Source organism: Papio anubis, chromosome 6 (genome assembly GCF_008728515.1).
Source record: "Papio anubis isolate 15944 chromosome 6, Panubis1.0, whole genome shotgun sequence".
Classification (NCBI taxonomy): Eukaryota; Metazoa; Chordata; class Mammalia; order Primates; family Cercopithecidae; genus Papio; species Papio anubis.
In genome coordinates, this window is record NC_044981.1 from 28,634,852 (window position 1) to 28,777,671 (window position 142,820).

Here is a 142,820-nt window from a genome sequence, read left to right on the forward strand (position 1 = left end):
TATGCGTTGCAGCATCAATTCAGAACTGAAAATCTCCCTATCCCACATCTCGAAGTCATTAAAGATTTCAACAGGGTTCACATTGATGACCCATCTAACTGCTCGTCCTCTCTCAGTTTCTGACAACTGTGTATTCGTTTTTGCAAGTTTTAGAGGGTGTTGTAAATAGTTTTTAGCTGTTAGTGAATTTTAATTTCAAACGAGGAACTTTTTATTAAGCTGGATCTTTGAAGTCAGCGCTTGAAAAGCCCCCTTCCCCACCATGTTACATTCTCTTTGTGTCTTATGTAAGTAAGTGTCTTCGGCGGTTGGCCGCGTGGCCTAATGGATAAGGCGTCTGATTCCGGATCAGAAGATTGAGGGTTCGAGTCCCTTCGTGGTCGTCGTTTTTCGTTCGCTGGTCTGAAAGATGTTTATTGATTCAGAGCGTTTTCCCTCTTCTTGCTCCGGTCTGGCTGCCAATTAACAACTAAAGGTAGAAGTCTTATTTAAAGAGTATATACGGCGTGCCTGCCCTGCAACAAGTGCTTTAATAAAAGAACAAAGCAGAAATAGCACTTGGCCTCAAAGAGCTTACTTTCTACTGGACCTAACAGTTGAAATCAAGCAAACGCTGGGAAGAAAACAAAAACAAAAACAAAAAACTGTTTCCACTCCTGTGAAAGAAGTAAGTAGGAAGATAAAATAAAAAATAAGGGATGGGGGCTTCTTTAGGAAGCATCCATCCTCCTGGAGGTACTGAAGAAATGCTATTTAGCTGGAAAATGAGTATTTTTCAGGCAGAAGGAATAGCATTTGTTAATTCGCTGAGAATCTGAAATCACTAAGTATTTGCCAAATTCAGGTTGCTGAACGCTTGTGTGTTTGTGTTTGGAGCTGGGGGTGGGTGGCGGGCGGGGGAAGGAGTGTAAATCACTACAGAGAAAATCAACAAAAAGATAAAGTGAGTTACATTTCTGGGAACAAGCTCTCTCATAGAAATTCTGAGACTCTGAACATGATTTAAAATTAGTGTTCTCCAGATTTTCACTAGCTACCAAAAAAGGTAACTGTCATCACCAGGCAAATCGTCATCACTTAAGCCTAAAGGCAGAAACCACCAAAAGCTTTAATCCAAACTGAGCCGTCCTCTAGTGCAACCTGTATTAGGGTAGTCATGATAGGTTCAATTTTTGCAAGCGGGCCAGTGCCATAAATTGACCTGAACATTACTACAAAGAAAGCACAGTGAGCGCAGGATCAAGCAAGTTTTCATCATTTTTAACTGAGCTCCAGTCGCTTCTTGAGGAAAAGGAAGCTAAAATTGATTCTCAAGAACATTTGTTTCTGTGAGAATACGTGGTAACTGAAAAAGAATTCTTTAAAAAGAAACAATGCAATTCCCAGATTTAACACCAACGCCAGTTAACATTTACCGAATGCATACACTGTGGCTGCACTATTCCAACTATGAGAAATGTATTAATAGTCTTATTTTACAGATGTAGAAACTGACACCTAGAAGGGTATAATACATTGCCCAACACAACTAATAAAGAGTAAAGCTGGAAACTTAACCAAAATATGTTATTTCTGGAGCACAAGTCTTAATGTTTAAAACAACTTTTTTGTTGTTTAATGGCATGATGCAGTGTGGTAAAATATATATAACATAAAATGTCACTTTAACTTTTTTTTTTTTTTTTTTTTGAGACAGAGTCTTGCTCTGTGGCCAGGCTGGAGTGCAGTGGCGCGATCTCGGCTATCTCGGCTCATTGCAACCTCTGCCTCCTGGGTTCAAGCGATTCTCCTGCCTCAGTCTCCCGAGTAGCTGGGAGTACAGGCGCGTGCCACCACGCCCAGCTAATTTTTTGTATTTTTAGTAGAGACGGGGTTGCACTGTGTTAGCCAGGAAGGTCCCCATCTCCTGACCTCGTGATCCACCCGCCTCGGGCCCCCCAAAGTGCTGGGATTACAGGCGTGAGCCACTGAGCCCGGCGCTTGTTTTGGTATTTTAAAGAAACAGGGTCTCATTCTCATCGCAGTCTCAAACCCCTGGGCTCAAAGGATCCTCCTGCCTCAGCCTCCCGTGTAACTAAGACTAGTCATGTGTCACAACACATGGCTAATTTTTAATTTTTTGTAGAGATGTAGGGGGCAGCGTGGTCTCACCATGTTACCCAAGCTGGTTTTGAACTCCTGGTCTCAAGCAATCCTCCCGCCTTGACCTCCCAAAGTGCTTGGATTACAGGCATGAGCCACAGCCCCTCACTTTTTCTTTTTGAAATCGCCTATTCTAGATATTTCATATAAGTGGAGTTATACAGTACTTGTCTTTTTGTATCTGGCCCATTTCATCACTAAACAAAATGTTTTCAAGATTCATCCATCTCACAGCATGTACCAGCATATCTCTCATATATATATATATATATATATTTTTTTTTTTTTTTTTTTTGACGGAGTTTCACTCTGTCGTCAGGCTGGAGTGCAGGGACACCATCTGGGCTCGCTGCAACCTCTGCCTCCTGAGTTCAAGTGATCCTCCTGCCTCAGCCTCCTGAGTAGCTGGGACTGCAGGCACTTGCCAACACACCCAGCTAATTTTTGTATTTTTAGTAGAGGCGGGGATTCACCATTTTGGCCAGGATGGTCTCGATCTCTTGACCTCGTGATCCGCCCACCTCAGCCTCCCAAAGTGCTAGGATTATAGGTGTGAGCCACTGCGCCCGGCTTTATTTTTTATTTTTTATATTCTGATGCCTATTCTGCTTACGCATTTTTGTTTATTTTTATTTATTTTGCTTCTCTGCTCATCTGTCGATGGCTGGATTCCCCTTTTAGCTATTCTGAATAATGCTGCAATGAAACTGGATTACAAGTATCTGTTTGAGTCTCTACACCTAGGACTAGAATTGCTGAGGCATAGGCTAAATCCATGTTTAGCTTGTTAGGAACCACCAAACTGGTTTCCACGGTGGCTTTATCGTTTTACATTCTCACCAACAATGCATGAAAGTTCCATTTTATCCACATCTTCACCAACACTTTTCATTTGCCATTTTCCTGATTCTAGCCATCCAAGAAAGTTTGAAATGGTACCCCATTTTGGTTTGGATTTGCATTTCCCTAGTGAATAAAGACACTGAGTACTTTCCATGTGCTTATTGGCTATTTATATATTTTCTTTGGAGAGGTGTCTATTTGATTTCTTTGTGCATATTTTTAATTGGGTTGTCTTTTTGTTTTTGAGTTGTATTAAGGTTTGGTTTGTGGTTTTTGTTTTGTTTTGTTTTGTTTTGTTTTTTTGGGGGGGGGTGTATCTGGATGTTAGACCCTTATCAAATATGTGATTTGTAAATATTTTCACCAATTCTATATGCTCTTTTTTCACTGTCTAAATAATGTCCTTATTTAGATAGCACAAAAGTTTTTAATGTTGATGACATACCATTTATCATCTATTTGTTTGTTTGTCTTTGAGATGGAGCTCACTCTGTTGCCCAGGCTGGAATGCAGTGGCACGATCTAGGCTCACTGCAACCTCTGCCTCCAGGTTCAAGCAATTCTCCTGCCTCATCCTGGGACTACCAGTGTGTGCTACCACACTGCCTAAAGTGCTGAGATGATGAGTGTGAGCCACCGTGCCTGGCCTATTTCTTTGTTTGGTTGCCTGGGCTTTTGGTGTCATATAAAATAACCCATTGTCAAATCCAAAGATATGAAGTTTTTTTGTTTCTTTTTTTTTGAGGCGGAATCTTGCTCTGTTGCCCAGGCTGGAGTGCAGTGGCACAGTCTCAGCTCACTGCAACCTCCACCTCCCGGGTTCAAGCATTTCTCCTGCCTCAGCCTCCTGAGTCGCTGGGACTACAGGCACGCGTCATCATGCCCGGCTAATTTTTTGTTTTTTAAGTAGAGACGGGGTTTCACCGTGTTAGCCAGGATGGTCTCAATCTCCTGATCTTGTGATCTGCCTGCCTCGGCCTCCCAAAGTGTTGGGATCGCAGGTGTGAGCCACCGTTCCCGGCTGCACGAAGATTTATCTCTGTTTCTTCTAAGAGTTTTCTTCTAATGGTTGTAGCTCTTATATTTATACTATATACTACAATATATACTATAATGTTTATAATGTCTGAACCCCTCCCATAAAAATGAAAGTGCCATACCCCAGTCATTGTGAGAACCGTAAATGTCCCCAAATATATACTAGTAGGTAGCAATGCCTTGGCTAAAGACTACTGCATATTAGTACAGATAAAGAATTAGCACAGATACATTTTATTCAGTGCCCAAATAAAGTATTTTGGGGCTCAAGTTGGGCCAGGCATGGTGGCTCACGCCTGTAATCCCAGCACCCTGGGAGGCCGAGGTGGATGGATCACGAGGTCAGGAGATCATGACCATCCTGGCTAACACGGTGAAACCCTCGTCTCCACTAAAAATACAAAAATTAGCCAGGCGTAGTGGCGGGCGCCTGTAGTCCCAGCTACTTGGGAGACTGAGGCAGGGAGGGGGAGGTTGCAGTGAGCTGAGATCTTGCCATTGCACTCCAGCCTGGGCGACAGAATGAGACTCCATCTCAGGAAAAAAAAAAAAAGGCTCAAGCGTTTTACTCCACAGTTTTCCTTTAATGAAAAGCTGATTCCTTTTTTGAAGAGAACATATTTTTTATCTCAGAGTTTCCTTTTAAAAGAAGCAGCATATGTTAGTTTGTTTTCACAGTAAGTGAAGATAGGCCATGTCACAAATAAACAGGGAACAACACTCGACTGTATCTCATAGACAAAGGAAACCTTGAGAAGTTTAACACTGTATCATAGTTTTAGACAGAACACAATAATTACATTGTTAGAACAAAGTACTAAAAGAACTGATGTTACTTTTTTTTCTTTATTTAAGAGCATAACTTAACAATAGTCCCACTTGGTCAGGCCTATGTTCCCCCCCAGTCTATTACTGTATGATTCTAAAGCAGTGGGAGGAAGCAATGCCCTCCTACATATCAACTCACGAATTACACATACATCTTCAAAAGTTCAGAGATTTCCATTTTAACCATCTCATCAATGTTTCTACGTAAGTTTAAAATATTTTTATTTTCACTTTATGCCACTTCTTTTTTTTTTTTTTTTGAGACGGAGTCTTGCTCTGTCGCCCAGGCTGGAGTGCAGTGCCGGGATCTCAGCCTCACTGCAAGTTCGGCCCCAGGTTTTCATTTAATTCTGCCTCCTCAGCCTCCCAAGTAGCTGGGACTACAGGCGCCTCGCCACCTCGCTTCTTCTGGCTAGTTTCAGCCTCGCCTTTTTTTTTTTTTGAGACGGAGTCGCTGGCCTGTCGCCCAGGCTGGAGTGCAGTGGCGCCGATCTTGCTCACTGCAAGCCCGCCTCCGGTTCCCGCCATTCTCCCGCTTCCCCAGCCCTCCCCGGTAGCTGGGACTACAGGCTCACCACCTCGGGCCCGCTAGTTTTTTTCTATTTTTAATAGAGACGGGTTTCACTGCAGTTAGCCAGGATGGTCTCGATCTGCTGACCTCGCGGATCCCCGCCTCGGGCCTCCCAAAGTGCTGGGATTACAGGCTTGAGCCACCGCTACCGCCCTGTAATTTTTTTCAGTAGAGACGGGCGGTAATCGGGGTGGTTAGCTGTGAATGGTCTCTGATCTGTTGACCTCGCGGATCCGCCTGCCTCGCCTCCCAAAGTGCTGGGATTACAGGCTTGAGCCACGCTACCGCCTATGCCATTTCTTAAAACTGAATTTCAGCAAGTACACTATGTAAGTCCAGGATTTCTAATTCTATTTATTTTAATTTAATTCATTTCAATAAACATTTATGGAATGCAAATGCCAATCATTATGCCAGCTACATGCATGCAAATATGAGGAAGAACTGTCCGGTTCCCTTTCTCTCAATTTGTACCAGCAGCACTAGATCTTTGTGACAGTCTGGGAATAGGACTACACATAGTGGTCCAGGTTTTGAACAAAGACAAGAAACCAATTTATTTCTTTTTTCATTTTTATTTTATTTTTAGTTTTAGTTTTTTGAGGAGGGGTCTCACTCTGTTGCCCAGGCTAGAGTGCAGTGGCATGAACATAGCTCACTGCAACCTGTTCCTCCTGGGCTCAAGTGATTCTCCCACCTCAGCCTCCCAAGTAGCAAGGATTACAGGCCTGCGCCACCACGCCTAGCTAATTTATTTTTCGTAGAGACAAGGGTTGTTGCCCAGACTGGTCTCGAACTCTTGGACTCAAGTGATCCTCCTGCCTCAGCCTCCCAAAATGCTGGGATTACAAGTGTGAACCACTGCACCCAGCCAACAATTGATTTCTTAATACCTTTCAAGTAATACCCAGTATTTTATAAGCCTTTGTGGATATAGTGAGCATCTTTTCCTGAAAGAGAGAGCAGGGAATCACAAATATTACAAAGCTCTGTTTACAAAGGAAGTCTCAGAAGTAAGTGACCATTTTGCCTACCCTCTGAATATCAAAGTTTACAAATATCTGCAGGCTTAGACAAAATACTCTTCGTTTCCCACCTAAGAGTCAGGAATTTAGAACTGGTCACTGGGTGAGACTGACCCTTTCCTTAAGGAGGATAATGACTGAAAACATTTATTTCTGCTAAAACAAGTTCTAGCCAACTCATTTCCTGGGCATGCTCTTGACAAATTTGCTAATATTAAGTGAGGCAAAAAGCTGCCATTCAAACATTTCAAAATCGTTATATTCAAGATATTTCCCTTCCATATCTACTCTCTAAAGGTCAATTACTAGAGAAACCCAAAGTTTTACACACATTCATCAGAGCTATAAATCTTTTTTCTCTGATATGGGTTTTCTTTTTAATGTCTAAAAAGGTTCTAATGGGAAATAAGACCTTCATTTTGAGTAAAGCATTTTCCATGTTCAGGGCAATGATGAAGTCTTTCCCCTGTATGAATTTTGGGATAGTTAATGAAGTGCGAGCTCTCAATGCAGGCTTTCCCAAATACTTAACTTTTTTTTTTTTTTTTTTTTTTTTTGAGACAGAGTCTCACTCTGTCGCCCAGGCTAGAGTGCAGTGGCCCGATCTCTCTCGCCTCACTGCAAGCTCCGCTTCCTGGGTTTACGCCGTTCTCCTGCCTCAGCCTCCCGAGTAGCTGGGACTACAGGCGCCCGCCACCTCGCCCAGCTAATTTTTTGTACTTTTTTTTAGCAGAGACAGGGTTTCACCGTGTTAGCCAGGATAGTCTCGATCTCCTGACCTCGTGATCTGCCCGCCTTGGCCTCCCGAAGTGCTGGGATTACAAGCATGAGCCACCGCACCCAGCCCAAATACTTTACTTTTATAAGGTTTCTCTCTTGTGCGCAGTCTCTCATATGATGTCAGACCTGCATTGTGACTAAAACTTTCTCCACATTCCTTAAAGTGATAAGGTTTCTCTCTGTGTGTACTCTATGATGCTTGAGTGGGCTCTGATTAAAAGCTTTCCTACGAATAAGATATTTGTAGGGTTTTTCTCCAGTATGTATTCTCTGATGTTTGAGATGGTCAGAATTCTGAAGGTCTTATTCCACTCATTATGCTTGTGGATTTTCCCTCCAGTATGAAGCCTCTGATGTTCACTAAGATCTGAGCTTCAAATGAAAGTCTTGCCACACTGATCACATTCGTAGGGTCTGTGAAAAGTACAGCTTTTATAATGCAGGCTTTCACAGTGAAGTCCCTTCTATGCTCATCACACTTACAAGGGTTCTCCCCAGTGTGGATCTTCTGGAGATAGAGGCTGGTGTTCCCACTGAAGGCTTGCCACAAACTTTGTATTTACAGGGTCTTTCTCCAGTGTGGATCCTTTGCTGTTGAATAAGATTTGATTTCTTAGTGAAGAACTTTTTACATTCATCACATTTATAACCCCTCTTTCCCATAAGTATTTTGTTCAGTACAGTTTTCATGACTTCTCTATGATCTCTTTTTCCTGGAGTGAAAATGTTCTCTGTCTCACCAACAAAGAATTTTCTTAGTGCCTCTCATACCTGCCCTCAGGGTCACAAATGTTTTCAATTGTAGAATTTAAGGGATCATCACTTTTCCATCTTCCCAGGAACAGTGAGTGAGATGTTACTTCTTCAGTACTTTTTGGAACTCTGAAGTCATGCTTACATTTCCAAACCTATACTCAGGCCAGGCATGGTGGCTCATACCTGCAATCCCAGCATTTTGGGAGACTGAGATGAGAGTATCACTTGAGCCCAGGAGGATCACTTGAGACCAAGCTAGGCAACATCTTGAGACCCCATCTCTATAAAGTAAAAATAAAAAAATTAGCTGGGCATGGTGGTGTGTGTCTGTAGTCCCAGCTACTCAGGAGGCTGAGATGGGAGGATTGCTTGAACCCAAGAGGTCAAGGCTGCAGTGATTGTGCTATTGCACTCCGGCCTGTGCAACAGAGCAAGACTGTCTCAAAAATAATAAATAAACCTACACTCACCTAACATGGTGAAACCTCATCTCTACTAAGAATACAAAAAATAAGCCGGGTGTGGTGGCACACGCCTGTAGTCCCAGCTACTCGGAAGTCTGAGGCAGGAGAATTGCTTGAACCTGGGAGGTGGAGGTTGCAGTGAGCCAAGATCACCCCACTGCACTCCAACCTGGTGACAGGAAGAAAGAAGGAGGAGAAGGAGTAATATTAGCTTTGAGTTTTATGCAAGTCACTATAGTGACAGTGTGGAAGATGGTCTTCAGGGAGAAATGGACAAGACTGGCCGTGCCCAGTGGCTCACGCCTGTAATCCCAGCCCTTTGGAGGCCGAGGCAGGTAAATCTCTTGCTGTCAGGAGCTCAAGACATGCCTGGCCAACACTGTGAAAACCCGTCTCTACTAAAAATACAATTATCCGGGCATGGTGGCACGGGCCTTCCAGGTACTTGGAAGACTGAGGCGGGAGAATCATTTGAACCGGGGAGGCAGAGGTTGCAGAGAGCTGAGATCGTGCCACTGCACTCCTGGGATGGATGGATGGATTGATTGATTTAGAGAAAAGGTCTCTGTTGTCCAGGCTGGAGTGCAGTGGTGTGATCTTGGCTCACAGCAACTTCTACCTCCTGGGTTTAAGTGATTCTCCCACCTCCACCCCCCGAGTAGCTGGTACTGCAGGCACACACCATCACACCTGGCTAATTTTTGTATTTTTTGGTAGAGACGGGGTTTCACCATGTTGACCAGGCTGGTCTCAAACTCCTGACCTCGAGTGATTTACCCACCTCAGCCTCCCAAAGTGGTGATCCTGGGTTTTAAGCAGAATAGGGGACATACCACTACCCACTTATTGAATGTATTCTAAATAAGTTTTCTTATCCTAAATTATTTTATATTCCAATATTGGAATCGTCTGAGTCCAGGGTGGTCAAGGCTGCAGTGAGCTATGATTGTGCCACTGCATTCCAGCCTGAGTGACAGAGTGAGACCCTGTATTAAAAAAAAGAAAGGAAGGAAGAAAGAGAGAGAGAGAGAAAGAAAGAAGAAAGAGGGAAAGAAAGAAAAAAGAAAGAAAGGAAAGAGAGAGAAAGAGAAAGAAAGAAAGAAAAGAAAGAAAGAAAGAGAAAGAAGGAAAGGAAGGAAGGAAGGAAGGAAGGAAGGAAGGAAGGAAGGAAGGAAGAAAGAAAAGAAAGAAAGAAAGAGAAAGAAAGAAACGATAGAAAATGGTTGCCTGCAGGTTGGGGGAGGTTGGGAGATAGGGAGTGACTGCTAAGGAGTTTTTTTTTTTTTTACTTTGAGGTGATAAAAATGTTCTAACTCTGATGGTGATAATGTTTGTACAACTCTGAATATTGTAAAAGTGATTGAATTGAATGGTGTGTAAATTATATCTCAATAAAGCTGGTAAAAATTTAGTGATTCAATAAAATCCCTTATTTGTTCAATGTACAGTATTCTGTCAGTTGAGACAAAAGTTACATTCGAATTTAGATTTAGATTTTATATCTTCAGCTTCTATCTAGAAAGAAAAGGCATTCACTAGTAATTATTAGGATGATTGTTCATTGTTATGTACATATAACTTCAGTGACTCATCTGATAGTCCTTTAACAGACAGGAGTACTAGTGTAGTTACTTTGTTTTTATGTAACCAGGTAGGTCTTATGTTATATCTTATTTGTCTGAATGAAAGAGTATTGAGTCTTTAGCAGGGGAAAAGAGATAATCTCTGCACTGAAGATTATTTTAATGAGTGGTATCAAGTAATGATATACACAAAATGGGAAATAATCTTGGCCTTAATGAACCATGTATTCTATATGTAGAATATAGAATACATGGCTTCTGTAAACAAAAGTTTCCAATATTGGAATATAAAAAAATTTAGGAAAAGAAAACTTATTTAGAATACATTCGATGAGAGAGTAGTGGTATGTCCCCTATTCTGCTTAAAACCCAGGATCACCACTTTGGGAGGCTGAGTGGGCGAATCACTCCAGGTTAGGAGTTCGAGACCAGCCTGGTCAACATGATGAAACCCCATCTCTACCAAAAAATACAAAAATTAGCCAGGTGTGGTGGTGCGCACCTGTAGTCCCAGCTATTCGGGAGTCTGAGGCAGGAGAATCCCTTGAACCTGCAAGGCAGTGGTTGCAGTGAGCCAAGACCACGCCATTGCACTTTAGCCTGGGTGACAGAGCAAGACTGTCTCAAGAAAGAAAGAGAGAAAGAGAGAGAGAGAAAGAAAGAGAGAGAGAAGGAAGGAAGGAGGGAAGAAAGGGAGGGAAAGAGAGGGAAGGAAGGAAGGAAGGAAGGAAGGAAGGAAGGAAGGAAGGAAGGAAGGAAGGAAGGAAGGAAGGAAGGAAACGCAATTTAATTCAGTTCAACTGTAGTTGAGCATTTGGGGTGGGGTGCGGGGTTGGGGTGAGGGGTTGGAGACAAGCCCAGGCTGGTCTTGAACTCTCGGCCTCATGTGATCCTCTCTCCTCAGCCTCACCCAAGTGCTAGGATGATAGGTGTAAACCACCGTGCCCAGCAGGACGGTCAAGAAAATTGAAACTGGAAAGTACCTTGGCCTTTTACCCCAAATCTACACAATTTTACACAGTGGCAGTGCTTTTTCCTCTAACCCTGTAATAGAATTCTGCAGGAGAATTATTTCAGGGAGTTCACCTTTTGTTTTATTACAGAGTTAAGTAACATTGGGAGGTTGGGGTGATTTTGGAAGCTTCTGGAAATAAAGGGGGGTTTAACAGACATTAACTTCATCCCGCCTTGCAGATAAATGCCATTTTACTTTGAAAAGCAGTAGGTGGGGGTGGGGGGCGAGAAATAGGAAATTCCATCAGTTTTGTAAAAACTTTTAGAGGATAATGTACTCTGTTCCATGAAAGAATCAGAAATGTGAGCAATGCAGGGAGAAGCAGGGTAAATCCAGACACACATGATGGGTTCCAGATGAGAAACCATTATCTTCCATAGCAAATTCTGAAATGAATTTAAAATCTCCTATTACATAGTCTGCAGTTTACCTTGTTTTCTTGTTGGAGAAAGTGGTTTTGTGGAGTCCAAGTGTGCAGAGGGCACCTAGGATTCCAGAGTTAATGGGACTGGAGGGAAAAAAGCATAACCTGACCCAGATTCTGCTGCTCACCGCTCCAAAGCCAAATATTAGAGGGGAGGTTTGGTGGGAGGAAAAGCAGCTTTTAATCTGAAATCCAGCAAATTGAGAAGATGGAACACTAGTGTTCTACAGTACCACCTTAAATTTTAAAATTTACCATAGGGTGTTGTAGCAGGACGAGCTGCAGACGAAACTCCTCAGATACCGGATTAAAGAAGGAAGAGGTTTTTTATTTGGCTGGGAGCGTCGGCAGACTCGCGTCTTAAGAGCCGAGCTCCCCAATAAAGAAATACTTGGCCTTTTTAAAGGCTTACAACTTTAAGGAGTCCATGTGAAAGGGTCATGATAAATCGAGCAAGCATGGGAAACGTGACTGGGGGCTACATGCATCAGCTAACAGAACAGAAAGTTTTACAATGCTTTTTTCATACAGTGTTTGGAATTTACAGATAACACAAGTAGTTTAGGCCAGGGGTTGATGTTATTACTTTGTTTAACTCCTAGGGCCGGGTGGTGGTGCCAAGGTTGTCTGGCTATTTATCTTACTTTTGTTTCTCTCTCTCTTTTCTCCTGTCTTTGAACTAGGCAAGGTGAGGGGAGGAGGGCAGCAGGAGTAATAGTGGTCTCCTCCCTTAGTGTTTGTTTGTTTGTTTGTGACAGTCTCACTCTGTTGCCCAGGCTGGAGGCCAGTGGCGCAATCTTGGCTCACTGCAACGTCTGCCTCCTGGGTTCAAGTGATTCTCCTGCCTCAGCCTCCTGAGTAGCTGGGATTACAGGCATCTGCTACCACACCCAGCTAATTTTTGTATTTTTAGTAGAGACAGGGTTTCACCATGTTGGCCAGGCTGGTCTTGAACTCCTGACCTCAAGTGATTCACCCACCTCAGCCTCCCAAAATGCTGGGATTACAGGCGAGAGCCCCAACTCCCAGCCTACCATAGGGTTTTTAAATTGACGTTTAATATGCGAGGTATGCGGAAGTGGCACAGGGTGCAGGGTCTGTTTCTTGTTCACATGGCTGTCTTGGATAGTTGCCTGTCCAGAGGCCTGGTTGGCTTTATCTTGACTTTGGCCAGATGGTGAGGATAATTGTTTGAGACTCCCGCCAAGTGGGAGGATTCTGCAAGGCGGGCTAAAGTGCCCGTTTGTTTCAAGATTAGCTGTTGTGGATTCTTAAACTGGATCATAATTAGATAAGCATGCATTGCCGAAGGGTAGGGTCTACAGAGGGAAAGAATGGAGAGGTGAGAGGGGAGAAAAGGAAGAAAAAGAAAGTGGGTGATTTTTAAAACTGAGGTGTCCGGTTATAAGAGAGAGAATGAGGAAGCAAAGCGAGAAACAAAAGGGAAGTTTTCACAGAAAACATTACCACAGTCATTAATTTTGAGGCTAATACTTCAAACCTCCCTATTAATCTACCCTCTTTTCTCTCCTTTTATTTCTTGTCATCGTTACCTTGAAGTTAATGCAAATAAGAATAAGGGAGGAGACCACCACTCATATTGTCTTATACCCATTCTGCCTCCAAAGAAAGAAGAAGTGAAAACTAAACAGCAGAAATGGAATCCACAGGCAGACAGCCCAGCACAACGCCCTGAGCCTGGTAGTTAAAAAGCAACCCCTGACCTAACTGCTTGTGTTATCTACAGATTTCAGACATTGTATGGAAAAGCATCGTGAAAATCCCTGTCCTGTTCTGTTCCGTTCTGATTACCGGTGCATGCAGCCCCCAGTCACGTACCCCTGCTTGCTCAATCAATCACAACCCTCTCATGCGGACCCCCTTAGAGTTATAAGCCCTTAAAAGGGACAGGAATTGCTCACTTGGGGAGCTTGGTTTTTGGAGACACGAGTCTGCAGATGCTCCCTGCTGAATAAAGCCCTTTCCTTCTACAACTCGGTGTCTGAGGGGTTCTTGTCGGTGACTCGTCCTGCTACAAGAATAATTGGAAAACTTACATATAAGCACTTGTATATAACAATGTAAATGTCATAGAATTTCTCAATAAATGACCATTACTATTTCAAACAAAAAAAGAACACTGATCAGCCAAAAAATTAGTTCATGTTGGAGGGTGCTTGCTGAGATGTAGTGAGATTGATATCTGTAGTCTCTACTTTTTAACAGATTTGTTAAAAGATATAATGACAACAAATGCAGTTAAAAATCTAATTGACTTTTATTTGAGATTCATGAATGAGGCATGAATCCATTATACAAAAGAGAATGAAGGTTCCCACTGGGCAGTAGTAGAACAGTATGTTTTGTAAAGGGGGAAAGGAAGCAGAACAATAGTGGGGGATAGCTGATTCATGAACGTCAGGTTGCTTTTCTTGTGAGACTTCTGTTAAAGAAAAAATTATTCAATGATACTTGTTGCTCAAGCACAGTAGGGAAGACTGTGTTCAGGACCATTGCAATCGGTATAGAGACCACTGTAATGGGGTCTTGCAGTGTGGAGAGAGATTGGGCTTGTTAAATGAAAATTATAAGAGGCCATTGTTTTGGACTGAACTCCTGTGCTAGGCCCCAGTACACAAGGCCAAACCAAAATAGAATCACTCATGCTAAATGCCACATAATCAAACTTTAAGGAAGCAGATAGATCCCCTAACAGTCGAACGTTTCCTGAACACAGGAGATAGATGCCAGTCAACCTGAATTAGGTTAACAAGAAAATCCCCTCTCCTTTCACCCTTACAAAAAAAGGAACTTGAAGTAACCTGATGTTAACCAACCAGCATTTTCCCCCTGTATTGTTCTGTTTTCTTGTTCTCACCTTACAAAATCCATTGTTCTGCTATTGCCAAGTAGGAGCTTTCATTCTATTTTGTAGAATGGAGGCTGACCTAATTCATTAATCACAAATAAAAGACAATTAGATCTGTAACTCAAGTTGTTTTAATTTTGTCTGTTGACAGGCTCTACTCCATAGCATGGGCAAGTGAAAATGTATAGCCAAGGATCAGGGTGGGAGTCAATGGATGGTAAATTACTAAGAGGAAACAACAGGGATAAGCAGAATTCTGGCTAACCCAATCTAACAGGTTTCTTGCTGAAGACCTGCCAGGGTGATCAGACATCACCTGGCCAATGGTGGAGGATGAGGAACCTCATCAGATATGAGGATGATCAGATATCAAGGATGATGGGTTCTTGCTAAACTGATTTAGCAGGGTTCTTTACTAAATGGATTTTACAAGGCAGTGCACAGATGGGTCTAGGAGAAGGTTCAGAAGTCTGACTAAAGTTTGGCCAAGCAAAGAATTTTTATGAGTTAAAACAGAGGGGACTTCTTTGTTAATCTGACTCAGGTTGACTGGAATCTCCTCTTTTTAGGAAAACCTGGTCTGTTTGGGGGACCTGTTTCCCTAAAGCGACAATTTGATTTTATGGCATTTAGCATAAGTGACTCTATTTTGGTTTGGTCTGTTGTGTTGGGGTTTAGTGTTTTGTCAATCCAAAACAAGAGCTTTTCAAAATTTTTGTTTAAAAAATTCAACTCTAAAACCCAATTCTGGCCGGGCCCGGTGGCTCATGCCTGTAATCCCAGCACTTTGGGAGGCCCAGGCGGGCAGATCACCTGAGGTCAGGAGTTTGAGACCAGCCTGACCAACATGGAGAAACCCCTATCTCTACTAAAAATACAAAGTTAGCTGGGCATGCCTATAAGCCCAGCTACTCCGGAGGCTGAGCCAGGAGAATCACTTGAACCCGGGAGGCAGAGGTTTCGGTGACCCGAGATCATGCCATTGCACTCTAGCCTGGGCAACAAGAGCAAAACTCTGTCTCAAAACAACAACAACAACAGCAAAAAACAATTCTATGAAATCGTATTAGCTGAATAGCGGACGGATGTGTTCAGTTTTGAAGGTAATAATCGCATCAATGTCTTATGTGAATGCTGTCAGAAAAAAGTGTAAACAAGTTTCAAATGGGGAGAAAAGATTCCTGAGTACCTTGTCAGGGGCATTTTTCATCGATTTTGTGTTATCTTACAACTCTTCAAATTACAGAAAATTGAGAATAGTCCAAATGATTTTCATCCATAGAAATACAAATGAACGGCCAGGCGCGGTGGCTCAAGCCTGTAATCCCAGCACTTTGGGAGGCCGAGACGGGCGGATCACAAGGTCAGGAGATCGAGACCATCCTGGCTAACACGGTGAAACCCCGTCTCTACTAAGAAATACAAAAAACTAGCCGGGCGAGGTGGCGGGCGCCTGTAGTCCCAGCTACACGGGAGGCTGAGGCAGGAGAATGGCGTAAACCCAGGAGGCGGAGCTTGCAGTGAGCTGAGATCCGGCCACTGCACTCCAGCCTGGGCCACAGAGCGAGACTCCATCTCAAAAAAAAAACAAAAAACAAACAAAAAAAGAAATACAAATGAACTATGTTCAGTGGAATGCAATTGATCATTGCTCTGAATATGGACACATTTTTAAAAAGTTTATTGGGTTGGGCATGGTGGCTCACGTAATCCTAGCACTTTGGGAGGTGGAGGCTGGTGGATCACTTGAGGCCAGGAGTGAGATCCCATCTCTATAAAAAAATTTAAACATTAGCCAGAAGTGGTGGTGCATGTCCCAGCTACTTGGGAAGCTGAGGTGGGAGAATCGCTTGAGCGCTGGAGGTGGAGGCTGCAGTGAGCCTGCAGTAAGCCGTGATCACATCACTGCATTCCAGCCTAGACAACAGAGAACCTGTATAAAAAAAAAAAAAAAAGTTAATTTTTGTTAAAAAATAGTTACAGAATTTTAGAAATCTACTCTTTTTTTTTTTTGAGACAGAGGCTCGCTCTGTCGCCCAGGCTGGAGTGCCGCGGATCTCAGCTCACTGCAAGCTCCGCCTCCCGGGTTCACGCCATTCTCCTGGCTCAGCCTCCCGAGTAGCTGGGACTACAGGCGCCCGCCACCTCGCTCGGCTAGTTTTTTATGTATTTTTAGTAGAGACGGAGTAGCTGGGACTACAGGCGCCCGCCACCTCGCTCGGCTAGTTTTTTATGTATTTTTAGTAGAGACGGAGTTTCACCGTGTTCGCCAGGATGGTCTCGATCTCCTGACCTTGTGATCCGCCCGTTTCGGCCTCCCAAAGTGCTGGGATTACAGGCTTGAGCCACCGCGCCCGGCCTAGAAAACTACCCTTTAAGAGGAAATTTATCTTTCCCTTGTCACTCACAGATGACTCTTGGAATTATCGAGAAGCTACTTCAGCCCTTTTTCCCGCCTATCCTTTGCTTTTCCGTATAGGAAGAGGAATGATTAATCTGAGTAAGTGTTTATAAGCGTTTTTACCTTCTTTGGCTCACATTTCTGTTTTGGGTGGCATTAATGTTGTCCATAGAAAGAGTCAAAGTCTGTAAAATATTTGAAGTCATTTATTCTGTGAATGAACAATGGCCTGTGACACAGCCCTCAGGAAATCCTGAGAACATGTGCCCAAAATGTTTTGGCTACAACTTGGCTTTATACATTTTAAGGAGACATTAGACATCAATCAATACATAAAAGATATACATTGAGTGGGTCTGGAAATGCAGAACTGAAAGTGGGGGTGCTTCCAAGTCATAGGCAGATTAAAAGATTTTCTAATTGGCAATTGGTTGAGTTATTATCAACAGAAAGTAATGGGATAAAGGGTTGTGAAGACCAAGCTTTTATCATGCAGATGAAACCTCCAGGTAGCAAGCTTCAGAGAGAATAGATTGTAAATTTTTCTCATTAGACTTAAAGAGTTTGTTTTTTGTTTTTTTTTTTTTTTTTTTTTTTTTGAGACAGAGTCATACTCTGTCACCCAGGCTGGAATGCAGGATGATCTCGGCTCACTGCAACCTCTGCCTCCCGGGTTCAAGCAATTCTCATGACTCAGCCTCCCGAGTAGATGGGATTACAGGCATGTGCAACTATGCCCAAATGATTTTTATTTATTTATTTTTGTATTTTTAGTAGAGACAGGGTTTCACCATGTTGCCCAGGCTGGTCTCAAACTCCTGGATGCCAACAATCCTCCCACATCGGCCTACCAAAGTGGTGGGATTATAGGCATAAACCACTATGCCTAGCCTAAAATCAACTTTTTAAAATCGAATATAACAGTCTCAGAAAAGTAATTTATGGCAGCATCCTTGCTTTTTTTCCTCTGGAAATTAACAGGAGAAACAGCTGCTATCTCCTCCTCCTTATATGATCTTCTTTTTTCCAACTCACCTGGTTCTGCAAAAGGAACTGTAATTTTTTTTTAGACTCATCAAAGCTACTTATCTGCTCATCTGAAAAAATCATCATTAGGGTAGCAGCTGTACATGAACAGGTTATATTATACCATATATACACATTTATTTACTTATTTATTTATTTATTTATTTAGAGACAGAGTCTCACTCTTGTCGCCCAGGCTAGAGTGCAATGACGCGATCTCGGCTCACTGCAACCTCTGCCTCCCTGGTTCAAGCGATTCTCCTGCCTCAACCTCCCGGGCAGCTGGGATTACAGGCGCCCACGAACATGCCCGGCTAATTTTTGTATTTTTAGTAGACACAGGGTTTCACCATGTTGGCCAGGCTGGTCTCGAACTCCTGACCTCAGGTGATCCACCCACCTCAGCTTCCCAAAGTGCTGGGATTACAGGCATGAGCCACTGCGCCCGGCCAACTTTTATATATTTAATAGTAACAATAGAAATCTTATGACAATTAGTTTCATTTCCCTGACATAAGCTTTTAAATTCCATTTCATATCTCACTCTCCCACAGTTAATTTAAGTATGGCAGGAATCTGGTACAGTTTGGAAGCACTGTAGTTAAAACTGTTTGGTTCAGGGGCGGGGCGTGGTGGCTCACGCCTGTAATCCCAGCACTTTGGAAGGCCAAGGCCGGCACGTCACCTAAGGTGAAGTAGTGAAACCCCATCTCTACTAAAAATACACAAAAATTAGCCGAGCATGCTTGTAGTCCCAGCTACTCGGGAGGCTGAGGCAGGAGAATCGCTTGAACTCAGGAGGCGGAGGTTGCAGTGAGCTGAGATCATGCCATTGCACTCCAGCCTGGGTGACAAGAGTGAAACTCAACCTGAAAAACAAAAAACTATTTGGTTCAAGCTATCTGAATTCAGAATGTTGCTTCTCAAATGGAACAACTTGATTATGTCTATGATGAATGTCTCCTGAGAATTTTATTGTTGGATAAAGCAGCTTTCTTTCCTTCTGTCCAGTCTCATATTCTATGAGGCTAAAATCAATAATCAATGTGTTAATCTGTCTAGGAGCTGAAAAAAATAAAAATAATTTTAAAATTGAAATTAAAATCACTTAAACAGTTATGAGTGATCGTAATGACAGAGAAATATATGGTTATGCAGATAGGAGTCTTCAGTAGCTTGTATTAGACATTTAGATCTAAGCTTAGATCTAGAATTTACATTATTCTCCTGAAAAATAAGGAAATCTTGTAATGTGGAAATAAGTTGAAAAGAAAAAGAAAGAAAAAAAGTTTTAAAGGAAATCTTGGAATTTGGTGTTCCTGAGGCAGAGCCAAAGTCGTTTAACTAGAATATACACTCCGCATGGGCAGAAAAAAATTTTTTTTCTTCGTCTTTAATTTTATATTTTTACTCCTATATCCTCTGGGCTGCATCTCCTGACATATAGTAATCATTCATTAAATTACGAAAATTGAAAGTATTCTAAATGTTGAGTTAAAAAAAAGAAGTGGTTATATCCATGCTATAGAATGATTTGCAATATTTTTCTTTTTTGTTTTTGGAGACCGAGTCTCGCTCTGTTGCCCAAGTTGGAGTGCAGTGGTGCGATCTCGGCTCACTGCAACGTTCGCCTCCGGGGTTCAAGCGATCTCCCTGCCTCAGCCTCCCGAGTAGCTGGGATTATAGGCGTGCGCCACCACATCCGACTAATTTTTAGTAGAGGACAGGGTTTAACCATGTTGGCCAGGCTGGTCTCGAACTCCTGATCTCAGGTGATCCGCCCGCCTCAGCCTCCCAAAGTGCTGGGATTACAGGTGTGAGCCACTGTACCCGGCCAGCAATATTTCTTTTGTAAGAGAAAAGAATGAGTGTTCCACATGGAAAGAACCCAAGATACATTAAGTGAAAAATGTCATAGAACCCTATGTATAGTAGTATGACTACATTTCTGTAAAAAAACCCCAAAATGTTATACATATATGCGAATGCAGAGAAAAAAGAACTGTAAGAAATGCAATAAATTTTTCACGGTGATTACATTTGGGAGAGGAAGGTACAGCTTTCATATTTCATTCAGTGGTTAAAATGGTACTCAATTTTGACTGAACGGTAATGATCAGATGCCGAAACGAGTGTGAATGTGCATAGTTTACGAAAGACATTTTTGAGAACGGGCTACATGAGTTTTGAAAATAGGAGAGCAGAGGACCTGTGTAAGATTTTTAAAGAGACTGCACTGTCACGAGCCACAGGGCTGTGAGATTGGTAAGAAAGTGCTACAGCAAGTATCCAGGGGAGGGCTTGGATCTGAGACACAGCGTGTGCCCCTGGTCGAGAAGCGGGAAAAGAATCCGCCCAGAGCCCCTTCTCTCCATTCCCTCGGCGAGGCAGGAAGCTACCTGGGTTCCGAATTCCACGACTTCCGGATTATCTCGCATTGCAGCACAGACACCAACCTCTAGTAATCTTTGCCATTTATTAGGCGTTTTTTACCCCAAATCTCGCGGCTTCGTAAAAATATCGCGATGCTTCCACTTTTAATGTTTCTAGTTTGGACAATCCCTTTGAGAAAAATTTAAAAGCCGATTCTTAAAAATATACGTTGGTAATTGTTTATGCCTACTGCTGAGATCAAGATACCTCAAAAGTAATGAGAGGAAAAAAAAACCATGTGTCAGAAGTGGGATTCGAACCCACGCCTCCATTGGAGACCAGAATCCCCAGCGCGGGGAAGCGTAGCTTGAGTCTGGCGCCTTAGACCACTCGGCCATCCTGACACCCTGCGTGAGGGAGACGATTTTTCCACTAAAATAGAGATCAACAAGCAATGATTTTGTGACGTGCATGCACGCAGAAACGCGATGACGTCAGGGTTGCTTGGTAACAGAAGGGAAGGAAGCCACTTGTGGATTAAAAAAGGAAAAGACTTCGCAGGACTAGAAAATGTTTATGCATAAAACTGGATCAAGTCTCTTACGGGCCTTACAACTGTCATCCCCATCTCGAAAAACGCGTGCAATTTTTTTTTTTGCCCCCAGCCTGCCCAGGTTTCAGGAAGGAAAGAACATCTTTTGCTTCGGTCGCTGGATCGGCTCTCCAGCGTCTGATGTTTACTGAAATCTTGATTATGGTTAGCCTTCCCCTAGGACTTCATTGTTTGGAAGACGGTGAGGAACAAAACAAAACCCTAACAAAAGACCCCGGTTCTATGGCAAAGTCCCCTTTTAGCCCTTCTATTTTGGTTCCATTTGTCACCGCCTTGCCACTCGTCGACGTTTGTCTTGGACTCTGAAAGTCGCAGCCGGGAACTGCTGGGAAGGTCCGTACGGGGACCACATGGGCGAGGCTGGTGTCCGCGCCGAGGGATCGGCCATCCCAGGTCGGGGAAACTCCGGGAGCGACGCGCTCGCCCGCGGCCTTCCTTATCGCTCTCAGATATTACCGATTAATGGGCTCCGAGCGTCCACTGCCAGGTCGGGGAACACGGCGGCAGTTTTTAAGGGGAGTGCACCACATCGCCTAACCCACTTTTCTTTTTTTTTTTTTTTTTTTGAGACAGAGTCTCGCTCTGTCACCCAGGCTGGAGTGTGGTGGCCGGATCTCAGCTCACTGCAAGCTCCGCCTCCCGGGTTCACGCCATTCTCCTGCCTCAGCGATCTGAGCATCAGGCCGGGAAACCCCGAGGTCTAAAATTTTAATGGAGCCCTGAAACTAAACAGAAATCATGCCTCCCACTAGAACAAGAGCCCCTAGAGGCCGGGGGCACTGCTAAAATAACATGTGTAGACCAATGCAGTCCAGGTAACAGTGCCTGGCAAACACGGTAGAGGTTCAATAGATATATTTTAACTCAACCGTCTTAACTCTTGTATTTGGGGCTGTGAAGTTCAGATAGAGGAAATATAAAGTTGGATATTTTAATTAGATTTTGTCCCAATACGTTACTTTTTGTATTTATTAACATAAAAAATTTTTATTTTCCGTTTTGTAAGGCAAAGTTAGGTCTCTTTTCTGCATGGAAAAATAACTGAGTTTCAGTAGGCTCTATCTTAATTTCCATTGACTTCCTTGGTTTCATATCCTATTTTTGATAGAGAGAAAATTAGTTCGAGAAGTACAGTGAACACTGGTTCCCCAGTCTCCCTCCAATACATGAGATTTGTGTATTTTCTTTCGATTGGAAGGAAATTGTCCAGGAAGTGATTCCCAACATGGCAACTGTAATCTTACCCTACTTATAATTATTTTTTTCTAATTGCAAAGTACACACAAATTGTAGAACATACAAACATGTCAAAAATTAAAATTACCCATAATCTCACTAGTCAGAAGTAACTATTAACATTTTTATATATTTAGTCTTTCATATGGCATACATTTTTTCCAAAAAATGGTCATGTGTGGTAAATAATTTGCTAACTTACTTTCTAAATGAGTATATTACGAACATATATACCTGCTAAGTACTATAGATATTTTGTATAAATTTTTTTTTTTTTTTTTTTGAGACAGAGTCTTGCTCTGTCGCCCAAGCTGGAGTACAGTGGCGCGATCTCGGCTCACTGCAAGTTCCGCCTCCCGGGTTCACGCCATTCTCCTGCCTCAGCCTCCTGAGTAGCTGGGACTACAGGCGCCCACCACCACGCCCGGCTAATTTTTTTTTTTTTTTTTAAATTCACGTGTTAGCCAGGATGGTCTCGATCTCCTGACCTCGTGATCCGCCCGCCTTGGCCTCCCAAAGTGCTGGGATTACAGGAGTGAGCCACCGCGCCCGGCCTGTATAAATCTTAATTACTGCAGATATTCCATATCAAACTGGTATTCTTGAACACTGAATTATTTCTAATTTTTTATTTTCATGAGCAATGCTGTAAAAACTATCCTTACATAAATATTTTCAAACATCCATAATTATTTCCTTAAATTTCTAAAAGTGAAACCATTACATCAATGTTTATCCAGCTTTTTTTTTTTTTTTTTTTTTTTTTGACTGAGTTTTGCTCTGTTGCCCAGGCTGGAGTGCAGTGGCATGATCTCAGCTCACTGCAACCTCTGTCTCCTGGGTTGAAGTAATTTTCTTGCCTCAGCCTCCCGAGTAGCTGGAACTACATGCATGCGCCACCACGCCCGGCTAATTTTTTTGTATTTTTAGAGACAGGGTTTCACCAAGTTGGTCAGGCTGGTCTCAAACTAGTGACCTCAAATGATGCGCCCGCCTCAGCCTCCCAGTGCTGGGATTACAGGCGTGACCCACCGTGACCAGTACGTTTTAATAGGTAAAAAATGATATGGCTTTTTTTTTTTTTTTTTTACAGATTTGTTATTAGTGAGGTTCAATATTCATGTTTAAAGGATTTTTATACTTCTTCCTCAGTAAACTGCTTACCAAATTTTTATGAGGTGTCCATCTTTCCTTATTGATTTGTAAGACTTATTTTATGAAAAGTAAACTCTTGGGATACAGTTTCTATTTACCGAGAACCCAAGCAGAAATTCCTCTCTCTTACTAACAAGAATCCCATTATGTCCCTTAAATATTTAATTATTTCCATCTTATGGAAACTAGGAGTCATACAATTAACAAGGTTCCCATGTCAATTTTTAAAACCCAACTGTGGCCCACATTTAGTGTCCTCGTAATGTTTTCATACTATAGATTTACCTCTAATCATGGTCATTTTTTGTGCCATCTTTTTTCTTTTTGTTTTTCTTTCTTTTTTTTTTGAGACAGAGTCTCACACTGTCAGCCGGGTAGGTGTGCAGCAGCGCAATCTTGGCTTGCTGCAACCTCTGCCTCCCTGGTCCAAGCAATTCTCCTACCTCAGCCTCCCAAGTAGCTGGGACTACAGGCGCCTGCCAACATGCCAGCTAATTTTTGTATTTTTAGTAGAGACAGGGTTTTTCACTATGTTGGCCAGGCTGGTCTCGAACTCCTGACCTCGTGATCTGCAAGCCTCGGCCTCCCAAAGTGCGGGGATTACAGGTGTAAGCCACCACGCCCGGCTGAACCATATTTTTTTTCTTTCTTCCTTTATGGCATGTTAAACTCCTGATATCTCAATTTTATGGTTTTTTGTTGTTGCTGTTGTTGTTTTTGAGATGGAGTCTTGCTCTGTCGCCCAGGCTGGAGTGCAGTGGTGCAATCTTGGCTCACTGCAACTTCCGCCTCCTGGGTTCAAGCGATTCTCCCGTCTCAGCCTCCGGAGTAGCTAGGATTACAGACATGCTGACCACCATACCTGGCTAATTTTTGTATTTTTAGTAGAGATGGGGTTTCACCATGTTGGCCAGGCTGGTCTTGAACTCCTGACCTCAGACGATCCATCCGCCTCGGCCTCCCAAAGTGCTGGTGTGAGCCACCGAGCCCAGACATGATTTTATGTTTTAAATGGCTTTAAGTCCTTTTTGGAATAAGGTAAAATATAATTAAATATGTAAATATTTTAACTATTTACTAATAATATTTATTGCACAATAAGACTCCCCACAGGCCATTCTACATTTTTATGAAAACATCTGTAAGAATTTTAAAAGGCCTGACAAATTATTTAAAGTGGGAAGCAGGGCGACTAAAAGAGAAAGAAGCTGACAATGGTGGTCTATGAAAATGGAAAAGAAAACAAAACAGGATTTCATTTCCAACCTTGAAATGAGTCCCTTGACCGTTTTGTGTGAGGTTATATAATTTGATTTTCCGATATGTCCAGGATTACGTGAGATTAACAGGGATTGGGGTGGAAATTGAGATGAGGCTGTATTCAAATGAGATTGACCATAAATTGGTAGTTGTTGAAGTTGGGAGATGATATAGGAGGGTTCGCTGTGTATTTTCTTCATTTTTATGTATGGTTAAAGGTTTCCATAGTGAAGAGTTCATTCAATACAGAAAAAATAAAAAATCACCAAGTCTCATCAAAAGCATCTATGCTAATATTTTGGCATATTTCTTCCCAGTTTTTAAAGAAATATGTAGGTTGAAATCTTTCTAATCTAAATTAGTATTTCTCACTTTTTTCTATTATATTCTTTTTGAGCATCAAAACCCTAAACTGGGTTTGGCAATCACATCCCATACAAATCCAAGTTCTTCACATCCTCTGAACGAAGAATCTGGTAGAGACGTGTGTATCTGTAAAGGTTACCTTCAAATGTCCTGCTTACATTTCAAACTTCAAATGCAAAATTAATTCAACAGATAAGCCAGATCTAAGAAATCTATCTTCCACAGGGAAAAAGGAAATGTAATGGGGCAATACTGTCAAATGGAAGTACTGTTTGGCTTGGCATGGTGGCCCATGCCTGTAATCCCAACACTTTGGGAGGTTGAGGAGGGAGAATCCCTTGAGCCCAGGAGTTCAAGGCTGCAGTGAGTGATGATCTTGCCACTGCACTCCAGCCTTGGTGACAAAGACAGACCCTTTCTCTAACGCTCGTTTGGTTGGACTTATTATTATTCTCAGAGACTTCATATAGGAGGAATTTCTGGGTTCAACAAAGTACAGGATTTAGTAAGGTGCTTACATCATTAAGTCAAAATTTATTGCAGGACGGAGCTAGTGGGCAAGTCTTTTAGTCTCAAGAAAAAGGGCACTAAGAAACACAGCCCAGGCATTTAGGCTTCCTCTTACATTACTGTGGTCTGCAATGAGGTCTCCTGGAGCACAGGTTTCACTTCTCCCCAGATTGTCTTTAGTTGTACTCTACTTTTTTTCACGTTATTTTCCCCCCTCCTAATTAACTAACTTTTCAAAGGATAGAAGCCATGTTCTCCTGTATTCTCTTCAGGAGCAAGTTCAGCTGGGGCACCCAACACTGGCTGAATTGTCTGTTTGAATAAAATAATGTCTTTCATTTGTGAAGAAACAACTCAACCACCACTGGTATGCTAAGAACCTTTTTTGATTTTGCTGGAAGGAGATACGTGATTTCCATCTATACTCTTTGGTCTGGATCTCCGATAACTAAAGGCATTAACAAATGGCTCTCATTTACCATCTGATAGCTATTTGCTTTTAATTTCATAGTGCCTTTAAGTGTTAGGCAGTTACATGCATTCTCTCATCTTCTCACTTAATTGTACATGGTGGAGGGTGGGGGCCATGCTCAGTTTCCCTTTATTCTTTGAACCTATGCTCTTGAGGAAGATGGTCTTCTTTGCATGTTGGCCTTTATCAGAAAAAACAACAGCACCTGAAGACACACAGGCATGTGCACGTGCGTGCAGGCACAAACATACTTCCTGGAACAGCAAAAGAATTAAGGAAGAAGTTATTGAAACCCTAATGTATAATTAAGATTTGCAGATGTTCTGAGGAAAGAGGGGAGACAAAAGAATCACAGTGGGGCCCCATATCTGCCTTTAGTGACTCAGTTTGGTGACTCAGTTCTTGAACTCAAAAGCTGCTTACCTTTCTGCAGATGAGTAAACTTAGAATCACAAGTTCATTTAATTCCATTCAAAATGGCAGGCTTTTAAAACTAAAAATTTAAATAAGAAACTATAAACACACCACCCACAAGAACTAGAAGATAACCAATAACACATGTCAACCTATGCCCTATCCTCTATCCCATCCTCTCTCACATTCCATAGGTGACCATTCTATTTTTGTTCATATTATAAAGGGTATATAAGGTATACAGTCTTCTGAGACTTTTTTCACTAGGCATTGTTGGTAAAATTCTTCACCCTCCTAGATACATCCCCATTCAAATCGCAAGAAATTTTCTTGAATCCAACAAGATTGTTTATCTCTGGTCCAGCTGATGCTGTCAATAAAAGTGCAGTAAGATGCCACTCCTAAAGCACTAGGTCTACTGGGAATAAAGTAGACCCAGCGTGGGATTCTCTAAATAGCTTGGAGACAGCTCTATCACTTGGGGCAGCAAGAACCAAAAGTCCATCCCAAGGGCACGTTTCCCTGGACTGGTACAAGGTATCCTCTTTGTGAGCCCTTATTCTTGCTCCCTGCCCCAACTGACTAAGTTAAGTGAAAGTGGAAGATGACTTTGAATAGGGCTGTTCACCCCATTTGCCAGTTGCAGATCCTTGAGTTTAGAGTAGACACTGTTATAACGCAGACATCCCAGGTCAATGAACTGGTACTCCAAGGCTTCCAGTCTCTGCTCTGCCCCTTCTATGCAGGAAACCATAATCGATAACATTGTGGGGCAGGATCTAATGTATGTGATCATGTGTTCCATCCCAGTTTGAATCCTGGCTCTGCTGCTTCCTAGCTGTATACCCTGGGTAAGTCATTTACCCCCTCTGCTGCAGTTTATCTGTAAAGGCAATAGTACATACTTGATAAAGTTATCATGAGCATTAAATAAGTTATTGTACATAAAGCTCTTCATATGATGTTCCAAGCACTGCTCTATGTTTGTTAGTAGTATGTACGTGTGTGTGTGTGTGTATGTGTATATATATATATATATAACTGCATACATTTAGATCTCAGAATATTCAGCAAAAGCTAACCTAGCCTCATGGAAGCTACTTTCTATAGCTCCCTTAAAACCTGATGAGTAAATGAAGAATTAGGACATGATATCACCAACTCATGAACCTCAGCCATGGAACCCCAATGCCTGGCACAATACTACAAAAAGGACTTGAGAAAATACTTTCCTAGTAAAATTACAGGGTTAATCAATATAAGAACTGTAGGCTATGAATGTCCAACACTACTTTCTTAGCACCTCTAGAAAGTAGTGATATCATACGGAGAAAGTAGTTTTGTTTTCCAGTTTGAAGTAAACTATTGGCCAGAGTGGGATTTTGGGACCCATATGGGAAAGCAACACCATTAACCATTTCCTCCCCACACCCATTCCAACATCTGAACCCAATCCTACCAATGCCCAGAAAGCAACAACAATGTAAACATCCATATTCACTTTATTTTTAAACAGAGGGGCATGTACCCAAAGAGAAGCAGGACTGAGAACCATCATGGGGGCTTACTTGAAGTGATCTGCCCCAGCCTTCTGACTTCAGAGTGTCTCATGATCCAATGGCCATGGGGGTGGAGCTGCCCCTTGACAGTATGCACTTAAGAATGGTCAATTCCCCTATCCCCCAAAGGAAATGGAGAAAAGGAGCCAAGAAGTCAATGAATCCCTGGAATACTGTCCCAGAATCCTTCCAGGGATGGTATACCACTGACCACCAGTCCACAAATGTGACTGGTAAGGGATCTAGTAACAGAGGATGGAGTTGGGCAGAATATTATCCTGGATGATATGCGCCCAGCACTAGAATACACCTTTCATTAGAATGAAGGGAGCAGACAAAACCCTCAGAAAAGATACAAAGGCAGAGACATTGATTAGAACATTATCTCATAACAGAGGTGGGGCCATTACCCACCATTATTGTAAAATAACTGTAACTAACCAAAACACATACAGGCCTCTTTAATGGAGTTAATAAAACTATGGCAGATTGGGAATCAGGGGCAGAGGTACTGTTCCCAGATGGAAAAACTGGGATAACGGAGCCATGCTGACAGGGCCTTGTTCCAGTCTAGGTTGTTAGAAAGGAGCCCTAACCCAGAAATGACAGCAAACAGCCATAATCATTATGTGGGGCTGAACCGGAGGAAGCCAGGCTGAGCCAAGAAGGTGGAAGTATCTGGAATGGCTCTCCAAATCCAAAGATTATCCATACTCTTTATCCCTCCAGCAATGTGTAAAACCAGAAAGTGTGAAACACTGGAGGTGGACATCTGGTTTTTATTTCTAGGATATCTTGATACATCTCATTGCATTTCACAATCTGCACGGGAAGGAAAAGGATGGTAGAGAACATGGACATCCTGTCTCCCACTGCAAGGGCGTGGAACATGGTAAGGATACCCAGCTGTGACAGGACGTGGCAAGGCAACAAGATGCCTTGTGCCTGGCATAGGATTACAGCCAACAGCCCTTTTGGCCTGAATCCACCTCCTCAAGGGGAGGTCTCCATGGAATGACCATGATTCCCAACATGGCCAGAAAACCCATCTATCCCACTCATGGGGCAGATGATCAGAGGAGCTGCGCTTTTCCCTCCCGAGTAACTCAGACTGAAGTAGGGCCGGACAGGCCCACAAAAGGTAGCATGAGAGAAAGTGAAAGTGTGACACCTCTCTGTGACGTTGTAGAAGGAGACCTCGCCAGCATCATAGTCCAAGAAAATCCCCACCCGCTGAAGCGGGGTCCGCAGGGGGAGGGCAGTCATTGGGGAGGTAAGAGCCCAATATTCTTTCCCATACCACAAAGACACTGCCCAGAATCCATTCTGGGGGGCTGAGGTTACTCCACCTTTTCTGCACACTGAGTCTTCACAGACACCTATGGTCCACTTGGCTTTATCTCCCACCTCTACCTCCCAATAATGTCTCCCAGCGATGAAGCATGGAGAGCCCAAGACACAGGGAAACAGATTGAACCGCTCAGGGTTGTCAGGCAGGTCCTGTTGGAGGTAACTGTACCGCACTTGCCGCAGATTGTCAGAGAGGATCAGGCTGGGGTAGGCCGTGTCTGGGTCCAGAGTCACGTCCACTGCAGAGACACAAAGAAGAGAGTCAGCCACGGGCCAGGAGAGCCTATTCTAGAACACTCAGTGCCTTTCTACTACCTCCCCAAGAATGAGAGGTTCCCACTAGAGGTTGCACGTATTTTATTTAAAATATATTCTAAACTTCACATTTCAAAAATTACTGCTTGGATTAGCTGGTTACCAGAATACACTGAAAATACTGAATTTTAGCCCCATATCTTTTCTTTCACATCTGAAGCCACAATATCCATTATGAACCAATTTTAAGAGATAGGGTTCTGTTGCCCAGGCTGGAGCGCAGTGGTGTGGTCATAGTTCATTGTAACCCCAAACTCCTGGGCTCAGGTGATTCTCCCGCCTAAGACTCCCAAGTAGCTGGGACTATAGGTGTGCACTACCACCCTAATTTTAAAAAATTTTTTGTAGAGACGAGGTCTTACTGTTGCCCAGGATGGTCTTGAACTCTTGGCCTCAAGCAATCCTCCCACCTCAACTCCCCAAAGCAATGGGGATTTCAGGCATGAGCCACTGTGCCTGGCAGATACACTGAATTGAGGTTTTCTTACATGCTCATCATCCCTTATTCTGAAAACTTCAGGGGCCCAAAGTTTCACAGAATTCAGAATATTATAGGTTTTAGACAGGTAGGGTCTGGCGCAGCATTCTATAATGAAATATTAATAGATCTGCTATGAGATCCACGAATGTTTACATAATGAAGGATAGACTCTAAACAGCACCACATAAATTCAGGTTTTGATACTGTAATTTCCTATAAAATAATGAAAAAGGTTGTGGCTTTCAGAGATTGGGGATTTTAGAACTGTGGGTAAAGGACTGGGAACCTGTATCAGTATGCTTACCTTTTAAATCACTCTTTTACAATTATTTTTTACTGTATTTTTTGAGATGAGGTCTCACTCTGTCACCCAGACTAGTACAGTGGCATAATCATGGCTCACTGCAGACTTCATCTTCCGGGCTCAAGCAGTCTTCCCATTTCAGCCTCCCAAAGTGTTAGGACTACAGGTGTGAGTCACTACACCCAGCCCAAATCACTCTTTTATCCATTCTATAAGATCTTTACTCTGCACATCAAAGCTCTATTCATCTTCTTCTAATGTCCACTGCAAGACACACATCCTCCAAGTTTTTCTTAATCTGCCCAGGCCATTACACTCTTCCTGTTCTGAAATCTGAAACTATGTATGATCTATGTCATCTCCTCTGGCATTTAGTATTACAGCATCTTGCTATCATCAAGTGTTTTCCTGCTTCAAAAACACTGATAATGGGCTGGGTGTGTGACTCATGCCTGTTAATCTCAGCACTTTGGGAAGCTAAGGCAAGAGGATCGCTTGCATACAGGAGTTTGAGACTAGCCTGGGCAACATAGTGAGACCCTGTCTCTACAAAACATAAAAGTAAAAATTTAGGCAAGCATGGTGGTGTGTGCCTGTAATTCCAGCTACTCAGGAGGCTGAGGCAGGAGGATCACTTGAGCCCAGGAGTTCGAGCCTGTAGCAAGCTATGACCACGCCACTACACACCAGCCTGGGCAACAGAGAACCTGCCTCTAAAATGAATAATAAAAAATTTTAAAAAGTAAAATACTCAAAAAATAAATTAATTTAAAAAACAGTGATATGTATTCTCTCATTTGCTCTTCACATCTTGTTCAGGAGGAAGATTCCCAAACATTACCTCTTAGAAATTTAAGCCCACAAATTTTGACTCCCACAAAAGACAGGCCACTGGTAGAGATAACCAAGAACCCCAGAACCCTTGGTTCCCGGTTCAACAATCTGTCTACAACACGTGCCTACCTCCTTCCTGTGTCATGGGTGTATCTCCAACCAGACAATGTAAACCCCATGAGTAGGATGATTTATGCCCTTCTGTTCCTCTAAAATACCCTGTACCATGTTAGGCAGTGTAGGATACAAGCGAAGTACTCAGTTAATACTTGTTGAAATAAATATGGATCAGAGCCAGCGCACACCCAGGACTGCAGATCCACTGTATGTAGAGTCCTTCTCTTCATTTAGAGGACACTTCATAACAGAAGGTGACTGTGACTGCGGGATGAATACACCTTAGATTTGAGGACTTCTGCAATGTTAAATTTACCCAGGCTCTACAGTAGGGTGAAAGTGGTTGTGAAGGGGAAGGGGAGTTTCAAACTTTGCCCTGAGGCACAGCGATGGGATGACACAAGACTCCTAGACTTCCTCTAACACTCAAGAGTAATAGTGGAGCTCAATCAGTCTTGCTCGTCACAAACCATGGTTTGACCCTGAAGCTGGGCAGGCACAGCAGTGTACTAGTGTACCAGCTCTGTTCTACTTTTGGGGAACTGCGGTTTCCACCCTATAATCTTTCTTTAACACCTGAGATTGATTTTACCCTATGGCTTCAACTCTGAGGCATTTCAGGAGGCAAAGATACTGTTAACACATAGAAACAACTGTGGATTTTTGTGGTTGTTGTGTATCATCTTTATACATGTAACCTAAAGAATCCAAATCTAAGCAATCTCCAAATCATTCATAATAGTAGTTAGGTTCACAAAGATTGTTACTCCTTAACCTAATGTGGTTTTGTCTCTCATCACCTACCTGAGTATAACTGAGCCTCTCTTAATTCTGAAAGAACAAAAGAGAAAAGTTATAGAAGTCATGAGGGTTTCCAGGAAATACGTAACTGAGGGGGCTTTGGTTAGTCATCATAAAGCAGTGGTCTCCATTAGAAACCCCAGAACCTCTGCTGTCAGTCATGCACTAATTTTTTCATATGATGTATGGCTCTATCATCCAACCAAAAGCTTTAAGGGGAGAGGGATTGGGAATCTTAAGTAGAGGGATAACCACATGCCTGAGACTGGTAAAATATGGGATCAAACTGAGCCAAGATCAAGAATTCCACCTTCTAGTGAGTCAGCTGGCTCTGCAGAGGGAAACGCAGTTCCAACCCCACGTCATACATAACTTTTGAGTTTCATAAATCATCTGGGTACGACAGCTGAATGGCTCAAATGGCACTCACTGACACTCTGGGGTAAACATGACCATTCATTTATAAGGCACTTTAGAGTTGAAACAGAATTTTTCACACATTATCCCACTAAGCCTTTTAAGTGGCAAGAAAAGAAGAGCCAGATCAAGGTCGTGCCTGAACTAACCACTTCTGGTTATTACCCACTGTATTAAGTGGAGTTTCTCCCCATTTGTAGAGGACATGTATCTGCTAACTCTATGTTGCTAGATGCCCCAAAAAGTATATATCTGAGTAGATGCAATGCAAATAAGAACTCAGCATATATAAAATAGAAAAAAATCAAAGATTATGGGTGTTTGTAATTTCTAATAATTAAGAGAAGGGTTTACCTACATGTAAGGATTTCAGAATCCACCAGACTGCCCAGGAATTTAAGTATTCCTGGGTGGAATAATATATGGCCAACTCTTTACTGAATGTGGCTTGTGAGCAGGAAAATTTAAATTTGGAAAAGCTTCTCCAAATGCCTAGAACACTTTATTTAATAAACGTAAATATAGGACTTACTGTGTCAGGTTCTATTCTAGAAGTGTTAGAAATGATAACTAACCTTAATTCTTATACCTTAGGAGGTAAGAACTATTACTGTTCTGTTACAGATAAGGAAATTACTTGTTGAATCCTTACTAAGTGGTAGAGCCAGGCCCAGAACCCAAGCGGCCTGACTCCTGACTGCCCGCTTCTAACCATGTCCCTGGCAGTGCTGCCTGTCAGCGCTGCTTAATTACCTCCTGCCCGAGCTGGCACCTGTGCCCACAAGCAGTAGGAACTCAGTAATTACAATGATAAACACTAGCTCAAGTGAAATGTATCCAAGGTAGTTTTTGTTCATACTCTTTCTGAAATAATCAAATTAATTCTGGATTGATTAATTTTTGGATTGCTTATTTTTCTCCTCCATCAATGCAGATTGAGAATTGACTAAATACAGTTAACAGACTTCAAATTAGAGCAAGAGGCTATTAGTTGAGAAAATTAGTTAAGACCAAGGGAAGATGTAAAATATAAGGGAAGGCTGGCCAATGGGTATCACCCCATGTTTCCCACTTTCAGTGCAGATGTTCTTTTTTCCAAGCAACTTTACATCAAAAGCCCAGTAGGTAGATAAATTTACCTTGGATTTTCTCCATATCTGACTGCATTTTTTCTAAGAAAAGAAAACAAGAAAATATTCAGTTTGCATCCCACTATCTGGCTGGAAAATATACCCTTTCATCAGGCAATATGCAGATATTGAGTATAAATCCATTTCCCCTCATGACACCACTCCTCACATTACCTGTGAACTGCTTTAGACTCTCCGTCAAGAATAGACATTTTTGGGCAAAAATGTGGATTTTCTCTTGCAAGTCTGGAGGCGTGATCCAAGGTTCAGGAATCCTGATTCTTTCAGCCCTAAATTTTAAAAACATGAGTAAATTTTTTTTTTTGAGATGGAGTTTCGCTCTTGTTCCCCAGGTTGGAGTGCAATGGCGCCATCTCGGCTCACCGCAACCTCTGCCTCCCAGGTTCAAGTGATTCTCCTGCCTCAGCCTCCCAAGTAGCTGGGATTACAGGCAAGTGCCACCACACTCAGCTAATTTTGTATTTTTAGTAGAGACAGGGTTTCTCCATATTGGTCAGGCTGGTCTCAAACTTCCGACAGCCTCAGGTGATCCTCCCACCTGGGCCTCCCAAAATGCTGGGATTACAGGCATGAGCCACCGTGCCGGGCACGAGTAAATTCTTTTTCCCAATTCCGTGACCTTCCAGGAACTAGGACAGGGGCTAAGCTAAACTGTCTAGCACAGATGGACAGTCTTTTTTTTTTTTTTTTTTGAGACAGAGTCTCGCTCTGTCGCCCAGGCTGGAGTGCAGTGGCCAGATCTCAGCTCACTGCAAGCTCCGCCTCCCGGGTTCACGCCATTCTCCTGCCTCAGCCTCCCGAGTAGCTGGGACTACAGGCGCCCGCCACCTCGCCCGGCTAGTTTTTTGTGTTTTTTTAGTAGAGACAGGGTTTCACCGTGTTAGCCAAGATGGTCTCAATCTCCTGACCTCGTGATCCACCCGTCTCGGCCTCCCAAAGTGCTGGGATTACAGGCTTGAGCCACCGCGCCCGGCCCAGACGGACAGTCTTTAAACCACTACAGCTTTTCCCATCTTCTCTTCCTGAGCTATGATCCTCTAGACCAAAACAGGATAGATATTGTACTCATTCTCATATCCCCCAAAGCACCTAGTTCATGGCTTTTCAAATATTAAGTACTCAAAAAGATTCACTGAATTACATATGAGGCTGACTTTGCCAGAAAGCACTAGATTCCATGACAGTCCTTGATATTTATGGTGGGCAATTAACCCGAATTCTCAGGTTCCCAAATATGGAGAGAATGACATGTTCAGACAGAAAGGCACTGTGAGGGACAATACCCAATTCCCTAGCCCTGCAAGGATGTCTATAGCAAAGACTGCCAGTTGCCTATCCAATAGCCCTTCTGCCATCTTCTGCCTTTTATGGCTCACAGCTGCCCAGTCCCTCATAGCTAGATGTGACCTTGTGACTGAGTTCTGGTCTATGAGAGATAAAATGTATCTCTTGATGTTTTGAGAAGTCTACTTAAAAAGTAACATGACCAGGAACAGTGGCTCACGCCTGCAATCCCAACACTTTGGGAGGCCGTGGTGGGAGAACTGCTTTGAGGCTAGGAGTTCAAGACCAGCCTGGGCAACATGGTGAGACCCTGTGTCTACAAAAAAGAAAAAAGAAGAAAAAAAAAAAAGTAATGTGATGTGACTTATCTCCTTCTTCTTGGTTGGCATTCTACCAGCTATCATGGACTATATGAGGACCATACCTTAGGGATGGTAGAACAGTGAATGGGAAGAAACTTGAGTCTGAGGATCACTGGAGTTACCATACTAGCCACAGACTACCTACCTGAACATTTTTCTTTCTTTTTTTTTTTTTTTTTTGAGATGGAATCAGGCTCTGTCACCCAGGCTGGAGTGCAATAGCATGATCTCAGCTCACTGCAACCTCCGCCACCCGAGTTTGAGCAATTCTCCTGCCTCAACCTCCCAAGTAGCTGGGGTTACAGGCATGCATCACCACACCTAGCTAATTTTTGTATTTGTAGTAGAAACAGGGTTTCACCATGTTGGTCCGGCTAGTCTTAAACTCCTGACCTCAGGTGATCGACCTGCCTCGGCCTCCCAAAGTGCTGGGATTACAGGTATTAGCCACCGTACCCAACCTGCACATTTCTTTTATAGATAAGACAAAATTTTATTATGTTTAACCCTTAAACCAATAACATTTTGGGTTTCCTATCTTATATAGCCAAATTCTATCCTTAATGTCACAAAGTGCTAGGGTCTGAGGGAGCTAACTCCGTATGTTAGGTCAGAGCTAGACTGGCATCACAAAGTAGCAGGTAACAGTATTATTTGCTTGGGTCATCTGGCTGGGACTAGTATGAACTCCACCTTATCTTCATCCTAGGGTCCCTCAGGAACCTCAATTCCATCAACATGATTCTAATCAACACAGGCCTCCCAGCCAAACTGCCCCATCTATAAGGACCTCCCCAGTCTCCTTAAATGCTCCCACAGTCAAGCTGCATTTTGCTTTACAAGGTTTTCACCATTCGGGGTCTTAATTACCTTCACAGTACAGCTTTCTCAAAGTCAGTTTCCACCCCTGAAGGCATTCTTACACCAAACATTAGCTTCCCAAGGCCCATCCCACTTGCCAGGTCATCCATCCTGCAAATACAGCTTTGCCCTGGCTTACTGCCCCTCCAAGCTCTCCCTCTTTGGTCGTGTTCCAGCTGCCAGGGAGTTTTCCTCCTTTTTTTTTTTTGATGGAACAAAGAAATAGCAAGAGTAAGAATAAGAGCCAGAATCCAGGTGGCTCATCAGTAATTATGTAAATCAGGTCAGCCACATCTTTCTTAGGCTTTATTTCCCCCATTATAGAAAAAAAAATGAGATAATGAAGGATTATGAGATAAGGAAAGGATTCTGAAATGTATAGGAAGCAACAGACATAAACTACCCTTATGCTCAGCCCAGGTCTCTGTAAGGCCACACCTTCTCCTCTCATACCTCTAATCCACCAGCAGCCTCCCACGTGAACCCCCTACTTCCTGAATTTTACTGAGTAGAGCTGTGGTTCATCTAATTCTTGGTATACTAGTGACTCTCTTCAGGGATATGTGTCAATTTGATAAGATGTCCATCCTCAGGCTCAGGGCTCCTTGCAGGATTTACAAATGTGAAGGAGACAGTCTTCTCATATTTGATTTAATACTAGGGAAACAGAAAACTATACCTGCTCAATGTGTCCCCAATGTCCTGCAAGAGAAAGGAAAAAAAAAAAAACCATGAGAAGTCATTGATAACTTCAGTTTTCTTTCACAGATGTTTGTTGAAAAACCAACTACAGACTGGCTCTCATGGGAGAAATCAAGGAGAAAGGATCACTGGAACATAACTCAGTTTTGAGGAGCTAAAAAGCAGGCAGAGGAAAATGGGATGCATACTATTTGCTATACCAGCACTTCCCATATCCGCCTTCAGTACCCACCATCCACTGGTCAAGGACCTCAGGATTTCAAATTTACTAATTCAAGTATCCTACGATTGGACCTCAACTTGCCTACCTGTCCAGATCTTTTTCTTTTTATTATGAAATAATTTCAAATACACAGAAAAGCTGTTTAGTACAAAGAACTTCAGTATACTTTTTTTTTTTGAGACGGAGTCTCACTCTGTGTAGCCCAGGCTGGAGTGCAATGGCGCGATCTTGGCTCACTGCAACCTCTGCCACCTGGGTTCGAGCAATTCTCCTGCCTCAGCCTCCTGAGTAGCTGGGACTACAGGTGCCTGCCACCACGCCCGGCTAATTTTTGTGTTTTTAGTACAGACAGCGTTTCGCCATGTTGGCCAGGATGGTCTCGAACTCCTGACCTCAGGTGATCTACCCGCCTCCACCTCTCAAAGTGCTGGGATTACAGCTGTGAGCCACTGGCAGCCTCTCCCTTCTTTCACACACAAAAAGTAGCATACTCTCGTCGGGCGCGGTGGCTCATGTCTGCAATCCCAGCACTGTGAGAGGTCAAGGCAGGCGAATCACGAGGTCGGGAGTTCGAGACCAGCCTGACCAATATGGTGAAATTCCGTCTCTACTAAAAATGCAAAATTAGCCTGGTGTGGTGGTGCGTGCCTGTTATCCCAGCTACTCGGGAGGCTGAGGCAGGAGAACTGCTTGAACCCAGGAGGCGGAGGTTGTGGTGAGTCAAGATCACGCCATTGTACTACAGCCTGGGCAACAATAGTGAAACTCCATCTCAGGAGAGAAAAAAAAAAAAAAAAAAAAGTAGCATACTCTCTATTTTATATTTTTATTTTCCACAAAGCAATATATACTGGAAACCACTCCGTATCAGTTCATAGGTATCATTCTTTTCCTTTTTTTTTTTAACTTGGATAGTGTTCCAGAGTGTATATGTGCACAATTAACTAAAACAAACTTGTAGGTTTCGAAGTTAGACTACTTCCAATATTTTACAAGTACAAATATGTTACAGCAAGTAATCTTGTGCATATGTATTTTCAAATATATTTTCATACTTAATTATATCTTCAAAGTAAATTCTTAGATTTTTAAAAATTTTTATTGATACATAACAGACATATTTTGGGGGTACATGTGATAATTTAACACATTCATAATTTGTAAAGAAATCATTGTATTGGGATATCCATGACATCATAAGTATTTGTCTTTTCTTTGCTCAAGAAGCACTGCAATTACTCTCCTCTAGTCACTTTGGAATATAAAATAGGCCAGGCGTGGTGGCTCACGTCTGTAATCCCAGCACTTTGGGAGGCCCAGGCAGGCAGATCCCCTGAGGTTGGGAGTTTGAGACCAGCCTGAACAACATGGAGAAATCCCATCTCTACTAAAAATACAAAATTAGCTGGGCACGGTGGCGCATGCCTGTAATCCCAGCTACTCGGGAGGCAGGAGAATCGCTTGAACCCAGGAGGCGGAGGTTGCGGCGAGCCGAGATCATGCCATTGCAATCCAGCCTGGGCAACAAGAGCGAAACTGCGTCTCAAAAAAAACAAAAACAAAAACAATATATATATATGAGTGTGTATATATATGTGTGTATATATGTATATGTATGTATGTAAGCACACACACATATGTGTATATATACATACATACATATACATATATGTATAAAAAATAGATTTGTAAACGAGTCCCCCTACTGATCTATCAAACACTAGGTCTTATTTCTTCTATCAAACTATGTATTTGTACCCATTAATCTCTCCTCATCTCTCCTCCTTCTACCCTTCCTAGAAAAATTGTTTGTTAATTCCGTGTGTATACATGCACACACACACATACAGTTTTGTTAAATATTGAGAAATTCTCCTCCAAAAGGGTCATATGATTTTGCATTCCCACCAGCCCACTGACATATGAGTGTCTCTCCCACACTTCATCAACAGTGTATTAAGTTGAAAATTTTTGCTATTGTAACGAGTAAGAAATGGTATCTCAATGTGGTTTTAGTTCCCATTTCTCTTATTGTAAGTACAGCTGAGCATTTTTTCACATGTTCACAAACCAATTTATGTCTTTTGCAACTTGCCTATTTGTGCCTTTCACCCATTTTTCTCTAGAATTTTGGTCTTTTCTCTCTCAATTTTTAAAAGATCTTTTTATGTTAGAACTATCACTTGTATTTGTGGTATTTGTGGCAAATATTCAATTTTAATACCACCTTTTGACTAGTTACAACGTGTGTGTGCTTTTTTCTTTTTCTTGTATTAATACCAACTGCTTTAATTATATGGGGTTTAAAATATAGTGTAATATCTAGTAGGGCCAGCTCTCCCTCAGAGCTCTTCTTTCACAGTGTAGCCAATCTATTTTTTTTTTTTTTTTTAAGACAGAGTCTTGCTCTGTTGCCCCGGCTGGAGTGCAGTGGTGCAATCATAGTTCACTGCAGGCTCAACCTCTTGGGCTCTAGTGATCTATCCCAGCTTTTTTTTTTTTTTGACACGGAGTCTTGTTCTGCCTCCCAGGTTGGAGTGCAATGGTGCGATCTCAGCTCACTGCAACTTCCACCTTCGAGTTCAAGCGATTCTCCTGCCTCAGCTTCCCAAGTAGCTAGATTGCAGGCACGCACGACCACACCTGGCTAATTTTTGTATTTTTAATAGAGACAAGGTTTTGCCATGTTGGCCAGGCTGGTCTCGAACTCCTGACCTAAGGTGACCCACTTGCCTCGGCCTCTAAAAGTACTGGGATTACAGGCATGACTCATTGCACCCGGCCTATCCCAGCTATTATTATGTGCTTATTTTTCTATCTGAAGTTGACTGTCAGTTTGTCTAGATCCAGAAAAAGCGCTTGTTGGTATTTTTATGGAAATTGCAAAGGTGGGAGGGGGGATGAGGGATAAGAGATTACTTAATGACTACAATGTACACTAGTTGGGTGATGGTTACACTGAAATCTGAGACTTCACTACATAATATATCCGCTTAACAGGAAAAAAAAAAAAAACAAAAAAACAACTGCATTTATGAATGTGAAGGACTGATAACTTGCTTTCACTGTCTTATCAAAGAACAAGTGATTATCTCATTATTTGTTTAAGCTTATTTTGTGTCTTTCAGGAATGTTTGAATGTTTTATAATTTTCCCCACATAGGTTTTTGTACATTTCTTATAAATTTATAAGGTATTTTATCACTACTTTTTTTTTTTTTTTTGCAAATGGAAACAGCATGTTCTCTTCTAATATGTCTTCTAGTGGCTGCTATCTGGCATATGAAGGCTGCTAATTTCTGTATGTTAACTTCTATCCCGATTTGTATACCTATAATTATTTTCTTTACCTGAACTGGCTACAACCTTTAATGCAGTGTTAAATAGAGATAAATGATACTGGGCATCTTCCCTATTTCTGACCTCAATGGGAATGCCTCCAGTATTGCCCCATTAATAATATTTAGGCTGCTTTTCCAGTGACTTCCAACATAAACACTTTTTGATATTCATGGAGCCCCTCCTCCCTTACTGAGTCCATTACTTCTTTCCTTCTCTTCTTTCCTCATCATCCACCTTCAGTTTCATGCTCCATCTGTTTAAATAACATTCTTAAAAAAAAAAAAAAAAAAAAGCTTTCGACCGGGTGCAGTGGCTCACGCCTGTAATACAGCACTTTGGGAGGCCAGGGTAGGCAGATCACCTGAGGTCAGGAGTTCAAGACCAGCCTGGCCAACATGATGAAACCCAGTCTCTACCAAAAATACAAAAATTAGCTAGGCGTGGTGGTATGTGCCTCTAATCCCAACTACTCAGGAGGCTGAGGCAGGAGAATCACTAGGGAGGTGGAAGTTGCAGTGAGCTGAGATCACACCACTGCACTCCAGCCCGGGCAACACAGTGAGACTTCGTCTCAAAAAAAAAACCAAAAGGTTTTAAAGCCTTAATTATGGTGCTTGCTTCAGCAGCAGATACCCTCAAATGGGAATCATGCACATAAGATTAGCATGGCTCCTGCACAAGGATAACACACAAATTTCTGTATCATTTTCTACTTTTAATGTTCACAGCAGCACTACTCACAATAGCCAAAAGGCATAAACAACCAAAGTGCCCATCGACTGATGAATAAACAAAACACAGTATATATCCATACAATGGAATATTATTCAGCCATAAAGATAAATAAAGTACTGAAACATATATATGCTAAGTGATAGGCCAGACGTGGTGGCTCACGCCTGAAATCCCAACACTTTGGGAGGCTGAGGCGGGTGGATCACCTGAGGTCAGGAGATCGAGACCAGCCTGACCAACATGAAGAAACCCTATCTCTACTAAAAATACAAAATTAGCCGGGCATGGTGGCGCATGCCTGTAATCCCAGCTACTCGGGAGGCTGGGGCAGGAGAATCACTTGAACCTGGGAGGCGGAGGTTGCAGTGAGCTGTGATCGTGCTATTACACTCCAGCCTGGGCAACAAGAACAAAACTCCGTCTCAAAAAAAAAAAAAAAGTATGCTAAGTGAAAGAAAAAGGCTACGTACTGTATGATTTCAATTATATCTAATATTTAGAACAGATTAATCCATAGAACCAGGAGTTAGGGGTAGAAGGAAATGAGGAGTGATTGCTTATTAGTCTGAGGTTTCCTTTTGGGTGGTAAAAGTGTTTTGGATCCAGACAGTGGTTGATAATTGTACAACACTATGGATTTACTAAATGCTACTTTGTGCCAGAGTTTTACAGTTTAAAATGGTGAAATTTGGGTTATGTATATTTTACAATTAAAAAAATGAAGAAGGCTGGATGTGGTGGCTCACACCTGTAATCCTAGCACTTTGGGAGGCTGAGGCAGGTAGACTGCTTGAGTCCCGGAGTTAAAGACCAGCCTAGGCAACATGGCAAAACTCCACTTCTACAAAAATTACAAAAATTAGCCAAGTATGGTGGTTTACGCCTGTAGTCCCAGCTACTCAGGAGGCTGAAGTGGGAGGATCATCTGAGCCTGGGAGGTCAAGGCTGCGGTGAGCCATGATCATGTCACTGCACTCCGGCCTGGGTTTCAGAGTGAGACCCTGTCTCAAACAACAACAATCAAAACTAAGGGAAAAAAAAAAAAAACCCTCAAGTCCATCTTGCAAAACCCCAATCCTGGATGAGACTGACCATCTGCTTACCCAGTGCCCACGCCAGAGCAGTCAAGATTTGAGAAAGCAAAACTGATAAGAAAGTTACACAAAAGAGGCTGGGCACGGTGGTTCGCACCTGTTATCCCAGTGCTTTGGGAGGCCGAAGCGGGCATATCACCTGATGTCAGGAGTTTAGGACCAGCCTGGCCAACATGGCGAAACTCCATCTCTATAAAAAATACAAAAATTAGCTGGGCGTGGTGGCGCACGTCTGTAATCCCAGCTACTTGGGAGGCTGAGGCAGGAGAAATGCTTGAACCTGGGAGGGAGATGTTGCAGTGAGCCCAGATCGTGCCACTGTACTCCAGCCTGGGTGACAGAGCAAGACTCTTGTCTCCAAAAAAAAAAAAAAAAGTAAGTTACACAACAGGGCAGAATGGTTACATTATAAATAGATGTTCACTGACCAAATGCTCCTACTAGTTCTCGCAGACCCTCTTTCCCATACCCTGAAACAATCATTTCTTCCCATACAACGGAAGACCCTCTGGAACTAATTCCTGGCCTATGTAGTTTAGTTCTCATTTCCACCTGCCTTCTCAGGAACCGCACACTGCTGATCAGTACATAGTTTCTTTCTTTCTTTCTCTCTTTTTTTTTGAGACGGAGTTTCGCTCTTGTTGCCCAGGCTAGAATGCAATGGCGCGACCTCGGCTCACTGCAATCTCTGCCTCCACAGTTCAAGCAACTCTCCTGCCTCAGCCTCCTGAGTAGCTGAGATTACAGGCATGCGCCACCATACCTGGCTAATTTTGTATTTTTAGTAGAGATGGGGTTTCTCCATGTTAGTCAGGTTGGTCTCGATCTCCTGACCTCAGGCGATCTGCCCACCTTGGCCTCCCAAACTGCTGGGATTACAGGCATAAGCCACCGTGCCCAGCCAGTATATGGTTTCTTGTGGCTTCAATGTTCTCCCTCATCTAGAAACCTTACAATATAGACTCCTTTCCATATGTATTTTGAAAATATGTCTAACTTCTGGTTTCTTTAACCAACCCCTCCAGATAAAACTCCATAATCCTGTCTCATCTCTAAGTATTTTATTACATCCCCTTCACAGTTGTACTTCAAATAGTCATCTACTTGTGTAGTCTCTATTCACCTAACCTAGCCAGCACTCAACTCCCACTAATGTGGCTCCTGCCCCAATTATTCCATTGTGGTAGTTCTACATAAGGTTACAATGATGGTCATGTTATTGAATCAAATGGGTATCAGCTCTGATATTATTTGACCTCAATTGCATTACTATGTTGTCCACTCCCTCCTTGCTCCATCTCAAAAATAAAAAAAAGAAGAAAAAGAGGAAGAAAAAAGAAATACATTTTTCTGATTTTTCCCATTTAAAAATGTAACCTGGCTGGGTGCGGTGGCTCATGCCTATAATCCCAACACTTTGGGGGGCCGAGGAAGGTGGATCACGAGGTGAGGAATTCAAGATCAGCCTGACCAATATGGTGAAACCCCATCTCTAGTAAAAATACAAAAATTAGCCAGGCATGGTGGTGTGCGCCTGTAATCCCAGTTACTCAGGAGGTTGAGGCAGGAGAATCGCTTGACCCAAGGAGGCAGAGATTACAGTGAGCCGAGATCGCACCACTGCACTCCAGCCTGGGCAACAGAGCAAGACTCAGTCTCAAAATAAATAAATAATACTAAATTAAAATTAAAACGTAAAAACCATACTTACTGCCCAGGACATACAAAAACAAGTGATGGACCATAATTTGCTGACCCTTGCCCTATGCCATCATCCATTTTTATTTTTTATTTGTTTTTTGAGACAAGAGTCTCATTCTATCGCCCAGGCTGGAGTGTAGTGGCGTGATCTGGCTCACTGCAACCTCCTCCTCCTGGGTTCAGGCAATTCCTTGCCTCAGTCTCCCGTGTAGCTGAGACTATAGGCACATCGCCATGCCCGGCTAATTTTTGTATTTTTAGTAGAGACGCGGTTTCACCCTATTGGCCAGGCTGGTCTTGAACTCCCAGACCTCATGATCCACCCTCCTCGGCCCCGCAAAATGCTGGGATTAGAGGTGTGAGCCACTGCGCCTGGCCTGCCATCATCCATTTTTAATGGCTTTTATCAATACCTATAAGAACTGTCTGATCGCCACACTAAAATATAATTCAGGAAAGCTTATCTGGCACTTAATCTCAGTGCCTAGAATAGTGCCTGACACAAAGCAAATAATTAATATGCACTGAATGAGCAAACGACAGACAGGCATTAGCTCATTTCCTGTAGTCTTGCTGGGGTAGGTCTGCTGCAGCTTTATCACCTGCTCTACCAACATTAAACCACAGGACTGCTCAGTTAACCTAACCACTCCTGCTCAAGCGCTCATTGTTTTGTGGCTGTAGTAATATGTTAAAACTATAAGATACTGGAGTGAGGAGAGTCTTTGAATGACATATTGTCTAAGCCCCTCATTATTGAACAAATAAGGTCACTGAGGCCCAAAAAGGTAGAGAGCCTTGCCTGTAATCAGACCACTTGTCAGTGCTGGGCAGGCCCAAGCACCAGGTCTTCTTTTTGCCATTTCCATGAGACAATGCAATTGACTAATTCAAGTTGTGTGAACCAGAAATTCTAGTTTACATAGTTTCCTTCCAAGGTGCACCATATAGAGTTTGGCAAGCTCTTGCTATTCCTGCAGAGTTAAAAAGACAGGGGGTCCTGGATACTACTTGGCAAAGGAGAAGGGAGGGTATTTTCAGTGGGTGCTGCTCTGGCAGGGCTCTGCAAGCCTTACCTGCAGGAGCTCCCTGGTGGGCTGCTGCTGCTTCTCTTCTAGCTGAGCGATCAGGCTGCTGAGGTGGGAGATGTTGCAAGAGAACTGGGTGATGGCACCATTGATGCTATTGTAGATGGCCAAGTCTAGCTCCTCAAGACGGGCCAGGAGGCGATACTCATGCTCCTTTAAGGAGTGATACAGCTGCTCAAACTCCCAAACAATCTTCTCCCTCTCCATCTGGGTTAGGCTCTATGCAGATGACAGGGAAAGGCAGTAAAGAGAAAAATGGCTCATTTCTAGGGCCTTCATAGTTCTCCCGTGACCACCTACCCCAAGACCTCATTATGGATAAAACAAGCAAAGTGCCAACTCATTATTTCCAGTCTTTACTGACTGCATATATAATGGCCAGGAACTGAATTACCCCAGTGATGATGATGATGATGATTATTTTGACACGGAGTCTCGCTCTGTCACCCAGGCTGGATTGCAGTGGCGCGATCTTGGCTCACTGCAAGCTCCACCTTCCCGGGTTCACACCATTCTCCTGCCTCAGCCTCCAGAGTAGCTGGGACTACAGGCGCCCGCCACCACACCTGGCTACTTTCTGTATTTTTTAGTAGAGATGGGGTTTCACTGTGTTAACCAGGGTCTCAATATCATGACCTCGTGATCCGCCCACCTCGGCCTCCCAAAGTGCTGGGATTACAGGCATAAGCCACCGTGCCTGGCTTACCCCAGTGATTATTAAGACAGTCCCTGTTCTCAAGTAACTCAGAGAAGTGAGTCAGGTTCATGTGATATACGCAGTCATGGATGGGTAATTAAAGAGAGGGTGACAGCCTGCAATGAAAGAAGCTGGTACCATCTTCACAGAAGCAATTTCACACAGTGTTTATGTGATGAACAAGAGTTCACCACATAGGCAATGAGCGGGAAGGCTTTCCAGGCAGAAGAAATGGCACAGGCAAAACAGTGGAGAGAGAAAGCAAATGGTGCTATCTGCCTGGAGCACATGAGTGTTGAGGGAAGGGACCAGAAAAGGTGAGGCCTTGTCATGCCTGGCCTGGGAGGCTGGGGGTAACGACTCTATCCCAACTGGGAAGCATGGAAGACTGTCACACAGGAAAGTGACAGGGTCAGATATGTGCCCTATGGAGGATGGAACAACCAGTAACAGTTTTCTTGCCCAATCTTCCTGGGCCCTTCATATGTAAGCCATACCCTGTCTGTCCTTCACGGGTGTTCACCAACTGCTGTCTATCCAGCTTTGGGTGGGAGGGAGAGAGGTGGTCTCCCCACGATTCCCTCTTGGTGCTGATTTGTTTGCCATAACTTACTGTCCTTCTTTCTTCACCCCACCCCCACCACCAACATGACTCTAATATAAACTTTTGTTCTAAACAAGGAGCCAGCAATGAGTTCCAAAGGAGCCAAGTGAAGTCGTATTGGACACAGCCATGCCCTGCATTTACATATTGGCAATGGCTGCTTTTGAGCTACAACAGAGCTAATCAGCTATGACAGACTCTATATAGCCTACAAAGCTAAAAATATTCACTATCTGACTCTTTTTAGAAAATTTACCAACACTTGTTCCAAACTCAGCTTCTCCTGAGAACCTTCCCACACTGACTATCCTTCTAACCACCCTTCTTAAGACACTCACTATGCACGTATGTCTTTTGTTTATTAAATCCTTTTCAAAGGTCATATTTCATGTCAGCTGGGTAATTCTTTCTTTTTTTTTTTTTTTTTGAGACGGAGTCTCGCGCTGTGTCACCCAGGCTGGAGTGCAGTGGCGCGATCTCGGCTCACTGCAAGCTCCGCCTCCCAGGTTCCCGCCATTCTCCTGCCTCAGCCTCCGAGTAGCTGGGACTACAGGCGCCCGCCACCACGCCCGGCTAGTTTTTTGTATTTTTAGTAGAGACGGGGTTTCACCATGTTAGCCCGGATGGTCTCGATCTCCTGACCTCGCGATCCACCTGCCTCGGCCTCCCAAAGTGCTGGGATTACAGGCTTGAGCCACCGCGCCCGGCCGGTAATTCTTTCAAAGACATAAACTATACAAAATAATCTTAGAAATGAAAAATTAAGGCTGAAACAATTCTTAAATATCAACTAATTCAGTGTTTCTCAAAGGGGGTGCTACTGGCACCTTGGTAGGACAATTCCGCCTTGCATGGGACTGTTTCTTGCATTGTAAGACATTTAGCATTCCTGCCCAACCTCCCCAATCACTCGATTCTTCTGAAGACAGCCAAAGAAATACCCACACACCATTGCAGAGGACAAAAAGGCAGTACTACCCTTGCTGGTCTAGTCCAACCTACTTGTTTCACAGATGACCAAACTGAGACCCACAGAGGTTGTATGACTCCATCTATACAACTGGGTGGTGTCAGAGCATAGAAACATGTCCAGGTGCCCTGATTCTCAGAGAAGGGCTGTTCTCCCCTTTGATAATCCTCCCACAGAGGATATCATCGTGTGCATAATGATTTGAGTCCACTCAGGCTCACTGAGAAGATTCTCCATTCATCAGACCTATTTTCTTTTCTTTTTTTTTTTGAGACAGAGTCTTGCTCTGTCACCCAGGCTGGAGTGCAGTGGGGCGATCTCAGCTCACTACAAGCTCTGCCTCCCAGGTTCACGCCATTCTCCTGCCTCAGCCTCCCGAGTAGCTGGGACTACAGGTGCCGCCACCACACCCAGCAAATTTTTTGTATTTTTCAGTAGAGACGGGGTTTCACCGTTAGTCAGGATGGTCTCCATCTCCTGCCCTCGTGATCCACCTGCCTCGGCCTCCCAAAGTGCTGGGTTTACAGGCATGAGCCACTGCACCCGGCCCATCACACCTGTTTGCAAAAAGGAGAGCTCAAGTCTCAGTGGATTGTGTGGGCAGAGCAAGTGGTGGCATCTACGGACACCATGGGAATAAGTTCGTGGTCCAGAAGTTCTTTACTACACCCTACCAGGACTGAAAAAGTGATGCTAGACTCTACTAGTCTGGGACTTTACTTTTCAGACAGAAATACCTCTAGTGGGTGGAGACTGGTAATGTTTTATTTATTGTTCAAAAAACATTTTTAAACACCTAAGTGGTGGATATACAAATGTGTATTATAAATGTCTCTGTACTGTCTTTTTTTTTTTTTTTCTTGAGACGGAGTTTTGCCCTTGTTGCCCAGGCTGGAGTGCAATGGCACGATCTTGGCTCACCGCAATCTCCACCTCCTGGGTTCAAGTGATTCTCCTGCCTCAGCCTCCTGGGTTCAAGTGATTCTCCTGCCTCAGCCTCCCGAGTAGCTGAGATTACAGGTGTGCACCACCATGCCTGGCTAATTTTTTGTATTTTTAGTACAGACGGGGTTTCACCATGGCCAGGCTGGTCTTCAACTCCTGACCTCAGGTGATCCGCCCACCTCAGCCTCCCAGAGTGCTGGGATTACAGGTGTGAGGCCCCCCCCGTGCCCTGCCTTGTTTTTTTTTTTCTTTTCAAAACAAAATTCCCGGTTAGGTGCAGTGGCTCACACCTGTAATCCCAGCACTTTGGAAGGCCAAGGCAGGTGGATCACTTGAGGTCAGGAATTCGAGACCTGCCAGGTCAATATGGTGAAACCCCATCTCTACTAAAAATACAAAAATCAGCTGGGTGTGTTGGCGCATGCCTGTAGCCTCAGCTACCTGGGAGGCTGAGGTGGGAGAATCACTTGAAATGTGAGGCAGAGGTTGCAATGAGTCGAAACCTTGCCATTGCACTCCAGCCTGGGTGACAGAGTGAGACCCTGTCGGAAAAAAAAAGAAAAAAATTCCCATATACCCCTATCATAAATTAACACATCAGCCACTTGTTGAGGCCTTGAGAGATTGGAGGAAGAGAGCAGAGCAAAAAATTCAGAATTAAGGCATTGTCAAGAAAGGAGAATAACCCAAAGAGAAGCAACAGTGGGACTTACACAAATCCACTATTAGCACTTGTCTGCAGAATGGTAACAACGCAAGCTAACTGTATCCAATAATTTTACCTATCTCAGCTTTGCCAAGGATCAACCTTGGTCTACGCAGTTAGCAGGTTAAACTATACTGACAGGTCTGATTTCCAAGGGTTCCAAATTTGGCTCCTCCACGCTTTCCCCAAAAGAAAGGGAATCTCTTAGTTCTCTGGGTGACTTCCCACTGCCATGTGCAGTTGATCCCCCTCTACCTACAGGTTCTGGGTGACATGCTGGACAAGTCTAAGGGAAGTAACATCAGCTCTAGAGAAGAGGGGAGCACCAGCAGAAGCGACTGTGAATTCCAACAACCCTTACCAAGAGTTCAGCTCGTGCCTGTTCCCCTTGGGCCCGACGTCTCTTCTTTAAATCTTTCACTCTTTTTAAATGGTCAAGCTGGTTCTGGATTTGCTCCTGAGAAAAGCAAAACAGATGGGCAGTTCAAAATTAGGTAGACCTTAGCATCAGCATGGTACTTCTAATCACACATGGAGTCCACACACCTGATGCCAAGTCTCTAGTTGGCGCTTGTTCTCAGGCCACACTGCCACCCACAAGAGAAAGACTCAGGGCGCAGGGGCCAACAAGCCACTCATTTGGCAATTTGTGTCTATCTTAGCAGCCTGTCGCTTCAACCACTCAGCTACCTCGTCAGGATTATTTGTGTCTATCTTAAACAATGAATCATCTACCTGTCCCTGGTAGGATATCGCATGACTTAGCGGAACTGTGACTGGAGTAGGAGGCTTAGAGTTACGTTGACCGTAGCTCTTCCACACAAGCATACTGTGAAAGTGACTTCTTACTTCCCTCATGTGTGAAATGGGCAAACACCATCTTCCCAACCTACTCAAGAGTTCTCACCAGAGTGAGTGAAATAATATAGCTGAAAGGCCCATAAATGTCAAGTGATTAATTACACATGAATGTATTCATATTTAAACACGGACATAATTGTGTATGCATTCCTGAAGCCCTCAACATACAGAAAATACACAGTATCATGGACTCCTTGAAGGTCACCTTACAACTGTTTTATATGTAATATTTTGTTTCCACGTTTCTGTTTAGCTGTGCCAGTTCACAGAGGGCTCTGTGCATCACATGATTCCACAATCTTCCTCATAACTGTTATCTCCTGAGTCTCAGAGTGGTTAAATGACTTAAGCAGTGAAGAGGCTGTTCTTTTCTGTGAGTTTCTACACCAGGACGTATTGCAGGAAAGTGCTGGGGAAATGCTTATAGACTAAGGAATGGGCATCAGTCAGTTAATGTCCGACTGCGTTTTGTCTGACAGCCGACGAGAGTACATGTGTCTCTGCAGCTCGTCGATGTGCACGCGATTTTATGCACTTCTTTCATACTGTCAAAAGCATGTCTCCGTGTACAATGTGTCTGTGACACAGGAAACATGGGGGCAAACAGAGAAAGGAGAGTGGGGGTGGGGAGACTTCTGGCTCCCTCGCCAGCTACAGGTTTTCCTCCAAATCTGAGTGCTGAGGCTCTGGAGCGGACAGAGAGGAAATGACGGCTGTGAACCACACGTCCGGCTCAGCCATTTTCTAGGCGGTAAAAGGGAAGCCCCTTTGGCTCTCTCTTCCCTTTGTCCGACTCGCGCTCCCGCCCTCCCGGATCCGCGCCCTCACCTTGAAGCCCTCCACTGCCTCCTCGAGCGGCAGCACGCTGTGGCCGCGGTGCTCGCGGGAGCGGTCGCACACCACGCAGATGGGCATCTGGTCCTCCTCGCAGTAAAGCTTCAGGGGCTCGCGGTGCTTCTCGCACACGCCCATCTCGCCGCCGGGCCCCGACGGCCGCTCTGTGCGCAGCTGCTTCACCAGCTGGGTCACGTTGGCCAGGTGCCGGTTGGGCCGCATGTGCCTCTGCGGGAAGGTCTCCCGGCACTGCGGACACGACACGTTAGTCTCTGCCGTGCCCCAGCAGCGGGCGAGGCACGCGCAACAGATGTTATGGCCGCAGTCGAGCATCATGGGCTCTGCAAAGTACTGCAGGCACACGGGGCAGGTGGTCTCCTGCTGCAGGCACTCGGCCACGCTCCCGGAGGCCATGGCGCGGGCCTGCGGGGGCTCACGGGCATGGGCCCCGGCGCCGAGCTCTGCACGGAGCCCAACTCTCCGGCGCTCTCTCCCGTTCGCTGTTCCTGGGAGGCACGGGGCGGACGGAGGGCGGTGCCTCCCGGGCCTGTATCCCAGACGCGCCCGCGCACCGAAGGCTCAGAGTGGCCGGGCCGCTCCCTGAGCCTGTGCCCCCTGAGCGAGTGCGGGAATACAGCCGGCTCACAGAGGCTCCCGGCCACGCTACTCAGGCAGGAACAGGTAGCCAAGGGTCAGGATCCTAGGGCCAGGCGCGCAAAGCGCGCAAGACAACGTGGCCGCGTCGGAGCGGATCCCGGCGGCCGCGTAGACCCCACCCCGGCGCGAGCGGAAGAGGCGGCTCGGGGGGGCGGGGCTTGGCCCGCGCTTCTAGCGTGTGACAAGATTTCGTGGCCTCGGGGCCCGGGCTGCTTTCTCTGGAAAGGCCCAGGAGGCTCCGCCACTCTCCCTTGGGCGGGTCGCGCCGAAGCTCTAGCCTAGGGGACTGGTCACAAAAGAAGATGGTGCCACACGCTCCGGGCCTACAAGCTTCCGCGACTGCCGGGCCCAGGCCCCTAGTCTTCTGTTGGGTTTCTTCTTGGTGCCCAGGTCTCAGCCCCTGCCAAAGAAAGCTGGCTTTGGCCGCGCACAGTGGCTCACGCCTATAGTCCCAGCATTTGGGAGGACGAGGCGGGTGGATCACGAGGTCAGGAGATCGAGACTATCCTGGCCAACATGGTAAAACCCCATCTCTACTAAAAATAGAAAAATTAGCCGGGAGTGGTGGCAGGCGCCTGTAGTCCCAGCTACTTAGGAGGCTGAGGCAGCAGAATCGCTTGAACCTGGGAGGCGGAGGTTGCAGTGACCCGAGATCGCCACTGCACTCCAGCCTGGGCTACAGAGCGAGACTCTGTCTCGAAAAAAAAAGAAAAAAGAAAGAAAGCTGGCTTTGTATAGGTGCTGGGGAGCGCAGACATCTGGCCTCCCCAAGAGGCTGGAGGATGAGGAGGGTCACCGACTGAGCTCACCTGATAGGTGAGGCCTTTTATTAAACAGCCGCATTTGTAGGCACTTGCAGTTTTGTTTAGAAAAAGAAAGGTTTAATATCAGATGGTAACATTTCTGTGTGGCAATAACAAGCCCAGCTCTGCTACCTCTCGCTTGTGCCCAAGCAAGTTGGTTTACCATTCATTTACCTCAGCTTCTCCTCGTGTGAAATGGGGATGATAACTGTACCGCAGTAAAGAAGTAGATTTCGTTACATCTTTTATTTTTTGAACCATAAGGTTGTTTATCTATTAAAATAGTAACAAAATGCCCATTACATAGGGTTGTTGTATTGAGGAGCAACTAAAAATCGCTTGCTCCTTTCTGAAGTATAGAGAGACTAAGAATCCTACGGTGACCCAGGGTCTTGGAGTCCCACAGTACTCATTGTCTTATCATCCAGTAGACCTCCGGCATTTTTAAGTTGCTTTCTTATCACTTGCTTGATGTCTCCTACTTTTCTTCGAGATTTTCTCAATATTGTCTTGCTGTCTGAGCAATACGGGCTTCTGCTTCCAGATCTCACTTGATTTTACTTTATTTTTTCAAAGTGAAAGTACGTTTATTAAGAAAGTAAAGGAATAAAGAATGGCTACTCCATAGGCAAAGCAGCCCACATCATCACTTTAGAGTTCCCCTCTGGTCCTCTTCCCCATGGGACAAGAAGTCTGAGGGACTAAGTGGACTTGCCAACCCCAAACCCACATCCACCTTGCAACTATACTCTGAGTACCCAGTCGTTCAAATTCCAGTACCAAATAGCCCTAGCCCATTTCCAGAAAAACATAGCATACTTGGGCCAGGCCACACGACAGTCCGGTCTTGGTTTGAGATTGGATCAACAATGCAATTTGTAAGAATTAAAGGATATGTCTCCTCTCGTTTACTCCAAAAAGAACTAATAAGCATTACAATACAGTGCAGAAATATGAGAGATAGGTAGATAAAGCTGCCCTTCATCTTCCCCCTTACTTGCGGGATGCAAGCCTTGAGTTTGGCTTTGTTTTTCAGAATTGATTGTGTTTATCTTACCAACCCTTTATAACCTCTGGAGGCAGGTGACCTGGGGATAAAGAAAGGTAGAACAGGCGGGGTGCCTTGGCTCATGCCTGTAATCCCATCACTTTGAGAGGCTGAGGTGGGCGGATTGCTTAAGCCCAGGAGTTCAAGACCAGCCTGACCAACATGGTGAAACCCCGTCTCTACCAAAAATACAAAAACTCGCTGGGCATGGTGCTGCACACCTGTAATTCCAAGTACTCTGGAGGCTGAGGCTGGAGAATCATTTGAGCCTGGGCGGGAGACAGAGGTTACAGGGAGCCGAGACCGGGCCACTGCACTCCAGCCTGGGCAACAGAGCGAGGCTCTGTCTCAAAAAAGAAAAAAAAGGAAAAAAATTTTTAAAAGGTAAAACAAAATAGATGAGTTGGGTAGAACAGAGTGGGAGGATTTAAATATATAAAAATATAATTTTTAAATTATATTTAAGTATATTAAATATATAATATAAAAATATGTAATATATATTTAATATATAAATATATTTATGTAAAATATAAATATAGACAAGATTTCATGGCCTCAGGGCCCAGGCTGCTTCCTCTGGAAATTTATATATAAATATATGTATATATTTAATATATAATATATGATATGATATATAATATATTATATTATAAATGTGTTATAAATTATTATATATTATAAATATAATATATAAATATATATTGAATATACATTATATATGATATATTACATATGGGGATTATAATATACATTATATATTATATATATTTTATATGTGGGGATTACAGGCATGAGCTACCATGCCCAGCCCCTCTTCCTTAAATGTTTACTGACTTCCCTTCATCATCCAGATTTCATGGAATTTTGATTTGCTTAATTTACCTGTTCATGTTAATTTCTATTACTAATCCTAACTTATATTATTGCACCAGTGTGTCAGTTTACAAGTATTTTTCAAAGAATCGGTAACTGTGCAGCCTTCCCATTAGTTCCTCTATTTGTACTTTTTAACTGATTTCAATACCACCTCAAAGAATAGAATCATCCTTAAAAATTCTTTTTTTTTTTTTTTTTTTTTTTTTTTGAGACGGAGTCTCGCTCTGCCGCCCAGGCTGGAGTGCAGTGGCCGGATCTCAGCTCACTGCAAGCTCCGCCTCCCGGGTTCACGCCATTCTCCTGCCTCAGCCTCCCGAGTAGCTGGGACTACAGGCGCCCGCCACTGCGCCCGGCTAGTTTTTTGTATTTTTTAGTAGAGACGGGGTTTCACCGTGTTAGCCAGGATGGTCTCGATCTCCTGACCTCGTGATCCGCCCGTCTCGGCCTCCCAAAGTGCTGGGATTACAGGCTTGAGCCACCGCGCCCGGCCATCCTTAAAAATTCTTAAAGAAGAAAATGCTTTTCATTCTGTCACTTTTTTTTTTGAGACAAAGTTTTGCTGTTGTTGCCCAGGCTGGAGTGCAATGGCACAATCTCGGCTCACTGCAACCTCTGCCTCCCAGGTTCAAGTGATTCTCCTGCCTCAGCCTCCCAAGTAGCTGGGATCACAGGCATGCGCCACCACCCCCGTTAATTTTGTATTTTTAGTAGAGATGGGGTTTCTCCATGTTGGTCATGGTTGGTCTTGAACTCCCGACCTCAGGTGATCCGCCCACCTTGGCCTCCAAAGTGCTGGGATTACAGGCGTGAGCCATCGGGCCCGGCCTCATTCTGTCACTTCTTACTCAGACATCTTCAAAATTTCGTGGTTTTTTTTTTGTTGTTGTTTATTTGTTTGTTTTTGTCTCTGGGACATGGTCCAAATTCTTTAGTATAAAGGCCTAATCAAATTCTTATTAATAGGTGCGGTAACTCACGCCTGTAATCCCAGCACTTTGGGAGGCTGAGGTGGGTGGATCCTGAGGTCAGGAGATGAAGACCAACCTGGCCAACACAGTGAAACCCCATCTCTACTAAAAATACAAAAATTAGCCGGACATGGTGGTGCACACCTGTAGTCCCAGCTACTCAGGGGGTTGAGGCGGGAGAATCGCTTGAACCTGGGAGGCGAAGGTTGTGGTAAGCCGAGATAGCACCTCTGAACTCCAGCTTGGGCAACAGAACGAGACTCTGTCTCAAAAAAAAAAAAAAGATTATTAATAAAATATACTGTTTTAAGGCCAGGCACAGTGCCTCACACCTGTAAACCCAGCACTCTGGGAGGCTGAGGCGGGTGGATCACCTGAGGTCAGGAGTTGGAGACTAGCCTGGCCAACATGGGAAGCCCTGTCCCTACTAAAAATACAAAAATTATCCCCGGGTGGTGTTGTGTGCCTGTAACCTCAGCTGTTCGGGAGGCTGAGGCAGAAGAATGGCTTGAACCCGGGAGGCGGAGGTTGCAGAGAGCCGAGATTGCGCTTTTGCACTCCAGCCTGAGCGACAAGAGTAAGACTCTGTCTCAAAAAATAAATCAAATAAAATATAGCGTTTTAAAATGAATTCCTTCCTGCCCACTCTAAACCTCCCTGCCCTAAGGGAACGAGTGACTTTTACTAGTATTGGCCAAATCCAAGGGACACTTTTCAGTGTTCATCTTAACATCTCGAAGGCATTTTATGTGGAGTCCTAATTAGGGAAAAAGAGTCAGGCTGGTGGGACCAGGGGAAAGCAGAAATAAAGCAACTGAGCGATAGGTCTGCCTTTTTTATGGCTCATGGCACATGGCCCTCCTGCACAGACAATTGTACGTAACTCACAAACTTCCTACTTACCATCAACTGCCTCAATTTATCAAGCACCTTGGCTGACAGAAGAATGCGGGTTAAGCTTTCTGCTACCTTAGCGTTTTCAGTCAGTCCAAGTTCCATTGTATAAAATCCCTAGCAATTCTTTGTTTCTTTGTAGTCAGCTTCACTTCTCTTGATACTGCCTGTTGTCTCCCTGGCAACATATTTTTCTACTTTGTCTAATAAATCTGCCTTTCTTTACCTACAACTGTCTTCATAAATCTTTTCCCCCCACACCACAGGCCCAGATAGTCATCACTTACCTGTGACATTAAAGTGTCACTGTTGATCCCTCCCTCGTTGGATCATTCTTCTTCCAAGCAGCAAACTAAGTGGGACCTGATAAGGCCTAAAGTATTTCTGCTTCTTCTATCTCCTTCTCTCTTATCTGTCTTTCACCAACTGACACTAACCTTAGTCTGGAAAAATAAAAAAGTATCGTAATAAATACAAGAATACAGTACTTAAGAAGCCAGCATATAGATGAGACAGAATGGAAAATGGAGAAAAGGATGAAATATCAATAAGAATTTAGCATTAATATAAGGGCCAGGTGCGGTGGCTCATGCAGGGTAATCCCAGCACTTTGGGAGGCCACGGCGTGAGCTCAGGAGTTTGAGACCAGCCTGGGCAACATGGTGAAACCCAGTCTTTACCAAAATACAAAAAATTAGCTGGGTGTGGTGGTGTGCACCTGTGGTCACAGCTACTTGGGAGGCTAAGGTGGGAGGATCCCTTGAGCCCAGGAGGCAGAAGTTGCAGTTAGCTGAGACTCCACCACTGCACTCCAGCCTGGGTGACAAAGCCAGACCCCGTCTCCAAAAAATAAAAAAATAAAAAAAAGAATTTAGTACAAGATGCAGGAGAAATTGCAGGTTGGTGCCCTATACATTCAATAAATGATCATGGAATAACTGGCTAGCTATTTGGGAGAAAAAAGATCTCATCTCACTTCTTATACTGAACTGTATTATTGATCAATGAAATTTTTTAAAGAAAATTAATCCGGCTGGGTGTGGCGGCTCACACTTGTAATCCCAGCTCTTTGGGAGGCCGAGACGGGTGGACCACAAGGTCAGGAGATCGAGACCCTCCTGACTAACATGGTGAAACTCCGTCTCTACTGAAAAATACAAAACATTAGCCGAGTGTGGTGGCAGGTGCCTGTAGTCCCAGCTACTCGGGAGGCTGAGGCAGGAGAATGGCGTGAAGCCAGGAGGCGGAGCTTGCAGTGAACCGAGATTGTACCACTGTACTCCAGCCTGGGTGACAGAGCGAGACTCTGTCTCAAATAGTAATAATAATAATAATCACATCATCCATAAAAATTCTAGGAAAAAGAAAACTGATTTTTTTAAAAGCACTTGTCATCTGGAAGATCTTTGTAAATATGACCCCACAGAAGTCACAAATGGATAAATTTGATTATACAGAATTCAAAATTAGATGACTTCTAATAAAAAAAATTTTCTAAACAACTGAATGATAAAGGAAAATTTTGGGGAAAGATATTTTTAGCAAATAAAACAGAGGATGAATTTCCTTGAGAGACAAAATATTTCCACAAATAAAAGCAAAAAAAGAGAGAAGAAAAACGAGCAAAGGTCATAAACAGATGGTACAGAGAACAAATGGTCAATAAACATGTGAAAAGAGGTGATGTTAATTTTAATTTATGAGATTAGCAAAGATTTAAAACTTTGACAGTATTCAGTATTGATGAGAATATGAGGAATTCCAGTACACTGTGGAAATGTAAATTGGGAGAACACCATTGAAGGCAATTTGACAATTGGGCCGGGCGCAGTGGCTCACGCCTGTACTCCCAACACTCTGGGAGGCTGAGGCCGGTGGATCACCTGAGGTCAGGAGTTCAAGGCCAGCCTGACCAACATGGAGAAACCCTGTCTCTACTAAAAATACAAAATTAGCTAGGCGTGGTGGCGCACACCTGTAATCCCAGCTACTCAGGAGCCTGAGGAAGGAGAATTGCTTGAACCCAGGAGGCGGATGTTGCGGTGAGCCGAGATCACGCCATTGCACTCTAGCATGGGCGACAAGAGCGAAACTTCATCTCAAAAAGAAAAAAAAAAAGAAAGAAAGAGAGCAATTTGACAATCACTAAAAAATTTTAAATACACACACTCTTAGAACCTTCTACTCTGCTTCTCTCCCATCTGGACAGAGATGTTTGATTATACAAGGATTGCCATTACAGCATTGTTTGGATTTGTAAAATACTGGGACCAACATCAATATGCTCCAACAGGGGATAAGGTAATGAAAATATTATGCAGGTGTACAATGAAATGCTATGCAGTTTCCAAAAACAAAAGTAAAGAAGAAGGAGGAGGAGGAGGAAGAAGAAGAGGAAGAGGAGGAGGAGGAGGAAGAAGAAAAGAAGAAAGGAGAAGAAGAAAAGAGAAGAAGAAAAAGAAGGAAGAGGAGGAGAAGAAGAAATAATAATCTACTAATAGGGAAAGCTGTCTGAGATTTATTTACTCATTAATTTATTCAACAAATGTTTGTTGAGTCTTAACTATGTGCCAGTCTTCTACATTCCAGGACACTGTGTGGAACAAAACAGACAAAGTTGCGGGGGTCATGGAATTACTTTCTAGAGGGAAAGACGGATGATAAGCAAAGCAAGCAATAAATACATGGTATGAAACATGCCATAAAGTGAAATGAATCAGAATATGGAAGATGAAGAGTGATGGTTATTACTTTGTATTGGGTCATCAGAGTGGAATCTCTCTGATGAGGTAGCCAAACAGCTGCTGCAGTGTAGAGTCTCAAGTATGCATGTCACTGGGCATTTATCTCAGAGAAATAAAAATGTTTGTTCACCCAAGAATCTGCACAAAACATTGTTCATAATAGCCAAGCCTAGAAAGAATTCAAATGTCCTCGAACGGTGAAGAGTTAAACAGTGACACATCCATATTGTGAAATACTACCCAGCGATAAAAATGAATGAACTACTGAGATAGGCAACAACTTGGATAGATCTCAAGAGAATTATGCTGAGTAAGAAGAGTCAATCTCAGAAGGTTATGATTTGTATGATTCCATTAATAACATTTATTTACTTTTATTTATTTATTTATTTATTTATTTATTTATTTATTTATTGAGACAGTTTCACTGTGTTGCTCAGGCTGGAGTGCAGCGGGACAATCTCGACTCACTGCAGCCTCTGCCTCCCAGGTTCAAGTGATTCTCTTGTGTCAGCCTCTCGAGTAGCTAGGATTAAGGCATGCACCACCATGCCCAGCTAATTTTTTTTTGGTATTTTTAGTAAACACAGGTTTTCACCATGTTGGCCAGGCTAGTGTCCAACTCTTGACCTCAAATGATCCACCCGCCTCGACTTCCCAAAGTGCTGGGATTACAGGAGTGAGCCACTGTGGCCAGCCCATAACATTCTTGAAATGACAAAATTATAGAGATAGAGAACAGATGAGTAGTTGCTAGGCATTAGGGAAAGAGAAGGGAAGGAGGTGTCCATGGCTATAAAAGAGTACCCTGAGGGATCCTTGTGATGGAACAGTTTTGTATCTTGACTGTAATGTTTGTTGTTCCTATGTGATATTTACACATGCAATAAAATTGCATAGAACTAAACACACACGAACACATGGTGTATGTAAAAATGGTGAAATCTGAGTAAGATTGGTGGATTTTATCAATAATAATTTCCTGGTGTGATATTGTACTACATTTATGCAAGATGTTACCTTTGGGAGAAACTGAGTGAAGAGTATGCTGGATCTTTATTTTTATTTTATTTTATTTTTTTTGGAGACAGAGTCTTGCTCTGTCACCCAGGCAAGAGTGCAGTGGCGTGATCTTAGCTCACTGTAACCTCCACCTCCTGGGTTCAAGCAATTCTCATGCCTCAGCCTCCCAAGTAGCTGGGATTACAGGCTTTGTGTCACCATGCCCAGCTAATTTTTGTATTTTTAGTAGAAACGGGGTTTTGCCATGTTGGTCAGGCTGATCTTGAACTCCTGGCCTCAAGCAATCTTCCCTCCTCTGCCTCCCAAAGTGCAAGGATTACAGGAGCGAGCCACTGCCCCCAGCCACTGGATCTTAATTATATCCTATAACTGTATGTGAATCTACAATTATGTCAAAATAAATTTTAAAAAATTTCTGCAATCACAACATCAATGACTTGTCTTTCCCAGCCAGCAAAGCCTTATATTTTGCTCTTATTGATTGGATTAATCCCTGTGGACAGAGAAATTCATATGCCAACTGGCTTAAGTTTGGTTACACTACCTATTCCTGAACCAATTACTATGGCAAGGGAACTGAGATAATGCTCACTAGTCTATGCATCAAGACTCACTGAAAAATGTAATTGTCATTAGTCGTTTAAATATCATTTATTTTTGAACTGGTTGTGTGCTTCCCAACATTTAACTATATTCTATTTCCTGGGGATAAAATTTTTGAAGACAGTGGGAGGGAAAGCTAATCTGACCCATTCTTTCAAACAGCAAGGGGTTGAGGATTTCCTTGATTTTGACACAGGCATTTGAATATAAGCAGACTATACCTGGTAAATGCACTAGACAAGATTCCTGCCCTTATGGAGCTGACAGGCCACTGGGGGCTGGATGGAGGCAGGGATGGTAGCTGTCTCCAAGATAGTCAGTATCTTAGAGACATCTCATATGCACATGACATTGGATCACCAAGATATGTAAGTTGGGTATCATGGCACATGCCTGTAGTTCCAGCTACTTGGGACGCTAAGGTGGGAGGATTGCCTGAGCCCAGGAGTTGGAGACTGCAGTGAGCTATGATCACACCACTGCACTCCAGCCTGTGGGACACAGTGAGATGCTCGTATTAAAAAAAAAAAAAAAAAAAAAAAAAGGGCGGGCACGGTGGCTCACACCTGCAATCCCAGCACTTTGGGAGGCCGAGGCTGGCAGATCACCTGAGGTCAGGGGTTCAAGACTAGCCTAACCAACATGGAGAAACCACGTCTGTACTAAAAATACAAAATACAAAATTAGTTGGGTGTGGTGGCACATGCCTGTAATCCCAGTTTCTTGGGAGGCTGAGGCAGGTGTATCACTTGGGGCTAGGAGTTCAAGACCAGCTTGGCCAACATGGCAAAAGTCTGTCTCTACTAAAAATACAAAAATTAGCCGGGTGTGGTGGCAGGTACCTGTAATCCCAGCTACTCAGGAGGCTGAGATAGGAGAATCGCTTGAACCCAGGAGGCGGAGGTTGCAGCAAGCCAAGATTGTGCCACTGCACTCCAGCCTGGGCAACAGAGCAAAACTCTGAAGAAAAAAAAAACATTGTCTTCAAATATAGTCACATTGGGGGTTAAAATTCCAAAACATGAGTTGGGAGCTGTGTGTATGTGGTGGGCTGAGTGGACACAACTTGGTCCATAATGATGTCCAACTGCTCTACTATGCGACTCCATAAAAGGGGAGTGAGCTCACTGAGGCCATGCTTCCAGCCATTCCCTGACAAAAGCATGAGGATTGTCAATGAAGAGCAGCCCAATTGCCAAATGGATACATTCTGAGTCACTAGTCAGTGCCAGGTGTAACAGAAAAATCATCCCAGTGAGCCCTACCTGTTGCGCAGTTTGTTATACAGTATGAAATAATCAGAACAAAGACTGGCATTCAGTTATTAATCAAATCAATATGTGGTTACTAATTGTGACAAGTGCTATGAAGGACGAGACAGGATGCTATGAGAAAGAATAACACAGTGGGTGGGAATGGCATCCCTAACTGCAAGGGAGAAATAATTGAAGGACCTAGACATGTTGGGCCTGAGGAAGATTTCAATGCTTTTGTGAGCTCTGGAACTATTTCTCTTCCCTTTCTGGGCTAAGTTCCTTGAATAAGCAGGTGCCTCTGCTTTCCTTCCATATGACCACTCCCTCCAGATCAGCCTCTCATAAAACTTTTCCCATCTTCCCAGGTCACAGCAATTTTTCCCTTTTTAACCTTGTATTAGGCTGTGCCTGCACTGCTATAAAGAAATATCTGAGGGCCAGGTGCGGTGGCTCACACCTGTAATCCCAGCACTTTGGGAGGCTCAGGTGGGCGGACCACTTGAGGTCAGGAGTTTGAGACCAGCGTGGCCAACGTAGTGAAACGCCGTCTCTACTAAAAATATAAAAAGTTAGCCGTGTGTGGTGGCACATGCCTGTAATCCCAGCTACTTGGGAAGCTAAGGCAGGAGAATCACTGGAACCTGGGAGGCAGAGGTTGCAGTGAGCCGAGATTGTGTCACTGTACTCCAGCCTTGGCAACAGAGAGAGACTCCGTCTCAAAACAAAACAAAGAGAAACACCCGAGACTGCGTAATTTATAAGAAAAGAGTGTTAATTGGTTCATGATTCTGCGGGTTGTACAGGAAGCATAGTGGCAGCTGCTTCTGCAGAGACCTTGGGAAACTTCTGGGTGTTTTTTTTTTTTTTTTTCGAGACGGGGTTTCGCTCTTGTTGCGCAGGCTGGAGTGCAATGGCGCTGTCTTGGCTCACACCACACCTGGCTAATTTTGTATTTTTTAGTAGAGACCGGTTTCACCATGTTGATCAGACTGGTCTCAAACTCCTGACCTCAAGTGATCCACCTGCCTCGGCCTCCCAAAGTGCTGGGATTACAAGCTTGAGCCACTGCGCCTGGCCTAGGAAACTTCCAATCATGACGGAAGACAAAGGGGGAGCAGGTACGTCGCCTGGCGAGAATGGAGGAAGGAGGCCCCACCAGACACCACCTCCAATATTGGGGATTACATCTCAATATGAGACAAATATCCAATTTGAGTGGGGACAAATATCCAAACTATATCAAACATTTTTAGAGTTTATGCTGTAGAGCATTTAATTGACATTAAATTATAAACTGTCTCATATTGTTAATTTATTGAAGTAAAATATACATAAAGTGCACAAGCCTTTAGAGTGTAAGCCTGACCAAAATGGAGAAACCCCGTATTAACTAAAAACATAAAACTAGCCGGGCGTGGTGGCGCATGCCTGTCATCCCAGGTACTCTGGAGGCAGGAGAATCAGTTGAACCTGGGAGGCGGAGGTTGCTGTGAGCCGAGATTGCGCTATTGCACTCTAGTACGGGCAATAAGAGCGAAACTCCGTCTCAAGAATACAAAAAAAAGAAAAATTTAAAACTCCGGCCATTATAATATTATTAACAATATTAAGAGCTCCCCCCTCCTTTTTGTTTCATGAGTGCAGCGTATCTTCTCTTACTTTCCCAAGGATTAATTGTAATTTTTTAAAAATCCAGGTTCCGGCCGGCGCGGTGGCTCACGCCTGTTATCCCAGCACTTTGGGAGGCCGAGGCGGGTGGATCACGAGGTCAGGAGATCGAGACCATCCTGGCTAACATGGTGAAACCCCGTCTCTACTAAAAATACCAAAAAATTAGCCAGACGTGGTGGCGCGCGCCTGTAGTCCCAGCTACTCGGGAGGCTGAGGCAGGAGAATGGCGTGAACCCTGGAGGCGGAGCTTGCAGTGAGCTGAGATCGCGGCACTGCACTACAGCCTGGGCGACAGAGCGAGAGTCTGTCTCAAAAACAAAAACAAACAAACAAAAATCCAGGTTCCTCCACTGTATTTGTTTCCTCTTAGGTTTTTCCTGCCCCCTTCTGTTGGTATTCATCCTTGTCTTATTGTAGAAATGTTTTCACAACCATCTGATTATCCTTGGTTGTCGTACATATTTTAAGTAAGGCACAAAACACCTGATTCTGGAAGCTCTGTGGAGCTGGGCCAAGCCTGTAGACTGGAGAGTCTTTGGGGATTCTATGGAGACCCAGCCATTTCTTTGGGAGACCCTGAAATACCAGTGTTTGTCGTTGGTTTAATTTTTATTTTTTCCTCGTAAACTGACTTGGATATCTCATCTGTCTGTCTTTATGTCTGGAAAACTTTATCTCAGTTTCCCTTGACACACTCCTTCAACCTCCTGGGAGAGGTAGTGGGAGGGGAGATGAGCCTGTTTGACTAGTTCTGGGAATGTGGTGAGGGAAGAGATCTGGGGATTTCGGCTCTGTGCTGACATTTCCTTCATGCTAATCTGGTTTTGCACCCCTGCAGTTCACCCTTTTTCAACTCCTGACCAAGTTAACTCTCGTTACTCACATCGACAGTCATTCTTCATGTTCGAGACCCCATTCATCCCCCAGTCTCCACTAACTCTCCTGCTTCACTTCCGGTCTACATTGGCTCACTCATTTCTTCCCTGCTGAGCTCTTTGGTTTGCTAAGCAGCATCTCGGGAACAGCCCCCGTGCTACATGTTGTTTCTTGCGCTGGATGTGAGTTTTTTCTTGTCATGCTATGTGTTCTTTCTCGTTCAGGGGAGAGTCGCGGCTGGGTTTTTAGGATGCTTGCGCCCCGTACCCAGGACGTGCAGGGAAGTGTAGAAGGGGGCGAGGGGCGAGAAACGCTGAATTCTAGCCTGAATTGGGAGGAGAGCCTCGCGAGTTGAGTTACGGTTCCTGATTCCATTTAGATAGAACGTTTTGTTAACTTGTAGGAATTTCCTTTTCCGTTTCTTTCATTAAACCGCGAACGTAGTAATGACTTACGCTGGTTGCACATTCATTACAATTGAAGATTATATTGATTTGCGAATGCGGGTGTCTCAGGTGTCAGGATGGCCGAGTGGTCTAAGGCGCCAGACTCAAGGTTGGCTTCCTCGTGTTGAGGATTCTGGTCTCCAATGGAGGCGTGGGTTCGAATCCCACTTCTGACACATGTGTTTTATTCTCCCCTCACTCTACTTTCTCAGCCATTTCTGTGTTTTCATTCTCCCTACTTTTTCTATCCTAACTAAAATGATACACTATCAATAAGGTCTATCCTCTTCCTTTTCAGTCTTGTTCGCTGTTTAATAGCGAATCACGTTTTGCTCTGCTTTGGTCAGTTCGTTAAAAGGCGCATTCATTTACTACATGAGCACTCACCCAGAGGCGTCCTGGGAGGAAACCAAACTAGGTGGGGGTAGAAAGACATGTATACAGACTCCATTATTACATACTGGCCCTGAGCTCATAGGTTATTGGGACTGCAGATTACGTGTTTTTCCTCACGGCCAGACACTAACAAAAGTCAAAGTGATGAAAGTGAAATTGAAAGCAGCAAGGTTCACGCTCAAGTTACCGGAAACAGGGCAAAAAGAGAGAAATACGAAAGGTTCCACCGAGATTTGAACTCGGATCGCTGGATTCAGAGTCCAGAGTGCTAACCATTACACCATGGAACCCTCCTTAGGAATGGTCGGACACTCGATCCACCTGGGATCTCTCTTTTCTTCCACTTACTAATTGATTTAAAGTAATTTTGCAGGAGCAGTTTTTTGTTTTGGAGTACCAAACACAGGGGTGCGAGAGAGAGGGCTCACACACTGTTTCCACTGCGCCTTTCTCCCAGGTTTCTTTCCATCCTTCGGGGCAGCGCAGTATACTGATCTGGGAATATGGTTATTCCTGGATATTTTTCTTCCGTTTCCAGCCCACGAAAAGATAAATTGAATTTTAGTCTCACAGTTTGAAAGGGAGAAAAGAGAGAAAAGAAGAATATACTATCTACTTTCTACAGTCTCATGTGTTCATCGTACGATACCTACAGATGCCTCTAGAACAACCTCCGAGTATCTTGGCACTGCCCCTCAGTTGTAACCATGGGCTTGAATTTTTAAAATCTGTCTCCCGCATTCCTGCAAAATGCCTTAAGTGCAGGACTGAGTCTCACTCCTCTTTGATAGCCCACGGTCTGCTACTTTGTAGAAGCTCAATCAATGTTTGTTGCATGAATACATAAATGAAAGAATGAGTGAATGAATGAACGAATGAATGAATACTCAGTGGGACAGCCCAGCTTAGACTTTTGGAAGACTTTAGACTTCTTTTTTGCCTTCATTCGCTAGGCTAAATTTTAAAAGTTCAAAAGGGAACTCCTCCTCCTCCTATCTTCCTCCTATCTTCTTTCGCCTTTCCAGGTCCCGGCTCCCAGGTGGACATCTTAGTGTCCAGATGGCCCCACAAATTGGTGTCCTTTAGTATGGATGACCAAACGAGGATGTTACAATGCTGGACGTAGTCATTTATTTTTTCAAATCTTAACTTTATTAAGATAACATGGTTGTTTACCTAGTAACTGTAAGAACAACATAAAATAAATAGACCACATATATACGTAGCTTGTCTGGAAGAAATACTCAGGTATAAATTACTACTTCAGTCAATCTTAATATTAATTATTGGTCAATTATGCTTTTTTTTTTTTCCCTTGAGACGGAGTCTTGCTCTTTCGTCCAGGCTGGAGTGCAGTGGCGCAATTTCGGCTCACTGCAAGCTCCACCTCCCGGGTTCACGCCATTCTCCTGGCTCAGCCTCCTGAGTTGCTGGGACTACAGGCGTCCGCCACCACGCCAGGCTAATTTTTTGTATGGTTAGTAGAGACGGGGTTTCACCGTGTTAGCCAGGATGGTCTTGATCTCCTGACCTCGTGATCCGCCCGTCTCAGCCTCCCAAAGTGCTGGGATTACAGGCGTGAGCCACCGCGCCAGCCCTAGGTCAATTAGGCTTAATGTGCTTCTCTAGTCTCTCAAGACTGAATTGCTAAGAAACCCTGGAATCATTTGCTGGTATTCATCCTTTCGTTGTATCTCCAACCAAGCAAGGTACCTGTTACAAACTATCTGCTCAATTAGTATGTATGTATTGGATACATCTTTTGGAAGGTGAGGAAGGAAGCAGTGAAATTAAAAGACTTCTGGCTAGACGACTGTAAAGTGCTCCTAAGCATCTACCCACCTCCCTGCACACACAAACTCTCCATTCTATTTCCTCGAGTCTCCTAGCCTTAAAAGATGGTCTAAACTGCTCCAGATCCAGGTAAATAACGGATCAAGTCCTTCTTCCCTAAAACAGGTGTCATTCTTTTTATTCTATGAGCCTCCACCTTATTTCATAGAAAAAAAGAAAAAGGAAAAAGGAAAAAGAAAATAAAAAATGGTTACTGTTTAAGATAATATCAGAATCTCAAAAGCTAACTCTTCAACTGTGTTCAACTAAGGGCCTTAAACTGCTCTCTGAGGATAGGTGAAGGGGGAAAGGCTCTAGGTGTCTGGTGACTGTTTCGTTTGTTGGTGCGTTTGCTTTTTCAGCCTTAGCACATTTATCCTTGGAGAAGACAATGGAAAATAGGGCAGATGAGCGTGCGTGGCTTATTTATTCTTGAGTCTGGAGTTAAGAAGGTTGTACTTTTTCCTTAGAATTGCCCATGATTGGTTCACAAATCTTGCAAAGTGAATGAAAACACATGAAGGCCACTGAAGGGAGTAACAAGGGTAAGAGATTTCTGAGCTCCTAAATCTAGAAACAGTTGGGCACTGTTTGGGCGACTGTACATATGGGTGTTATCGGTGGCCCCTTGGGAAACAGAAGAGGGACCTGCCTCACTTAGAAGGCAGTGAGAACTGCCCACACAAGGCTTGAAAATGGACCTCTCCTGGGTCAGAAAAGAAACTCACTGTGGCAGCGGTGGGATTCGAACCCACGCCCCCGAAGAGACTGGAGCCTTAATCCAGCGCCTTAGACCGCTCGGCCACGCTACCGCCCGCAGGCTGTGTCACCGCTTGCACTTTCACCCAAGTGACTATCGCCCCTTTCCAGTCTTTTCATTCCCATTCCCACATCGCTATAAATCCTTCCCTCGGGCCCCTTCTTCAGCATTCCTCGCTTCTCAGCACAGCCCGAGAACCCCCGATCCCCGACACTTTGCTTCCTTTCAGCTCCCAGGTGGATCCCGGACAGGATGCTGCAGGTGGTGCAGGAAGGCAATCTTGCCCCATTTGTCATCAACACAATGAAAAGGGGTCGAAGAGACCGAGAGCGCCAGAGGACGCCACGGGCTCCACATCCGCTTGGACTCCAGGAAGTAAGCCTCTAGACTTCAGGAATAAGCAAGTCCAACCGTTTGGTTTGAGCCTGTTGCTTCCAAGAAAAGCGTGGAAAAATCCTGAGACCTCCTCCCCTTGCCCTTCGTCCATTTCAGGGGACCGAGTGTCTCCACGGAACTTCACAAGGGAGGCAAAGAGTGCGCTCATTATTATTTGTCTTGTCTTCGTTTCAGAGGCGATACATCTGCGAAAGCCCTAATCATAGAGGGAAAGACTGCTCGTTCCTGGCCCAGAAATGAGATGAGAAATCCAGGGCCCCGTACGGGAAGGACTTTTGCAAAGTCTGGACTCAACTGCCTTCGCAGCCCTCGAAGTCTCTTTAGGAAGGGCTGTGGGAGAACGAGGTTGGTTTAGGAGTTGGCCCCTGCCTTGTACTACGTAGTTTTGTCATCCAAAGTGTTTTAGAAGTGAATTAAATCATATTTCCATCTTATTTTGAAACACTATAGTTCGGATAACTTAAAACCTTATTAATAGTCCTCATAATCACGTTGGTAGAGTCCTTGCTTAAACAAAAAAGACAGTTGCCTCCTTAGCGCAGTAGGCAGCGCGTCAGTCTCATAATCTGAAGGTCCTGAGTTCGAACCTCAGAGGGGGCAACGCATCTGTTTTGCCATTTTTCTTCCTCTTGACCCAAAATGAGTAAGACAACGAAGGAAGTTGGCAAATCCTTGTTCTTACTCCGCTTTCTCTGTAGAAAAGAGTACAATATGTCTGGTAAGGAAAAAAGAAAAAATCTAAGGAAATTGCTTTGATGGAACAGAACGGTTAATTGCTGCTTAATAGAACCATGTTCAGTTATAAAACAGTGATTTTCATTAAGAATTTAATTCTCCAAAATTCTTCTCATGTCCCCTCCCTCCCTGCATACCCATTGGAGATAGAGCTGGTACCATTTTCAAATGTTTTTCAGATATGCTTGGCGTTTGTCTTTGTTTTAAAAACACCAGAGTCAAGAAACTTACCAGTTTTAGAGTACTAAGAGAAGAAAGAGTGGGTGGAGGGTTGTACTAGGGGTGTGGAAGGTATAGAATCTAATTATCAATTACTGACTTGGTTATCTTTTACCATTCTTCTGGAACGGCTTACCACCAGGTTGCCACCAATAACATTCCATACGAAAAAAGAAAGGAAACAAAAAGCTAACAAAAAACTACCCCCTCAGTCTCATTGCATTGGACCTTTTCTCTTGCTTCCAGTCCTGTTGACTAGATCTAAGTCATCCAAACTACCAGATGCAGGAAGGGGTAAAAAGAGAAACAAGAAGTGAAGAAGACAAGCTGATATTTACAGTCAAGATGAGCCCCTAACTCAAATAGTAATGAACAAGACTGATAATTAATGTGCTGCTCTTGAGTCCTACTTTGTTCAAAGCTGTGTTCCTATTAATCCATTCCCTCTCAGCTTTAAAATCACCCTCATATACTTTGTTTTGTGACATTGGGGCTGGGCACCTGCAAATGACATTTCCCAAACTCCTTTGCCCACTGGCCTCCTCTTGTGTTCTGTCAGTAAGAGGAACCAGAAAGAGACTAGAAAGCAAGAGGAGAGAAGCAAGGGCTACTTTCTAAATTTTGTTCTTCCTGTCAGGTCACTCCAACAATGGCAGTTGAGTCCCATCTCTATTTGTTCTCTTCATGCATTCCAGAATGTCTCACTGCCCCTTACATAAATAAGTACTAGTCCAGCTGCAGCGCGTCCTCTTTAGCACTCCAGGGTGCCTTTCCTCAGTGGTCTCAACCTCTTCCTTTTCGTTCTTCCAGCCCCGCAAGGTGGTAGCTACTTCCCAGTAGTTGTTATCTCTGAGTTACTGTGTTGTGCCTAGTTGACATACCTAGTCTTATTCTTTTTTTTTTTTTTTTTTGAGACAGAGTGTTGCTCCGTTGCCCAGGCTGGAGTGCAGTGGCATGATCTCGGCTCACTGCAACCTCTGCCTCCCAGGTTGAAGTGATTCTCCTGCCTCAGCGTCCCAAATAGCTGGAATTACAGGCGCCCGCCGTGACCACATCCAGCTAATTTTTGTATTTTTACCAGAGAAGAGGTTTCACCATGTTGGCCAGGCTGGTCTTGAACTCCTGACCTCGAGTGATCCGCCCTCTTCCGCCTTCCAAAGGGCTGAGATGACAGACGTGAGCCACCGCTCCAGGCCTTATTTCTTAACTAGACCTGAACCATACATAGTGGGTGCAGGGATAGCACTCCACACAACGGAAAAAGCTTCTGCTCTCATGGAGTTTACATTTTAGTGGGGAATGATAAAGAATAAACTCAACCAGATATATAAAATGTGAGGTAGTGATACATGCCATGAAGAAAAAGAGCAAGAGAGGCCGGGCGCGGTGGCTCAAGCCTGTAATCCCAGCACTTTGGGAGGCCGAGACGGGCGGATCACGAGGTCAGGAGATCGAGACCATCCTGGCTGACACGGTGAAACCCCGTCTCTACTAAAAAATACAAAAAAACTAGCCGCGCGAGGTGGCGGGCGCCTGTAGTCCCAGCTACTCGGGAGGCTGAGGCAGGAGAATGGCGTGAACCCGGGAGGCGGAGCTTGCAGTGAGCCAAGATCACGCCACTGCACTCCAGCCTGGGCGGCAGAGCGAGACTCTGTCTCAAAAAAAAAAAAAAAAAAAAAAAGAAAAAAAGAAAAAGAGCAAGAGAATGGAGAACAAAGGGGAGGAGATTTCTCTATAATAAAGGGTGACCAAGGAGGCCTTCCTGATAAGGAGGCATCTGAACAGAGACTTGAAGGAAGTGAGCTGTGAGGCTATCAGGGAAAAGAGAATTTCAGGCCGAGGGAACAGTAATTACAAAAGGCTTGGCCGGAATGCCATTGGCATGTTTAAGGAACGACGGAGGAGAATAGTGCGGCTGAAGATCAGTAAACAAGGGAGAACTTGATAGGAGATGAGGGGGTTAGATACGCATAGACCCTACATGATGCACATAGATCATGTAGGGTCTCAGAGGTCACGATCATGTTCAGAGAGGGATTTCACTGCATAGGGCAGAGAAAAGATAACAGTGAATTAAGTTGTGGAGGTCAGCCAGACCTTGAGAATATTCTGATTCAGTGAGTCTGAGATAGAATCTGTGAAACTCCTTTTTTTTTTTTTTTTTTTTTTTTTCAGATGGAGTTTCGCTCTTGTTGCCCAGGCTGGAGTGCAATGGCACGATCTTGGCTCACTGCAACCTCCACCTCGTGGTTCAAGTGATTCTCCTGCCTCAGCCTCCCAAGTAGCTGGGATTACAGGCATGCGCCACCAAGCCCAGCTAATTTTGTATTTTTAGTAGAGATGGGGTTTCTCCATGTTGGTCAAGCTGGTCTCGATCTCCGGACCTCAGATGATCCGTGCACCTGGGCCTCCCAAAGTGCTGGGATTACAGGTGTGAGCCACCGCAAGTGGCCTAAATCTGGGTTTTTAACAGTGACTTCAGGAGATTTGAATGCCATCAGTGTGGCAACATTTTGGAAGCCCCCGTCAAGGACTTACTCAGCCTGTATTCCTTTATCCCATGTTGACTGTCTCTGGAGAGATCACTTCCTTCCAAAATTCTCCTCGTTATTATTTCGTCATCCAGGCCTTGCTTACTGGCTAAAACTAGCAGCAGTTGCCTCAGGTTTTCACAAGACTCATCAAGAGCAGAATAAATGCTCTATGCTTCCCAGAGAACTCTCAAAAGCTATACGGTGCTGTTTCCTATTCCGGTTTATTTCTAATTTTTCTTTTTTCTTTTTTTTTTTTTTTTTTGAGATGAAGTCTTGCTCTGTCACCCAGGCTGGAGTGCAGTGGTGTGATCTCGGCTCACTGCAACCTCTGCCTTCCAGGTTCAAGTGATTCTCTTGCCTCAGCCTCCTGAAGTAGCTGGGACTACAGTCATGCGCCACCACACTTGGCTAATTTTTGTACTTGTAGTAGAGACAGACGGAGTTTCATCATGTTGGCCAGGCTGGTCTGGAACTCCTGACCGCAAGTGATTCGCCCACCTCTGCCTCCCAAAATGTTGGGATTACAGGTGGGAGCCACTGGCCTTGCCCTGTTTTGCTTTATTATTGCCTTTCCCTGTAAAGAGCTTCTTTTGGTAAATAAGCAGCTGAGACATCTTGAAACCTCCTGCCCTCCAGGTTCCCAGGGGCAGTCTGGGCTCAAATTTTCTTTCTTCTAGCTGTTCCCCAGTTTCTCTGCACCATTCCTCCCCACTGCCACATAGTCGCTAAGCCATGTCTGGATGGCCTTCTTCTGCACAATGGCCTAATTTATGTTTTTGCATCATCTCTTCCTTCAGTCTGACTCATTCTTTACATAAAGCCAGTGTACTCTTAAAAGTAATCTCATCATGTCGTTACTTCCTGCTTAGAATTCCCAGTGGCTTCACATTGCTGCTAGGGTGCAGTCAGCTCTCTGTACTACTAGCCATAACCTCTGAGCCTGTGAGTCACTGGTCTGTCCCTGCCTTCCTGTCCACCTCAGCCCCCACCCTCATCAACACTGTCTTGAGCTGTCTGTACACAAGCTGCTCAGGACTTCTCTCAGGTGTCTGAAAGTGCTCTGCTCTTTGATCTTCTTGGAATGCTGGAGTCACATTTTTGTCCAACTAGGCCTTTAGTTTTCAGTTTAAACATCACTTCCTGGGAGAAGTCTTCTCTACTCTCCTGGAAGGGGTCATCTCCCTTTATAATCCATGCTCTCGAAGACAGGGGGCAGGGTGTGATTTACAGTGTGCATTATTTTGTCTCACCTTACTTTTCTTCCTCTGTGTTCTCTTTATCTTGATTTAAATCTATTAACATTTTTCACTTTATCTTATAGTATAGTTGTGTAGATAACCTTGAATCTGTTTTGCAATAGTAGCATAAATAAATGCCTGATCAGAAATGTACCACATGACAACCATTGTGCTAAACCTAGCCTTTGAGGAAGGGATTTCTGTTGTGAGATTTAAGGAAGTGAAGTGGTTGAGAGATTAAGAAACTTGTCTAAAGTGGCACAACCAAAGTAGTTAAATACAGTGTTCTAAATGATCTATTTTACAATAATAAGATTAATAATTGTGATAACACTTAATTTTCACGGAAATGTCAGCAGGAGTTTGCTTATATTATCTCAATGAATTTGCAAAGTTAAGTCATGAGATTATGCTTGTTTTTCTCAACATTGTGTAACCTAAACTTTTATTGAGAGCATTTATCACAATGGCTGTTTAAACAGAGTGTAATTTGTCCTTTAATTGCTGCCTTTCCCTTTTAAAGTATGAACCCCCCAAGGGCTGAGGTAGTACCTCTGCACTGCAGTAAACCCAGGCAGCAGCTGAGCGCCTTGCCCAAAATAAGTTCTCAAAACCTATTTTTGTGCGCTCTTTGTGCCAGGTAGTTTTTTTTTTTCCGGAGTCTTACTGTGTCACCAGGTTGAAGTGCAAGTGGCGTGATTTCGGTTCCTTGCAACCTTCGCCTCCCGAGTAGCTGGGACTACAGGCGTGCGCCACCACGCCCGGCTAATTTTTTGTATTTTAGTAGAGACGAAGTTTCACCATGTTGGCCAGGATGGTCTCGATCTCCTGACCTTGTGATCCCACGCCCCGGCCTCCCAAAGAGCTGGGATTACAGGCGTGAGCCACGTCGCCCGTGTGACAGGTATTCTTAAGGTCACAGGCGAGACTGGAGCATAACCTTTGAAGACTAAAGACCAGATAAACCCGGCGATTACGTCTATAGTTATACATTACTTTTACAAGTAATTGTTTGGATTACATTACACAAGGGTGGGAGTTAATTTTTTCCATGAGCTGGGGACAAAAATAACTGTGAGCCATATTCAAAGAGGACAAAAGTATAGGTGGGAATAAAGAAAAGGGCCGGGGACAGGATTTAGATTGGAAGGTATCGAGTTTGTGCACCTTCTTACTCACTGGAATATGCATAAAGAAGCATATCTACAAGAAGCCCGGATAGCTCAGTCGGTAGAGCATCAGACTTTTAATCTGAGGGTCCAGGGTTCAAGTCCCTGTTCGGGCGTGGTTGGTGGTTTTTAGCACCTGATTCTCACTTCACGTTTGGAAAAGTTAAAAAGGAAAGAATCATTTCCCTTTTGGGCAGATTACATAGACTGCGAAATTTCACAAAACCCGTTAGAGCCCCAAATTTCAACCCACAGATAGGTAAGTAACTCTGATGCAAAATAAAAGTAGTGAGGTGAATACATGGGACCTCTACAGTGAGATAGCCCCAGATTTTCGGAAGAAAACTAGCATTTAAGGATAACCTTAGAATACGAAGTATTTAATATTTTATTATTCCTGTTACTCTGTTTACAGGTGCCAGAGTAATCTTCTGTTGTTACTTGCTTTCCAGTACAGAGTTTATTTTACATAGGAGGGAATATACTGATCAATTATCAAGAAAGTTATAATATGTTCATATTCTGTCTTGACATGTTTCTGGCATTTAGTTATTGTGAGTCAGCCCTGCAAGTCTGAAAAACTAGGTGAATTTAAAAATAGTTTCTGACGGGGCGCGGTGGCTTACGCCTGTAATCCCAGCACTTTGGGAGTCCTAGGCGGGCAGATCACCTGCGGTCAGGAGTTGGAGACCAGCCGGATCAACATGGTGAAATAGTCTCTACTAAAAATACAAAAATTAGGCGGGCGTAATGGCGCGCGCCTGTAATCCCAGCTACTGGGGAGGCTGAGGCAGGAGAATCGCTGGAATCCGGGAGGCAGAGGTTGCAGTGAGCCGAGATCACGCCGCTCCACTCCATCCTGGTAGATGGAGCGAGACTCAAAATAAATAATACAAATAAATAAATAAAATAAAAATAGTGTCTGATTCTGCAAAGGAGAGGAACAGACTCTGAATTGTGATGGCTCCGATAAAGATAAAGCAGTCTCTGAAGAGCTGCCTGAACAGCCGGACAACCCAGCTCTTAGGCTTCTTCCAAATCTTTAACAGCATTTCCTTAACTGTGGTAGCTGCAGACTCCTGGAACCAGAGGCCTAGGGTCCAGAAGAAACTGTTAAGATGTTCCCTATAAAACATTTCCTTAAGTCGACCCCAGAATGAACTGTTAAGAGAGTTGTCCTGAAATACAGACCCTTGAAGTCCAGACATTTTGGAGATGCCTAAGGAGAGACCTCTCTTTTTCCAGCACAAACTGGGCCAGAGAGGTATAGCCTGCAAGGTGAATTTCAGTATGTGTAACTGCTGGGGTAATGATTGCAAATAATCTAAGTTTGAAATGTTGATTTTGTGCAGTAAGATAGTGACAGGAAGCATGGAAAGAAAACCATAACATTTAATATGCAAATTAAGTGATTGATTTGAGAAATACTTGTTTATCAGATACTGTACTAGGCACTGAAAATATAGAAGTGGATAAAACAAACTCAGTCTCTACCGGAATTTACAATCTAGGAGGATGGGTGGGCAACAGACAATAAAGACGTTAAAAAATAAAAGAACAAGGAAATTTTATATAGTAAAAATTATATGAAGAAAATAAAACAGCTTGAGGTGACGTGATGGGAGGTTGGTGAGAGAAGGATGGTGTGTTAGTTTCCTAGGGCTGCCATAACAAATTGAATATCAGGTTTTTATCTGTCTATTCATTTTTTCAACAGATTAAGTTGCACCGGTAGGAGGATACTGTTCCAAGAGGGAATTGAGATCAGAGGAACTTGGACAAAACAGTATGCCCTCTGGAAAGAGATGGTACTACAAAAACTAAAGGAGATTTACTGAAACTTGATAATCCGTCGGGACTTAGAGAGCTGAGACTTCATTTGTTTGACAACATATACGGGGCCAAGGCATTATAGAGATAATTATATAATGAACAAATACGGTTAGTTTTTTAAGTTGGGGACAAAACGGCAGCTGCCCCCTCTGAGGTTCGAACTCAGGACCTTCAGATTATGAGACTGACGCGCTGCCTACTGCGCTAAGGAGGCAGACAATGGGATATTTTCGTCAGGTGTTTTCAACACTGGTTTTTACTTCATTTAAACTTTTTAATGTCTACATTACCTTTATTTTAAATTTCTAAGATAAAATATTCTTATGAAACCTCTTAAAAGCTCAACAGCTCCCAAAACTTGAATCAGATGAAGAAAGTCGCTGCTGATCCGCTGCTTTTGCCTTCTCATTCTGAGCTGATGACTCCCCACTTCTCACCTCAAGTAGAAAATTTCCTAAACGTCCTGTCCAGAAACCTGACACTTAACCTGCACGGGCGTCCATCCATTTTGTCTGGAGAGAACAGGAAACCAGCCTGTTTCCTCTCTCCCTCCATACCGGTTCTTTCCCACAGGAAAAGTGATCCAGTGTTTCCCATCGGGAAGCATTGAAGCTTTTACTATCTTAAACAACAAAACAACCTCCTTTGACAGGCGTCTCCACCTGTCGCTATCTCATATGCTCAAACTTCTTGTAAGGCTGTCCTAAGGTACAGCAAAGTTCTTGTAAGGCCGTCTGTTTTAAGAAAATACCTCCCCAAGTCCCATTGACTTTTCAACCCACTGCAATCTTCCCCGATCACGCCTCCGTCTCGGTCTTGAGGAAGTCCAAAGGGATTTGGACAAATGCAACTTCATGGTGTAAAGAATATGGCGCTCTTGGTGCAAACTCTTGGGCATCTGCTAGGATGTGAGAGCGGTCGTAATAGGCAGGAAGGGGTGAAAAGCTTATCTTCTCCACTGACTTTGTTTGCCAGGGGATTATCTGAGGTTTAGCACTCAAAGACCCACCTCCCAGGAAAACCCTACCTGGGATGTGAAAAGTCTGGGCTTTCGGTTTTTGGCGATAGGTTGGAGAGATTACACACACACAAAAAGTGACAACCCCACCCTTGTTCCCACCCCTGCCCCAGGACTGAAAGTAACACTGATTTTATTGCCAATGGATAATAGGGCTTAGGTTATCCCACTTTTGTAGTTGTGGCCGTTTTTCCCCTGGCCGCTGATGGTGACAACCTTGGACCGTGCATCTCTCTGAGTGAGGCGACTTAAATGCGCGATGTTAGCGTTTGTAATCGTGAGCGTAACACTCGGTCTTTGACTGTAGACTGTCGTGTCTACATAGTGCTAGTTTGTATTGAGACAGTGCTCGTTTAATTTAATTTAATTTAATTATTTATTTATTTTGAGACGGAGTTTCGTTCTTGTCGCCCAGGTTGGAGTGCAATGGCGTGATCTCGGGTCACTGCAATCGCTACCTCCAGGGTTCAAGCGATTCTCCTGCCTCAGCCTCCCGAGTAGCTGGGATTACAAACCTGCACCACCACTCCCGGCTAATTTTTTGTATCTTTAGTAGAGACGGGGTTTCACCACGTTGCCCAGGCTAGTCTGGAACTCCTGACCTCAAGTGATCTGCCCGCCTCGACCTCCCAAAGTGGTGGGATTACAGGCCTGAACCACCGCGCCCGGCCTTAGTTTAATTTTTTTTTTTTTTTTTTTTTTTTTTTTTTTTTTGAGACGGAGTGCAGTGGTGCGATCTCGGCTCACTGCAAGCTCCGCCTCCCGGGTTCACGCCATTCTCCTGCCTCAGCCTCCCGAGTAGCTGGGACTACAGGCGCCCGCCACCTCGCCCGGCTAGTTTTTTTTTTTTTGTATTTTTTTTTTTAGTAGAGACGAAGTTTGGTCTCGATCTCCTGACCTCGTGATCCGCCCGTCTCGGCCTCCCAAAGTGCTGGGATTACAGGCTTGAGCCACCGCGCCCGGCCAGTTTAATTTTTAACATTGTGAATACTATGGCCAGATTTTTAGAGTTTAGATAACGAAAATCAGAACGATTATCATGCGAATGCCAGCATAACTCAGATAGCACTGAAAAAGTCTAAACAGACTGTTACTTGAATGACAGATAGAAGGACACATACAACTGGATTTGGAGAATAAATAATCAAAACGGAGCATACTACACAATATTCAAAACAGATTTGGATGTGAAAGTACACAGGGACACTGCATCTCTCCAGTCTGGGATGAGACAGGCAAGAACTTGTGAACCAATCTAAAGAGTTTTTGTCTCCCAAAAGTGACGCCAACACTCTGTAGAGAATAGCATTGGGTTTGCTTACAAGCAGACCTTAAAGAAAATTAAAATTAAAAATAAATACAAGAAAATAGCATTGGGCAGAATATTAGAAAAGAACACACATTATTTTATGGCTTCCTTAATTACTCTATTTCCTGATGCAGAGGTTGCATCTCGTAGGTGAACAAGAGGAAATTCGGATACCACATATTGGTCTCTTGCAGTGGACAGCTGATTCTATCAGATGACCAGCTGATGTTGAAAATCATCTTTCTTGGTATGTATGAAGACTTAATGAAACCACTTGAAACATGAACAATCATTGATACGTTGGTCAACTACAAGTTAGACCTTGCTCATCTATCTGCATATTTGGCAGACAGTGCAAATGTAAATTTTGGCAAATTCCATTCAGACTATAAACTTTTTACCAAAGAAAATGAAAAGATCTTACATGTGAACTGTTTTGCACACGTTGTTCACAACACTGCTGAGAGGCTGGGCATGAGAGCCTAGGCCTGTAATCCCAGCACTGTGGGAGGCCAAGGCGGGTGGATCACCTGAGGTCAGGAGTTTGAGACCAGCCTGGCTAAAATGGTGAAACCCCGTTTCTACTAAAAATACAAAAAATCAGCGGGGCATGGTAGCACATGCCTGTAATCCCAGCTACTCGGGAGGCCGAGGCAGGAGAATCACTTGAACCCCAGAGGCAGAGGTTGCTGTGAGCCGAGATCGCGCCATTGCACTCTAGTTTGGGCAACAAGCGCGAAACTCCGTCTCAAACAAAACAAAACAAAACAAAACAAACAACATTGCTAAGAAGGACTGTGATTTGCTTACTGGTGATATTGAGGCTTTCATGGCTTATTGAGATTTATAGTCACTTTTTAGTTTCCTCAAAATGTGCAGAAACAATAAGATTTTTCACTTTATAGAAACGAAAGGAGGTAGCCTCCTTAGAAATGTCTAAAGTTGACTATCATTATTGCTGGCCATAGGATAGATGTTAAAATGTTTACTTGGTGTAAAATCATATTTTCAAAGTGTGGGACAAGAGGAATGCTATTCTCTAATTTGAAAATATTTTAAGAGTGAGAATAGAGAAAAGAACTACCATAAAACAGAAATTTATAGTTTCATTTGTTTGATGTTGTCAAAGAACAAAATTTAAACACACTTAGGTTAAAGATCAGATCAACTTTTATTAGCAATTTATGAATCAGGCAGCATCTCATCTACGAAATAAGAAGGTGCTCTGATGAGGAGATGAGGTTTATAGGTAGAAAAGGCTGAAGAAACTACAAACAAGGAACAATAAGTGGATTGCTAATTTCAAAGTGACTTTCCTTGTAGGTTAAAGCAGAGAATACTTCCTTATCATGCTGGCTGAGGTAGACTGGACCTTTTTCTACTGGTTGCTGTGAATCTCCTGTTTTTTGGAAAACTGACCTATTTTAAAGTTCAGTTTGATCACTTGGTACCCTGCACAAGTGACTCCCTTCTGGTTTGGTCTCCTCTGTTGGAACCTAGTGCAGGAGGTCATTCCAAAACAATAGCCTCCCATTAATTTTAACAATGTTATGTTATGTAGATTGTGACATAAAGATTCATACACTAAGAAAAAATTCTTTTTTTTTTTTTTTAAAAAGACTGCTTCAGAATGCAAGTTAAATAGGACTTTATCAATCTCTTGCTAAAAATACAATTTATTTGGAATCCAAGCTTTGTTTCCCAAGTTTATTATTTATTTATTTCATTTTATTTATTTATTTTTTTGAGATGGAGTCTCCCTCTGTTGCCCAGGCTGGAGTACTGTGGTGCGATCTCAGCTTGCTGCAACAGCCTGCTATTGCTAGTAAGTTAGATACTGAGTATTCAATGCTCAAATGCTTTTGTTGAGACGATATTTAGTGTGATTTTATCACACTAGAATGATACCAGGAATCTAAGTAATATGGGCTTGATAAGAGAGCAGAGCTGCAATTCAAAGTGAATTTTATCTTTGACTGTATTCAGTATTACCACTATATTAAAGAAAATAAAGATGTCTTAAATGTTGCAGACAGATCACAGAAAAAATGTTGGAAAAAGAAACAGAAAGGGTAAAGATACTCAATTGTTTCATGGAACAGAAAGAAATGCCATTTTTTTTTCATTAAATATAGGTAATATCTGCTTAAGTAGTTTTATTGTAGTTATGTTCTTCTTTTACATTCTTATTGTATTTTACATTTTTGTATTTATGTTTTTCCTTTATTAACGTACCTTAAAGTTGAAATAATATAGCCTATGAGACTTAAATATTCAATAAAGAGTTTAAAAAAGTTAAATCACTGCATGAGAACAGATAGAAATACTAAAAACATATTGTTATATTTTTCCCAAACATATTATTTATGTAATTAGCCCTACTATAAATTACTACTAACTGCCATTATTAACTAGTCCTATTATTTTGTTTAAATAATAACAGTTATGCAATGGAAAAGCGAATATTACAGAATGAAACATAATTTCAAACATCTATTTTTAAAATTTTATGTTAAAGTAATACATGCATATATTATATATTATATAATTATGTTGGATTTATGTTTTGGGGGGGGTGGAAGGGTCTGGTATGGCTATGTCTCAGTTGGCTCCCTAAAAAGTTGAACACCAAAAGCAACTGGTTCACCAAAGTTTGGGGAAACACTATTTATGAAAAGAATAAAGAATTAGGCCGGGCGCGGTGGCTCAAGCCTGTAATCCCAGCACTTTGGGAGGCCGAGGCGGGTGGATCACGAGGTCAGGAGATCGAGACCATCCTGGCTAACATGGTGAAACCCCGTCTCTACTAAAAACACAAAAAATTAGCCGGGCGTGGTTGCAGGTGCCTGTAGTCCCAGCTACTCGGAGGCTGAGGCAGGAGAATGGCGTGAACCCGGGAGGCGGAGCTTGCAGTGAGCCGAGATCGCGCCACTGCACTCCAGCCTGGGTGACACAGCGCGAGACTCTGTCTCAAAAAAAAAAAAAAAAAAAAAAAAAGAATTAAGAGGTCCCAGTGAGCTTCAAGGACAACGTCTGGCTTAACAGATAAAAATGGATGGTTTCTGATAGACAATAATGGTTTATAAGTGATTGGAGGTAACAGGATGATTGCCAATGGCTATTCTTTCTTTTCAGATACTCATTCTTTGGGTCATGAGACTGCTTCTCCCTGAATAATAAAACAATTTCAGCAACACTCAAGGAAGTTATGATTTCCTTTCTGCTGTGAAAAAGATTAAAAGAGGTCATCTCGTAAACCTCAGGCTGGTATACTTCAGATCTTTCATTAACACTCAGGGATTTTGTGATAGAAGACCCTCAGGGGTCTAATGAGGAGTGTGTTTTCTTTTTTTTTCTTATTGATTTATTTTATTTTATTTTATTTGAGACGGAGCCTCTCTCTGTCGCCCATGTTGGAGTGCAGTGGCGCCATCTCGGTTCACTGCAAGCTCCGCCTCCCGGGTTCTCGCTATTCTCCTGCCTCAGCCTCCCAAGTAGCTGGGACTGCAGGCGCCCGCCGCCACGCCCAGCTAATTTTTTGTATTTTTCGTAGAGACAGGGTTTAACTGTATTAGCCAGGATGGTCTCAATCTCCTGACCTCGTGATCTGCCTGCCTCGGCCTCCCAAAGTGCTGGGATTACAGGCGTGAGCCACCGCGCCTGGCCGGAATGTGTTTTCATAAAGGGAGAATATCAACTGGGCCAAATGCCATTGAAAGGCTGAGCAAATTGAAGCCTGAAAATTGACCATTGGGAATGAATTGGGAGCATCATGGCAGACGAGAGACAGGACTAGATTGCACTTCTGACTTGAACGGACAGAGCAGCCTGTGGAGACCCCCATCATGAATTTTAGCTCCAGAACGATTGCAGGAATAAATCACGAAACCCAAGAGGACCCACGGATCCTCTGAAGGAAGCAGAAACACTTGGCTGATAATTGTTTTGTTTGAGGAGGCTGAAGATTGGGCCCCAATCCCTTCTAGTTTGTAGGGTTTCTGCTAAGAAATCTATTGTTAATCTGAAGGAAACACTCCCAAAAATCGCACTAGCTCACTAGTAGTGGATCCAAACCAAGACGAAATCCCTGATTTACCTGAAAAAGAATTCAGGAGGTTAGTTATTAAGCTAATCAGGGAGGTACCAGAGAAAAGTGAAGCCCAACACAAGGAAATCCAAAATATGATACGAGAAGTGAAGGGAGAGACCAGGTGCAGTGGTTCATACCTGTAATCCCTTGGGAGGCCAAGGTGGGCAGATCATTTGAGGTCAGGAGTTTGAGGTCAGCCTGCCTAACATGGTGAAACCCCATCTCTACTAAAAATACAAAAATTACCTGGGCGTGGTGGCATGCACCTGTAATCCCAGCTACTCAGGAGGCCGAGAGGCAGGAGAATCGCTTGAACTCGGGAGTCGGAGGTTGCAGTGAACTGAGATCGTGTGGCTGCACTCCAGCCTGAGCAACACAATGAGACTTCGTCTCCGGGGGGGAAAAAAAAGTGAAGGGAGAACTATTCAATGAAGTAGATAGCATAAATAAAAAACAATAAAAACTTCAGGAAACATTGGACACATATATAGACATGCAAAATGCTCTGGGAAGTCTCACCAATAGAATCAAACAAGTAGAAGAAGGAAATTCAGAGCTTAAAGGCAAGGTCTTTGAATTAACCCAATCCAACAAACACAAAGAAAAAAAAAATAAAAAGTATGAACAAAGTCTCCAAGAAGTCTGGGATTATGTAATGACCAAACCTAAGAATAATTGGCGTTCCAGAGTAAAAAGAGAAATCTAAAAGTTTGGAAAACATATTTGGGGGAATAATCGAGGAAAACTTCCCTGGTCTTGCTAGAGACCTAGAAATCCAAACACAAGAAGCACAAAAAACACCTGGAAAATTCATCATAAAAAGATCATCGCCTAGCCACATTGTCATCAGGCTATCTAAAGTTAAGGCAAAGGAAAGAATCTTCGGAGTTGTGAGACAAAACCACCAGGTAATCTATGAAGTAAAACCTTCAGATTAACAACAGATTTCTTAGCAGAAACCCTACAAGGTAGAAGGGATTGGGGCCAAATCTTCAGCCTCCTCAAACAAAACAATTATCAGCCAAGAATTTGTATCCTGCAAAACTAAGCATCATATATGAAAGAAAGATAGTCTTTTTCAGACAAACCAATGCTGAGAGAATTCGCCACTACCAAGCCACCACTACAAGAACTGCTGAAAGGTTCTCCAAATCTTGTCCGGGCGTGGTGGCTCACGCCTGTAATCCCAGCTCTTTGACAGGCTGAGGCGAGAGGATCATGAGGTCAGGAGATCCAGACCATCCTGGATAACACGGGGAAACCCGTCTCTACTAAAAATACAAAAAAATTAGCCAGGCATGGTGGCGGGCACCTGTGGTCCCAGCTACACAGGAGGCTGAAGCAGAATGGCATGAACCCGGGAGGTGGAGTTTGCAGTGAGCCGAGATGGCGCCACTGCACTCCAGCCTGGGCGACAGAGCCAGACTCCGGCTCAAAAAAAAAAAAAAAAAAAAAAAAAAGAAAAAAAGTCTCTAACTCTTGAAACAAATCCTGAAAACACATCAAAACAGAACCTATTTAAAGCATCAATCTCACAGGACCTATAAAACAAAAATACAATTTAAAAAGCAGAAACAAAAATAAAAAACCCGGGTACACAGGCAACAAATAGCATGATCAATGGAATAGTACTTCACATCTCAATACTAACATTGAATGTAAGTGGCTTAAATGCTCCACTGAAAAGATGTAGAACTGCAGAAAGGATAAGAATTCATCAACCATCTGCTGTGTTCAAGAGACTCACATAACACATAAGGACTCACATAAACTTAAGAAGCGGTGGAAGCTGGGCGCGGTGGCTCACGCCTGTAATCCCAGCACGCTGGGAGGCCAAGGTGGGCGGATCACCAGGTCAGGAGATCGAGACCATCGTGGCTAACACGGTGAGACCCCGTCTCTACTAAAAATACAAAAAATTAGCCGGGCGTGGTGGCGGGCGCCTGTAGTCCCAGCTACTCGAGAGGCTGAGGCAGGAGAATGGCGTGAACCCGGGAGGCGGAGCTTGCAGTGAGCCAAGATTGCTCCACTGCACTCCAGCCTGGGCTGAACAGTGCAAGACTCCGTCTCAACAACAACAACAACAACAACAACAACAACAACAAAAAGCGGTGGAAAACGGCATTTCATTCAAACGGACAACAAAATTGAGCAGGCGTAGCTACTTTTATACCAGACAAAACAAACTTTAAAGCAACAGCAGTTAAAAAAGACAGAGAGACATTGTATAATGGTAAAAGGCCTTGGCTAACAGGAAAATATCACAATCCTAAACATGTGCGCACCTATCACTGAAGCTTCCAAATTTATAAAACAATTACTTAATAGCCCTAACAAATGAGATAGATGGCAGCATAGTAACAGTGGGGGACTTCAATTCTCTACCGACAGTACTAGACAGCTCATCCAAACAGAAAATCAACAAAGAAACAATGAATTTAAACTATACCTTGGAAGAAATGGACTTAACAGATATATACAAAACATTCCATTCAACAACTGCAGAATACACATTCTATTCAACAGCTCATGAAACTTTCTCCAAGATAAACCATATGATAGGCCACAAAACGAGCCTCAATAAATTTAAGAAAATTCAAATTATATCAAGCACTTTCTCAGAGTACAGTGAAATAAAACTGGAAATCAACTCCAAAAGGAACCTTCAAAACCATGCAAATACATAGAAATTAAATAACCTGGTCCTGAATGAACATTAGGTCAAAAATGAAATCAAAATGGAAATTTAAAAATTCCTTGAACTGAATGACAGTAGTGATAACCTATTAAAACCTCTGGGAAACAGCAAAGGCAGTGCTAAGAGGAAAGTTCATAGCCCTAAACACCTACATCAAGAAGACTGAAAGAACACAAACTGACAACCTAAGGTCCCACCTCAAGGAATTAGAGAAACAAAAACAAAGCAAACTCAAACACAGCAGAAGAAAGGAAATAAACAAGATCACAGCCGAACTAAATGAAATTGAAACAAACCAAAAAAGATACAAAAGATAAATAAAACAAAAATCTGATTCTTTGAAAAGATCAATAAAATTGATAGACCTTTAGCAAGATTAACCAAGAAAAGAAGAGAGAAAATCCAAATAACTTCAATAAAAAATTAAACGGGAGATATTACAGCTGACACCACGGAAATACAAAAGATCATTCAAGGCTACTATGAATACCTCTATACGCATAAACTAGAAAACCTGGAAGAGATGGATAAATTCCTAGAAAGATGCAACCCTCCTAGCTTAAATCAGGAAGAATCAAATATGCTGAACAGACAAATAACAAGCAGGGAGATTAAAATGGTAACTAAAAAATTACCAGGCCAAGCTGGGCATGGTGGCTCATGCCTGTAATCCCAGCACTTTGAGAGGCTGAGGTGAGTGGATCACCTGACATCACGAGTTCGAGACCAGCCTGGCTAACATGGGGAAAACCCGTCTCTACTAAAAATACAAAAAATTAGCCAGGCATGGTGGCGGGTGCCTGTAATCCCAGCTACTCGGGAGGCTGAGGCAACATAATCGCTCGAACCCAGGAGGCGGAGGTGTAGTGAACCGAAGTCACACCATTGCACTCCAGCTTGGGCAACAAGAGTGAGACTCCGTCTCAAAAAACAAAGAAAAGAAAAAATTACCAGGCCAGGCACGGTGGCTCATGCCTGTAATCTCTTTGGGAGGCCAAGACAGATGGATCACCTGAAGTCAGGAGTTGGAGACCAGCCTGGCCAACATGGTGAAACTCTGTCTTTACTAAAAATACAAAATTAGTTGGGCATGGTGGCAAGCCTCTGTAATCCCAATTACCCGGGAGTCTGAGGCAGGAGAATCACTGGAACCCAGGAGGCGAGGCTGCAGTGAGCCAAGATCATGCCACTGCACTCCAGCCTGGGTGACAAAGCAAAATTCCGTCTAAAAAGACAAACAAACAAACAAAAAAATTATCAACAAAAAAAAGTTCAGGACCAGATGGATTCACAGCAGAATTCTACCAGACATTCAAAGAAGAATTGGTACCAATCCTATTGACGCTATTCCACAAGATAGAGAAAGAGGGAACCTCCCCTAATTCATTCTCTGAAGTCAGTATCACCCTAATACCAAAACCAGGAAAGGACATAATCAAAAAAGAAAACTACAGACCAATATCCCTGATGAATATAGATGCTAAATTCCTTAACAAAATACTAGCTAACCAAATCCAACAACATATCAAAAAGATAATCCACATGGTCAAGTGGGTTTCATACCAGGATGCAGGGATGGTTTAACATACACGAGTATGTGTGCAATAAATGTGATACACCACATAAACAGAATTAAAAACAAAAACCACACAATCATCTCAATAGATGCAGAAAAAGCATTCAACAATATCAAGCATCCCTTTATGATCAAAATTCTCAGCAAAATTGAGATACAAGGGACATACCTCAACGTAATAAAAGCCATCTATGACAAACCTACAGGCAACATAATCTGAATGGGGAAAAGTTGAAAGCATTCCCTCTGAGAACCTAAACAAGACAAGGATACCCACTGTCACCACTCCTCCTCAACATAGTACTGAAAGTCCTAGCCAGAGCAATCAGATAGGAGAAAGAAAAAGGCATCCAAATCAGTAAAGAGGAACTCAAACTGTCACTATTTGTTGATGATATGATCGTTTACCTTGAACACCCTAAAGACTCCTCCAGAAAGCTCCTAGAATAAATTCAGTAAATAAAAAAAACTTTACTGAAAATAATTCAGTAAAGTTTCTGGATACAAAATTAATGTACACAAATCAGTAGCTCTTCTATACAGCAACAGCCACCAAGTGGAGAATCAAATCAAGAACTCAAACCCTTTTACAATAGCTGTAAAAACAATTAAAATACTTAGAAATACACCTAACCCAGGAGGTGAAAGACCTCTACAAGTAAAACTACAAAACACTGCTAAAAGAAACCATAGACAACACAAACAAATGGAAACACATCTCATGATCATGGATGGATAGAATCAATATTGTGAAAATGATCATACTGCCAAAAGCAATCTATAAATTCCATACAATTCCCATCAAAATATCACCATCATTCTTCACAGAATTAGAAAAAAACAATTTAAAATTCATATGGAACCAAAAAAGAGGCCACATAACCAAAGCAAGACTAAGCAAAAAGAGCAAAGCTGGAGGCATCACATTATCTGATTTCAAACTATACTATAAGGCCATTGTCACCAAAACAGCATGGTACAGGTATAAAAATAGGCACATAGACCAATGGAACAGTAGAGATCCCAGAAATAAACCCAAATACTTACAGCCAACTGATCTCCACAAAGCAAACAAAAACATAATATGGGGAAAGGACACCTTTTCAACAAATATGCTGGGATAATTGGTTAGTCACATGTAGGAGAATGAAACTGGCCTTTTCATGTGGCTTGGGTTTCTCACAGCATGGTGACTAGACTCTGAGAGGGAGTATCCCAAGATTTAGCATTCCAAAAAACCAAGTCAGAAGATGTGAAATTTCATATGGTTTAGCCCTGGAACTGGCACAGTATCACCTCAATGAAATAATTTTGTTATGTCAACCAAGATTCGCTGTGGTAATGGACTATAAAAGGGTGTACCTACTGAAAAATATGCTGCATTGAGGTCAGTTTTTGGAGACTGTATACTACACAAAGTAACTATTTTTTCCTTTGTGGCCTCATCTTTATCCTTTTTGTTTTGTTTTGTTTTTTGTTTTTAGATGGAGTCTCACTCTGTCACCTAAGCTGGAGTGCAGTGGCACAATCTCAGCTCACTGCAACCTCTGCCTCCAGGGTTCAAGCGATTCTCATGCCTCAGCCTCTCAAGTAGCTGGGATTATAGGCGTGTGCCACCACACCGGGCTAATTTATTTGTATTTTTAGTGTGTGTGTGTGTGTGTGTGTGTGGGCGGGGGGGGCGGGGGTGTCTCACCATGTTGTCCAGGTTGGTCTGGAACTCCTGACCTCAGGTAATCCTCCTGTCTTGGCCTCCCAAAATGCTGGGATTACAGGCCGGAGCAGCCACTGCTTCGTCTTTTTACTTTGGTTCATGAACCTTTGATTTTCTGCTCAGCTCTACTTGAACTAGGAACTAGTAATTTTCCCAGGCATTTATACCTTTTTAGCTTTGCTTCTGCCAGGACTTGATGGTAAAAATTTTTCCATGCCCTTCTTTATGTGCCTAATTATAGCTTATCTTTAAGATATATTTCAGGTAGCACCTCATCCAGTAAGCCATTCTTGTGCAGATTAGGTGCCTGTATTGGTGATTCTGTACACAGTACCCTGCCATTACACCTATGGAAGAACTTATGAGTAAATCTTAACTCTCAGTGAGAGTTGAGATCTCATGTCTCTATTCTTTTTTAAAATATATTTATTTAGGCCGAGCGCAATGGCTCATGACTGTAATCCCAGCACTTTGGGAGGCCCAGGCGGGCGGATCACGAGGTCATGAGATCGAGACCATCCTGGCTAACACGATGAAACCCCGTCTCTGCTAAAAATAAAAAAATTAGCCGGGCTTGGTGGCGGGTGCCTGTAGTCCCAGACTCGGTAGGGTGAGTCAGGAGAATGGCGTGAACCCGGGAGGCGGAGCTTGCAGTGAGCCGAGATGGCGCCACTGCACTCCAGCCTGGGCGACAGAGCAAGACTCCGTCTCAAAAATAAAAATAATAATAATTATTTATTTATTTACTTTGCTTTCTGTCTTTCTTTTTTTTTCTTTTCTCTTCAATGTTCTAATATCATAATGATGTGACAAGAACTTGTAGAACTATCAGGTCCCAAAGCATCAACAACCTTGTCACTTGCAGCATGGGCTGCTGATCAGCAACACTGGCCTAACCTGGGAGTTCCTCACAAATGCAGAATACCTAGACCCCATCCTAGACCTACAGCGTTAGAACTCCACATTTTAGCCAGATCCCCAGGTGATTTCATATACATATTGAAGTCTGTGAAACCCACTCAACACAGTCCTTCACTCTTTCCCTTATTAAATTTACAGCTATTTGTTTAATTGACCTTTTTGTAAAGGTGCCGAGGACAACATAGTAAGGGATGCTCATTCATCTCTCTGCCAGTGCTTTCTGCGGTGTCTTCAGCTAGTTCTACCAGGCATTTCTGGCAATCTGGAGCGGCAGCCGGCTGGGCGGCGACAAAACCTCTACACGGATCCCGCCTCCCAGCACACGCAGTCGGCAGTTGCAGCCTCCAAGATCGCGGTGCCACCAAACCAAGCGCCGGACGCGGTGGCGCGCGCCTGTAATCCCAGCTCCCCGGGAGGCTGAGGTCGGCGGATCGTGGGTGCTCGGGGGTTCGGGGCTACGGCGCTGTGTGGAGCGGGCGTCCGCACCGGGCCTGGCACCAACATGGGACTCCCGGGGGAGCCCGGGGGTACCAGGTTGTCTAAGGAGGGGGGGACCAGGCCCAGGCCGGACACGGAGCAGGTCAAACTCCCCGTGTTGGGCGGCGGTGGGACCGCGCCTGCGAGCAACGCCTGCAGTTCCGCCCGGGACCGACGAGACCCGGTCTCTTTTAACTTCCCTTTTCAGGATTTCTTTTTAAAAATCAAAAGCATTATTTTTGCATACAGAAGACCACGTGAGTTCACTGGTGGGACTGGTATATGCTACCCTTTGCTCGATCTTCCTTTTTTTTTTTTCCCCCCTCAGGGAATACTGATTCACTCAGTCAGTGAGAGCCGGAAGAAACTCGCTAGTGGCTTATGATCTTGGAAATTTCTCCATGTTGCGTTCTTCCTTTCTTCAAACAACAAGACAGTAGTCTGTATTGCACTTTGCAAATGAAGTTGCATAAGAATTTAACAAAGATTATTCGCTTGGCCAAACTTTAGTCAGGCTTCTGAATCTTCTGCTAGGCCCATCTATGCACTTCTTTGTAACGTCCAGTTTTAGCAAAGAACACTGCCAAGTCAGTTTAGCAAGAACCCCTATATCATCTATGTTTAATTAACCTCCATTTCTGATCAGGCTCCTCATTTCTCTCCACCATCCCCCAGATGATTGATGTCTGATTACCTTGGCCTGTCTTCAGCAAGAATCCTGTTAGGTTTGTTTAGCCAGAATTTCCCTTACCTCTGAGGTTTTCTCTTAGTAATTTCCTGTCCACTGACCATCACACATTGCTCCTTGGCTATAAATTCCCACTTGCCCATGCTATATTCAGAATTGAGGCCAATCTCTTTCCCTTATTGCAAGACCTCCTTGCAGTGGTCCCTGCCTATCCTGATAGTCCTGAATAGTCTTCCTTACATTGCTTTAAGAAGTATCACTAAATAATTCTTTTAAAAAACAAATTGCATGGCATGACAACTTCATAATCTAAGACAGAGATTTGGAAAAGTTTTGAACTTCCAGCTTTTTCAGGAACTTCTCACATAAAAACCTGTACACAAGTATTCTTTTTCTTCTTTTTTTTTTTTTTTTTGAGATGGAGTCTAGCTCTGTTGCCCAGGCTAGAGTGCAGTGCTGCCATCTCGGCTCACAGCAAGCTACCCCTCCCGGGTTCAGGCCATTCTCCTGCCTCAGCCTCCTGAGTAGCTGGGACTACAGGCACCTGCAACCACGCCCGGCTAATTTTTTGTGTTTTTAGTAGAGACGGGGTTTCCCCATGTTACCCAGGATGGTCTCCATCTTCTGACCTCGTGGTCCTCCCGCCTCGGCCTCCCAAAGTGCTGGGATTACAGGCGTGAGCCACCGCGCCCGGCATGTACACAGCTATTCTTACCGGATTGGATAAAACACCTAAAGAGACATTTCACCGAAGAAGATACACAGATGGCAGATGAGCACATAAAAACGTTTTCAACATCCTTAGCATTAGGGAAATGCAAATTACAACCACAGTGAGATATCACTATGCATCTATCAAAATGACTAAAATAAAAATAGTGGCAACAACCAAATGCTGATGAGGCTGTATACATGTAGGTGGGAATGAAATGTAGCTGTTCTGGAAAACAGTTGGCAGTTTCTTAAAAAGTTAAATGTGCAAGTACCATACCACCCGGCAGCTGCACTCCTGGACATTTATCTTGGATAAACAAAGATTTATATTAACACTAAAACCAGTATACAAATGTTTATGGTGGCTTTATTTGTAAAAGTCAAAAGCTGAAAATGACTCAACTTTCCTTCAGCAGGTGAGAATGTTCAAACTGGTAAATTCATACCACAGAATACTATTGAGCAAGAAAAAAGAATGAACTGTTGATGCTGAACAACCTAGATGAATCTTTAGAGAATTACACTGAGTGCAAAATGCCAATCCTAATAGGTTACATAATGTATTATTCCATTTTTATAACGTATTTGAAATGACAAAATCATAAAAGTGAAAAAGATTAGTAGTTGCCAGAGGTTGAAGCAGGGACAGTAGGGAAGCGGGTGTGGCTGTAAAAGGGCAATAAGGAATCCTTGTGGTGATGGAAATGTTTTGCATCTTGACTTTATCAATATCAGTATCCTGATTGTGATTTTGTACTATAGTTTTGCAAGATGTTACCACTGGGGGCAAGCAGGTAAAGAATCTCTCTGTATTATTTCTTATAGCTGCATGTGAATCTACGACTACCTAAAAATTAAACATTCAATTTATAAAAAGACCAAAGTCATTAACATTGGAGGGATGGGGAGCTGAAAGGGAACAGTGAGAGACTATGGAGAAAAATAATGGAGAATCAAGTTGCTACAGGAGATAAAAGAAATTGCTTAGGTAGATAGGGCAAAAGAGTCCTCGGCAGAACTTCTCTTCTAACAAAAAGCAGCCATAGAAATTATTCCTTTTCTGACAAAGAGCAGCCTGAAAGATGGAGCTGCAGACATAGATAAGGAAGCTGGAAACTTGAATGGGGGAAAGCTGGCAGCTGCACCGACAGAAAAGGTCTACCAGGAGGCCAGGCATGTCCACCATGAGGCTCCACCTTCCATTTTTTGTTAGCATGTGTATAGTAGGAAAGAAACGGGCAACATGGAGAAGCTCAGGCAGAGAACTCACCTGCATAATAACAGATTGGGGTGAGGGCTGCCAGAGGTTCACACCCTATGCAGTTGGCACACCTGGTCCTAACTGGGTTTTTCATGCCCTGTGTAGGTCAGACGCCATCTCCCCACTAGCTCATCTGTAAAAACCCCTGCATTTCACCACATTTCAGCAACCCATTTTTCCGGGACCGCTCTCTGTAGCAGAGAGATATTTCCTTTCTTTCACCTATTAAATTTCCACTCTAAACCTCAATCTTTGTGTGTCCAGGTCCTTGATCTCTGTGGCTGTGAGATGATGAACCTTGGATGTCACCCCAGACAATGTGGCTCCTTCAAAGTCCCAAAGTCCAAAGGAGGGCTGCTTCATAAAGGAAGGATTGTCAATAGGTTGTTATACTGTGCAAAATTAAGTATAGGACCAAAAACAGCCAAGACATTTGAAAGTTGGAAAGTTGATGGTAATGGTTTCCTGGGATTGGAAGGCAGACCTCCTCAGCCAATGAGCAAATAATGAGGTAAACATTGTTTTTACAACAGATTTAGTGCTGAGTGGAAGGAAAGAGTCTGAGGATAATGCATAAGGTCATGTGTTCCATTGTTGTTGTCCAAAGATGGAGATTTAGACATTCTGTAGTTTGAAGAGAGGCAGGTAAGGAGGAGAGAGATGAAAGACACAAGCATAGAGCAAAATGGAATGGGTAGAGGGGTCAAAAGCTCAGATGGAATATTAAATAGACTTGGAAACGAGAGACCATTCCTCCAAGTAGGAAGACGGGTTGAATATGCCAAGAGCTAGCAAATTAGGAGTTTAGCAAAAAAGGTGGCTGAGGGAATATGCTGGCTCCCTCCCTTTCACAGCTCAGCAGCCACCCCGCCCCTCCCCCACCTATAGCAAGGAGGCACTCTTTCAACAGCTCAGCGGGCTCTTTCTTCCAGGCACCTTTCCTTCAGTTCACCGGCCGTGCCTCTCTCTATCCTTTTCCTCGGAGCGGGCTGTGCTATGGTCAAGCCATTGTGACCCTGTGACCCACACGTGTACATCCAGTAGGTATCCTGGAGCCAGAAAGTCTGGGACAACAGGAAAACCACAAAAGAAGAAAAACAATTCCTGTCTTAGCCGATTAGCCAACTTTGCGACCTTCTACCATTTTAACATGCTCTACCCTAACTGATCAATCAACTTCGTGACACTGTGCTCTGTGACCCCTCCTACCTTGTGATAATGTACCTTGTGACATTCTTACCCTGCCCTCAATAAACGGCCCCTAAGTGTAACTTTCCACTGGTTACCCCTAACCTATACAACTAGCTCCAATCCCACCACCCTCCGCTGACTCCCTTTTCGGACTCAGCCCGCTCGCACCCGAGTGAATAAACAGCCTTGTTACTCATACTCAGCCTGTTCAGGTTGTCTCTTCAATTAGACGCACGCATAACAATAACAATTCACTTAATAAATATTTATTGAGGGAACATAGGTCGAAAATAAAATGTAATTGGTATTGCTCAAGATTAAACTTCTTTCAGCACGTTTAACTTTTCGTCTTTTATCTAGTGAGACGTTGAAACCCATACCTAGAGTTCTGCTACAGAAACAAACGTATCCCACAGTGTTCCTGGATTTCCTTTATGAATCTGAGAAAAAAGTGCCCCCATTTTAGGTTCTAAGGAGTGTTTCTGTATTGTAGAAGGAAAGTTCAGTGTTTATATTGCCGTGGGCTCAAAATGTAGGCTCCTTTTTGCCGAAACCCGGGATCGAACCAGGGACCTTTAGATCTTCAGTCTAACGCTCTCCCAACTGAGCTATTTCGGCTCCGCCCACGTTGCTTGGAAATAAGACCTAATCAATTTATTAATCATGTTTTTTATTTACTATTAGGTATTTATTTTTAAAAAACCACAAAGACAAGTACTCCGAAGGAACCAAAGACAAATTAAAAAATTACTTTGTTCTTCATATGGCTCACTACTTTATGCAAAGAAAAGCAAGAAGACAATTACAAATTAATGTTACAATTTATTCCCGGTTGAATGCACATATTGAAACAGAGCACGTTCCATCGTCCAGTTACGAACCTCCCAGATTACTGTTACGGCGTTTCCACGCCCTCTGCTGTCCAAATTTTATTGGTTGGTGCAAAACAAGAGGTCGGTGAATACGAGGGCATGATCTAGCAGTAATTCGTTGGAAAACTAGGAAAAGTCAACTGTGTGCATGTGTGTCGAGTTCTAGCTTCATAAACGGATTTTAGTAAGCCGTTTGTAACTTCCCTGGTGGTCTAGTGGTTAGGATTCGGCGCTCTCACCGCCGCGGCCCGGGTTCGATTCCCGGTCAGGGAAAGAAATGTTTTGTTTTAACCTACAAATTCTTTCATCCAGGAACGAAATCTCTGAGCAGACAGCAAATTGTGCATAAGTTAACTTTCAATTTTCATATGAGGTATTTTCTGCAGAGAAACCCCGTTCGTGCTTTGGTACTCCAGGTACAAAATGACAAGCGATGTAATTTTCAGTTATTTTAAAACATTTATTAATGAATACTTAATCTAGCGTAGACCGAGTGTCCGGCATTGTTCTAAGCAAGCGCTTTAACATTTTTAACTCATTCAATTGGGTGATTCAGTAAGCGGAAAATTCCAGAGACAATCGATTAGGAGTTAGCTGAGAGTAGCATAACCTTTTGAAAAGACAGTTATGAAGATGACAGAGAAGAAATGGGGAAGTCATTTCTGGGAGATTTGATCGCTGTGTTCAAGCTTCTGAAGCTGCTAGAACCTCGGTGGTTTAGACAACCAGTCTATCTTCCTCGGATTTTTCTGTAAATTCCACGCTGCTCCAGTTGGGAGCTAGGGGATAGCCCGAGAAATACCTACACAGTAATTTAATGTTCTGGGCCAAAGCAGTTTCGGGATTGCTTCATCTCTCAAGCGCTTCAACCTTTCTTCCCCTATGAACGTACAAATCATGTTTTTTCCTAAGAGAGGATAGGAGAAGGTTTAATTTCACGTTAAATTAAATTAAAACCTGCTGTCACAAAACTGAGAAACAGGCGAACAATGCATTCAGCATCATCTCTGAATGCACATTTGATAAATTTACCGGTAACTACTGGAGAAAAAGCAGACTTTTGTTTCTCTCCTGACAAGGTTTGGTGACTCTGTGCTGACTGGCTCCTGTCTGACAGTATTGAGGCATGAATCTTTGTTTCTTGGTCTGTCTAAAGAGCAGCCCCAGATGTACTGCTTATTATTTCTTTCTTATATCTGGTAAGATATGGGCACGTATGACTTCTCTACAAGTTTCCAAAGAAAAATCATGGTGCTCCTGATATTATTTCACCGTCAAATGGAAGATGTGATTTCTTTGTTTGTTTGTTTTGAAATGGAGTCTTTCTCTGTGGCCCAGGCTGGAGAGCAGTGGCCCGATCTCAGCTCACTGCAACCTCGGTTTCCCGGGTTCAAGCAATTCTCCTGTCTCGGCCTCCTGAGTAGCTGGGATTACAGGCATTTCCGAGTAGCTGGGATTACCACTCCTGGCTAATTTTTGTATTTTTATTAGAGACGGGGGTTTCACCATGTTGGCCAGGCTGGTCTCGAACTCCTGGCCTCAAGTGACCCACACGCCTCCGCCTCCCAAAGTGCCGTGGTTACAAGCGTGAGCCACCGCCTCCGGCCAGGACGTGATGTTTTTAGGATCAAGTTAAATGAAGCAGGACTTTTTCTAATTAATTGCACTTTCTCTTCTCTTCCCCCATACATTCACAGTTTCCAAAACTTCCTTGAGATGGGACACTCTTTTGTCATCTTGTCAGTTCTCTCCTTGAATTAATAAACTTTGACACACACATAAGATCAATTTGATTAAGAGATTTTATTTTGACATAGACATAAAAGTAATATGGTTTGTAAAATTCCTGTATATACGGAAGTCTTTTAATCTAACGTTTCATAGGAATTCAACCCTCTAGGCCTGGTGATCACTTCTTGAACACACCCTCTTCTCATGATATCACACGTTGTCTCCTTTATGTGCAGCAAGAATCTCTTGCTTCATTAGTTTTTATGCCTCTGCTATTGGAAAACAGTCTGGTTGGGACCCCTGTGAAAGGAACTGTCTGGGTTAATTTATCTTGATTAATGCCTCTTTTTTTTCTTTTGTTTTCCTTCATTTTCCACATAAAGCTAATTGGATTAGAGATGAAGAACTCTTCTTCCAATGCTACCATTTTCTTTCCTTCTCATATAAGCTATTACTCATTGTTCACAGGAAAAAAAAAATTTCCTAATTTTGCATTTTGGCACAGTAGGTTCCGTTTATTCACCAGACTTGCTACTGATTACTCCTCAACTCAGAGAGAAAGTCGAAAAAATAAAACCAAAATATGCATCAGGACAAGAGGAGGAAAGAGAATGTGAATGACTGCTAACAACAAACAAACAAAAACAAAAACAAAAAAAAGTCAACAGCTAGGGTCAATGAATCAATCTATAAATATTGAGAGCCCGAGGCTTGTACTACACTAGTCACTAAGGAAAATGAAAAACGACCAAGACACAAATCTCACCTCTCAACACCCTCCAAATCCCGATTTTCTCAACTGTAAAATGGGAATAAAAGTATTATAGTATTTACTATATAAAGTTGTGATGAGTCAATAATATAATACACAAAAGCAGTCAGCCAATTATCCAAATCCGTGTTATTAATGTTATCATCATCATCATTCTTCTCAAGGGTACTTAGGGAATGAAGAAGACAGATAGTGTGAATAAGTTTTCTATTGGGCAGAAAGAGTCACCTGCTAAAACGAAGTGTGGAAAAATACAATGGCGTGTGTGTGTGTGTGTGAGAGAGGGAGATTTGGAGGTGGGGTGGAGAAGACCCTATCTGAAGTGGGCTTTGAAGAATGAACAAGATTTTTATTAGGGAGCAAAATGGAAACCAGCATTCCAGGACAAGCGATCAGGAGAAGCAAAAGCGCAGAGGTGTGAAAGTTCTTAGATTGTTCAGAACTTTGAATTCTGAACTATGTATAAACCTGGAAAATCTCGGTTACCTATGGGATGGCATCAAGATTTCAATTTCAAGCTTTCTTGTCATGCACAGTAAAGCTAGAATTAGAGTTCCTTATATATGGCAGTTGCTGACAAGTCCGTACAGGTACATACGTGCTTCCCAGAAAATTTCTCAAGTTGGTAGGTCCTGGGGAATCAGTTTAGTTCTAAAGAGAGGACTCATCAGAGATCTCTGTTCAACTTCCAGGAATCTGTGAGGATAGCTCCAAATCTCACTCTCATGCCCAGGCTATCAAACAAAGCAAACCTGTTGGACTGAAGCTGTGGGATCCGGACTGAAACAGAACCAGCGAGAAAGGCAGTCCTCCTCGATTCCTAGAGAGAACACATTCAGCCGGCAGTTGGATAGAGGATACTAGCAAGTGCCTCGCCAGGGCCGGGGAACAGGGACACATTCGTGTCTGGTTTACATTCGTCCTTCTGGTGGAGGCGGGAGGGTCGCTTGAAGCCTCGGATTTCGAGATCAAATGGACAAAAAAGCGACACCCCCGTTTCTACCAAAAAGAGAGAGAGTTGGGGGGTGGGGGGGGGGGGGAGAGAGAGAGAGAGAGAAGGGAAAAGAAAGAGAAAGAAAGAGAAAAGCTAGGCGCGGTCACTTGTGCGTGTAATTCCAGCTGCTTAGAGGCTGAGGCAGGAGGATCTCTTGAGCCCAGAAGTTCGAGGCCGCAATGAGCTCTGATCGTGGCAAAGCGAGGCCCTGGCTCAAATACATACATACTTTGTTATGACTCTGTGTGCCCTTACTCTTTCCTCAGGTGCACGCTTGGGCTCATTACTGCTCAGAATTTTAGAATCACAGATCCAGCAATGACCAGGCAGCTGCAGCTGTCAGGGACCTCCACCACCTACGCAACTGATCCGCGGGGACTGTGGGAGAAACCCTCCTACTCTTTTCTTTCTCCTTTGTCCTTCTCATTCCTGACTCCTTCAGGATTCTCAGTCTTTCCTCCGGGAGGTAGGGATTCTATGGAGAGAGAGGGGTTGTGGGCATAGTTCTGTTGCGGGTTCAATCCCGCCAGCGGCCCCCCTACAACCGAAATTGTCTTTCTCTTTTCAGACTTCTCGCCAGTCTTGTCTCGCTCCAACCTCCTACCTCCACCCCATTCCCCAGTGCATTCGTAAATTTCTCCAAGCAGGCCTTTCCAGATAGACACTAAGTTCCAATCCCGAGCTGCGTGACCCAGCACCAATTCAGTCACGATGATGACTTGCAATCGCTTAATCAGTTTGCCTTTCCTCCTAGCTGTGAGGGTGAGGACCGCCGGTGTCAGCATTCATCCTGAATATTCAGTGCCCAGGCACAGAGTAGGCATTCGGTCAGTACTTGTTGAACGGATTAATGGATTCCTGGTGCTCACTGGTTGATATCGTCACTTTCAAATAATTTCTGCCATTTTTCTATTTTGATTTCACCCTTCTAGTTTATCGTGCAGGAATGCAAACACCAGAGAGAAAATCAGTCTCTGGATTGATGCCTTTGATGGACCAAGATGCAGCTGGTGAAACATTGAACCAATTAGCACCTAGCAGGAGGGCACCGTTGCTCTGTGTCCTTAAAGGTTAAAGCTGTCAAAAAGTGGTCAGTCTCCCTCAAGTTCGGCCATCTTGTTCTCAGAGATCTAGAACTGGTAGGAGAATATAGCCTTGATAGTGGAGAGGAGATTATTGCTGTTGTGAGGGACTGAGAGAACCAGGCAGAGAGCCCAGATTGACACAGCAGGTGAGAAAAGAGGCGCGCCTACCTTGGGGAATACGGAGGAACAAAGGAAAGTGAGACCAGGAGAAAGAGCAGGGCGTGAGCAGGCTGCGCGCCGTGGCTCACGCCTGTAATCCCAGCATTTCGGGAGGCCGAGGCAGGCTTATCACAAGGTCAGAAGTTCAAGACCAGCCTGACCAAAATGGTGAAACCCTGTCCGTATTAAAAATACAACAATTAGCTGGGCGTGGTGGCGGGTGCCTGTAGTCCCAGCCACTCGGGAGGCTGAGGCAGGAGAATCGCTTGAACCCGTGAGGCAGAGGTTGCAGTGAGCCGAGATAGCGCCATTGCACTCTAGCCTGGGCGACTCAGGGAGACTTCGCCTCAAAAAAAAAAAAAAAAAAAAAAGAGTAGGGTTAGAGTAGGGAGTCACTATATTGCTTTTGCTTTCTTGGAAATCTTTTTTCTTAGTAATTTTCCTAAAGTAATTTCCTTAGGAAATAATGTATTGCTAAGAGTACTGCAACTTTCAGTATTAACGAGATACTTTTAGTGAATCAGCCTTTTTTTTTTTTTTTTTTTTTTTTTTGGTGGTGGTGAAGGCCATATGAAGACAAAGCAGAGGGATATTTGTAGGTGCTGACCTTGAAGGCTGGAGAGATGTGGCTATAAGTCAACAAGCAACCACCAGACGCTGGAAAAGGCCAGGATAGGATTTTACCTAGAGTTTCTAGAGCGAGCTGGACCCAGCGCACACCTTGATTTTGGCCCACATACTGATTGTGGATTTCTGGCCTCCAGACTTGTAAGAGAATACGTATCTGTTTCTTTTAGACACACAGTTGCTGATAATTTGTTACAGTAGCCGCAGGAAATTAACACCAGGCACTATGCAATAAATTCCGTATGAACAATTCAAGTATAAGAATTTGTAAGACAGCCGGGCGCGGTGGCTCAAGCCTGTAATCCCAGCACTTTGGGAGGCCGGAACGGGCAGATCACCTGAGGTCGGGAGTTTCAGACCAGCCTGACCAACATGGAGAAACCCCCATCTCTACTAAAAATACAAAATTAGCCGGGCATGGTAGCGCATGCCTGTGATCCCAGCTACTCGGGAGGCTGAGGCGGCAGAATTGCTTGAACCCAGGAGGCGGAGGTTGCGGTGAGCCGAGATCGCGCTATTGGACTCCAGCCTGGGCAGTAAGAACGAAACTCCGTCTCACAAAAAAAAAAAAAAAGAATTTGTAAGACAGCCTAGTTTCCACAGGCATAGGCATATTGGATAAAAACTTCTGTCAGCATTGATTTTAATGAAGATGAATGACAAAACAATAAACTCCAGCGCTTGCTTTATTATGATCTTATTTCTGTCATAATTTTTTGCACAATGCGTTTTTATTTTAGGACTCAGTCAAAATTTTGGGCCAAGGAGACCGATGCGCTGTCACCTGCTATAAGAGAAACGCAACGAACAACTTTATCAGTTCATTGCATTATAGTACAGCAGCAACTATACTTCTAAATGATTCGAATCTTGGAGTTTCAAACTGAACCGTCATGTGCCTTTTCTGCGGAGACCGCGGGTCACCTTCTGAATTTTTACCTTCATAAACAGCTACAACTGCGCTCTTTCGCACGGCGCCCCCTTTTTTCGTAGATTTCCCTCGGCCAAACCACTCGAAACTCGCTCAGCGGCGTCGGGACTCCAGGCAGGCGTCACCTTCCACAGCGAACCTGCGACCCACAGCGTCCCCTGGGACTCTCGGTCCGCGAGGCCGCTTCCTCTTACATCGGTGACACAAGTGACGGGCGTCTAGGATCGGCCGGTTTCCTTCCTCACTGCTCCCATCAGTGCGAAAGCAAAGTGTTGGGGGTCGGGGTGTGTGGCGGCTGAACAGCAGCCCGAAGTTCTCTGGTGGCACTGGAGGGAGCTCCAGAGAAGAAGAGGTCGTGGGGAGAAGACACACCTTAAACGCGGTAGGGGGCAACATTCCCCAATGGGGAAAAAGATAGGCCTTAAACGCCGTAGGGGGCGACATTCTCTACTAGGGAAAGTGCGGAAACAAACACCCACGACCCACGGTAGCGTGGCCGAGCGGTCTAAGGCGCTGGATTAAGGCTCCAGTCCCTTCGGGGGCGTGGGTTCGAATCCCACCGCTGCCAAGCACTTTTCATTCTCACCGGGAACAGTTTTTAGGAGAATCCCTTTCCGAATGTTCAGTATGGATGGTTCTTACGTATCAATCCCATTCTTTCTCCTCTTTCACTTCTGTTTACCACGGAGCTAGAGATAACCGTCCACAGAACAATGTTCCCCTGTAATTGAGAGGACAGTGTACTCCAGGCGCCTCAGATGCAGCAATGAGTGACATAATCAAAAGGAAAACTTTAATGACACATACTTCTTTATTACAAACGAATGGACGTCCGACCCTTGCAATCTGCTCGTAACTAAAGACAGATTCTGCTAGTTCCTCTGAAGGATTAATTTTGTTTGTTTTTGAGGCAGAATCTCGCTCTGTCGCCCAGACTGGAGTGCAGCGGCACGATCTCGGCTCACTGTAACCTCTGCCTCCCCGGTTCAAGCTATTTTCCTGCCTCAGTCTCCCGAGTGCCTGGGATTACAGGTGCGCACCACCACGCCCTGGCTAATTTTCGCCACGTTGGTCAGGCTGGTCTCGAACTCCTAGCCTCAGGTGATCCTTCCTCCTTGGCCTCCCAAAGTGCTAGGATTACAGGCTTGAACCACCGCCCGCAGCCTGAAGGATTAATTTATGTTTGGAATCAGCTGCGGTTCTTCCTCCAGCCTCTCTGTAGTGTGCTCACTTCGCGCTTGGACTAGAGAAGAGACAACTCTAGGGAAAGTGCCAGTGCCTTGCCTTACCTTACAACTGCCAGACACATCCAGCCAGGTACCTTCTTTGTTGGCTTCTCAGTACCCCGTATGTCTGTGGTTTCCAGGGGAGCCCTATCTCCTCCGAGCAGTTCTGTCTGCATACTTCCGGTCTGTCTCATTCTCTAGACCTTAGCTTGGAAGTTGTTTCTCCCTGGAAGCCTTCCCTAATCTTCTCTTCCTCCTTCCAGCTTCATAGTTAAAGTCTGGGAGGGTATGGAGAGGATGTGGAAGGGAACAGCACAGAACGTCCTTGCCCCACGGAACTCAGAATTTAGCGGGGTTCTCACGGGGGTTCACAAGGATTAGATAAGTTACTGCCCTAATATGCGGCAAACTCTACTAAAGAGGACATAGTTTTCTATGTGTAGATTTTGAATGATGTTCCAGATTTAAGAGAATAAAAAGAAAATCATATGAATTGTATGTTAGAAAGAAGGACAATCACAGAATTGTTCCCAACTGGGATTACAGGTGCAGGCCACACTGGCTAATTTTTGTATTTTTAGTAGAAAGGGGGGTTTTGCCATGTTGGCCAGGCTGGTCTCAAACTCCTTACCTCAAGTGATCCTCCCTCCTGGGACTCCTAAAGTGCTGGGATTACAGGCGTGAGCCACCACGCCTGGCGACCTTTACTGATTTTTGAATGCTAGTCCACCTTCTCCATGCTAGAATAATCTTAACTTGTTCAAGATATGTCATCTTTTAAAAAAATGTGTATTTCTGGATTCTGTTTGTTACTATCTCAAGATTTTTCTCACTACATTCATGAATGATAATAGCCTGTAATTATCTTTTTTTAAAAATTTCCAGCCAGGCGCTGTGGCTCACGCCTGTAATCCCAGCACTTTGGGAGGCCGAGGCGGGTAGATTGCCTGAGGTCAGGAGTTCGAGACCAGCCTGGACAACATGGCAAAACCCTGTCTCTACTAAAAATACAAAAAATTAGCCGAGTGTGGTGGCGGGCGCCTGTAATCCCAGCTACTCAAGAGGCTGAGGCAGGAGAATCGCTTGAAGCTGGGAGGCAAACGTTGCAGTGAGCCAAGATTGCACCACTTCACTCCAACTGGGCGATAAGCGAAACTCCGTCTCAAAAAAAAAAACAAAAAAACAAAAAAATTTCCTTGTGTTGTTTGTTTTTCCTCATCATTCCCTAATGGTTTGGTATTAAGGTTACACAGGCCTCATAAAATGAGTTTAACATTGGGATTATTTTTCCTCGCATGTTTAGTAGAATTAACTGGTGAAACCATCTGAGCCTGAAGTTTTCTTTCTGGGAATGCATATTATAGGTTCTACTTAAATAATTGGTATCAGGCTATTCAGATCTTCTATTTTTTCCTGTACTAGTTTTAGAAGAGTCTTCTTAAGGAAACATACCAGATGAACCTGGAAAATCTTTTCAGCAGAAAGCAAGGAGGCTATTGAAGACTACTTTAGACATGTTAAACAAAAAAGGCTTGTGCTGATGCCTATGAAGTAGTCTTACCAAAACCAAATCTAAAACCCCTAGATCTAACTATTAATTTTTAGGATATACAGGGGCAGAGGAACATGTTAAATACTACCAAGGGTGTGCAATAATTAAAATTCAAACTGTGAAACTCAATAGCACCAACCACCTAGTTAATCATTAAATAAATTTCAAGAAAAAAGAGATATGGGGAGAACTTATATGTTAAAAGACTTAAGATACGTATGAACTAATCACAATATATTGACCTTATTTGAATACTTTTATTTTTTTCTTCTGAGACAGGGTCTCATTCTGTCACCCAGGCTGGAGTGTGGTGGCATGATCACAGCTCACTGCAGCTTTGACCTCCCAATCTCCTCTCCTGAGTAGCTGGGACCACAGTCGTGCACCACCATGCCTGACTAATTTTTGAATTTTTTGTAGAGACAGGGTCTTGCTATGTTGCCCAGGCTGGTCTTGAACTCCTAAGCCCAAGTGATTCTCTTGCCTTGGCCTCCCAAAGTACTGGGCTTACAGGTGTGAGCCATGGTTCCGGGCCTGTTTTTTCTCAAATGTTAAGAAAAAAATGGCATTAGAGAAATATTTGAACACCGAATGAATCTTTGATGATGTTGCCAAGTAGATGATTTTGTTTAGGTATGATAACTGTACTAGTGTTAGTTTATTTATATTTTTGGTTTGTGTTTTAGAGATGGGGTCTTGCAATATTGCCCAGGCTAACCTCAAACTTTAGGGCTCAAGGAGTCCTCCCACTTCAGCCTCTTAAGTAGCTGGGGCTACAGCATAGGCCGTCGTGCCCCTGGCTCTATTATTAGTTAGTTTATTTATTTATTTTGAGACGGAGTCTCACTCTGTCGCCCAGGCTGGAGTGCAGTGGTGTGATCTCGGCTCACTGCAACCTCTGCCTCCCGGGTTCAAGCAATTCTCCTGCCTCAGCCTCCTGAGTAGCTGGGATTACAAGCACCTGCCACCACGCCTGGCTAATTTTTGTATTTTCAGTAGAGACAGGGTTTCACTATGTTGGCCAGGCTGGTCTCGAACTCCTGACCTCAGGCAATCCGTCCACCTTGGCCTCCCTAAAGTGCTGGGATTACAAGCGTGAGCCACCACGCCTGGCCCATATTATTGGTTTTTAAAAACAGTCATTATCTCCTATAGACAATTAAATACTTATGGATGAAACACAATTTCTGTCATTTGCTTGAAAATAATCTCAAGCAGAGGGAATGGGTGGGCATACAGATGAAACAAGATTAGCCCTGATGTAATAATTGTTGAAGCTGAATGATGTACATGGAGTTCATTTTTCTATTGCCTTTGCTTTTGCATGGATTTGAAATGTTCTATAATAAAATTTGTTTTTTATTTATTTATTTTTTTGAGACGGAGTTTCGCTCTTGTTGCCCAGGCTGGAGTGCAATGGCACGATCACGGCTCACCCCAACCTCTGCCTCCTGGGTTCAAGCGATTCTCCTGCTTCAGTCTCCCAAGTAGCTGGGATTACAGGCAAGAGCCACCATGCCTGGCTAATGGTCGTGAACTCCCGACCTCAGATGATCTGCCTGCCTCAGCCTCCCAAAGTGCTGGGATTACAGGCGTGAGCCACTGTGCCTGGCCAATAAACTTTATTTTTTTTTAATAGAGGACGACTATAAAACCTATGGGAAGCTCTGACGGCACGACTATGGCTTGCTTATGTTCACTACAGGTTATCTGGCCAGGCCACTTGCTGAGAAACTTCTGATGTATCTTCAGGTCTATTCTGGTTGGATTTCTCACTGAAAACTGTCTTTTGTCTGGGAGGTGAAAGCCAGACCCTTACCTTTCTGGGAGACAAGGAAAGTAGGCTGGAGGCATTGGCATTCAGAATGCTCCTTTTCCCAAATGGAATTCCTGTCCTCGATTGTGTCTAACCCACATATCCTTTGTTTAACCTTCTTCAGAAAATAAACCTCCAATCTTCTTTGGGCTTGAGGACCTAGGACTCTGCTTGCTTCCTAAATAGTCTTTGACAGACTCTCCTCATTTTAGTCTATTCATCCTCATTTCCAGGGGTATATGGTGCCACCAATTCTTGAGTTGTTTAAGATTCTATGATGTAAAATAGATTTGTCTTTTTTTTTTTTTTTTTTTTTATAGGAGTCTCACTCTGTTGCCCAGAGACTGTAGTGCAGTGGTGCAATCTCGGCTAACTGCCACCTCCCCCTCCCCCTCCCCAGTAGCTGGGACTACAGGCATGCGCCACCAAGCCCAGCTAATTTTTGTATTTTTAATAGAGAGACAGGGTTTCACCGTGTTGGCCAGGCTGGTCTCAAATTGCTGATCTCAAGTGATCCTCCCATCTCGGCCACCCAAAGTGCTGGGACTACACATGTAAACCACTATGCCTAGTCAGATTTGTCCTTTACTTGCCCCCTTCAGGCTAAAATTTGGCTTTCTTAGATTCAATGTCATTACTACTTATCCATTTTTCAGTTTCCAAAATTTTATAGTTGTTTCCTCTGTCATTCTTCCTGATTATGAATGGTTTTACTGTAGCATTAGTGTAGTTCTGAGGGGGAGCAATACCAGATACACGTAGTCAAGCTGCAATCCTTACCAAGAAGTATCTTATCATCTTTCTTAAACTTAAATGAAATGGGCATTCTCTATTTCTTTTGTGAAGGTAAAGTAAAAATAATCTCATAATATCAATGTTCCTGGTAAAAATTTTGTTTGCATGTAGAATGTAATTAGATTTTAAAAAGTGAGTTTTACCTGGTGATTTTTGTATGTAAATTATAACTTAGACTAACTCTTGTTTGGTAACTCTTCAGAATTAGAACTACAGATATCTTAGGGTTTCAAGCAACATGTTTTATCATTCAACTATGAACCTGACCTTTGAATTTCTTCAGCATTATTCTTACCAAACTTATTACCTTAGGGCAGAATCTGTTCCAGTTGAGTATCTCCTAAATATACAGATGTCCTGTAGCTTCTACTTGTGGACTGTAATTCTATTCTGGGATAGTTGCAGAACAAGATTAACCCACTGTTCATAAAGTAGTCCTTCAAAATTCACATATCTTTTTTACCTGGTAAAAGTCTAAAATTTACTTAAAAAAATACACTCTCAAAATGTTCATTTTATGTGTTTAGTAAACATCAAAAGACTTCTGGAGGTCAGGCTAGTAATTTCTTTCTTTTTTTTTTTTTTGAGATGGAGTCTCGTTCTGTTGCCCAGGCTGGAGTGCAGTGACATGATCTTGGCTCATTGCAACCTCCGCCTCCTGGGTTCCAGCGATTCTCCTGCCTCAGCCTCCCGAGTAGCTGGCACTACAGGTGTGCACCATGCCTGGCTAATTTTTGTATTTTTATTAGAGACAGGGTGTCACCATATTGGCCAGACTGGTCTTGAACTCCTGACCTCGTGATCCTCCCTCCTCAGCCTCCCAAAGTGCTGAGATTACAGGCGTGAACCACTGTGCCCGGCTCTTATCTGTGATTTCTAAACCTGTTCTCTCCCTGTCTCCCTTTTCACTTTGAATCTCAGCAATCCTGATACAATATAGAGAAGTACCATTCTAGCTTTATGTTAAAAAAATTGCTAAAAATGATTGTTGTTTATAAATTAAAAACTGTTTTGTGCCGAACTGAGGTATAACTTCATGTCTGAAGGATGTGGTGCACGCACATGGGAATTGCCTAGGAAAGCCTGAGCACAGAATTTACTAGTTATGTGATCCTGGGCAAGTTTGTTAATCTTTCTGTGCCTCAAATTCCTGATCTCATAGGGATGTTGTATGGATTTAAAAAGTTTAAATGTGTAAATCCCTTAGAACAGTGCCTAGGACACAGCAAGCACTAATAAGTGTTTATTATTATTAGGAAGTGATTGATAAACTCTTGGAAGTAAATGTGCTCACTGAAAAAATACTGAATAAGAAGGTAAAGAACAATGTCTTTGGGGAATCTCACAATTAAGGGTCAGGAAATCAGGAATAACTAATATAGGAGACAGAAGGACCAGCCTACGAGGTAGGAAAAACAGAAAGTAACACCAGAATTGTTATACTCAGGCACTGGTCAAAATACTAACTGCTGAGGTCTGAGAAACAGTTACTGGCGAGAGGGATTTCCTACTCCCATCAAGTTCATGGGTTCTCCATACTTGATGTTTTCTTTTCTTATGTCCAGTAAGATTTGAGCTCACTCTAAAAGCTTTTCCACACTCCTCACATTCATAAGGTTTCTCTCCAGTATGAACTCGCTTATGTCCAATCAGAGCTGAGCCCTGACGGAAAGACGTGCCACACTCACTGCAGGTATATGGCTTCTCACCAGTGTGGATTCTTTTGTGTTGCCTCAGGACTGAACTATGATGGAAGGCCATTCCGCATACCTCACATTTGTGACGCTTCTCTCCAGTGTGAATTCTTTGGTGATTGGTCAAGTTTGACTTCCCACCGAAAGCTTTCCCACACTCTAAACATCTGTAAGGTTTCTCTCCAGTGTGGATTCTCTGATGGATGGTAAGGCAGTGCCGGTCTTGGAAGGTTTTCCCACAATCTCCGCATTGATAGGGCTTCTCCCCGGTGTGCTCTCGTTCATGAGCCCGGCGCTTACAGTTATGACGAAAGGCTTTCCCACACTCCTCACACCTGTAACGTTTCTCTTCAGTGTGCATCCTTCTGTGTTTGGTGAGTTCTGCCTTGATGCTGAAGTCTTTTCCACACTGGGGGCACCCATAGTGTTTCTCCCTAATATGGATTCGTTTGTGCTTGCTTAGGTCTGAGCTCCGACTGAAGGCCCTTCCACACTCGCTGCACTCATAAGGTCGTTCCCCCGTGTGGATTCTTATGTGTTTGGTGAGGTCTGAACTCCCGCTGAAGGCCTTCCCGCACTCCTCACATTCATATGGCTTCTCTCCAGTGTGGATTCTGCCATGGATGGTAAGGGAATGCTTAAACTGGAAGGCCTTCCCACAGCAGTTACATTCGTAAGGCTTCTCTCCAGTGTGGATGAGCTGATGCATACACAGACAGTTCCTGGTCTTGAAGGCCTTCCCACAGTCCCTGCACTCGTGAGGCTTCTCCCCACTGTGGGTTTTTTTATGTCGGCAAAGAGCTGATCTACTGTTGAAAGCCTTCCCACACTGGGTGCAGTTAAAAGGTTTCTCCCCTGTGTGGATTATCTGGTGCACAGAAAGCTGATTTCTGGTCTTGAATGCTTTCCCACACGCATCACACACATGGGGTTTCTCAGCAGAATGAATCTGCTCATGGAGAATTAGATCTGAGTGCCAACTGAAGTTTTTGCCACACCTGGCACATTCATGGAGTTTCTGTGCTGTACTATTACATCGACTGTATTTTGAGTTTGGATTCAGGTTTTTTCTAAGCACCTTCTGGTTCTTTCTTTTTTTGCAGGTTACTTCCTCAAAGCCTTCTTTCTCTTCTCTCAGTTTCTCCCTTATAGGTGTTGTCCACTGATTCTCTAATTTGACTTCCTGAACACAAACTTCTCTAACCTCAGGATCCTGGGAATCAACTTTTAGGACACTGTTAGATTTCATCCAGTAGGCTTCTTCATTTTCAAAAATCTGTTGTTGTGAACTTGCCTTTTCATTCTCAGGCCACATCTTATCAGTTGACACTTTAACAAGAAAATACAAATGTCAGAGGAAAGAAAATAAGTGAGATGGGAGGGGTGAAGCAATGTTAAGCTGTTTGAAGAGTAAATAACTTTTCTGTGCTGGAAAAATTACTGACATTGTGGCCAAAAGTCAGAACAGGCTGAAATGATGAAAAGTATTGAGATATCTTATTTTTTATTTTTATTTTTTTTTGAGATTGAGTCTCTTTGCTGGCCAGGCTGGAGTACAATGGTGCAATCTCAGCTCACTGCAGCCTCTGCCTCCAAGATTCAAGTGATTCTCCTGCTTCAGCCTCCCGAGTAGCTGGGATTACAGGCGCCTGCCACCATGCCCGGCTGATTTCTGTATTTTTAGTAGAGACGGGGTTTCACTACATTGGCCAGGCTGGTCTCGAACTCCTGACCTTGTGATCCACCTGCCTCAGCCTCCCAAAGTGCTGGGATTACAGGTGTGTGCCACCACGCCCGGCCTTGAAATATTTTAAACTCAGCACACTTTATAAAAAATCCTTAAAAACCTACTCCTCTATAGTCTCTTAGTTTAGTGCGTGTAAACTCTATATACGTAGTCATCTAAGCCACAAAACGAAATAATCTTCAATTCTATCTCCCTTGTATTTACCTAGCTAACATTTTACAAACTCTACCTGTGAAGAGAGTTACAGAGGAGGTGTTGAAATGCTGATGCAGTCCCTTTTCAAGGAACTGTCTGCTTTGCTCCCAAGGGTGGGCCCTGGAGAGCCGTATTTCTGTTATGTGACTCAGCACATCTGGTTGGGACAGATTAGATCCGCGCAATACCTGACCCAAACCAGGCCAGATTCTCTCATCCTGGACTTTAGAATTGTGATCTGAAGGCAGGTAAGGCCAGCTTTAAGAGTAGCTCAGTCTTTAGCACTTAAATTTGAGAACTAGTGGTGGTGGGATGGTATTTGGTACAGACGAGGGAATGTTCTGCCATCTGGTCTGAGAAGCAGAGGTCAATTTGTCTAGAAAGAAGAATGAAGCTGACTCACAAAGATGCAGGGAATACAGTTGGAAAGAGGGCCCTGATGGTTTCGAGTCTCTTCTAGGTCCTGACACATACCTGCCCTTAGGTCCTATGACACATCCTGAATAATAAATAAATTCATGTTTTTCTGCTTAAGCTAGCTTGGGTTAATTCTATTGCTGGCAACCGAAGACTCCAAATGCATCTTGTTAATATTATCTCTGAACTCTATCTCTTCCTCTTTATTTCCACTGCCAGGGCATTCTCACTCACTAATTGCTATATCCCTCAAACATCCTTTAGCCTGAATCCCTTCTAATCCATCCTCTACACTGCTTCCAGATTATTCTTTCTGAAAATCAAGTCTAATCATGTCACTTTTTAGCTTAAAATACTTCAGTGGCACTCCACAGTTAACCAGACAGGAAGAACGTAAAGCATACGTCAAGAGTCCTGGCTCTAGAGTGAGACTGCCTAGGTTCAAATCCTAGTATGACACTTAATAACTCTTAATACCTGTGTGAACTTGGGAGGACGCCTTCACTTCTCCTTTGCCTCAGTTGCTTTATCTATAAAATGAGCTCTAGGCTACCTATGATAATTAAATGAGTTAATGTTTGTAAAGCACATGCCACACTGAAGTACTTTAATCAATATTAGCTGTTACTATAAGTTCCAGTTTTGCAGTTTAAATTCCTGGAGAAAACTCCCAAAAAACAGACATCATATCGTGATCTTGCCCCTTTCTACTACTTATGAACCTCCCCAAAGCTATTCTAAGTCCTTTGCTGTACTCATACTGAACAATTCACAGTTCATATTCTTTTATTCCTCAGTGCTTTCTCACATGTTTTTCCTTCTGCGTAGAATGCCTCTCACCTGTCTCAATTTATGAGCCCTGCAGTAACTGATACACAGAAGGGTGATAAATATTCTGAGCTTTTTTTTTTTTTTTGAGGTGGAGTCTCACTCTGTGCCCCCAGCTTGGAGTGCAGTGGTGTGATCTCGGCTCTGTCTCCTGGGTTCAAATGATTCTGCTGCCTCAGACCCCCCAAGTGGCTGGGATTACACCCAGCACGCACCACCACACCCAGCTAATTTTTGTATTTTCAGTAGAGATGGGGTTTCACCATATTGGCCAGGCTGGTCTCAAACTCCTGACCTCAGGTGATCTGCCCATCTCGGCCTCCCAAAGTGCTGAGATTACAGGCGTGAGCCACCGTGCCCAGCCTCTGAGTTTTTTTTGAAGGCCAAATTGCAAAAATCTATTAGATAGGTTGCAAAGAACCAATTAGATAATGACAGAATAACTGCCCAAATAGTTTGTCATTGTTTCAATTTTCTTTTCCTTAAGTTTCCTAAATGGGTTTCCTTTCTGGGCCCTTTGGGCTGGATGATCCACTGAGAATGTTCCATAACCATCATGTCATATGGAAAATCACAGGGAACTGAAAGTTTCTCTATTACTCACCTGGATAGGAGTAGCTTAGGGACTCCCTGTCCTGTGGATCCTGCACACAGGGCTCTACTCCTCGCTCCAGATGAGAGATTAAAGGAGGTTTAGGAAATGGAAATCCTGGTTGCAGAGAAGAAATAAGTGTGTAGAGTAACATATAACTTAATGCTTAGCCCTGATCCTTCTGTTTGCATATGGAAACAGGAAATAAACGTTAATTTAGAGAAAAGGGGTTTTCAGGGGTCTAGTAACATGTAAAAGAACATGTTTGGGGACTTTCTCAGAAAAGTCACACTCAGAAGGAAAGAGAAGGTTCTGGGAAACAGTCATTTGGGTGTGCTTTCCTGTCTTTTATTTTATTTTGTTTTTGTTTAGGAGAATGGGAGTCTGTATAGGAAGACTATCAGTTTCAGGCACCTAGAAGGTAGTTCATGACTAGGAGTGGAATATAGAACACCTCATAAAAAAATGAGAGGCTTGAGGAAGCAAGAACCCAGAGAAAACAGAAGCTAAGTGTCTCCTTTTCACTCAGGCAGACTCTCATTCCAAATCAAAAAACAGCAGCTAGGTTAGCCAAAAATTATCTTGCTATGTAACAGAGGCAACTCAAAACTCTTAATTTTTGGGCAAGATCCTGATGATAAAGAATAGGGACTCTGACTTTCAATATGAGACCTCATATACATCAATAAATAAAGCAATTAAATAATAAAAAAAGAAGGTAGAAAGCATTAAGTCAAGTGCAGGGAAGGTCCTTACCAAGTGATACCATGTTCCCATAATTTTCCAACATCACATGCTTATAGAGATGCCTTTGAGCGTAGGTCAGACTCTGCCACTCCCTGTTAGTGAAGTTCACAGCTACATCCTCGAATGTCACTGACTCCTGAAATAATATGCTCCTGTTATCCTGGAGAAAACATCATAGTTTCCTCAGGAAACAGGGGCAGAAGAAAGGAATTTGCAAGGAGGAGGTTTATAGATGTGAAAGGCTCTTCTCTTTTTTTTTTTTTTTTTGAGACGGAGTCTCGCGCTGTCGCCCAGGCTGGAGTGCAGTGGCCAGATCTCAGCTCACTGCAAGCTCCGCCTCCCGGGTTCACGCCATTCTCCGGCCTCAGCCTCCCGAGTAGCTGGGACTACAGGCGCTGCCACCTCGCCCGGCTATTTTTTTTTTTTTGTATTTCTTAGTAGAGACGGGGTTTCACCGTGTTAGCCAGGATGGTCTCGATCTCCTGACCTCGTGATCCGCCCATCTCGGCCTCCCAAAGTGCTGGGATTACAGGCTTGAGCCACCGCGCCCGGCCGGCTCTTCTCTTTTGTTGGATATTTACAAATGAGATGAAAGGGAGCATGGGGTTTTGATAGCAAAAAAAAATGAAAGAGAAAACAACCCACAAGTGGTTTATCACGCAACAAAATGTTCCTTATGAGAGGGAGAACCCTGATTTAGGAGTTGCACAGCCAGAGAATGCAGTGAAAATAAGGCCATATTTTGGAGGTAGTGATGTATTTTCCAGAAGGAGGAAAGGGGCCTCAGCTCACTTGGGCCTGGCTCATCAGTGTGATATCTGCTTGCAGCAGGTTTCCTTGGCTTCCATCTTTAGTGAAGGCAGGACACTGGGCAGGTAATAGAGCTGAGGGAAGATAAGTAAGCCAAGAGTCAATTTAGCACAGTATTACTCCTGCATTCATCTTCTCTTCCTCAAATGTAGAAGCTTCTGCAGCTCTAACCTAGGGTTTTAGGCTACTGCCTTACGGTTTCCTTCCTCTTCATTATTTTTCTAGTCTCAGCTTCCAGTGTTGGGCATCAGGCCCTGGCACAGCAGCCAAGACGTCTCTTGGAAGTGCACTCTCCTCCTCTCTCACCTACTATGTTTTCCTGCGCTCTCTGCCCTGGAATAAACATTCCCCCTCGCCAAACATCTGGTAAAAAGGCCCAAATCACTTCCTGGTTTTGAATAACCCTTCTTCCTGTATTTGAATACTGAAGTCGTTTCTTCCAAAATACTTGGGGTAGAAGGAGAGTGAAAGTGTGTGTGTGTGTCTGCACATGTGCGTGTGTACATGTGTGCGTGTTGAACAAAAGCATCCAGAGATGCTTACTTCTTCTGGTAACTTAATGGCTGGTCTACCTCCAGTAGTTTGTTACAAATTTTTTTCCTTACTCTTATTAGAGAAGAATCATTCTTCCCGATTTTGCACCTCTTTCCTACTAATTCCCTAGTACCGAGCTATCCTCCCTACATCAATATAGTATAGCACACACAGCATTTTAAAATGCAAAATAAACTTTATTAAGAATGTCCAAGTGTTCAGGTATAATCCATATGATTGGGTGAGAAGTAGTTTTTATTTTTATTTTTTTTGAGACTTTGTCTCACTCTGTCGGCCAGGCTGGAGTGCAGTGGCACCATCTCGCCTCCCTGCTCCACCTCCTGGCTTCACGCCATTCTCCTGCCTCAGCCTCCCAAGTAGCTGGGACTACAGGCACCCACCACCACTCCTGGCTAATTTTTTGTATTTTTAGTAGAGACAGGGTTTCACTGTGTTAGCCAGGATGGTCTCAATCTGCTGCCTTCATGATCTGCCCCCCTTGGCCTCCCAGAGTGCTAGGATCACAGGCGTGAGCCGCCATGCCCGGCTGAGAAGTAGATTCATATTACTAATTAATAGGGACTGACTTTATTCCTTGTAGGCCAGCTCAATCTTTCTGTAGCTTCAATGTTTAAGGTGCCTTGTTTTTCTTGATAGTTTATCAACACATCCCTAAGTCCAAATCTGAATAATTGCTTTCTGCTATTAAGACACCAGCAGGGTCAAAGTAATCTATTGGTAAGATTTTAGGATCACCCTTTGGCTTTAGACCCTCGAGACTATCATTCCATTTTTACCAAAACCCGATTTTAGAACCAAGCTGATTTCTTTTCACTGAAATTGCCCAAGAAGACTCTTCTTTAGTTTCAGCTACTTACAGCTTTTGACCAAGACCAAGGCTGCATCTCAGTCGTGGTGGTTCCATACAGTTTTTTCTCTGTCTCACTCTAAAAGCTCCGAGTTCCTTTATAGCTGTCTCAAAAAGTCTAAACTCACCTGGATGGCACACAACTCACAGAAGACACGTTTGTGCCTTGTTAATGTTACATAACAGTTCTTTTCCTTATAACATTAATACACTTAAAGCTCTCAATTGGATGGTTTCAACCATTATTTTATTATCAATATTTTCAAGTACATAGAAAAATTGAAAAAATTATATAGTAAATATCCATATACCAATCACTTCCATTCCAGAATTTACGTTCTGTGTATTTGCTTTATCACACACTTATTCATTTATCTATTCCTCTATTGTTCATTAATGTATTTTATTTTTTGAATAATTTCAAAGTAAGTTGAAAGCATCAGTACACTTTACCCCTAAACACTTTAACATATATATCATTAACTGGAAGTTCAATATTTGTTTACATTCTTTTTTGAGGTAAAATTTGCATATAATGAAATGCACATGTCTTAAATGTACCCTTAGAGAAACTCTGACAAAAGCATACCCCTATGTAACTCATTCCCCTCCATATACGTCCCTACTGGTTTTTACCATATCTTCTTCACAACTGGGAAAGTCTATCACTCATAGTGATTCATAAGCTTTATTTTTTAGCTTTAGCTTTAGAAATTGAAAGGTTAGTTATTCCTCTCAAGTTAAAAGTGAATTTAGGAAACAGGCTACATGAAAAAACAACATAAAACTTTTCATTAGAGCACTATACAGATATTTTGTGGGATGAGATTAATACATTTGTATTGTATTATATGATAGGTGGCTATAGAATTTCTGATCCTGAAAATCCACCACAGCAGATTTCAAGATCTTTTGAGAAAAAAAGGACTGGGAGACTCGTGCATCCGAGTTTAGCAATAGCTATTATTTTCTATTTCTAAATTTATAAAAAAGTTATGTTCCATATTATTAATTCTCATTTGTGATCCCTTGTACAGCAGAATTTCAGGATTCTTCCTCTGGATATTTCAACACTATATCTAGAAACACATTTTATTTTTATTTTTTGCAGGTAACATATACTTAAAAGCTTACTTTTGAATGTGCCTACTCCTCTGTCCAAAAGTCTGTGCCTTTCTAGGTCTGGTTTTATGACTCCTGAATTGCTATATACCATCTTCTAGTCCTCTGTCCAAAAGTCTGTGCCTTTCTAGGTCTGGTTTTATGACTCCTGAATTGCTATATACCATCTCCTAGGTTGCACCTCCAACAGGATTTTTTTTTTTTTTTTTTGAGACATGAGTCTCAGCTTGCTGCAACCTCCGCCTCCTGGGTTCAACCGATTCTTCTGCCTCAGCCTGAGTAACTGGGGTTACAGATGCATGCCACCACGCCTGGCTACTTTTTGTATTTTTAGTAGAGATGGGGTTTCATCATATTGGCCAGGCTGGTCATGAACTCCTGACCTCAAGTGATCTACCCACCTAGGCCTCCCAAAGTGCTAGGATTACAGGCATGAGTCACTGCGCCCGGCCCACCATCAGCTTTTATACAAATCTTAACCACTTTTCCTCCTCACATAAGCCCCCAAAGAGCACAGGGCTTCAATGGGAAAACTTTTGCTTCTTCTTTTGTCACTGATTTATTTTATATTTCGGAGCTATCTATACATCATTTAAAAGTATCAGGGCTCCAAAAAGGTCTGCAGAAATAAAATTGTATATATTCAAATTTTACATGTTGGCAAAATTATGCTTGGGTCGGAATTACTGAATTATACCACAAGTTTTACAAGTGTAAAATATTATGTGTGAATATTTACCATATATCTCAAGTTATACAAATAGTAAATGTCTGACTGCACTGAGTCTCTCTGATAAATTGCTTTGTAGAATCTTTTATGAATTTTTTTCAAAATTTAAGATACAGACAAAAACTGAATATTTAGTTCCTCTAAGATATTGATCCAAGCCTAGCATAGAAACAAAATAAGACTTTCTATAAATGCTCATTAATGAACAGATTTTTGGGCCCCAGTGTAGCATTCTGCACCCACTCTGTGTCCTTACTCCCTTCGCAGCTGCCATGACTCCTGCCACAATCTCCTGTGTACCTCACCTCTTTCCTGAGGGAGCTGGGTATCCTGGGGGGTCCAAAGCAGCTGGCTTGGTGGTCCTGAACTCTCATCTGACAGCACAACCTATCGCAAGGCATAGAATGAATTCAGGGAAGTTATGAAGGTGAGAAAAACACATAGGAAGATGCAAGCAACCATACAGGTCTATCCATGGAAACTGTCTCCCAGAAAAACCAAAAGAGGGAAGAAAATAATGGACTCAGTTCCTAATACCTTATGAAAATTAGAAATGGCATCTACAACTACAAAGCTTTAATGATCACCAGGTCAAGCAGGAAAAACAGTATCTAGGAGAAGATACCTCCAACAGTATCTACAGTCAGACACACCACCACTCACATTGCTTTCCTTCTTTCTTGGACTCACTTCTCCTTCTTCCTCCTTGTGATATATCACAGACCCTCCTCTTCTTACCTCCTGCATCTTTTTACCCAGGTTTCTTTAACAGTCTTCCACTGCTGTCCTGGTTTCTTCCTACTGGTCAGATCCAGTTCTCAAACAAGCTGTGAAGTGGCTCCAGTTGATGCCAGCCTCCTTTGGAGAACACATATTTTGGTGGTGCCAGCCAAAGGGCCCTTCTGACCCACAGGGCAGCTGCTGTTTGGCTTAATGTGTCAAACACTGCCCTGGATTTGGGTTTCATTAGCAACACTAAACCAGCTGTGATCTCACTTCTTGTTTCCTTGCATATTTGGTGAAGGGAAAAGAGGAATGTGACCACAGAAAAAAACAGGGAGTCACTGAGAACCTAAGGCAGGAAGACAAACTGAAAATGTGAACATATCTAGAATACAATCTCTATTGCTACCACCTTTTTCTGAGCCACCGTCACCTGCTATCTCCCCTCCTTTCCATTACTGTGGTAGCCTTCTAACTGGTCTCCTTTCTTCAATCCTTGCCTTCCTCCTGTCTTTCTTAATAGAGCAGTTTGAGTGGTCCGTTTACAACTTGAGTTGGATCATTTCATCTTTCTGCTGAAAACTCTCCAGTGGCTCAACCTTACTTAGAATAAAAGCTGAAGTCCTTACAGAGGTATGCAAGGCCCTATTGAATGTGCCCACTACTTCTAACTTCCTCTCCTGCTCACTCAAAATAAAAGCTGAAGTCTTAAGAGTGGCACACAAGTCTACGGGATGTGTGATTCTCAACACCTTCTACTCTTCTCCCACTCCCTCAGTCTTCTTCAGCCACACCGACCTTCCTTCCTTCCATCTTAGGGCCTTTCCATTGGCTGCTCCCTTCACCTCAAGCGATCTCCACGGCTAATAATCTTGCCTCCTTTAAGTGTTTTCTTATATGTCATCTTCCCAAGGAGGTCTACTCTAACTAAGAGCCTTATTTAAGATTGCAACTTATCCCCTCCTTCCAATTCTGATGTGCCTTACCTTGCTTTACGTGAATTCTTCTTTTTCTCTATAGCGCTTTATCACTTTCCAATATGGTGCATAAGTGACTTATTAATATAAACACTGTTTATGGTCGTTCTACCCTTGCTAAAATGTAGGCTTTTAGGCTCCGTGAGGGCAGGAATTTTTGTCGTCTTGTTCACTGTTGTATTCTCAACGCCTAAAACAGCGCTTGCAATAGTATGTGCTGGATTAAAAATTAGCTGACTGAATGAATATATGAATGGGTGCTGTAGAGAAGAATAAAAAGAATGGGTCAGGGGGTGACAAGAGCAAAACTCCGTCTCAAAAAAACAAAAACAAACAAACAAAAATAACCAGAATGGGTCAGGGGCCCCTGGGAACAGGAGGAGGGAAGGAGGTAGGGCAGACAGGCGGGAAAAGCTCATTTTGGGGAATGGCTTCGAGGGAGGAAACCGCAGTAGACCCCCCTCCTCAAATCTGGCCCCAAAGCCCCGCCCCTGCCTGCAACCCCAGGGGCCCGGATATTTAGGTGAGGGGGGCGGCGGCGCCAGGCTCCTCTTATCTGCAAATCCCGACCCACGCCGGCCCAAAGCACAGACCTTCCCGCAGATACTCTCCCCAAGAAATGAGAAGCAGAACTATACAGAAGCTCCACTTCCTAGTCCGCCAATTATCATTTCCGGTGATTTTCTAGGAAAGGCATCAACTCTCTGGTCTAGGCGTTCCCTCAAACTCTCCGCCCTCCTCGTCGCGGCTCAGCCTTCTAGGAGTTCTCGTGCGTTTGTGGCGGGTGCAAAGGGGTTGCAGAAATGTTGCACTTTTGCCCCATTTTTCCCATGTAGAGGAACCTCTAGATAGGAATGGACAGAAGTTTTGTGACAAATATATGAAAAATTTACTTTTAAATATTAACTAAGAAGACAAATAATTGAATTTTTTTTCAAAAGCAAAGATTAAGCCTATGCAGAAGTCGAAAGAAAAGTATAATTAACCCGCATATACCCATCATTTACATTTAAAAATACATAAAATTGTGCCACACTTGTTTCATCCATCTCCATTTTTTTCTTGCTGAAACGTTTTAAAGCAAACCCCAAATATGTTACTTTCAACTTCATTATGCATTTCTTTTAAAAAGGATATTTTCCTACAGAATCACAATACTATTATCCCATTTAACAAACTAATTCCTGGTTATCATCTAATACCAAGTCCATATTATATTTCCCTAAATATATACATATGCTTCTTACATTTGTTTTCTTTTTCATTCAGGATCTAAAGTCCGTATGTTTAATTTGGGCATGTGTCTTAATTCTTTTAAAATTCACATCTGAATTAGTTCCTCCTTCCATCCTTCTCTTCCCGTGCCCCTCATATAGTCAACTAATTGAACAAATTGGGAGATTGTCCTAAATGTTCTACATGCTGGCTTTGTCTATTTGTGTCCCCATTTTATTAATTTCTCCAGCCTTATATTTCCTGTAAAACTTGATGTTACCACTAAAGGTTTGATTAGAGTTAGGTTTAACTTTGTTGGTAAGAATCCTTAGGTGGTGCTATATACTTTTTGCCATACATCAGAGAGCATATAATGTTTTTGATGCTAAGATTGACCAACGGGTTTAATACTTGATAGCTGAATCCCTCCGTGTAAAATTTCCCACTGGTTTTTAATCTGATAGATTCAGCCACCGATGATTTTTGCAAAATCAACCATTTCAATAGAGGTTGTAAAATTGTAATTTTTCTAATTCAATAAGTTTTTCACATTTATTAGTTAGAATTCCTCTAAAGAAAAACTTTCATTCATCAGTTTAACAACTCAGGGCTATTTGGTTATCCTGAAATGTAGTTTGTACAGGAAAGACAGACTGTTTAATTTTCAACATAATTGCCAATTTTCAGAAAAAGCAGTTGTGCCTTAGGTGCCATCAATGGTAACCATCTTACAAAATATGATAGCCATCCTACAAAATGGCTGGCTGGGCCCTACTGTCCAGCATTCACATCCTTGTGTAGCCCCCTTCCACATTGTACCAGGGTTGGTTTGTGTGACTGGATGATCTGGTAAAAGTGATGCTATGTTCTTTTTTTATTTGTTTTGTTTTTTGAGACAGAGTCTTGTTCTGTTGCCCAGGCTGCAGTGCAATGGCGCCATCTTGGCTCACTAAAATCTCCACTTCCCGGGTTTAAGTGAGTCTCCTGCCTCAGTTTCGCAAATAGCTGGGACTACAGGCATGTACCAGCATGCCCAGCTTATTTTTATATTTTTGGTAGAGATGCGGTTTCACCATGTTGGCCAGCCTGGTCTTAAGCTCCTGGCCTCAAGTGATCTGCCTGCCTTGGCCTCCCAAAGTGCTGGGATTACAGGCATGAGCCACCGCACCTGGCCGATGCTACATTATCTCCAATATTAGGTTATAAAATAATCTATGACTTCTGTTTTGGTCTCTTTTTCTTTCTTAGATCACACACCCATGAGAAAGCCAAATGCCATGTTGTAAGGAGAGGCCCATGTGGTGAGGAACTGAAGCCTCCTGCCAGCAGCCACATGAGTGAGTTTGGAAGTGGATCTTTCTATGTTAGTAAAGCTTTCAGATGACTGCAGTCCCAAATGATGTCTTGGGTGCAGCCTGAGGATATACGCAGAACCACCAGCCAAGCTGCTCCCAGACTTCTGGTCTGCAGAAACAGGGGAATGGTTTTGAGTGAGGAAACTGCAACCGATGTTTGGTTCTAAGTTTTAGGATAGTGCATCAGTTGATAACTAATGCAGAAATTTGTTTTCTCTTTTTGCACATCTAATGTGCACTGATGCACAATCTTTTTGTGCAATTAATGCAAAATTTTGTTTTCTCTTTTTGTGCACATCAAGTGTTCTGCATCAGTTGATAACTAATGCAAAGTTTTATTTTCTCTTTTTGCATATCAGTATGAATACATGGATTTAAAAAAGTATATTCAATGAGTCTCAATCAATTGCAGTCGTTATTCTTTTTAATGTTCAAATTATTTCATCTTTGATCAGTGGGAGTCCCTTTATTTTATCTCCTGTGTCCTTTTCATCCAACTTTAAGTGTCTTTGCTTTTTTCCTTTATGGCAAGATAAATGTTTCAGACACACATCGTATATTTCCTGCCTCAGACCTGGAATCAGCCATTTTTCCAAGGTGTTCTGGTGCTTTCAGTGGAGGCAAGGATTGCATACCTTTGTGAATAGTCATGGTTAGCTGCTTAAAAAATGTATCAAAATGAAATAAAATTTGCTTACGTATGAGATTAAATCCAGGCTACCCCACTCACAATATGTGTGTATCGTACCTTAGACACACCCTAGTTTGTCTATCTACAAAATAGGTCCAGTGTAAATACCTAAATTTCAGAGCTGTTATAAGGATAAATTATATGGAAATATAATATATTAAGTTATGGAAATCACTTAACACAATGCCTGGCATCAAATTTCATGATCAGAATAATTGCAAACCTGGAAGATACTATAATGGTAATGAGGCACACTTTCTTCATTTTACACTTGAGAAAATTGAGGCCCAAGAGATTAAACACTTGCTTGAACATACAAAGGAGGATAAAATTAGATAAAATGACTTCACACTCTTGGATCTCATACCTAGGCTACTTTGGATATAAATGCAGCCTTTCCAGCCCAGATGGGTCTTGTTTATTCAAAGACAAAGGAGGTAAGAAAACACTTGGCACAGTACTAATAAAGTGGTATTATGGGAAGTGCAACAACTTTATATTGAGAAGATTTGGTTCCTGATTCTGCAACTTGTTAGCTATGACACTGTGAGCAAGTTACTTAATTTCTCTGTGTCTGAATTGCTGCATCTGTAAAATAGCGAAAACAAATCCCTTATGCACAAGTTCATTGTGAGATGGTTAATATACACATATTGTATATGAAAATGCTTGACCATATTACTTGCTGAATAAAAATCATTATACAAAAATAATTTCTTCAATCCCCCAATTTTATAAATTTTTTTTCTCATCTAATGGAAATTGGCATTTTAAGTAGAATGATCCCTAAGGATACTAAGTCTATAATTTTGTAAATGACTTCAGTGAATACTGTGCGAAGGCACTGTGCAAGGAGCTACAGGAGAGATGCTATGCATGGTCATCTACCCTCCAGGCTGACTGGGTATAGTCTTTCTTTCCAATGTTAATTTACTTAACAGTAATAATGTCCATTTCACATATTTTTGTGTGATACATTCATGAAAGACTGCTATACCCTTTGCTGTTATAAAGATACTTCCACAGTAGACCCTTAGCATATACTTTAATAATCTTGTTCGATTGACGGACATTTATTTACACTATTTGTTCTTGGCTAACCACAATCGCTCATAAAATATCTCCTAAAATAATTAATACTGGAATTTTGCCAAGGATCCATGTCAAATTTTTCACCCTGTTAATTCCACAGTCCACCTTCTTACTTTTTGAAAATTTGGATATTTGTCAGACTTGGGCATTTGTTGCACTACTCAAAAATGGACTTCAGGGATCCTGTGGCCAATCCTCCTGAACTTTAGGATGCTTTAAGCTGGACATGAAAACTTGTAGTTACCCTTTTACTATCTTCCTTACGTAAATGTTTGTCCTACTATTCTCAACTTGAAGGTCATGACACTTGATGGAGATATGAAAGCCTGATTATGTTAAGTAATTCTATGGCTCTTCTGCCATCTGTCAAAATTACAAAATTCATTTCCTGGGGCTTTTGGAAAAAAAAAAACAGCAAATATTTCAGGCATATTAAAGAGTAATATAAAGAACACTCAACATCTAGCTTAAGACATAAAAGATTATACACACAATTAAATCACCGTGTTTACTCCTCACCAATTCCTTCCCCCTTCCTTCGCAGGTTAACTACTATCTTGATTTTGATGTTATTATTCCTATGCATGTTTACATATTTTTAGTACATATGTGGGTAGCCACAAATATTATATAGTGTAATTTACATGTTTCACAAATTTTATACAAATAGTTTCACTTTGTACATATCCTTTGAGCTCTAAAGACTTGATTTCATTTTGGTTCATATTTTTGGCAGGAATACATTATAGGGGTTACTATGTAATTTGTACTCAACTTTACGGTTCTGAGATTTATCCTTCATGAAAAATGTGGCTCTAGCTCATTCATTTTAACTGCCATAGACAGGTCTTTCCATTTTCCCTCCAATAGTCTTTTTAATTAACCTGATGGTTTTTCAGTTCAACTCAGAACTTGCTAGTATTTTTTTTTGTCTTTGATATTTCATTTAAAAAATATTGGCAATCTTTTTGAAATAATTGTTTTCTTGGAATTTTCCCTTCTAAAAGGGTAATTTCCCGTAATTTTTGGTAGAAAGTTTACATTCTAATGTGGGAAAGAGCAATCTAAAAAGTATTTACTATGGTACACGGAGGAAACTTAAACGCATATTATTAAGTGAAAGAAGCCAATTTGAAAAGGCTACATTCTGTATGATTTCAAGTATATGACATTCTGGAAAAGGCAAAACTATGGAGACAGTTAAAAAGATCATGTATGTAGCATCTTAAACAAGGAAAAAAAGATCAGTGGTTGCCAGGGGTTGGAAGGGGAGAAGGATGACCAGGCCGAGCACAAAGGAGATTTTTAGGGCAGTGAAAATACTATGTATGATTATGTAATGGTGGATACATGTCGCGATACATTTGTCCAGACTCCAGGTGATTGTCAATGTAGGTTCACCCCTCTAGTTGGGGATGCTGAGAGTGAGAGAGCTATACATGTGTGGGAGCAAGAAGTATGGGACATCTCTGTACTTTCAGCTCAATTTTGCTGTGAACCTAAAACTGCTCTAAAAGATAAAGCCTAGTTAAAAAGTATTTATTACTTCCCCAAACTTTTAAATATATCTTTTGTGTTTAACCTTATTACTTACATATATAGAACACTTTTCTGTTCAAAGTTCTGCTCATAATCATTATATTGAAACATAACATGATAAAAATACATTATAGAAAAATACCACATATTGGAAATATGTTTTTGAAAATACAGGATACATTACTTATAACGTATGCTCGTTGGCCCTCATGACTAAAAGTTATAGCACATTTAAATGTATATGACCCATGGTTCTTTTTAAAATAAAGCTACTGAGAAGAACCAAATGGTGATATATCAGTAAAAGCTGCTTTGCGTCAATTCTTTTCAGACTCATTTTAATTCACTCATTCAACAAATATTTCTAAAAGCAACTGTTTTAAGAGTTTGTAATAACATGAATGTACAAAACGGTTAAAGAACTCTGCCCCTTGGAGTTTACATTCAAGTAATTCTAATTAACTCGTGCTTTCTTTTTCTTTGTTTTTCTCTTTGTACACTGAAGAGGATAAATTTCATATTTAAACTAATCTGTTCCCCCAAAATGGTAACAGTCCAACACTGGCCAAGCTGATTCAGACAGCACAGCTTCCCGGGCTCTGCGGGGCTGGACCAAAGAGAAGAGTCCTCCGCGGGTGCTAGAAGAGCGAAGCACGTGTTACCATGGAGGCTGCGGAATGGAAAAACGTTCGGTTTCTTGTTTCTTAGCCGCGTATGGGGTCGTGGTTCCTTCGACTTCTCCTGGGGAGAAGGGGGCGGGAGGGCTTTGGGGTATACTTTGGCCACACAGTCGGCAAGCTGAGGCCGCGGGCCCGCGTGGCGGCGTCGGATCCGGGCCTGGAAGCCCCTTTGCTGGAGCTTTGCTGAAGCTCTGGGGCGGGGCGGGGCGGGGCGGGGCGGGGAGGTGGGTAGAGAGGGTCCCGCCTGCAGAGGCAACTTATTTTTAACCTCTTCTCGGCTGTTTTTCTCTCCTCCATTTGCTCCTTCTCCTTTAAGCCATCCTTTAATATTAAACATTAAAAAAGTATATTTGGCAAACATTTGAATAGAGCGCGCTTATTCTGGGTCAGGTGTCGTTTTAAATGCTTTATGTGTGTCAACTCATTTAATGCTCAAACAATCCAATGGGGTAGGTATTACCATTATCCCAATTTTTAGATAGGCAACCTGAGGCCTGGAAAAGATAATAAACTTGCCCACAGTGTCACAGCTGGCGAGTTGAGGATGGGACACCCAGGCAGTGTGGTGCCCGCATCTGTGCTTTTTTTTTTTTTTTTGAGACGGAGTTTCGCTCTTGTTGCCCAGGCTGGAGTGCAATGGCGCCATCTCGGCTCACCGCAACCTCCGCCTCCCGGGTTCAAGCAATTTTCCCGCCTCAGCTTCCCGTGTAGCTGGGATTACCTGCATGCGCCACCGTGCCTGGCTAATTTTGTATTTTTAGTAGAGACAGGGTTTCACCATGTTGGTCAGGCTGGTCGCGAACTTCCGACTTCAAGTGATCCGCCCGACTCGGCCTCCCAAAGTGCTGGGATTACAAACTTGAGCCACCGCGCCCGGCCAAGTTAACAAAGTGGCATATATAGCAATTCCATTAGTACAGAGTGAATAATAATTTATAAGAAAAGACAAATAATTCATTCCTGGTTTGACCAGATTTGGATCAAAGTTAATCAGGGGGGTTTCCTTTAGAGGGGAGTTAGGTGGTTTCTTATAGGAGAGGAGTTTAGAGTTATAGTTTGAAGGAAGATGGTGAAAATAATCTAGCAGCTAAAAGAGAATGTTTTCAAAGTGAGGTGTGTGACGTTAGGCCAGGCTGAACAGATTTCTTGAGTTACATTTCATTTCTGAGCTCCTATGGTGGGATCTGGGAGACAGAATCTGTTCTTTTAGCTTCATCGTTTTCAGTTTGTGGGGCACTCTGAGGTTGTCAATCCCTATCTTTATGAACGCAGGCTTTTCCATTCACTGTTTTGCCATATATTTCATCTCCCTTTATTTCCTACTTCAACTCATTCTCTTTTCCCTTTGTCTTTCTTGGATAACTGTAGCCCAATCATTTTTTTAAAAAATTAATTTTGTGTTGGTTTTTGCTCCATAGTATTTAAACAATTTTTAGGCTTAGACAACTCCTTATCACAGCTCATTGTTCTTCCATATCATCACTATCCATTTTTCCCCGACACGAATACATTAAACAAGCAACATTTTCTTTTTTGTTTATTTTCCCCTGTCCACCTCCTTTTCTTCTTTCCTTTTTCTTCCTTCCTGTCTCTCTTTCTCTCTTCTTTCTAGGTGTCAAATATTAAGACTAACATTGGGGGTGAAGAATCAACTGAAAAAGTTGAAAAACTAAGTGTTTGAAATGAGGAGTCCACTGGGTCATCTTGAAAAGTGCCCAGAAGAATCAGTATGAAAAATCCACAGGAGAAACATTGAAAAATAAGAATAGAAATTCTAAGGAGGTGAATGACAAAGTTAAGAAAATTTTAATGAACATGTCAGAACAAAAAGGTAAAGATTTAGAGGAAAGCTTGCATGTAAGCTCGAAATATGCTACGTATAAGAGAATTCCTAATGGACACAGTTTCTGTAAATGTAGCACAGGTCTGCAAATGCCTAAAAGTGTCTGTTGGCAGTCAGACCTTATCCATGAGGAAATGGATGCCACAGAGGAACCTTGTGAGTGTGATAAATGTGGAAAACTTTCAGGGCGACCTTAGCCCTCACCCTACATAAAAGAATCCACAGTGTTGAGAAGCCTTATGCATGTGAAGAGTGTGGGAAGGCCTTCAGCCAGAGGTCTGCCCTAACCCAACACAAAAGAATCTATAGTGGGGAGAAACCATGTATGTGTGACCAATGCCACAAAACCTTCAGTGGGAACTCAGATCTTATTAAACACAAGACAATTTACACTGGAGAGAAACTGTATGAAGGTGGGGACTATGGGAAATCCTTCAGGAATATCTCGGCTCTCACTGAACACCACTGAATTCACACTGGGGAAAAGCCTTTTGAATGTCATGAGCGCTGGAAGGCCTTCAGTAGCAGGTCAGTGCTTTCTCGGCATAAAGGGATTCACAATGGAGGGAAACCCTGTGAGTGCAGTGACTGTGGGAAAGCCTTCAAGACAGACATTGCCTTACCATGCACCAGAAAATCCACAATAGGGAGAAGCTTTATAAATGTAGTGGCAAGGCCTTCCCATTTAGGCACTGCCTTACGGTGCATCAGAGATTCCACACTGGAGAGAAAATCTATGTATGTGCAGTATATGGGAAGGCCTTCAGTGGGAGTTCAGACCTTACCAAACACAAGAGAATCCACACTGGAGAAAAGCCCTACCAGTGTGCCGAGCGTGGGAGGACTTTCAGTTGCAGCTCTGACCTTAACAAACATAAAATGATTCACAGTGGAGAGAAACCATATGATTGTAACTGGTGTAGGAAGACCTTTGGTGGGAAGTCAGAATTTACCAAACACAAACGAGTCCACACTGGGGAGAAGCCTTATGAGTAGCAGGAGTGTGCAAAAGACTTCAGTTATAGCTCAGGCCTTAGGCACTACAAAAAAGTCCACACTGTGGAGAAATCCTTTGGATGTAAAGAGTGTGGGAAGACCTTTCATCAGAGCTCAGAGATGAACATACACAAAAGAGTCCATGCAGTGGAGAAACCATGAAAATGTGAAAAGTGTGGGAAAGCTTTCAGAATGAGCTCAGATCTCAATGGACGTAAGTTAAGAAAGCATCCTGAGGAGAAATTCCTTGAGTATGAAAGCGAAAAATCATTAAGTCCAATGTCCTTTCCTTAGTCTCATCCTCCCTGCAAAATCTACCTCCCTGCAAAATTTGACAACATGGAACCCTTAATTTTTTGGGGGAATGTAAACCTGTTTAATATTGTATATTGCTTCTTGATATTCCTAATTGTTCTTATCTTAGTCTACTTTCTTCATAGCTCTCAATAATTTCTAATATTCTATATGTATTATTTGTTTATAATGTGTATTATTTTACTTCTCTGTTAGAGTATAAACTCTATCGCGGGCAGGGCACTTTATCTCTTGTTTACTGATTATTCTAATCCACTAGAATCTTGCCTGGTAAATGATAAGGGTGGGAGGAAAGGGGGGAAGCAAAATAAATATTTTTTTTTTTTTTTTTTTTTGAGACGGAGTCTCACTCTGTCGCCCAGGCTGGAGTGCTGTGGCCGGATCTCAGCTCACTGCAAGCTCCGCCTCCCGGGTTCCCGCCATTCTCCTGCCTCAGCCTCCCGAGTAGCTGGGACTACAGGCGCCCGCCACCGCGCCCGGCTAGTTTTTTGTATTTTTTAGTAGAGACGGGGTTTCACCGTGTTAGCCAGGATGGTCTCGATCTCCTGACCTCGTGATCCGCCCGTCTCGGCCTCCCAAAGTGCTGGGATTACAGGCGTGAGCCACCGCGCCCGGCCGCAAAATAAATATTTTTTGAATGACATGAATTCCTTGATTTCCATGATACTTTTTCTGGGTTGTCTCCAGCTGTCCTTTCCTCTTGCCTTTGCTTACTTCTTTTGGTCTCCTCATCCCTAAGTTGTGGCTGTGCATCATGTACCATTCAGGAATTTTCATTGCCTAGGTCACCTAATTACCTGTATCTTCTTCTGACTTTAGCTCCCCTCTTGTTTGGCTAAATGGTGTTCTGCTATCACTTCTAAGTCAACAAGATATTTAATGTGAATAAAACACACACATGCTAGTTCTGTATTCAGTTGGACATTTCAAGGAAAATTATGGAAGGGGAAAAATAAATACTTGTGTTTATGCCATTCTCTTGCCTGAAAGTCCTCTTCCTTTTATCTCAGGAATGTTGGCAAATAATGTCAGTGCTATATTCAAAGTCTATCCTGAAGCTGGATGTGGTGGCATGTGCCTGTAGTCCTAGGTACTTGGGAGACTGAGGCAGGAGGACTGGTTGAGCCTAGGAGACTGAGACTACGATGATCTATGATTGTGCCATTGCACTCCAGCCTGAGTGACAGGGTGAGACCCTGTGTCAATCAATAATAAACAAATACAATCTTGAATCCATTTGTTACTATCTAGGTCATACCATTGGTTGCCCTGCTTATGCTGTTGCCTCCCTACAGTGTAGACTCCAGACTGACTCCACAGAGCAACCAACAGTATTATTTAGAAATGCAAGTCAGGTGATGTTATTTAAAATTCTCCAGTGGCTTCCCATAACTTTCCCCCCCATGTTAAACAAAACTTTTGGTCACATTTGCTTTATCTCTTTCTGAATCATCTGAAAATAAGTTGAAGATATCATGATACTTATTCCTAAACACTTTGATATGCCTCTTCTGAGAATAAGGCTATTCTCTTTGATAATCACAGTATCATTATCATACCTAAGAAAGTGACTAATAATTCAATAAGTCTAGTATCCAGCCTATATTCAAATTTTTCCATTGTCCTTGAAAACCTTTTATAGTTGCTTTCTTCCCCTATCAGTCAGAATCCAATTAAGGAAAATATATTGCAATTGTTACATCTCTTTAGTCTATTTTCATCTAGAACGATACTGTCCAGTATGGTAGCCACTAGCCACATGTGGCTACTAAGCACTCGAATGTGACTAGTCTGAATTGAAATGTGCTGTAAGTGTAAAATACACATCAGTTTTGATTTCTTACAGAAAAAATATGAAATATCTGAATTTTTATTTTGACTAACGTTAAAATGATAATATTTTGAATATATGGGTTGAGTAAAACATATAATTAAAATTAATGTTTATTTTTCAATTTTTAGACATAATACTAAAATACTTAAAATACATAGGTGGCTTGTATTTGTTGCTTACTTCATATTTCTATTGGATACTGTGAATCTTGAGCAATTAACTCACCTTTTTCTTTCACGACATTGACTTTTTAATGAGTCCGGGAAAGTTGTCTTGTAGAATATTTCACATACTGAATTATCACTTTAGAATAAAGTGGTACTGGTTGACTATCCATAATCTGAAAATCCATATTCCGAAATGCTCCAAAACTTTTTGAGCGCCAACATAACTCCACAGATTGTCCACATGAGTGACTGAGAGAGTGACACCTTTGCTTTCTGATGGTTCAGTGTATACAAACTTTGTTTCATGCACAAAATTATTTTTAAAAATTTTGTAAAATTACATTTAGGCTATGTGTTTAGAGTGTATATGGAGTATAAACGAATTTTGTGTTTAGATTTGGGTCTCATCCCCAAAATATCTCATTATTTATGTGCAAATATTTCAACATCCTAAAAAAATCTGAAATCTGAAGCACTTCTGTTTCCAGGCATGTCAGATAAGGGATGCTTAAACTGTGCATGAATATAAGGGCCCTCCTGATTGTCTCTTTCCCTACTGCTGCTATAGGGAGCCTCTCCTACGATTCTTCCACTTCTTCCACACTGGCTTCCTTGCTGTTCAGCAAACACATCAAACATTTCCATTGCAATTTTCTGGGAATCCCATAATTTTCACAACACTGATTCCCTTATTTCATTTAGATCTGTGCTCACATATCATGTACTCAGAGAGACTGTCCGACCATCCTCTCTAAATTAGCATTTTCCATCGCTCTCTCCTTACCCTGCTTTATCTTTCTTAATAACACTTATGACTGATCTGACATTTTATTGTATATTTGCTTATTATCAGGGTTATAATAACCCCCGTTGCCTCAGAATGTTACCTTATCTGGAAATTGGGTTGTAAATGCAGTTAAGGTGAGTTCGGTAGGGTGGACCCCAATCCAATATGACTGGTGTGCTGATAAAAAGGGGGAAATCTGGATACAGATACAGGGAGAGCATCATGTGAAGATGAAGGCAGAGACTGGGGGTGATACAAGCCCAGTGGTTTCAACAATTGCCAGCAAACCACCAGGAGTTGGGAGAGAGGCTTGGATCAGATTCTTTTTCATAGTACTCAGAGGAACCAACTCACCAACACCTCGGTCTTCAACTTCTAGCCTCCTGACTTGCGAGAAAATAGATTTCTGATTTTAGGCCACCTAAAATCTTGTGGTACCTGGTTACAGCAGCCCTAGGACACCACTACATATCCCCACATAGCACATATATTTTCTTTTCTGTTGCCCATGTTGAAGTGCAGTGCAGTGGTGTCATCTCAGCTCACTGCAACCTCTGCCTCCCGGGTTCAAGCAATTCTCCTGCCTCAGTCTCTCGAGTAGCTGAGACCACAGGCACGTGCCACCACGCTCAGTTATTATTATTATTTTTTTGTATTTTTGGTAGGGATGGAGTTTTGCCATGTTGGCCAGGCTGGTCTTAAACTCCTGACCTCAGTTGATCCACCTGCCTTGGCCTCCCAAAAGTGCTGGGATTATAGGCCTGAGCCACCATGCCCTGCCTAACACATATTTTTTCTTTTCATGTTCTCTAAGGATTGGGATTCTTTTCATTTTCTCAGACCGGAAAGGACAGTTAGCACTGACATTGAACACTCAACATGGTATGATCTCTTGAGAAGATTAAGCAGCGATTTGGTGGCAGATTGATCACTTCGAACTCTTTTTATTAATACCTTGCAGTGGGCAGAGACTCATCCTTATAGGGATTTATATGCATTCCAGGTATAGTTTTGCCTTCCCTGTCTCCAATGCCCCTGCTAATACTACCCAAGGACTCACAATGTCTGATGTATTGACATGGAACTTTGCCTTACATCTCAGACCAAGGGTCTCACTTTACTGTGAAGGATGTGTTACAAAGGGCACATGATCATGGGATCTACTGGTCCTACCTTATTTTATATCACACAGAAATGGCAGCCTGTTTTCCCCCAGCTTTGCCAACATAATAATTAGCAAAACCTTTTAATTATGTGAATTAATTGTGAAACTGACAACCGTGAAATTTGAACTAGGTAGTAGAGAAACTGGAACTGGGGAGACCAGTTAGGAAGCTGTTTGGAAACAAAGATAGACATGAGTTTTAAAGCTGTGGGCTAATGTAGATGTTGATGTGATTACAAGTCTCTGTTAAAAGAGTTTAGGGTGGTTTTATTTATTTATTTATTTATTTTTTTGAGACGGAGTCTCGCTGTGTCCCCCAGGCTGGTGTGCAGTGGCGCGATCTCGGCTCACTGCGAGCTTCGCCTCCCGGGTTCACGCCATTCTCCTGCCTCAGCCTCCTGAGTAGCTGGGACTACAGGCGCCCACTACCGCGCCCGGCTAATTTTTTGTATTTTTAGTAGAGACGGGGTTTCACCGTGGTCTCGATCTCCTGACCTTGTGATCCGCCCGCCTCGGCCTCCCAAAGTGCTGGGATTACAGGCGTGAGCCACCGCGCCTGGCTGGGTGGTTTTATTTTGAGGTGGTTTTAGATTATTTTTGCTAAAGAATCCAGAAATGACTAAATTTCTGGATTACCCTGTCAATCACTTCTGACACTCTACCCATATGATATTCCTAAGGAAGTTGAACAAAAAGAGTGATAGCCAAATGGGACTAACTATAATAGCTAATATTTATTGAGCACTTATTAATACTTTACTAAACATACTGTGTGCTATATTTTACTTAATCTTCTATGGGGCAATAAGCAGAACTATTCAGAAATGATCCTGGGATCTCACCCTAGATTGCCCAGGAAATGAGCTAGCTAGAACTGGGGTTTCCCGCTCCTCTTGGAAAGAGGGGTTGCACCTAAATTTAGCTTGGCATGAGATCAGCTGCTTACACTCCCTAACAGGAGGGGGCTGCAACTCTCCACAGGATGCATGGTCTCCAGGTGTTGGGCATCTGGTCTTCCTCAGATGCTTCCTCAGCTCTGCTGGCATCTAAACCCAGACTGCCTGGCAATCAAGTAGTCTGCTTGTTGTCTTACTGAAAAGTGGTGTTCAAGTTTATCCTTGAGCAGATAGAATAATTGGGTCAGGACCAGAGCCCCAACCTATTGCACGTCAAATGGCTTGTTCTTGCCCCTGGTTCACCTCTCCATGAGATCATGAGAGGATTGAGAACTCTATGCCTCTTGTGCCTGATTCTTGGTTTCTAAGTTTCCCCAGTAAATCTTATTCCCGTTCCTTAACTCATACTATGTGATATTGTAGAATTTATTGCAAGGCCCATTGTACCACATCCTTGCAGCAAATTTATGACTTAGAAATTACTATTTCTATCTTAGAGATGAGGAATATGAGAGACAGAAAAAGTCACATAGCTGGTAGGTGGTAGGATTTGAAACCAAGTCATCTGATTCCTGAGCCTATGATCTCAAAAACTTTGTTAAACTAAATGGAACTACTAATTTATAAAGAGCTAAGTGAGTGCTCAGATAATCGAAGAATCACCCATGGAGAAGTTCAAATCTCATGCAGAAGTTCAGATCTCAGTTGGAGCATGTAGCCTAGATTTAACCTCCAGTGGTGCCTTTAACTTTCTCCTAAGTCTTAGGCTTGTATCAACTGCTGGCCAGCTACATGGAGGAAATAAGTTGAGAAAAGGCAGGAAGCAACATGGCTGGATCTCGAGAGAAGATCTAAGCTTAGCTGTGTCGTGCTCTGTGGGCCCAGAGGAGAGGAAAAGCAAGACAAAGTCTTAAACTTTCCACCAGATATCAAGACCTTGTTGACGTCCTAGAACATGACCAATCAGATTAATGATGGCTGTACATTGGAAGAGTAGCTGAGAAAGGATTAAGCTGAGGCAGGCCTGGTGTGGGCAGAAGATGTTGAATGTTTCCCACTACCCCTTCCAGCCCACTGGAAGAATGTTTTTGTTTTGTTTTGTTTTTGTTTTTAAAATACACTCAAGATGAGCTCCATTAGTCATTTCCTCATCTCACTTGTTATTCCAGTTAAGCAAAACCTGAAGGACAGAAAGATCACAAACTTATTAATCTCTGGACAAACCTAGTTCAGGGCCAGAATCAGGAGGGTGAATCTCAGGAGGCTGTAATCCAACTGACTGCAAGTAGGATTTTGGAATAACAGTTTCTGAGGTGTCACAAAGAACTGTCAGCACTTGTATCTGTTCTCTTTCTAATAGAATTTTTAGTTTCTTCTATGATCCCAAATTTCATACTATAACCAGGAAGTAGGCAGAAATGTCCTTTTGATGAAACAAATAATCAAACTTTTCTAGTAATCCTCTTTGTGTATTTTTCCAGCCACAGAACTGAGCCATTCATTACCCAAAGCTAAACCCTGACTACATGGTAACGCTTTTGTAGATGGAATTCTTTCTCTCCTACACCCCTTTTTTCCTGCAGTCCCTTATACTCTCCCAATACCAGTGTGACTCAAGGGGCCTTCAGTTCTGTCCTAATTCAGTCTCTCACATTCAGGCTGCGCCTCCTGAGTCGTCAGAATGCGTGAGAAGGCTCTGTTCCTTCAGGGAATATTTTCTTTTGGTAGGGCTATCTCACCGAGTCAGGCTTACTAATTATGTCCCAGAGTAGGCTCAGTCTCCGGCCTTTCACGGAGCTTAGAGAGCTCTGGAGAGCTAGAGGACGCAAATCCACTCAGTCCCCCTGGGCTTGCTTTGTTACGACCCTGTAGCATTTGCCGCCAGCCTCCCGCCCCCGGAAGGCGCGCCTCTTCTTCCGTCCGCGCTGAATCTCGTCTTGCTTTTCCGCAGGTGGTTGCGGGAAGACGTACAGGGAAGGGTCGGGATGGTGCCTGAGGTGGTCACGACCACACCCAGGGCTGCACCCTCATCAGAGACACCTCTAAGTTGCTACAAGGCCAGAGACACCAGAAAGAGGAAGACTCCAGGATATTCCGAGAGGAGTGGAGGCAAATGGGATCGACTGGCCTAAAACGTGCCCTCCGGCCCGGAATCCCGCGTCTGGGGGAACGGAGACCCGGGCACACCCCACTTGCTTGCTCGGTGGCTTTTCACAAATTACGTGGAGGGGGAGCTCTTCCAGACTAAACTTGGGTTATCCTCGTCTCCCTTTCCCACAGTGTCGCAGAGAAGGGAGTTGTCTTGGTCACTGTTAAGAGCTGAAACGAACGCCGAGGCTCTAAGTGGCCCTGGAGTACAGGCTCGCTGAAGGCATCGAGCGTGTGCGGGCCGGGAGCGCCGTCTTCTGGGGAAGGGGTGTCATTAGTTACACTTTTTTTAAATGTTGCGGATCGATGAAAGAAAAACTGTGTGACGCTTCAGAGATGGGGATCCCCAAGGAGGAAGAGAGAACAGCGATCAGGGCCTTAAACCTCACACCTGAACAAATTTGGCCAGAGTTACTGAGCGGCAGGCTCTCTGATGGAGATGGTTGCTTTCAGACTGTAAGACGTGAAAACAAAGAGCAGCCCCTCAGAACGAACTCAAGACTTACTGAGATGCAACTGCCGTGAAAAAGCGGGTGCACAGTGCGGGGTCTGTCTGCCTACTTAGAAGGACTACTATGGCCTGTGCGGAGATCCGAAGTTTGCTCTCATTATAATGCGGACTGTCAATGCTAATACTGTGGCCCATTTTTCAATAGCGCCACCTTGTGGCAGTGACAAAATGGCCGTAGTGCACTTGGGCTCAGGTGCTTTCTTGAGTGTGCAAGCTGATAAGAACTCAATTTTTGAATCTGAGATTTAGAGATTATTCGGGCAGAAGGAGATCCCTAAATGTAAACACTGACATTTTGTTAATACTGCAAGTGGGGAATGATGAATAGACAAATAACAATAAAGAAAGTAATGGGCCACATTTGTGTTCAGAATTCATGGAACTTTTTTTTTGATTTTTCTATTTCTCATTTTTTATTGATGCATAATACATGTAATATTTTGACGTTCATATAATGTATAAAGATCAAAGATAAGGATAACTTGTATGTGTGTGTGTATATATATATACACGTGAAACCTTAAATATTTATCCTTTCTTTTTGCTGGGAACATTCGAATTCTTCTTCTCTAGATGTATCTAAATACATCTATATCTATCAAGCAATCTTTTAGGTATTTTGAAATGTCTAATAGATTATTATTATTATTATTTTGAGATGGAGTCTAGCACTGTCACCCAGGTTGGAGTGCAATGGCCTGATCTCGGCCCGCTGCAACCTCTGCCTCCTGGGTTCAAGAGATTCTCCTGCCTTAGCCTCCCAAGTAGCTGGGGTTACAGGCACACGCCACCACGCCCGGCCAATTTTTGTATTTTTAGTAGAGGCGGGGTTTCACCATGTTGGTCAGGCTGGTCTTGAACTCCTGACCTCGTGATCCGCCCACCTCGGCCTCCCAAAGTGCTGGAATTACAGGCGTGAGCCAAGGCGCCCAGCCAGAAATTTCTAATAGATCATATTAACTATAGTCACCCTACTGATTTATTGAACTCTGGTCTTCTTTCTTCTATCTAATTGTATATTTATACCCTTTAACCAACCACTCTTTATCCCCCACTTCCTTCCCCTTCCCAGCCTCTGATAACCGCCAATATACTCTCTAGCTTCATGAGATCTACTGTTTTAGCTCCCACATAGGAGTGAGAACATGCAGTATTCATGGATCCCATTCATCATGATGAGCGATCTTCTTAATGGGTTGTTGAATTGGCGTTGCTAGTTATTTTGTTGAGAATTTTTGCATCTATGTTCATCAGGGGTTTTGGTCTGCAGTTTTCTTTGTTTGCTGTATCCTTGTCTGGTTTTGGCACCAGGGTAATGCTGGCCTTGTAGAATGAGTTTAGAGGTATATCCTCCTCTTCAATTTTTTTTTAAAAGAGTTTGAGTAGAATGGTATTAGCTCTCTAAACATTTGCTAGAATTCAGCAGTGAGGCCATAATGTCCTGTGCTTTTCTTTGATGAGTAACTTTTTATTAAGGCTTCAATTTCACTACTCATTATTGGTTTGCTGAGGCTTTCTATTTATTCATGGTTCAATCTTAGTAGGTTGTATATGTTTAATAATTTATCCATTTCTTCTATGTTTTCCAATTTGTTGGTGTATAGTTGTTCCTAACAGTCTCTAATGATTCTTTGTATTTTTGTGGTCTCAGTTATATCTCTTTTTTTTTCCCTGATTTTATTTATTTGGGTTGTTTCTCTTTTTTAGTCTAGGAAAAGATTTGTTAGTTTTGCTTATCTTTTCAAAAACTCAACTTTTCATTTCATTGATCAGATGTATTTATTTTTTAGTTTCAATTTCATTTATTTCTGCTCTGATATTTATTATTTCTTCCCTTCTACTGACTTTGAGTTTGGTTTATCCTTGCTTTTTGAGTTCCTTGAGATGCATTCTTAGGTTGATTATTTGAAGTCCTTTCCCTTTTTTGATGTAGGTGTTTATTGCTATAAAATTATTGTTAGACAAATTCTGTAGGCTTTGGCATGTTGTATTTCTTTTTTTCTTTTTCTTTCTTTTTTTTTTTTTTGAGATGGAGTCTCGCTCTGTCGCCCAGGCTGGAGTGCAGTGGCGCGATCTCGGCCCACTGCAAGCTCCGCCTCCCGGGTTCCCGCCATTTTCCTGCCTCAGCCTCTCGAGTAGCTGGGTTTACAGGCGCCCGCCACCATGCCCGGCTAATTTTGTTTTGTATTTTTAGTAGAGACGGGGTTTCACCATGTTAGCCAGGATGGTCTCCATCTCCTGACCTCGTGATTCGCCCGCCTCAGCCTCCCAAAGTGCTGGGATTACATTCGTGAGCCACCGCGCCCGGCCAAAATCTCTAAACTTTCTTGTTAGTTTATTCATTGACCCATTGGTTGTTTAGTAGCATGTGTTTGATTTCCACGTGTTTGTATAGTTTCCAAGGTTCCTCTTGTTATTGATTTCTGGTTTCATTCCACTATGGTCAGAAAAGATACTTTATATAATTTTTACTTTTTTTGAATTTGCTGAAACTTCTTTTGTGGCTTAAGATATGGTCTATTCTGGAGAATGTGCCACGTGCAAGTGAAAAGAATGTGCAGCTGGGTGAAATGTTCTGTAAATGTCAGTTAGGCCTACTTGGTCTAGTGCATAACTTAATTCCAATGTTTCTTTGTTGATTTTCTGTCTGGATAATCTGTCCATTACTGAAAGAGAGGTGTTGAAGTCCCTACTATTATTATATTGGAGCCTATCTCTCCCTTGACATTTATTGTTTGTCTTACATATTTGGATGCTCTGGTGTTGGGTGCACAGATATTTATAATTTTTAATCTCCTCTTGATGAATTGACCCATTTATCATTACATAGTGACCTTTTGTCACTTTTTATATTCCTTGACTTGTAGTCTATTTTATCTAATATAAATATACCTAATCCCATTCTTTTTGATTTCCACTTGCATGGAATATCTTTTTCCATAAATTCACTTTCAGCCTAGGCAAGGTGGGTTTCTTGTAGCACCACATAGTTGGATCTCGTCTCTTTACCCATTTAACTACTCTACATCTTTTAATTGGAGAATTTAGTCCATTTATATTTGGTGTTATTGATAAGTAAGGACTTATAACTGCCATTTTGTTGCTTGTTTTCTGGTTGTTTTGAAACGTCTCTCTTCCTTTCTTCTTTTTCTACTGTATTCTTTTGTGGTTAAGTGATTTTCTCTGGTAGAATGCTTCAATTCATTGCCTTTTATTTTTAGTGTATTTATTATAGATTTTTGCATTGGGGTTACCATGAGGCTTACAAAACACATCTTATAGCTATTTTATTTTATTATTTATTTACTTATTATTCTGAGACAGGGTCTCTGCCACCCAGGCTGGAGTGCAGTGGTGAGATCTCAGCTTACTGCAGCCTCTACCTTATGAACTCAAGCAGTCCTCCTACCTCAGCCTCCTGAGTAGCTGATACCACAGACACGTGCCACCATAGCCAGCTAAGTTTTGTATTTTTTGTAGAGATGGGGTTTTGCCATGTTGCCCAGACTGGTTTTGAACTCCTGAGCTCAAGTGATTAGCTAGCCTTGGCCTCCCAAAGTGCTAGGATTACAGGCATGAGCCATGGCGCCCAGCTGATATTTTACAAAGATGACAACTTATCTTTGATCACAAAGAAAAGACTAGAAACAAACAAACAAAAATCTTTAAAATCCCCCACAAATCCCTGCCCTTTAACTCTATGCCCCCACACTTTGACTTTTTGTTGTCTCAGCTTACATATTTTTATATTGTCTATCTCTTAGCAGGTCACTGTAGCTATTATTGTTTTTGATAGGTTTGTCTTTTAGATTTCATACTAGAGTTATAAATGGATTGCACACCACAATTAGAGTATTAGAATATTCTGGGTATGTCTTGTACTTAATTTTACCAGTGTTTATTTTTCCTTCAAATGTTTTCTTTACGCATATTAGCATTTTTTTCTCTTAGATTGAAGGACTTCATTTGCCATTTATTTTAAGATGGGCTTGGTGGTAGTGAGTTCTCAGCTTTTGTTTGTCAGGGAAATGCTTTATGTCTCCTTCATATTTGAAGAATGACTTTTCTGGTACATTATTCTTGAATGGCAGTTTTCTTTCTTTTTTCTATTAGCACTTTGAAAATGTCATCCCACATCTACCTGGCCTGTATAGTTTACATTGAGGAGTCTGTTGCCAGAATAATTGGAGCTCTTTGTATGTTATTTACTTCTTTTCTCTTGCTGCTTTTATTTTTTATTTTATTTTTTTGAGACTGACTTTCACTCTTGTTGCCCAGGCTGGAGTGCAGTGGTGCTGTCTCAGCTCACTGCAACCTCTGCCTCCCTGGTTCAAGTGATTCTCCTGCCTCAGCCTCCCGAGTAGCTGGGATTACAGGCACCCCCTACCATGCCCTACTACTTATTGTATTTTTATTGGAGACAGGGTTTCACCATGTTGGCCAGGCTGATCTCAAACTCCTGACCTCAGGTAATCCACCTGCCTTGGCTTCCCAAAGTGCTGGGATTACAGGCATGAGCCATGGTACCCAGCCAACTTTTGTAATCCTCGCTTTGTCCTTGACCTTTGAGAATTTGATTATTGTATGTCTTGGGGTAGTCTTATTTGGGTTGAATCTGTTTCATGTTCTCTGATCTTCTTGTACCTAGATACCTATATATTTCTTAAGTTTGGAAAGTTTTGAGTTACTATTTCTTTGGATAAGCTTTCTAACTTTTGCTCTGGCTGAATTCCCTCTTGAGAACTGATCATTCTTAGATTTGTCTTTTTGAGGTACTTTTCTATATTATTTAGGTGATCTTCATTCCTTTGTATTCTTTTCCCTTTTTTCTCCTCTGACTGTATTTTCAAATAGCCTGTCTTTGAGTTTACTAATTCTTTCCACTGTTTGATCCATTCTGCTGTTGAGAGTCTCTAATAAATTTTTCAGTTTGACAAGTATATTTCTCAGTTCCAAGATTTCTGTTTGATTTTAAAAAATTATTTTAATCTCTTTGTTCAATTTCTCTGATAAATTTTTGAATTGCTTTTGTGTGTTATCCTGGAGTTCACTGAGTTTCTTTAAAACTGCTATTTTGAATTCTTGGTGAGAGAGCTCACATATCACTGTCTTGTTAGGGTAAGTCACTGGTTCCTTGCTTTGTCTGTTTGGTGAAGTCATGTATATTAGTCCGTTCTAATACATAAATATATGAGACTGGGTAATTTATAAAGAAAAGAGGTTTAATTAGCTCATGGTTCTGCAGGCTGTACAGAAAGCATGACAGCATCTGCTTTTTTTTCCCTCTTGGTCTTGCCTTCTTTTTGACATCACATGGAGCCTGAAGTCCGGGTGTTTGTTGGCCCTAGTAAATGACTGGAGCACTGCCGGACCCAAATGGAGAAGGTCTTACCGGGGATATCCCAATAGGATGGGAAGGCTGGCTAGAATTCTGTGTTCAGGGAACCTGGGGAACATATCTCCTATGGTGTGGTGCTGTTGACCAGCTTCGCTGATTTGGTGTCTCCTTTGGCTGAGTTAAAGAAGAGTGTTTCTAGGGCTGGGGAAGGAAGTCTCACCTCCCCACTTTTTCTCTGGTTGTCTTTGGGAATATTTCTCCCTTTAGATACTTAGGTACCTCAACCTGTGGGTTGAAGTAGGGACAGATCTCTTGCCAGGGAACCCAAGATGTTGGGGAAACTAGTTATCCACTTCAATCTCACTTTTTCCAGTGTAGAAACTGGGGGTGAGGTGGGGGAAGTTTTCCACATGCTTGGTGCTAGGCTTTGGGTGCTAGATTTGGGAGAGGGATGTCACAGATTTGGAGGTCTGAGTCTTATAGTGCCTGCTTGAAGTTTTTTACTTCTCTATGGCCACAGGCACAGTCCCATCCTCATATTTGAGTTCTGGGATATTGCTGGTGATAATCTCAGCACCGTGTATTTGTTTTAGGTTTTCCGTGGAGGAAAAGTAAAGCCAGCTTCCTTCTATGCAGCCATTTTGGAACCAGAACTCTCACACATTCCATGGAACATTTCTAGCCAGCAAGGTACAAAGAATAGCAAGGAAACAAACTTTTTTTTTTTTTCTCTTTTTTTTCTCTTCAGTATTTCAGTTGACTCACAAGAACATAAAATGTGACCTATCTTTTCATTTGGCCACTTTAAATGTTAACTTAATATCTTAGATAAAAATAGTTTAAAATACACATCCACTTAAGTTAAAAAGAAAAGAAAAAAGAAAAAATAGTTTAAAATTTTATTATTCTTTGATAGTTTTTCTTGTGATGCTACACCTAGTGACTACCATATTTTATTTTATTTTATTTTATTTTTTTGAGACGGAGTCTCGCTCTGTAGCCCAGGCTGGAGTGCAGTGGCCGGATCTCAGCTCACTGCAAGCTCCGCCTCCCGGGTTCACGCCATTCTCCGGCCTCAGCCTCCCGAGTAGCTAGGACTACAGGCGCCCGCCACCTCGCCCGGCTAGTTTTTTTTTTGTATTTCTTAGTAGAGACGGGGTTTCACCGTGTTAGCCAGGATGGTCCCGATCTCCTGACATCGTGATCCACCCGTCTCGGCCTCCCAAAGTGCTGGGATTACAGGCTTGAGCCACCGCGCCCGGCCGACTACCATATTTTAAAACAGACATGTTCTAATTGCTCTTGAATCTTCAACTTGAAAGAAACTCCATGGTTTTATAAATTAGTGATAACAGTGAGTGTCCTCTTTAAAAAAATCTGCCATTTCTGACAAATGACAAATAGCTCATATTTTTTCTTAAAAGGAACTCTATTCTTTTAACATACAGTTTCTCTTGTTTAATAAAACTGAAAGTAAAGAGTAGATAGAAATAGTCCTACATCAGTTCAGGTCAGGTTTTGTTGCCAACAGAGTTATGAAAACTTTTAGTTTTCTACCTGGGCATGGTGGCTCTCACCTGTAATACCAGCTACTTGAGAGAATTGCTTGAGGCCAGGAGTTTGAGATCAGCCTGGGCAACATAGTGAGACTCAAAATAAAAAAAAGGAAAGCATTTAGTGTTCTGACCATTTTAGTTTTGTTTTTTATTTGAATTTTTAATTTTTTTATTTCAATAGGTTTTTTGGGGGACAGGTGGTGTTTGGTTACATGAATAAGTTCTTTAGTGGTGATTTCTGAGATTTTGGTGCATCCATCATTTGAGCAGTGTACACTGTACCCAATGTGTAGTGTTTTATCCCTCACCAACCCCCACCCTTTTCCCCGAGTCCCCAAAGTCTAATGTATTGTTCTTACATCTTTGCATTTCTGACCATTTTAGATTCAGAATTATGGATAAGGGATTTTCAGCCTATATTGATTGTGTCTAGAAGTTCTGTTTGTTTCTTTAAAAAAATGTTCATGTAGCAGCAGGTAACTACTACAACCAGAAATAAATGAGATATTGTTTCAGCAAATTCTTTTTTTTTTTGAGATGGTGTCTTGCTCTGTTGCCCAGGTTGGAATGCAGTGGCATGATCTCGGCTCACTGCAACCTCTGCCTCCTGGGTTCAAGCCATTCTCCTGCCTCAGCCTCCCTAGTAGCTAGCTGGGACTACAGGTGTCCACCACCACGCCCAGCTAACTTTTTGTATTTTTAGTAGAGACAGGGTTTCACCATATTGGCCAGGCTCGTCTTGAACTCCTGACCTTGTGATCCATCTGCCTCAGGTTCCAAAAGTGCTGGGATTACAGGCTTGAGCCACTGTGTCTGGCCACAAATTCTGGATACTATATTATGTTTTTGCTACCAGGCAAAAGGGGCTCACTGCTGGATGTGCTAGAAGCCAATACTATGACACTGGATTTCTAAGAAAAGAAAAACTTTTCATTATAGGTTGACCAACAAGGAGACAGGAATCTAGCTCAACTGTATCTCCCTGTGCTGGCTTTAAGATAGTGATTT

At 42.9% G+C, this 142,820-nt stretch overlaps 3 protein-coding genes and 12 non-coding genes across 18 annotated transcripts; 8 read left to right on the top strand and 7 right to left on the bottom strand.

The window, feature by feature from the left end:
- The first annotated feature begins 310 nt into the window (after nt 1-310).
- TRNAR-CCG lies at nt 311-383 on the top strand. Its single transcript has one exon. It is a non-coding gene; the product is annotated as a tRNA-Arg (tRNA).
- Nucleotides 384-20,437: 20,054 nt separating this feature from the next.
- TRNAL-CAA lies at nt 20,438-20,542 on the bottom strand. The gene is made up of 2 exons: nt 20,505-20,542; nt 20,438-20,482 (listed from the first exon to the last, which is right to left on the bottom strand). It is a non-coding gene; the product is annotated as a tRNA-Leu (tRNA).
- A 7,106-nt stretch (nt 20,543-27,648) lies between these two features.
- On the bottom strand, nt 27,649-51,798 carry TRIM27 (tripartite motif containing 27). 2 transcript variants are annotated; one of them, XM_003897252.4, is made up of 8 exons: nt 50,497-51,798; nt 49,169-49,264; nt 44,874-45,104; nt 36,680-36,702; nt 33,647-33,762; nt 33,482-33,514; nt 31,929-31,955; nt 27,649-29,312 (listed from the first exon to the last, which is right to left on the bottom strand). In XM_003897252.4, the coding sequence occupies exons 1-8, from the start codon at nt 50,914-50,916 to the stop codon at nt 28,717-28,719; spliced, it is 1,542 nt and encodes a 513-aa protein (XP_003897301.1). In that variant the 5' UTR covers nt 50,917-51,798; the 3' UTR covers nt 27,649-28,716. The 2 variants fall into 2 exon arrangements, with proteins under 2 accessions (XP_003897301.1, XP_009202940.1); XM_009204676.4 differs by lacking the exon at nt 44,874-45,104 and having other exon boundaries at nt 28,513-29,312.
- LOC116275517 lies at nt 40,882-40,984 on the top strand. Its single transcript, XR_004184644.1, has one exon. It is a non-coding gene; the product is annotated as a U6 spliceosomal RNA (small nuclear RNA).
- Nucleotides 51,799-64,441: 12,643 nt separating the features above from the next.
- On the top strand, nt 64,442-64,546 carry TRNAL-CAA. Its single transcript has 2 exons — nt 64,442-64,479; nt 64,502-64,546. It is a non-coding gene; the product is annotated as a tRNA-Leu (tRNA).
- Nucleotides 64,547-64,984: 438 nt separating this feature from the next.
- TRNAQ-CUG lies at nt 64,985-65,056 on the bottom strand. Its single transcript has one exon. It is a non-coding gene; the product is annotated as a tRNA-Gln (tRNA).
- Nucleotides 65,057-66,272: 1,216 nt separating this feature from the next.
- On the top strand, nt 66,273-68,245 carry LOC101020539 (putative uncharacterized protein encoded by LINC01556). Its single transcript, XM_031667007.1, has 3 exons — nt 66,273-67,144; nt 67,589-67,734; nt 67,930-68,245. The coding sequence occupies exons 1-3, from the start codon at nt 67,117-67,119 to the stop codon at nt 67,993-67,995; spliced, it is 240 nt and encodes a 79-aa protein (XP_031522867.1). The 5' UTR covers nt 66,273-67,116; the 3' UTR covers nt 67,996-68,245.
- Nucleotides 67,330-67,411, bottom strand: TRNAL-AAG. Its single transcript has one exon. It is a non-coding gene; the product is annotated as a tRNA-Leu (tRNA).
- A 37-nt stretch (nt 68,246-68,282) lies between the features above and the next one.
- Nucleotides 68,283-68,355, top strand: TRNAM-CAU. The gene has a single exon. It is a non-coding gene; the product is annotated as a tRNA-Met (tRNA).
- A 5,338-nt stretch (nt 68,356-73,693) lies between these two features.
- Nucleotides 73,694-73,766, top strand: TRNAK-UUU. The gene has a single exon. It is a non-coding gene; the product is annotated as a tRNA-Lys (tRNA).
- Nucleotides 73,767-75,624: 1,858 nt separating this feature from the next.
- On the bottom strand, nt 75,625-75,697 carry TRNAM-CAU. Its single transcript has one exon. It is a non-coding gene; the product is annotated as a tRNA-Met (tRNA).
- A 17,988-nt stretch (nt 75,698-93,685) lies between these two features.
- TRNAF-GAA lies at nt 93,686-93,758 on the bottom strand. Its single transcript has one exon. It is a non-coding gene; the product is annotated as a tRNA-Phe (tRNA).
- A 455-nt stretch (nt 93,759-94,213) lies between these two features.
- Nucleotides 94,214-94,285, top strand: TRNAE-CUC. The gene has a single exon. It is a non-coding gene; the product is annotated as a tRNA-Glu (tRNA).
- A 6,512-nt stretch (nt 94,286-100,797) lies between these two features.
- TRNAL-AAG lies at nt 100,798-100,879 on the top strand. The gene has a single exon. It is a non-coding gene; the product is annotated as a tRNA-Leu (tRNA).
- Nucleotides 100,880-106,928: 6,049 nt separating this feature from the next.
- ZNF311 (zinc finger protein 311) lies at nt 106,929-118,381 on the bottom strand. 3 transcript variants are annotated; one of them, XM_017957723.3, is made up of 7 exons: nt 118,278-118,381; nt 116,648-117,944; nt 116,290-116,371; nt 112,713-112,804; nt 111,930-112,056; nt 111,186-111,290; nt 106,929-108,723 (listed from the first exon to the last, which is right to left on the bottom strand). In XM_017957723.3, the coding sequence occupies exons 2-7, from the start codon at nt 116,729-116,731 to the stop codon at nt 107,144-107,146; spliced, it is 2,070 nt and encodes a 689-aa protein (XP_017813212.2). In that variant the 5' UTR covers nt 116,732-117,944; nt 118,278-118,381; the 3' UTR covers nt 106,929-107,143. The 3 variants fall into 3 exon arrangements, with proteins under 3 accessions (XP_017813212.2, XP_009202945.2, XP_009202944.2); XM_009204681.4 differs by having other exon boundaries at nt 116,648-116,842; nt 117,694-118,381; XM_009204680.4 differs by having other exon boundaries at nt 116,648-117,056; nt 117,694-118,381.
- Between the last annotated feature and the right edge of the window lie 24,439 nt (nt 118,382-142,820).

Bases quoted from the DNA above. Each gene is read 5' to 3' on its own strand.
- TRIM27 (XM_003897252.4), bottom strand. From the start codon at position 50,916: ATGGCCTCCGGGAGCGTGGCCGAGTGCCTGCAGCAGGAGACCACCTGC. The intron at 49,265-50,496 runs GTGAGGGCGCGG...TGCTTTTCTCAG, and splicing joins AGGCAGTGGAGGGCTTCAAG to GAGCAAATCCAGAACCAGCT. The intron at 33,515-33,646 runs GTAATGTGAGGA...TTCTTTTCTTAG, and splicing joins GAGTCTAAAGCAGTTCACAG to AAAAAATGCAGTCAGATATG.
- LOC101020539 (XM_031667007.1), top strand. From the start codon at position 67,117: ATGAAGGCCACTGAAGGGAGTAACAAGG. The intron at 67,145-67,588 runs GTAAGAGATTTC...GCTTCCTTTCAG, and splicing joins CACTGAAGGGAGTAACAAGG to CTCCCAGGTGGATCCCGGAC. The intron at 67,735-67,929 runs GTAAGCCTCTAG...TCTTCGTTTCAG, and splicing joins ATCCGCTTGGACTCCAGGAA to AGGCGATACATCTGCGAAAG.
- ZNF311 (XM_017957723.3), bottom strand. From the start codon at position 116,731: ATGCAGGAGGTAAGAAGAGGAGGGTCTGTGATATATCACAAGGAGGAA. The intron at 116,372-116,647 runs GTGAGTGGTGGT...GCCTTGCGATAG, and splicing joins CAAGAAAGAAGGAAAGCAAT to GTTGTGCTGTCAGATGAGAG. The intron at 112,805-116,289 runs GTGAGGTACACA...ATCTTCCCTCAG, and splicing joins CCAGCTCCCTCAGGAAAGAG to CTCTATTACCTGCCCAGTGT.